Source organism: Telopea speciosissima, chromosome 2 (assembly GCF_018873765.1).
Source record: "Telopea speciosissima isolate NSW1024214 ecotype Mountain lineage chromosome 2, Tspe_v1, whole genome shotgun sequence".
NCBI classification, from domain to species: domain Eukaryota; kingdom Viridiplantae; phylum Streptophyta; class Magnoliopsida; order Proteales; family Proteaceae; genus Telopea; species Telopea speciosissima.
Window position 1 is genome coordinate 81,426,499 of NC_057917.1, and position 102,024 is coordinate 81,528,522.

Consider the following 102,024-nt stretch of genomic DNA (forward strand, 5'->3'; position numbering starts at 1 on the left):
GCAGTGTGGAACTTTGTCAAGGAGATGCAAATGAATGCAAGAAAGAGTTCTCTCTCTCTCTCTCTCCCTCTCTCACTCACACACACACATACACATTGTGTCGAATTTGTGTTACGTTCCGATTTGCTCTGCACATGTAAGGCAAGGGCGATGATAAAAATTCCCTCTGACACAAGATTTCGGATGGTGTTCAAGATAAAATTCCCACAGCAGTTCTGTGACCTTTTCCACCTGAAGAGACTCCAGTCAATTAATCCTTTTCTGAAGTTAGAATGATGCAGCATTCATCATGTAATTGTTGTGTCCTCTGATGGAATGAAATCAAAGCTGTTGTTGTAGTTGAATTATCATGAAGACACTCTGAGCTTCATTGACGATTATGTGAAAATTCTTTTTGAGGAGATACTTCACCAAACTTCTGCATATGCAGCCATGTGGATCAAGTTCTTACAGCAGAATTGGGTTTTCATGAGGCCGAATGTAGTATAATTGGATGATGGAAATATGTATGAAGCCTCGAATCTATTCAAAGGATATAAATGTTTCTAAAATGAAAAATCATGTGGTGACATTGGACTTTGTTGTTCCTGGTAGATGAGTCTGTAACACTATTTTCTGTTTCAATAATGAGAAAGGTCATAGCAACAATTGAAGAGAAAAAGGTACTTGTTAATTGTTATATGCCCTCTTCATGCTGAATAATCATGCTCTTATGTTTATGTAGATCTCTCCATGGATTACCATTTGTTGATCATTTAATGGCCTTGGGTTTGATATGAACGGACCCAAGGGTGATTTATGTCATGTTCTTTATAGATGAACCAACATAGGGGGTGGGAACTGACCACCGTGGCCCTCCTGATTGATGCCCGCACACCCTCTCTCATTGGCCAGGGGGCTGATGCAGGACCCATGCTCCCGGACACAGTTCATTTTTCTTTAACATTTCTATGGAAAAAAGAATGCTGCTTGATCGTGCGCCCCTATGCCCAAACACAAGGGGTGGTGAAATAACCACTCCGCCTCCCATGTTGGATGCCTGGGTGCGTGTTCTCATGATTCAAAAGGTTGAACCAACAGGTTTGGGAGCATGGTTTCAAAAACCGGTCCTGATCATCCAGTCATTCCGAGCTGAATTGAAATCAGTTAAACAGTTGATGTTTAGTTAAGCAGGTATTTGAAATCGTTTTTGTTGGAGAAGCCTAAGAAACCCAAGGAGCCTCTCTTCCCCCAGTTCCAAGCTTCTGTTTCTAGTTCAAATGGAGAGTGAGATCTGCGTTAACCAAATAAATATGCCCAGTAAGATAGGGTTAGAGAACCTTTGCCCTTAAAATAATTTTATATTTACAGAAATACCCCCTTAACAAGCTAATAGGTACATTGCTAAGACACCTATTTCTAAATTGTCCAGCTACACTGCTCAAGATTTTTTTTATTTTTTTATTTATTTTTTTATTTTTTTGGAGACAGGAGGGGTATCCGACTTTAGGCCGACTAAATCCCCCCGGGCTCATACATGACCCCCGCACCACGCACGAACCGGGAGCTTCTAGGCCCTAGTGAGCCTCAGGCGGGTGGTCCCAAGAAATTATGCAGCGGCAAGGGTTTGATCACGAGACCTCGCTTCCTAAGGCGGAGTCTCATGTCCCCTCCAAGCCAGCTGCGCTAACCCCTTGAGGTTAAACCAGCTACTCAAGATTTTATTTCTCTAAATTATCCCAAGTCCATTACCCATTGGTCAAAGGAATGTTCTTATCCAACCATCAAGGCCCTTAGTCCTCAATGAACTGAATCTGGACCCAATTGAAAAGTAGAAACTATTCATAAATGATTTTCATTTTCATAGACAAAGTGTGAATCTGAGGCATATGAATTCTATACTGTATTCAACCATGAACGTATGAATTGCCTTTTTCTTTCTCCTTCTTTGTTCAGTTTCTTTTCTTTTTTTTTTTCTTTTTTTCTTTTTTTCATGAATATGAGGATGAGAGGGGCAGAGAGAAAGAGAGAGAGAGTACCCAATGGGTTCCACAACAGAACTCTCTCTCTCTCTCTCTGAACCATTAACCATAGATTCTGTCACTAGCCTTTCTATCACTCTGAGATTTCAGAACCCAACCTGCTCTTTGTGGCACCCACTTCACCACATGATCTTCTCTTTAATTCGATCTTCCCAAGTCTCAAACAGAGTTGCTGTTCTCTTCAGAGAAGAGATTTTAAACCATTACACCCAAAACCCAAAAAACTTAACCAAAAAAATAAAAAAAAACAATAAAGAAGCTAAAAAGAGCGACAGGAAATTAAGAGATCCTCTGCATTATCCAAAAGTTCAAAACTAATCAATTTGGAGAGAGTACAAAAAATTGTTAAAACCCATTAAGTGCAAAATGAGACTGATCATCAAGTATTAAAGTATGAATCTCTCTTTCTCTCTAAAAAAATAAAACATGGGGATGTGGGATACTTGAATCAGCTAGCCATGATTTAATATTCACATCAAATAACATCTAAAAAACAGAGTTACAAAACCAACCCAATTAAGAAAGAAATTTATGGATTAGTCAAGAAGAAATGAAAAGGATCAAAAGGTAGAAGAATGTGAGGTGGGTATGGGGAGAAGCCTTGGAGGTGCATTATGAGGTGTGGCAGCGAACCTGGAGGAGAAGGTGAGCAAGTGATGGTAGTTATCATCATCCAACATACTTCCACAACCACTTGTGTCGAAGTTGAGTGCATAGCTCCATGGATCATACCTGCAATGGAAGGTGTTGGTCTTGTTATTATTATTATTATTCACTGTTGCTGCACATAATAACATCCACCTCTGTTTCTTCAGTTTCTTCACTAGTCTCATTATACTGCAACGGCCGTTCTGTCTTCTTGAAGTGGCTGTAGGAGTAGTTGAGATAGCCGGAGTGGAGGTGGAGCTACCACCTTCACCACCACAATTGGTGGTAGATGTCTGCTTTGACCACCACAACAAACCCATTTGTGTCATCTCTCTCTTATATCATACAAACATAGAGGATGAATGAGTGATGTCTGTGAAAGTGAGAGAAGTTGAGAACTGATGGGGTTGGTGTTAGAAACTTCTTTATATAATGGGTGAGAAAGTTGCAACTTGCATAGGTTTTTCTCTAAAAGAGTCAAGGGATCATTTGGCTTTTTCTTTTATGGTCAAATTAATTTCCCTAAGTATGTTAACATAGTAATCTCTTTCCCCTTTCCAAAAATTTCCTTCTCATTAACAAAAGGGTATTTTTTTGTTCCCCACCTCTTCTTCATTGGGGTTTGGAATTGCAAGAAGCCAAAGAAGTGATGGAGTGTGTCACAAAGCATGTGGGTACTTTGTTGGAAGGAGTAAATTTTTGAAGAAAAAGAGGTTTTAGTGTGATTTCGGGTAATTGTTCCACAATGGAGGCTCTCTATGGTTCAAACTCCAATTTTGTCACTTCCTTCTATAAAATGTTGCATAAGTGATTTCTGGATCTAATCTAATTTTGGGTGAACATGTTTTTACCCAATAGAGGAGTGACACATCAAATCGTTATTGGAAGTGAGAATGGTCTAAACTTAATAACGCTAATTAAGTAGATATAATGATAAGCCTTACAATTAATAAATTTGAATGATCTGAGATTTGATTTGGTATATTGAATTGAAAATATGAATTTTTGAATTTATTTGTATACTTAGGAATGAAGATTTCCCGTTTAATATAGGTTCTCTATATTTCTTTGGGTGGTAGTGGTGGTGGTGGTGGTGATGGTGGACGTACGACTTAGAAGCGGTAGTGATGGTGGTGGCAATGAAATAGTGTGATTTTACTTTCATTTCTTTTTAAACGGTTGAATAAGACATTCATCCTTGTTTAAACACGTGCTAATTAAAGTGGGAACTCATAATAGACTTGAAATTGATTTCAATTTCAATTTTAAAATCATAATTGGAAAATCGTATTTTGAATGGAAAATTTAAAATCAAGGTAAAAAATGACGATACTTGATCATACATTATCTGAGTCGAATAAGACTCAGTATTTCACTTGTCCAATAGTATAAATTCAAAATGCAATGATATATCGTCAAAGCTATTTCTGATGAAATTGATTTTAAGGAATAGAATCCAACCAAGTGGATACGGGTCGGGTTTGTTAGTAGGGGCGGTGACGTCAACGCGTTTGTTAGTTACGTAGTTCTTAGATTTCTGGTTAGATATGAATAGATTCGGGATCTAAGGTTACAAGGCGTCGTCAGACCCGTACAGAAGAAACGGGCAACCAATGAAGAGTTTCGGAAGAAAATGACTCAACAGATAACTGACAATCTGTAAAATAAAAAAGCACAGAAAATTTCAAGTATATTTGTTTGGGCCCCACTGACAATTATTCCCCAACCCCCTTACAATGAATCTCTAATTAAACAACCTTTCTCTGTTTTTTTTTTTTTGTTTGGATTATATTTGGAAAAAAATTGCTGACTCAGCAACACAGACTACTCAGTCGCTGCTGATATACGACCCCATTCTGATTCTGTTAAAGTGGGTCCCACTTAATTTCTGTCAGATTTGGATGAAAGGTGTGCGACTTGTCATTAATGCGTGGATGGATGGCACCAAACTCGTGAGTCGTGAGGTTCATTCATTAGGCCACCACGCGCCACCTACTTTTTCTTTTTTCCTTCTTGGGATTTATGGACCGCCGTGTACGGTGGTGCCTTTTCAACCGTTGAATGGGACACACAGCTGTGCATAAAACCTATTGCCTAGAGAAAGAATATGAGAAAGGATATGCGAAGTCACCCACTTCACCCCATGTGATCTAATCTCTCTCATACTTCATTTTTAAGCTGTTTCATCTTAATTAATTTTGAAACTGATTTATCATAACTTCATTATGTATATATTTTTCGAATACATATGTAAAATGACAACTTTACCTTCATTGAAAGAAAAACACCTTAAAAGAATTGTCATTTAAAAAAAAAAAGACTTAAATAGAATCATCAATTAATAATAACTTTAAGAGCATTGTGTTGAAGCAAGTCTATGAATCTTTAACTAGAATCCAATGTATGGGAAGAAATCGTTTGATCTATAGCCTCACTGCGAGTCTAGGCGTATCAACATGATGCGATTTTATATTTCATGCATATAGTATTTCCACTCTATGCCTAGGTGCGGAGCCACTCAACAGGTAGTGTTCTTTTTCCTTACATATATATATAGTATCAATGTTAGTAATACATATATAATACTATAATTCACTAATTTAGGATTTTGTGGATACATTTATATTAATAATTTTCTTTTGTTTTTGTCCAAATTGTGGAGGGCGAGCCTTAGTGCAACGGTAAGGTTACTCCATTGTGACCAAGTGGTTACGAGTTCGAATTTAAAAACAGCCTCTTTGCGAAAGCAGGGGTAAGATTACGTATAGTATGCCCCAGACCATGCAATGACGGGAGAGAAGTAGTTTTTCAAGCTAAGAACCTAAGACTTCATCTGGAACCAGACCACCTACCCCATCATTAAATTATAACCAGCACATTAGTTGGGATAACAGTGCCTATGAATGAAATGATTCACATGCGCACTGAGGAAGAAGGTGTTATTTATTCATATTAGGGTTGAATTTAAATTGCCCAACATGTATTGTTGCCAACTACATATGTAATACTCAAATTCAAACAAAATCATTTTCTGACCTCTATCATTTAAACCATTAGGTTAATTTATTAATTATTAATGGTCCTTAGTTGATTGGGATTTCCTAAAGTCTATATTTTTGTATCTTGTTTGACTGTGTAGTGAGATTGCAAGTAAAGATACCATTTACAACTCTCTCAGCTCACATTGTTAAGGTTTGATAGGCCTGATTGCAAGAACCAACAACAAACAACCAAAAACCTAAATTAATGGCAGGTACCCTGAGCCAGTTACTGACTCTGTTACAAAGTTACAAAAAACCAAGAAACTCTGTGAAGAAGAGTAGAATTGTAGAAGACAGCGGAATTGCTTTTTAAGTTTTAACAGTTCACATAGTACAATTATTTCTTGATTGATTAATTGATTCCTTGTTTTTTACTTTCTTTACTTCTCAAAGGCTGGCTTAATCTTCATGAAGTGATACATATTCACTTTTAGCTAGCTAGTCAAGATGATAGTGAAATTAGGGTTGTAAGTAGCTAGTTTACATGCGTTATAGCTTAGCTAGCCTGATTGGTATCAAAATAGGATTTTGAGAAAGTGTTTTTTTGTCATTGGACATATCTCTCTCTCTCTATATGCTGTGGGAGAATAATCCAAGTTGGAATTGTAGTAAAAAATTTTGTTGGTCTGGACACTGAAGTTTGAAAATCTCTCTCTCTCTCTAGATGCTATAGGAAAGCTTCTGCAAGGGTTTGGAAATTATACACTTAAACAAGTATCTTACATTGACCAAACCATGATAATTTCAAACCCTTTTCACCTTTAAATTTTCAAATATTATCTCTTTCCTTGATGTATCATGTCACAGTTTCCAATTTTGATAGGAATATTATCTTAATCAATGTTAGTTTTGTTTGATAATGTCTTCCAATGATCCTTTGGTCGCATAAAAGACAAAAGGAAACTCCCAATGCAGAAAAATGGTGCAGTGCATTGGATCTATTGTGTTTAAGAACATGCGCTAGTTTGAATCCCTGTACTTATAATAATCTTAAAATTTTAACCCATAAAGGTTTCTGTCATAATTAGCTGGAGGATCCAGCCTAGTAAAAACAAGGGTATTTGAGTCATTTCACAGGCGGCCTCCCTTATGAAATAACCAACCCCACTTTTTTTACCGGGCTGGATCCTCTAGCTCCCTCCACGGCTGGAAGAGAGCCAAGTCCCTTCTGTCAAGGTATTCGGCTTTCCTCCAACCGTGACAGGAGCTAAAGGATTCAACTCAACAAAAACAAAAGGGTTTTAAGAGAATCTTAGTTCATTCTCTTAAATGAACAAAACCCCTCTATTTTTTATGAGCAGGATCCTCCAATTCCCGCCATGGCTGGAGGAGGGCCAGGTCTTTTATCAAGTCCTTTCATATATATGTTTTTTAATCTTTTGATTTTGACTGGTATGGCATGTCTTAAATATTAATTTACCTAGACTAGACTGTTAATTTAAAACCCATCTGGGAATGCTAACTCAAGAACATGCCTCAAAGGGGTTGATACTTGATGCTTTGTGTTATTATTATAATTGGGTTTAAAAGGGTTTTTCCTTGCATGCATGTGAGGCTAAGCCAACATTTTGCTTGATTAGCTTTTAAAATGAAGCTTATTTTTTGGTGGTGTGCCATCCATCTTTGAACATGTCTAGTTCTTTTGCCCTTCCATGTGAAGGAACTATATTGTGGTCGATGCCAAAATTTCAAATATAATAATCTTAATTTATGATTAGTCGCAATTTCTTACTTATTAATTGAATAGATTACAGGAGGTAATGGAGATTATAACTTTTCTAAGTTAGTAGGCATCACAAGTCCTATGAAGGTAACAACGGTAAAAAAAAGATATGTTGTAACCTTTTTTTACTGTTGACTTAAATAACTTTTGGAAATAAGATTATGGGCAATCATTTTTAAAGATGTTTATTAATCATTTTCAACCCAAAAAATACTGAATGAAAGAAAAAATAAATAAATTATTTATTAATAATAATAATTTTTTATAAAAATATTCTACATTAAAACAAACACAACCTTAGTGCAAAAGGCACTTCCTCTCTCTTGTAATACATTCCTCTAAGGCATAATGCTGACTTGTACTGTAAGACTTATATTGTGTTTGGCATGTATTCACAAAATAGAGAAGAATTGGTTTCAGAATGCCTTTTAGACCTATAATCTATTTCAAGAATGCATTACAGGTTGGTAGTGCATTCTTAGAAATTATACCAAACATAGCTTCTTTAGTTTTTCACCCATGATCTCAAAACATCCGAACGCTCTATTTATTTAACGTGTATTTTTTGTCTCACTGTCTCAACCTCAACATTTTGCGGGTCCTAAACCCACTCTTTGAAGATCTCAACTCTAAATTGTAGTTTTAGAGAATGAACCATACAACTATACTTTTGAAAACTTTAGAATTATATAATAGACTTTTTGAAATTAGAGCTACGTTTGAAATAATTTCTTGGATTGCATTATCAACCTAGCATGCTTACGAAACGCAGCATTAGTTTTTTTTTGGTAAGGGAAAAAAAGAAAAGAATGAAAGGATGAAGGAAGGATCTAGCCTCTAGCGTTTCCTAGTGGAGATGGCAATTAGGAGGATTAAACGGGTCGGGTTTAATGCTGGATAAATTCTGCCCCGCTCCGTGTGCGCGACAGCGCGTGAAACGGATATAATTGCAGTAGCGGTCGAATTTACGAAATCACCCCTTGGAAATCGTCATACAGGGCGAGTGAGGATTCGAGTGGTTTCCCATCTAAACCCTAAGCATCGAAAGATTTGGGGATCGCTCCGTCCTCCCACTCGCCCAAACCCAGTCGCCGGAAGCATCTTACTCGCCAAACCCACTCGCGTGATCTTCCACACTTTCATGTTGAGGTCTTCAACATCACAATCTTATTCTTGTTTTCAATTTGTTTTCTTTTCGATTTCGGTTTTGTTTCTGAATGTGATTTCGTGTTTGCTTTTCCTACCTGCTCTTGTGTTCATCTTGTTTTGCAATTGTTTTGAAGCATTATCTTGAATATAAATACATTGGAATTGTTGAATTGCTTTATCCCTCGTGGACCTCAGCCATGTATCTGTGAAGATTATATCTATCCCGTTAAATTCAATCTTAAACAATCAGAGAACCTCATAACTGTAATTGGATTGTCTCTGTCATACTCTCCATGTAAATTTTTTTTCAACTAAATTGTCTTTCATTTGAAATTTTCTGGCTTGTTTGGTATGAGGGTTGCATTGGTTCTATTTGTCAGCTCACTAGTTCGTTGTTGTGACTTTTTTCTGTACAGCTTTAGAAAAAAGAGGTATATGATCTTCTGAGTTTGACCTAGCCTATTAAGTCATGCATTCCAATTTGAGTATCCTGGCCTGAACTGTGATTATATTGATTGTTAACTGCACAATTAGATCCTACATGCTGTGGTTTGTTTCTTAATTGGTTTTGGGGTTGCTACACTGGTCCATCTAATGATTGACTAGCAAATGTGCCCAGTTTAATAGCTGGCAGTTGTGTGTTGTCTATAGTTTGCATGGTGCAAAAAAATTTCTTCCATTTGTTTTGTTTTAGAAAAGCTTGTTCATAGCTTAGCTATTCCATGATATCTGCATACTGAAGAATTCAACTATTCTATGATCTTAATAGCTGAAAATGTCGTTTATCGATAGTTTCTGCTGGACGAAGCAATTATCTTTTGGTAATTGTCTTCAATTATTTATTCTTATAATTAAGTTTTTCTAATAATCAAATGCAAGATCACACAGGAATTGTTGTAACATGCCTTTGAAAGTGACAAACTATAGAAGCAGAGTAATTGAAAAAAATATGGCTTGTATAGAAACGCTAGGATTGCGACGTGTTATCTGATTTTAACTTGGAATATCTCCCATGAATGTCTTAGTGATTCCATATTGGGCTGCTTATATTATTCCAGAAACCCCCATCCCTATTTGTTGAATTCCTTTTTTCAGCTACCAGAGGTTTTTCCAGTAGGTTCAATAACCATCATTGACCAAGACCAATCACTTGCAGATGTAGTGGTTAGATGGTTTTGTTTATTTATTTTTCATCAGTTATTGACAGTAGAATGTTTTCATTCTCCCTTCTCGCACACGTTCTTATGTTTGATTAGGACTGGTATATATTATGTGCACCTTCTATGTGAATTTATTAGTGACAAAATGTTAATGTGTGCTTGTCTCTAAATACATGCATGCTTCCTTAATATTTACTGGAAATACATGAATTTGAAGTCATTATAATTATGCTTCCATTTAAATTTATTCCAGGGAATGGTTTGCTGATTTATCTAATGGCAAAGGTGAATTGTAGTGTTCAACATCCTGACCAGGGGACTCCCTGATTCTTATTGATTCATGGGATTCCTATCAAAGCCATTCCTTGCCTCACATAGCTTTTATTTTTGCCATTCCCAGACTGTCAGAAAATCCTGCGCTCTTCATTTTCTGGTTTGATAAACTACAATTATCCATGGGCCATGACCCAAATCCTGAATTCTTTCATTTTCTCTTTTCCCTGGGGATGTTGTGTGGGTTAGCAAAGGGTTCGATTCATCTCTCCATTTAAAATATCTCATCAACTTCAACAGTGTGACATGTGTTTCTCATTAGAGAGAAGTAAACACTGAATTCATGAATTTTGTTGTAATATTGTTCTTATCTAAAATGTTATCATTTTAATCTTCTTTCTATGATTGTATGACATTTATCTTTTGGATGATATAATGGTAGATTTATAACTTTTCTAAAATGAATTGCAATCCCACCAATGTATTCTTCCTTTCCCTTAATTGCGAAAAGTGGGCTGATTTCTTTTTTAATCTGTCCAATTCTACTTATGTTTCTGATGCATGTTCTTGTGTTTTTTCTTGAAAATTTGATCTAAAGTGGATTTGCCTCTTTGTTACTATAGGTTTAAAAAAAAACTTTACATTGAATTGAAGTGCTGGTTTGACCAGTTTGATTTGGGGAAAAACAAGTCTAGAAAACTCCATAAAACAGCTTAGACTGTCCATCCAGTTCGACTGGCTAGTTGTTTGGTTTATCAGAAAGTCACGTAGTGCTTATGCTGATTCTGCGGACTCAACCTGTAAGAGACTCTGGGTGCATAATGCAGTGCTAATCTTGAACCAATGAAGTCCAATGGGAGATTAGCTTGCTCCAAGATCGCAGCTATAGTGACAACTGACAACTGAGATATGTATGAAATTCTGGTTGAATGGTCTATTTGTCAAGGAGAACAAGTCTGTAAAATCTTATGCTGATCTAATGGTCAGATTTGAAGATATCAAGGAGTTAATAAAATAGCAAGTAGCTGAAATAGAAAGTCCAAATTTAGTAACTATTGAAAAATAGCAAGTAGGAACCAGATTTGGAGAAATCAAAGAGTTACCGAAATAGTAAGTTGCTGAAAATAGCAACTCAGTTTTAGTAACCACAGAAAATGGCAACTAAGCCAAGGAATAACAAATAGGGTTCAAAATAGAAACGAAGGACTGAATTAGTAACCATGCTGAACAGAGTTAGCAAGTAATCCAGCAAATAGAAACTAGCATGTTAATAAAAAGTATGAGTAAAAGCAATGGTGTAATAGCACTCAGACTATGCAGTAAACTGCCAACAAAACTTGCAATTGATGGACTAAACTGCAGGGCATATCAACTGTAAAACCAGATCTGAAACTGAGGGGAAAATTGATAATGGTTAGAGATAAGAATAGAAACTCAAAAGATAAAACAGAAGCTGGGGTTGTATGCGCAATGAGAGTAAATAAGAAATCTAATCTAAAAGAAGAATTAGAAGTTAGAAGAAGAGAAGAAGTTAGTAAGAAGAAAAAGATAAGAGGACAGGAAGGGATATGACTTTGGAATCATCACCAAAGGCTGCAAAAATGGCATCACCACCAATCCCTACCTGTTGAATCACCACAACAGGGTTGGAGCTGCATCACCACAGACCAAGGACAGCTTCACTACTGACATGAAGAGGGAAAACCCCTGTTTCTCAATAACTCAATTCATAGGGGAGGTTTATGGCCCCTCTTCTTTATTTATAACTTCCATAACAATCACAAAAATAGGAAACCCCTATGAATGGTAGGAGGAATCCCTCATAACTTAAGTGTCTATTCAAAATAGAAGCAATTTTAGAACATTACAAAATAGAAACTAACTTGTACATTATGACCCTCCCTAGACCCGCAACGGTGGGAGCCTCGTGCTCTGGGTACGCCTCTTTTTACAAAATAGAAACTAACCATAGTTGTCATGGCGTCTAGGCGACCCAAGGCGTTGGAGAGGGTTCAAAATCAAGGAGACACCTACTAGGTGGCCAAGGTGTCCAAGGCAACCGCCTAGTCAACCAAGGCACATGGACACCTAGGCGTTGCCTAGACGACGCCTTGACTACTATGAAACTAACTACTTAATCCTTTATGGAACCTAAATCCTTAATATTTGGGCTTATAGAATTGGCCCAATGCAATAGAAAACTAAAAAATACATAGCCCATGGCCCATACAACCCATTGGGCACACTAATTAAGCCTAACTTTAACAAAACTTAAATCATAGGTTCAGTTGGACCCCATAAACTAAACCAAACCTTAAACAACAGACCCATCTTCTCTTCTTGCTGGAGTTCTGCATCAGTGGAGTTTCATTAGTTCAACTGAGTCCTTTATTATATTCGGAACCATTTCTTTTCCTTAGGCTGTTAGTTGAAATTTATGTGGACTATACCCTTAATGCCTATCGAAGAATATTCCCACTATCTAAGTTGAATCGTGAGAGTGTTAGGAATGCTATTCACTATCAGTGCACCTCATGAATGCAATGTGTATTGATTTTGTTGAGATTTGAGAATATATATATACACACACACACACTCCAGCTTGAGGGGAAGTGTTAAGGACTACTCACGATAGGGGTAGTGTCCCTATCATGTTTTATGTTTAGTTGTAGAGTTGTTTCCTTTAAAGACTACTCACGATAGAGTTGTTTACTTTCCTTGTAATTGACATATACTCTTAGTAGGTCTCCTCATAAGAGTCAATTACCTTTGCTGCAAGTATTGGGGAGTGACCACGATAGTGAGATACTGAATCCTATCATGGTCCATTGTGTTCCTTTCTTCTTCCATCGTTCTCTCTTTCTTTTCTCTCTTCTCTCCTCTCTCTTCTACTTCGCAGGTAGTGGTTTCAGATCCTGTTTTGTTACAATCTCTATGCTAAAAACGATCCATTTTGTTGAGTTTGGGGTCAAAATCTGATATCAGTTGATAGTTCTAACCAGAACTTCCAAGTCTGGTTCTATCCCTTCTGCCAGATTCAGTTTCAGACATAAGGAAACAATACTCTGCTGGTTACTTTGGGTGCTGGTCGACTAGAATCAATAGATCTATGGGTTTCGAATCATCACCTGACGTTTCAGGTTGTTTGGTGGTCTATTGTGAGACTTCTTTCATTTGGAACCAACCTGATTATCGCTGGTTGTGTTTCAGCGGGAGGTGGGAGATGACCTACTCTTATAAATTGGGGTTTTTGAACCCGAGGTTGCATTAAAAAGCGGATGAGACTGAATTTCAAGAATGGTCCATGAAAGATATTCTGTAAAATGAGGAACCTACAAAAAAGGAAAATTTTCGTTTTGAAGGCCCTATTTGATAAGCTTGTAATGATAAGCTTATCATAACAGTTCACAATTTTGAGCCATGTGGCAATTTTTGACCATTGGATAGACAGGTCCAGGTTGGTTTAGCCACATGTTAAATTTCTGAGCCTAATTCAATCAAATTCTCTCCCAAGTAAAAGCATGCAGCCATGTATTTCTGCCGTTCATGCCCATGCACCCTCCTATAGTCCCTAGACATATTTTCCCTTGTTGAAATCTTTTTGGGCTGAAACTTGACTGTAGGAAGGTTACCTTGGCATCTACCCGTTCACAAAATTTGGGCCCCATCCCATTTGCCATGTGGCAGAATTTGGTCCATTCAGATAAACTGATGTGAAGGGGCCTTTCAGATAGTCTTTGCCTGAAGGGGAAAAAAAAGCTGATGGGAGTTCATTGCAGATTATTGATGTCTAATTCCATAATGGGCCCTTTTAGAGTTTTGCTTGGTTTGCATATTTTGGGTTACGGTTGTTGTTATTTTATGCTGAAGGGAGAATTTGTAAGGCTGATGTGAAATAGTGGTAAAAGAGAATCCTTTTGTGTGTGTGTGTGCATCTCTGTGTGCGGGACTTTGATAGGCTTCCCAACCCACTTTTTTTTTGCTGCGTGTATTTTTCTACGAAGTGTATTTTATTCTATAGATATGCTATTATAAACCATAATTTTATTGTTTCTGATAAAATAATAAGGTTGCTGATGGTGTACAGATGGAGACAACTCATGCTTCTCTAGTTCTCTTAGAAGATTGGGGTTGTTAATTGGATGTCCCATGCAAAGTTTAGAGAGTGTATTCTTGCAGACTTGATTGGAAATGGATATTAGATTTAGTGGTTGAAGAAGTTGAATCTGGATCCAAACAATAAAGTTAAATATAATGGATTTAGGTTTTTCAACCTGGGAAAATATTTATGTTTCAGACATCTGGATTTAAAACTAAAGATAAGGACATGCTCGGTTTCAGTATTTTTTGTTGAAGTATTTCGAGCTGTGGGAATCTTGATGAGACTATTCCTAGTTCTAATTGAGATTCTTACCTTTGGTGTCCTTGTAATTAAATTAGGTTCCTAAGTCTTAGTCCTAGTGTTTAGTCCTAGTTACATTATGGTTCCTAATTGTAATTGGAGTTATTGGTTGTATGTTTAACCTATAAATAAAGCTATGGGACAGGAGGTTGATTAATTCGATCCTCAGTTTTCTCTCCTGTCCCTCTTCTCCATCTCCTCTCTTCACTCTTTCGGTTCTGGTATTCTAGGGCTCTGCTCTGCTACATGATATTGGTGGAGGTTTATATGGAGCAACCACCAGGGTATGTTGCTCCGGGGGAGAATTCTACCAAAGTTTGCAAGCTTCGTAAGGCAATTTATGGGTTAAAACAATTCCCATGAGCATGGTTTGATAAGTTCAGCTCCATTGTCACTAAGGTTGGGTTCTCACTGTGTTATTCTGATCATTATGTTTTTGTTCGTCGTCAAGGCTCAAATGGTTGTGATGGTGGTTTATATGGATGATATTATTACATCTGGTAATGATACTTCTGGTATTACTCAAGTTAGGTCATATCTTCATCAACATTTTCAAATAAAAGACTTGGGTGTTCTCAAGTATTTCCTTGGTATTGAAGTGTTGCGAAGCAAGAAAGGTGTTAGCTTATATCAAAGGAAATATATTTTTGACCGTCTGACTGACACCAGGATGCTTGCTTCCTAACCTGTAGATACTCCCATGGATCCCCATCAAAAGCTTGGGTCCATTGTGAGTGAAGGTTTTATAGATGTTCATCGGTATAGAAGACTAGTTAGGAAACTCATTTATCTTACTGTCACGTGTCCAGATATATCCTTTGCCATTGGATTTATTGGCTACTTTATGCAAGATCCAAAGAAAATTCACTGGGATGCTGCTTGCCGTGTGTTGCGATATCTAAAGGGTGCTCCTGGTAAGGGTCTTATTTATCGACCTAATCGGAATGCTAATTTGGTTGGCTTTTTTTATGTTGATTGGGTCGGTGCTGATGATGATAGGCAGTCGACTACTGGTTATTTTACTTTTGTGGGTGGTAATTTAGTCACCTGGAAAAGCAAGAAACAAACTACTATTGCTCGATCTAGTGTTGAAGCTGAGTATCAGGCGATGACACATACGACAACTGAGTTAATGTGGATTAAGTCATTACTTCAAGAGTTGGGGTTTCCTATCACTCAACCTAAGAAGCTGTTTTGTGATAATCAAGCTGCTATTTACATTGCTAGCAATCCAGTATTTCATGAGAGGACTAAGCACATAGAAGTTGATTGTCATTTTGTTTGTGATGCTGTTATGAAGAAGCTAGTTTCTACTCCATTCGTTTCCACCGCTAATCAACTTGGTGATATGTTTACCAAGCCTCTGTTTGGACCTGCCTTCCGGAAAAATTGTTCCAAGCTGGGTCTTGGTGATTTGTACGCTCCAGCTTGAGGGGGAGTGTTAAAGTATATCGAGCTGTGAGAATCTCGATTAGACTATTCCTAGTTCTAATCGAGATTCATAGCTTTGGTGTCCTTGTAATTAAATTAGGTTCCTAAGTCTTAGTCCTAGTGTTTACTGTTTAGTACTAGTTACATTATGATTCCTAATTGTAATTGGAGTTATTGGTTGTAAGTTTAACCTATAAATAAAGCTATGGGACAGGAGGCTGATTAATTCGATCATCAGTTTTCTCTCCTGTCCCTCTTCTCCATCTCCTCTCTTCACTCTCTCGGTTCTGGTATTCTAGGGCTCTGCCCTGCTACATTTTAATGACTAAAAAATTATGGTCAAAGAAAAGCTGCAATAGAATTGATTGTATGAAACAGAAGGTGACTCTTTATTGCTCAACATAGGCTTAAGTAGTGCTACAACAGTTTTTGAAATAAGGCTATCAGAGGGGAAAAACTAAAGAGTAGGGGTCGGAAGAAATAGGAAATCTAGGGTTATTTAGTGGGACTAATACCATTGCTTCGAGTTTACAAGGTATAACACTTGAGCATTAACATGTGACAGAAATTGGGTTGTTGCAATGCTGGATGACTTTTTAATGATCACTTTACCAAGTAGAGCCAGATAAAAGCATAATGGATAAAAGCCTTTGGGATGGTTTGGATGTGCACTAGTCTACAAGATTCAAATGGATGGATCAACACTCTAATAGAGGGAATTGCAACTCATGAAGCAAAACCAGAAAGGAAATAAAATACATAGCTTTTTTGTTCAGATTCTAAAAGGGAAAAATGCCTTTACATGGCCCCATTGTGAAAGGGCTTCCTAAACAGTCCACCATTTTGAGTCATGTCATAGTTGTCAAGGCGTCGCCTAGGCGTCCAGGCACCTTGGTCGCCTAGGCAGGCGCCTTGGACACCTAGGTTGCCTAAATGGTGTCGGCTTGATTTTGGACCCTCTCTAACGCCTTGGGTCGCCTAGACACCGCGACAACTGTGGTCATGTGCACTAATTATGTGGCGATTCTGACCATTGGATAGAGAGAACTTGGTCTGGATTAACTGTGTGCCAAATTTCATACTTAAATTCAATGAAATACCCTCCCATGTATGTCCGTGCACACGCCTATGATACTCTGACCACTACTGTGCTCTCTTCCGTAGTCCTGAGTTTTTTCGGAGCTCTATTTTGTCACTTGGCAAACTCTGTTGGGGTGAAACTGGACATATGTTCAACGGATTTACTTGTCCACAGAATTTGGGCCCCATCTGATTTGCCATGTGTCAAATTTTTAGGGCCATTTAGGAAAGGCTTCTTAAACGGATGGTGTAGGAAAACTGTGCCCATTCTAAAATTGTATCACATGGGCTATTTCTTGTAGAGGTAGGTCTGTAGTTCATAATTCAACTCCTCCATTTCCACTTGATTCAAAATATAGGCTTCCTAATTATAGAATAAACGCTTACTGATAAATTCTAACAACTTATGACCTAATGCATTATTAATGTCTCTGAGACTTCTAACTCAATAAATATCGACTGAAGTGTTATTGGAATCATGAGTGCCCCATGGAGTTGAACATAACTGTGGGTTTCATAAAAAAAAAAAAAACTGTGGGGGCCCATTAGATCTGGAACATTAGGGGTATAAGCACAACTAACTTTCACTGTTGGTGGATATGATGACTGTGATCTGCTGGTTGGGGTTGGGTTGATTTGCTCAACCCCTGCATTTAGGGACAGGCATGCGTTGGTGATGCAATCATATAGTTTTAATCATTTTCTCCTCCCTCTCTATTACTCTTTGTGCTTGAAAAGGGAGTGGTTAGTGGTTAATGGTAGGTGAAAAGGGTTTTTAAACACAAGTCCATGATATCCATCCTTTTATATTAACCATTTTGTCCACCTTTTTACATCCACTCCATTTTATCCGTGCTGTTTGATTTTCTTGTTGGTGTGCTTGTGGTTTTCTATATTCATGTGCTTTACCAACCTTGTTTAATCTGCTCATGTAACTTTCTTCCCCACCTCATGTTACATATTTTTCTATCATCCTGGGCATGGAAAATGTTGTTAAATTGGGAAGGCAACTGTAGATGATAGTCTGGTAGCTCATGGGATTTCCTAGGCACTCACTCAGTGTACTGAGTGGGTTCAACTTTTTCCCATGTCCTATCACATCTAATGCAGGAAAAAAAAGGAAAAGAAAAGCTGTCTTAGTTCAACTGAAAGCGTTTGGCATATATCCATTTGGTTCTGAATTTATATGGATTGAGAAAATATAAAAAATTCTTGACAGATGCCTTGCCAGGAACTGCCTAGGCTTTTACCTGGTTACGCACCTGCACACCTATAACCTGAAGCCACTGTCTAGTTATTCCTTGCCCATACTGTTCATTAGACTTCTGGTTCTCTGGGGTGATGCTATCACAACACTTCTATAATGGAGTTCTATCTGTCATGTAACTTAATTACCAAAACCACTAATCTTGTTGGTTTTATAGATCTTTACTTTGAGTGTTATAGCAGCATAAAGAAGTTGGTTATGGAATAGATATGGACTTAATTGAGTATTGAAATTGGCAGATTTATTTTCTTTTGACTAACAATGTTCATAGCGAAATTGAATCGTTGAGTGCAAATTTTATAGAATGTATGGTTTGACATAGCATTTTCCCTTTCACTTCTCAGGCATCTTGGTGAAAGTCATTGAAAAGAATTTTAATCCTCTCATGGCAATAGATCTTGAGCAACCTTCAGCTGAACGAGATACAGAAGATGTTAAACCAAATATGGATGAACATGTGATGGATGGTGGAGATGAAGTGGATATGAATTCTCCTGAAATGGATTCTGCTGTTATTAAAGGAGACACAATGTTAGAACCCCGTATGGGTATGGAATTTGAATCTAATGGGGAAGCATATTCATTTTATAGAGAATATGCTAGGGTAATAGGGTTTGGCACCTCAATAAAAAACAGCCGTCGTTCAAAGATATCTGGGGAATTCATTGATGCAAAATTTGCATGCTCTAGGTATGGAACCAAGCATGAGTCTAGTAAGGTCATTAATCCACGACCTTGTTTAAAGACTGATTGCAAGGCAAGCATGCATGTGAAGAGAAAACAGGATGGGAAATGGGTTGTCCATGATTTTATAAAGGAACATAATCATGACCTTTTGCCAGCCCAAGCACATTTCTTCCGCAGTCATAGGAGTATAAATATTGATGCTTTATATGCTATCAAGCGAAGAAGGAAGATGTATTCTGAGATATCTAAGCAATCTGGTGGATTACAGAATGTTGGTTATCTAAATAATGACTTCATAAATCAATTCCATGATGGACTACATTTGGATTTAGAGGTGGGAGATGTACAGGCAATGCTTGAGCACTTTATGGATATGCAGGATGAGAACTCCAATTTCTTCTATGCTATGGATTTAAATGAAGAACATCGTCTAAGGACTGTGTTTTGGGTAGATGCCAAAGGTAGACATGATTATATCAATTTTGGTGATGTAGTTTCCTTTGATACTACATATGTTACAAACAAATATAAAATGCCATTGGCTCCTTTTGTTGGAGTTAACCATCACTTTCAGTGTGTATTGCTTGGGTGTGCATTAATTGCAGATGACACTGTATCGACTTATGTTTGGTTAATGCGTACATGGCTTAGAGCGATGGGCGGTCGAGCTCCGAGTATGATAATTACTGACCAAGATAAAGCCTTGAAAGCAGCTATTGCAGAGGTGTTCCCAAGCACACGACATTGTTTAGGTTTATGGCATATAATCAGGAAGATCCCTGAAAAACTTGGTAATGTAGCCAAACGACATGAAAATTTTGTGAAAAAATTTAATAAATGCATTTATAAGTCATGGACTGATGAACAGTTTGAAAAGCGGTGGTGGAAAATGGTTGATAGATTTGAACTTAAAGAGGATGAGTGGATTCAGTCATTATATGAAGATCGTATACAGTGGGTTCCAACTTATGTGGGAACTGCATTTTTGGCTGGAATGTCTACAGCTCAACGATCTGAAAGTGTAAACTCTTACTTTGATAAGTACATTCACAGGAAGACAACATTGAAAGAGTTTGTGGAACAGTATATATCAATACTGGAAGATAGATATGAAGAGGAAGCAAAAGCAGATTTAGATACATGGCAAAAGTTGCCTGTGCTAAAATCTCCATCCCCTTTCGAGAAACAAATGTCAACAGTATACACACAAGCAATATTTAAGAAATTCCAAGTTGAGGTTTTGGGAGCAATTGCATGTCATCCCAAGAAAGAAAAAGAAGATGAGTCAACCATTACATTTAGAGTCCAAGATTTTGAAGACAATCAGGATTTCATTGTGGAATGGAATGAACCAAAGTTAGAGATCTCTTGTTTGTGTCGTTCTTTTGAATATAAAGGTTTCATCTGTAGACATGCTATGATTGTTCTCCAAATATCTGGCATATCCAGTATCCCATCTCACTATATACTGAAGCGGTGGACAAAGGATGCGAAAAGCAGGTATACCATGAGACAGGGTTTAGAAGGTGAACAATCAAGGGTGCAGCGTTACAATGATCTATGTCAACGGGCCATTAAGTTGGGTGAAGAAGGGTCATTATCTCAAGAGAGTTATAATATTGCATTTCGTGCATTAGATGAAGCATTGAAACAGTGTGTGAGTGTGAATAGCTCTATTCATAATGGTTCAGATTCCAGCTTGCCTGCAACATATGGTCTTCAGGACATTGAAGAAAATGATGGTGACAATAGGGCTTCTATACTTAGGATGCTTGAACCTCAAGGAGCTAGGTCAACTAAAAAAAAGAATACAAACAAAAAGAGAAAGGTTTGTTAAATGACAGTTCACTTGTTTGCATAGTTGTCAAGGCGTTGCTTAGGCGGCGCCTAGGCGTCCAGGTGCTTTGATCAACTTGGGTGCCTTGGACGCCTTGGACGCCTTAGTCGCATAATTGGCGCCACCTTGCTTTTTTGCCCTTTCCAGCGCCTTGGGTCGCCTAACCGCCGTGACAACTATGCTTGTTCGTTCTAATTATATTGTACTCGCAAATTTCTCATGAATAATATTTAAGTTAAGCCCCTTGTTTATTTTTCAGGTACAGCCAGAGCCAAAAGTAATGAGTGTTGGAAATGTTGGGACACAAAACAATTTGCAACAGATGGTCTGATATATTCTATTACTGATTGAACTTTCTCAGAATATTTCTGTCTGTTTCCAATTTTGTTACAATTTCAATAACAATATTTCCTAAAGTGGGGTTCACCTTCACATCTTATAGGGGAACTTGAACTCTAGGGCACCTGCATTAGGTGGTTCTTTTGTTCCTCAACAGAGCATTCAAGGGATGGTATGCCATATCCTATTTTTGACAATTACTAGTAAAAAATTCACTTTGTTTTTATTTATCTGGTCAAAATATGATTCAAATAAGAATTTTCTTAACTAATAGTTTTGTCCTTCTTGTAGGAACAACTAAATTCAAGAGCACCAACCTTTAATGGTTATGGAACTCAACGTAGTGTGCAAAGGATGGTATGATGCAGTACAATTATTTCTATAATATATTAGCAAACATATTTCATTATTTGATTAAAAAAAACTATAGTTGAAAGAGGCCCAACATGCTCTGTAGACAAACAGACTTACACCTGTTTATACATGAAGTTCGCACACATGGCAGCTGAGTTGGTATCAACAGATTTATGAGGCTATATACTGAGATCCTCTTTTTGTGCACAAACATTGGGCTAGGAGCCACTTTTTCCTGGGTAAAGGAGTTTTTTATTTTTAAAGGGTGATGTTATGGGGTACCCACTTAGATCCTCTGATTACGCACAGAACATCAAATGCCCCTGTACCAAGAGGGTGAACTGAAGTATTGAGGGGTGCATGGACATGCATGGGAAGGTTTGCCTATATATGTCAGTGTATATTGAACTGGGTCTGAAACTTGACATGTGTGTGACCAATCCAGACCTTGACCTGTCTATCCAATGTGGAATTGCCACATTATCCTGGAAGTAGGGGCATTTGTTGTCCAGTGCGATTTGGGGAAATCATCCACCTGGGTTATAGGTTTTTCCCGTATTCTTAGTAAGAAAGTTCAGGGGGTTCTTAATCTTGGTATGTGTGTGTGGGTCTGTGTTCTCCCCCCCCCCCCCCCCCTTTATTTTATTTTATTTTATTTTTTTTTTTGGGGGGGGGGGGGCAAGGGCTAAGGACATAACTGATCCAAGTGGTCCCTTGGCAGATGGATGGTCTGAATTAACCAGACTTCCTTGTGGCAAAAGGGAAATGGTTTTGCTAATTTTAAAATGGTGATTAACAGTTCAATTGGGCTTCTTGCTGTAGGGACGATTGACCTCTGTAGCACCAACCCGTGAAGGTTATTATGGCAATCAACCTAACATGCATGGGCTGGTAAGCCATAAATGATGCAACAAATATAATGTATTTTGGAAGAATTTTGTTCTGTATCTAGCTATAACACTAGTGATTGGAATTATTAGATTGGGAATTCCATGTTTTTTATGCAGGGACAGTTGAATTCAATAGCTCCAACAGGTGATAGTTACTATGGTACTCAACAGAGCATGCAGGGAATGGTACAACCTGCTCCACTATCATATTTTCAGAGAGCTTTATTATATGTTGATTTGTGCTTAGATGATGATATTTCATGAATTGAGGTTTTACACTTGTAGGGACAGCTGGACTTCAGATCACCAACTATTGACAGTTGTTATTGCATTCAAGAGAGTCTGCAGGATATGGTATTCACAATGTTTGTTGAGTCATAAACTTTTTACTGCATGGAATCCTTACAATGTATATCCACACTTTACAGGGAGAATCCAATGTGGGACCTTCACAGTTGCATGGTATGACATCAAGGCATCTACATGACAAGCACCTTTCTAACTGAAACTGTAGTTCTTCTTATGAAGGTAGTGGTTAATATTGTTTCCTAACCATCTTACTACTGCGATAGCCGTAAAATGTATGATGATAATAATACACTCATCTTTTGCAGGTTTGAGGCAGATGTCTGCTAAACTTAAAAGTGATTAAAGCAGTAGAATTCTTTTTCTTTGCTATTGATGACAAGATTACAATGAGAGCCTTCTTAGATGTGTCCCTGGGACTTTCTGCCAATTCTCTTGTAATATTGAAAGCCAAGCAAATTAGATATGAGATGAGGTCTGATCTCAGTTTGCTTTGGGTATGTAAACTTCTATTGTCGAAGTTGTTGACTTGCGTCTCTCAATGTGCATATAGTTGTGTAAATTGATTTAGATGATCCGTGAGTGTATATGCTAACAAATAATGTATGTAATGAATATGTATGCATATCCAATTTGTAGAAACTAGTTTGTATCTGTTTTATTGAATTGCCAATTTATTGGCCCAAGTAATGTTGATTGGTTTATCTCGGGAGTGATTTTTGCTTTCTTTTCCTTTTGTTAATTTTGAGTTATGTTTCCTTTTGGAGACTAGTAATGTTTGCTAACTGCCAATCGTGTATGCCCATGATCAATGCATTGTGGTGATCCCATTAGACTAGGAATTGTTGGGATGAAAAAAAAAGGTGCTACCTTTCATCAGATGTTTTCTTGGGAGTAAAGTTAATATAAAGTGATACAAGAAATATGTTAAGCTGACAACATAGATGAGGTTGGAGATGAAAGATTTCTGCGAGAAGTGAATCCATTGAGGTAAAGTATTACTTGCCCACAAAATTTTCATTATTTTAGAGAATTAATTTTGGTGTGAAATTTGTTGATATAGCTTTTAGATTCATTGTGGTCCCAGTTTTTGTTTTCATTTGACTTAATAACTGATAGGGAAAAGGTTTTCTGAGACCACCCTCTCTCTCTCTCTCTGTGTCATGAAATGACTTTGTTGCCCCCTATGTACTTTTGTTTCGTCGTCGTACCTCATTGGTGCACTTCTCTTAGCCACTTGCTCAGAAAACCCTCTCCCTACCTGAAAATTCTATTTCAGTTTGCCTGCAACAAAACTGAGACTAAATGATCTCAGAATAAATTCTTTTGGGAGGTTTGTCGCCGTCATGAACGGGTGAATGATTCCAAATCAGTGGTTTTTGTGGTGTACTGTCATCCTGGATGTTAACCAGAGACTCTTAATTTGTGATACCCACATCTTTAAGAGATTTCAATACAGGAACTCGTCCACCAATTTGTTCCAAAGAATACTGCAGTTTTCAATCATTCCATGCTTGTCTAAATAATACAGAGGAAGCTTGTGGGTTATAACTAAGAAAGAAAACCATGCCGGTTAGCTTAAAATTATTTTTTCTTATTGACATTTTTTAAGGTGTCAAATAATTTATATTTTTTTGCCCTTTCAATATAACAAAATTTTTTCTCGATGAAGGTAACTCCTGTCATTTTGTGTGTATCCAAAAATGTACAAAGATAATGTCAGTTTTTGATAATGACATATTAACAAGTCACTTTCAAATTATTTTGAAAATCGTTTTTTTACCTTGAAAAATTTTTTGGAATATAAAAGGGCAATCGGAAGCAGGTTACAAGTTTTAAATACACTTATAAAGGTGTCATTTAGATAATTCCACTAGTATGCCATTTTTTATGAGGACACTAATAATGGTGCTTTGCGTGTGTGCGCATGCATGCACATCCAGTTTACACAGACCAAGATAAGGTTATACCTGCTTGCATTTGGCATAGGGGAAGAGTTCTCTGTGGGAGAATGTGGCCCTTGTGATTGGTGTATGTTGCTAGCTTATTGAAAGTTGGCGGCCTACCCAATCCTTTCCCTATTTATAGACTCATTATTTTGAAGTCCATTGGTTTGCCCATTATGAAATTGGTTTAATTAGAGGCTCAGGTACTAAAACAAGTTTAATAACCTCCTCAGATAAAGAAACCTAGACGGCTAGACTCACTAGCAGTTTTCTTGAACACACTGCAACTTGAGAAACAAACAAGAGAGGTTGATAGAGAGTATAAATAGGGGAGAGGGCCCAGCCTGCACCCCCTAGATCATTCTGCCCATATGGCCAACCACTAGGGACTCCCCTTGTAGTTGCACTCTCCTCTTTCTCTCATTTCTCTCTTGTCTTAGCCCATAAACTCTAGTTTTCTCTCTCCTACTTTGTACTACCTATAGATTGTACTGGGAACTTGTAGTTGTGCTACGAAAAATGTGGAGGAATCTAGGCCCAAGGATTAAGTTTTCCTTCGTCTATGGAGAAGGAAAAATCCCTTTACCACTGGTGATTGTTCCTATGATTAGACTCTTATGTGATCGTTAATTCCCACATTCTATATTTCTATTGTATGGAATCGAAAATATCTTTTTCTATACTAATCAAAGGGCCAAATACGAGATTCTCTCTTTACCATTGGTGAACTGAATTCAATTCCCAAAGAAGACATTTTTCATCTCTCTCAAAAGATATTATTTCACTGTACTTTTCCTAACTCACATGTGAATTGTTATACTTCCACGGGTTTTAATCCTCTCCAATTCCCTAAAATGTGCAGTCCCCCGGCAGTTCGGTGTAGAGATTTCGACATGTGGCAGCTCGGACATCCAACAATCCGAACTCATTGTCTTCCATTTTTTTCTTTTTCTTTTTGGTGAGCTCGGCACAATTGAATATCCAAGCTGCCATGTGTCAACATCTCCACCCCGAAGTGCCACACTGCACAGTTTTAGGGAATTGGAGAGGATTATTTTCCTACTTCCACTAACATTGCCACCTGTTTTGAAGTATACTTTTAGGGAAAAGGAACTACATACCCTTGGGATGTACTTCCTTCCTACAGTCTCTCTCCTCATTAAACATATGGGGCATTTTTTTATATTCTCATAAAATATATCATTTCACTACACATTATTGGCTTGGTGTGTAAGATGTCAATATAAAAATGAGTAGATCTCTCTCCCATCTTTTAATTGATTTCCTTAAAAATAGAGTGCCAACTAAGAGCTATTTTTTCCCAATACTTTCTACCGCTTTGTCGTCAAGCATGAGTCTTTGCATTCATGAAATTACCAGTCGTCTCAAAGAGTAAATTTTGAGAGTGAAACAAACGGAAACTATTTTATACCGTTTAGTTTTCCTGTAGGGAATGTATGGCTATGTTTTGTATGTATTCTTGGAATAAATTCTGGATCTATAATGCATTTTGAAGATAGAAAAACAGCATTTTTTTTCTTGTTTCAGAATGCTTTCTAGATCTAGAATCTATTCTGAGAATGCATATTAACCACAGCCCATTTATAACTAGTTTTTAGAAATACAAGTGAAACATTTGATTCTGTGCAGAGCTCATTTTAAAGCTGTGTTTGGTATACATTTTTGGAATGCATTCTAGGTCAACTTCACATGCTTGGACCATAAAAACAATGGTTTTTATCATCTGAGAATACAACATCGACCAAGAATGCATACCAAATGCAGCCTAAGTTTCACAACCATTTCCTTTTGAATTGAATTTAAAGGTGGAAGTTGGGATTAGTTTGAACCTCAGATTGATTAGCTGACTTTATCCTTAGATTGAGAGAAACTGAGTCCCATACATATAAACCAATTTTAACTCTCTTCTCTCTCTCTCTCTCGCACGCAATTGGTGGGCCTGTAGGAACAAACTTAGGCCTGTCCAAGCACAATAAAATCTGAATTTAGCTGTCTCCAGGGAGCCCAGAACGTTCAGGGTATTGTCAGCCGTTGGGCGTGCCGCACATATCAACCGCTGGATACCCCTTGACAGCACTCTGGGCGCTGGGCTCCCTGGAGACGATCCTGATCCATAAATCCCCCCCTCTTCTTGGACCAGTTCCAATGAACATTGGCTTAGTCAACGAATATGCCAGCCACCCGGGTCTTGGTCAGACCAAGAAAAGAAGTCTCTAGTGACCGGTCTAAGAGTCAAATGAGGAAAGATAAATCAACCAACCCAGTTCAATTTTCAATCAGGTAACCTCGGCTTTGAAGTCTGAATTTTCCCGATTTTCTTCTAAGGAAGCTTCTTACACCTTAACCAGGGGTTTAAAAATCCGTAAAAACCCGAAATCGGAATCCAGATAGGTCCGGTGAGAAATTGGTCGGAATCAACCAAAACATGCCCTAACTCTAGTGTTCATACAAAGATCGGCCAGATTCTGGCCGATTCCAATCTATATCGACCAGGAGATCCAATCCTTATTCTTGAATCCCTGCCGTTACCACATTCCAATAGAACACAACTTTCTTCCAGGATTAAATTTGATCCTCAGCTAATATCCAACAATCAGAACAATATTTCTTCATTTTTTTTTCTTTAATACTTTTTTGGGCAAGCACAGTCAGTGACACGTATGAAAAAAACAACATGAACTAAAGGATTGAGTTATTCTTCACCCCAATGGTGATGTGATGGTCTGATTGAACCCTAGGTTCAACATTTAATCCCACCCCCTCTTGTATAATATCGAAACTTCCCTTCCCCAATCCAATCAAAGGGTCAGATCCTCGTGGAAACTGGGCCTGAACTAAAATCAGATTGCTTGAAGATCCAAAGCCAAGATGGATTTATATATCTTGGCTTTGATGTCCAAGCAATCTGATTTTGAACGTTCATTGCAAGCTTCTTAAGAACCACGATTGACAAATAGTGACTTTTCAATTTATTTTGAAAAGATTTAAATATTGAGGGACCAGTGACCAAGCATTAAGACCCAATATGTGATGAGTGCAGGGCACAGTTAAGTGTACAAAAGTAATCATCGTTGGGAGTTTGATGTTCAAAGAAATTAACACCAGTTATATGGTTTTTGCTCAGTAAGTGTCAATCAAATAAAATCTTTGTTTGAATATAAGGCAGCTCATCTGTACCCACTGAATCTACTATGTTATTTTAATTTTCTAATTGGTCAAACTTAATGCAGGGTTCAGAAGAATAGCTGCTGCATAAGTCTGGTCAGAAATGAAAGTTGGGTGGCATGATCATGGACGCCTAACGTAGAGGATGCATTGATCATAAAATGGAACAGCTTCCTTGATCCCTGCAGTCGGGTCGATAAAACAGTAAGGAAGTGTGGAACAACTTGGATCTTGTAATTAACAAAGGGGAAAAGTTAAAATTAACTAATATGATAAAGGTGATGATGATCATCATGATTGTTATGGCAACAACAAAGAAGAGAATACATACTTCTTTGATTCTGGATATTGGCCCAAGGTTTCCTCAAATTTAACCCAAAGCGGGCCTGTCTCCTGAAGATTAACATTCTCTGGCCTTCCAAGATAAGCATGAATAACAAACTGTGGAGTTCTTTCCCTGATTTGCAGCCACCACAATTGAAAGATTCAGAATCATCAACTCAACTGCACAAAACAAATTCAATTTTTTTTTCATTTTTAATGTTCCAGCACAAACCTCCCCCCGTATGTTGATAGCCAATCCATGTAAGCTGCACCAAAGTACATGGATGCAAAAGGATTGAAAAGATCCTCATCAGACTCGACTTTGTAAGCCTTGTAACCTATATCCCTTGGAATCAGGTGAAAGACAAAAACGTTTCAGCTGACATAAAATACAACACAATGCTCCATAAACTCTTGAAAATGCTTTGGTCAAAACTAAATAACAGAATTTAGTTCATGTAAAGTCATGCTTATATGCATATTCCTATTTGTAATGTAAAAAAAGTTCCAATATAACATCATGGACATACTTGTATAGCCATTGTGCCTTAGGATAATCAATTCCCATAATTCCAGTGCAGGATTCCGTGCCTTTCACAAATCGCATGCTACTGACCTCCGCAAGGGCAGCAAGAATTGTCTGTGTAAAGGATAAATTTCAGAGAGAACCAACAAATCTTCAGCAAGAGAACTAAAATAAATGCAAAGTTCAACAAAAAAGAGGAGATAAAAATCTTCCTTTGAAAAAAAAAAGAGAGAGAGACTTCTTGCTATAGAAAAAAGATATGATAGGACAAAGAGGAGCTAACTAGCTCAACCTGAATTTCTGAAGAACACCGAGGATTATAGGGAAAAATTTTTACAATAATTTCTTTACCTTAAGACGGAATCCTTAAGTGTTTATGTAGCCAACATGGTTTCAGAAGAACATCTAATGAGTTGCTATGAATATTCAAATTTATTGAATGGTATTACTTTCATTATTGCTATTATATGCAACAACTTTCCAAAACAGAATAACAGAGACCACAGGAATGTACCTGTGGGTCACACTTGCCTCCACATGGATTCGAAACATAGGGTCATGGTCATTTTCCCTTTAAAAAATCTGAGATCAGGTTGGGCTCGTTTCTTAGTTCATTGAATCTCTTGCTAGTTTCCTAAATGAAGTTGATTTTCTGGATCATGAATTCTTACTGCTTTTGAAATTGCACATCCCCAAAAAATAAGTGTTCAACAGATCCTTTCTTTGAGGAATTCAAGGGAGTATCAGAATCCGTACCTTATGAATAAAGCGAATTGGGTGAGAGGGTTGTGTGTGCCTGTGTTTGCTTGTGTGTCTGATATTCTCACACCCACCAACCAAAGAGAGAAGAAAAAACAGAGGGGTTGAGAATTCTTAATGCAGAAACAAAAATCCCTAACCCTAGATTTGAATTGGGGACTTCATTCTACTGTTCATTGTATAGATTAGCCTGGCTAAATAGACGCAATGATCTCTTTCTTTGATAGGCCAGTCCTTGAAATGTCAACTTAGAAAAACAAAATATTAAAGCTTATAAAAGAGGAGGAATTTCTAATCTTTTGTGACTGAAAGTAGAACTAGAATAACTCAGAGAAAGTAATTAAACTTGAAGAAATGAACAAGAAAAGTTGCAAAGTGGAATCCACCTCAAACATTCAACCATGAACTAGATGTTAACGAAAAATCTCAGAGCTGTCATTCAATAATACGTAGGGTCTTATGAGCTTACGGAACCTATATATAGGTAAAATTGAAACTATTTTGAGTCATTGAGAATTCTTAATGCAGAAACAAAAATCCCTAACCCTAGATTTGAATTGGGGACTTCATTTTACTGTTCATTGGATAGATTAGCCTGGCTGAATAGGCTCAATGATCTCTTTCTTTGATAGGCCAGTCCTTGAAATGTCAACTTAGAAAAACAAAATATTAAAGCTTATAAAAGAGGAGGAATTTCTAATCTTTTGTGACTGAAAGTAGAACTAGAATAACTCAGAGAAAGTAATTAAACTTGAAGAAATGAACAAGAAAAGTTGCAAAGTGGAATCCACCTCAAACATTCAACCATGAACTAGATGTTAACGAAAAATCTCAGAGCTGTCATTCAATAATATGTAGGGTCTTATGAGCTTACAGAACCTATATATAGGTAAAATAGAAACTAACAGCAACTCTATATAGGTACATGTACCAAGCCTAAACTTGGGTTACAAGGCATACCTGACTTATAAACTAACTCAAAGTTTCACTACATAGAAAATAGAAACTATATAGAACAAAAGAGGTACTTCTTGTAACAATAGAAACTAGAAAAAATAAAAACTAGTAAGGAACAGAGAAAAGCCTCTAGAAAGACTGAAAAAGGCCACTGCTAGGGCTGCGGAGGGCTGGTGCCCCTTATCTGCCTTTTCCTGTTAAATCAATCCCTTGTGAGAAATCTTTGCTTCTATCATGAAGCTTTGGTGATGTAGACTTGTGGAAATTCAAGGTATTTTCATCTTTTTGGGGTATAGTGACCATCATGAAGAAGGAAAAGATTAAACTGGTTCACTGTCAGACACTTAAAAACTCCAGATATTATGTTGTGCACAATGCTGGTTTGTGTTGCCAATTGGATCCACCAAGTAAAACTTAAAAACTTAGAACATTCTAGACATGAAGCAACTTCTTAAAGTGAAATTTTAATTAAAACAAATTCCCCGACATGCAACAATATTCTAGAAGAGACTATGACTAAACAGACTCCCAAACATGAAACACTCACCGTATAAGAAACTTGTTCACTAAGTCAACCAAACTCCAAGGTATAGATTTAGTAATACAAATTCCCAGACCAAGCATTAAGTTTCTTAGTTGTGAAGGACTTCTCTACCCTGTCCTTGAACTTTTGTATAATTTCTAAAAATTACCTCAAAGACCCAAAAAAAAAAAAAAAAAAAAAGGATTAAAAAACAGATTATCCTTAGCTGGTAACATCCACTTATCCATCTGTTTGTACTCAGAAGAGATTAGGGTTATATCCAAATTTAGTTTTATTCACATAACACAATACCAATGGCTGCAGAAATTCCAATTTCATATTATGCATTGTGCTGTTCCCTTTTGTATGCTTATGGTGAAAGCATAGGTGGCCAAGACAAACAAAAAGGTAAAAGCCTCACTCGATTTTGATGCTATAAAAAATGTGGATACATATCAATGGAAATGCCAAATGCAAGAAAATAAAAATCGAAAAATTTATTAAATTTCCTAACTCGGTCATTTGCACACAGTAACAGTCCATTGGCTGAAGTCCTTTTTGGCCTTCTGCTTTCCATTCCTTATTACAAGCAAAACAAGCTAAATAGGCAAGGGGCAGCCCAATAAATCTGGATTGAAGTAGCAAGAAAACAATATATGCTTCCAAAATAGAGTGAATGGTGGAACAGGATCGTTCATCCATAGAAATGCTCTAGAATTTATTTACTTACTTGGGAGACTCATGGAAACATTTAGAGATTGCAAGAAGTGAACCTATCCAGGTGAAAATCTTGAGGCCTAGGAGTTGATGAACTTAAAAGGTAGGACCGAATTCCTTGTCCACCAGGATGGACAGGCAATTGGGCTATGATCAGAATCTCAAGGAGGTAAGAACTCTGCTTCAGAGAATCTCAGACCCCACTGGAAATTCACAAGCACACTTGGCAACAGGTCCTGTGTGCAAGACTTTACCAATTTACCTATTTGAATGGTGGTCAATGGTAGTGTTAGATATGGGCCAGAATACCGTGGGGGTATTCTGGACTTTTTCCCTCTTTATTTATTTAGTTGTTTGTATGTGGTTTAGTCCCACATTGCTCATGTACATATGTTTATTCTTTTATTACTCTTATAAATAAAAGAGTGCTTGGGGTGACTCACATCATCCAAGCCTTTCCCTAATTTTAAATCTCTCTACATGGTATAAGAGCTGATTTCGAATTAGGGACCAACCCCATCGATTTTTTTTTTTTCTCCTTCTTCTCTCCTCCATCGTTTTTCCCTTCTTCCCCTCCTTGTTTCTCCTTGGTTCTCCCTTTTTCCTAAGGGCAGTACTACAAGAGGTGGTCGTATGACCTAGTTGCTGCCCCTCCCAACCTCTTTTCAGTTTTTTATGACTTAATTACTGCTCGATAGCTGCTGGACCCTCCCTGCCGCATTGAAGTCTTCAAGGTTTTTTCTGGAGATCAGCCCCTACCATTATTAAAGGCTGTTCTTCACTTATTGAGGTTTCTTCAGCACCTTTTTCAGCACCTATTCAGCATCTCTTCTCCTTCATTGAAGACCTCCACTCCCAATCGATCTCCATCTTCAGGGTTTTGGAAAAAACCCTGACAATTGTTGACTTTGGGTGTGGGGCTGCTTGTTGCTGCTGCACTTTGGTTCTTCTTCTGCCAGGCTGATTCTATAATTACCAGGAGACACTCGGCTGCAATTTTTGGGCTTCTACAATCCAGTTTTGAAGACCTCTCTGAGATCGATACACACTTACAGGGTTTTTTCAAAACCCTGACATCTATCGATCTTGGGGCTGCTGCTGCCCATTGGACCTGAGTTTCTACAGGTTGTTTTCTTCATTATAAAGCACCAATCGACTTCAGTTGCAGCCTTTTATCGGCAGTTCTGTGCCTCACTTGTCCCTTTATCGATTTCCATAATTCAGGGTTTTCTTCAAAACCCAGACACTATCGATATAGAGGTCTCCTTGTGCTGCTGGTTCTGTTTTTTGGAGAGGTGATTCAGCCTTTATTTTGAAGTTAATATTGGACTTATTTGCTGCCAAGTATGGGTGATTCGATCAATTCTTCAGCTACTTCAGATCAGTCACTCAATGATGGTCACAAGACAGAGTACCACAACTTCCCACCAAATCCTATTAAACTTGATGGCTCGAATTATCTTCTCTGGTCCAGATCTGCCTCGTTTGCCATTGCAGGCCGTGGTCTCACCAGTCATATTAATGGCACTTGTGTTATGCCTACTGAACAAGGGCCTGCTCAGGAAAAGTGGCTTGCCAATAATGGTGTTCTGATGTCTTATCTGATAGGCTCTATGACTTCTGATCTACAGCATAACTTTCTTCTTCTGGACACTGCCTCCCAGATTTGGGCCGCCTGCAAGGAAACATATGGGCAGCTTGGCAATGATGCCCAAGTATATGAACTCCGGAAGAAGGTCCTTCACACCACTCAGGGTGAACTTTCAGTATCCAAATACTATGCTACTCTCCGTAGTCTGTGGCAACAGTTGGACCATTTCTCAGACTTTCACCCTACTTCAGTGGCTGATATTACTTCCTATAAGAAGCACGTGGACAAGATCAGAGTATATGATTTTTTGGCTGGTTTGAATGTGGAGTATGATCAGATCCGTGTTCAGGTGTTGGGCCATAAGCCGTTTCCCACACTTGAACAATCATATGCATTGGTGTCTTCTGAGGAGAACCGGAGGGCTGCTATGTTGCACCCTCCTATTACAGACAGATCAGCTCTCAAGGCTGCTGCCCCGACCACTTCTGCTCCTAGTGGCCCTGTTGCTCTTGGTGATTCTGCTACAGCGACTGTTGTTTGTGAGCACTGTCACAAACCCTATCACACCAAAGAGAAGTGCTGGAAACTTCATGGTAAACCAGCTGATTTTGAAGCTAAAAGGGCTGCCAAGAACAAGAATAAGCTAAAGACCAAGGCCCATCAGACTGAGACTGTTACTGCAGCCCCTGCTACTGACCCTGGTCTATCCCAGGATGATCTACAGGCACTCCTACGTATGCTAAGGTCTTCCGTTGCTGCTGCCTCTACTACATCAGCTACTGCCAATTCATTTGCTCCTTCAGGTTCACACTTTGCCCGGTCAGGTATTCCATTTGGAGGTCATTGTGCTTCTGTAGCTTCCCATCCTTGGATTATAGATTCTGGAGCTACAGATCATATGACTGGTTCCTCTAGTTTGTTTCACAGATATTCTCCCACTTCTGGGAAAGACAAGGTCAAAGTGGCTGATGGTTCTCTTTCTTCCATATCTGGAAAGGGAATCATCAACTGCACTTCCTCTCTTCCTTTGACTTCTGTTTTTCACATTCCTAATTTTACTACTAACCTTCTTTCCATTAGTAGTATTACTCGTGATCTTAACTGTAAAGTCACTTTTTTTCCTTCTCATTGTGTGTTTCAAGATCTAGAGTCTGGGAAGACGATTGGATTGGGTAAAGTGCATGGTGGGCTGTATCTGCTTGATGACGGTCGCTTCTCTCCACCACCATTACATTCTCCGCCACACCAGAACTCCATGGTCTCTTCTGAACTCTACCAGTAGCACTCTAGGTTAGGTCACTCCCCTTTAGGAATTTTAGCTCATTTATTTCCTAATTTGGTCACGCTTCGTACTAGGGATGACTTTTTTTGTGAGGCTTGTGTTCTGGCCAAACAAACACGTTCAAATTATCCCATTTCAAATAAAAGGAGTTCTTTTTGTTTTAATTTGGTGCATTCTGATGTTTGGGGCCCCAGTCGTAAACCATCTATTTCTGGCCGTCGTTGGTTTGTCTCTTTCATTGATTGTCATTCTAGGCATACTTGGGTATATCTTCTCCACACAAAAAATCAAGTTTTTTCATGTTTTCAACATTTTCATAAAATGGTCCAAACTCAGTTCCAGGCTACTCTCAAAGTATTGAGAAGTGATAATGGAACAGAGTATACAGAATCCCAATTTCAAAATTATTTAGCTGATCGCTGACATCCTTCATCAAACTAGTTGTGTTGATACCCCTGCCCAGAATGGTGTGGCCGAAAGGAAAAATCGCCACTTGTTAGAGATGGCCAGGGCTTTGATGTTTGCAAGGAATGTCCCATCTCAATATTGGGGGGATGCGGTTCTCACTGCGGCCTATCTCATCAATAGGCTGCCTTCTAGGGTTCTTGACTCTCGTAGCCCCTCTAATATTTTAATTGGGAATTCCTCCTTTATTGTGCCTCCCAAGTTGTTTGGTTGTGTCTGTTATGCTAGGGATACTCGATCTCCTGGCAAACTTGAACCTCGGGGCCTCCGTTGTATTTTCTTGGGTTATTCTCCGACCCAGAAAGGTTATAAGTGTTACCATCCCCCTTCCCGCCGTACCATGGTTAGTATGGATGTTATTTTCCATGAGTCCCTTTCTTACTATTCTTCGCCACATCTTCAAGGGGAGAGTTCTAGTGAAGATGTACCTTTTGAGATTCCTCTACCAGAGGTTCCTCAGGCTGCTGTCCAGCCTTCTTTACCACCACCCACGGCTGCTGCCCAGCCTACTTTGGATGGTCTGGCCGTTCCTCCCTCACCTAATGGGAATCCTTTACAGGGGGAGACCATAGAAAATAGTGTTGTTAATGTTCCTATCCAGGGGGAGCTAACTCCGGTCCAGAGAACTATTGGTGAATTTCAGAAGAGAATTGACAACTCCAACATCATCACCTATACAAGGGGCAGATCCAACAGAGGGCAGCTACAATCCACTTTAGCACCAGTACCCATCCAATTGTCGGCTCCAGACCCGGATCTTTCATCTCTTGGTAACCCCTCTTCTTCCGACCTACCTATTGCTCATCGCAAAGGTACTAGGACTTGCACTTTACATCCCATATCTCGCTTTGTTTCTTATAGCTCTCTTTCTCCATCTTTTTGTGCTTTTGTATCTTCTCTTTCTTCTGTCTCTGTTCCTAAAAATTGGCAGGAAGCATATACAGATGGAAAGTGGAAGGCTGCAATGTTGGAAGAAATGAGAGCACTACACAAAAATTATACGTGGGATCTTGTGGCTCTTCCTCCAGGGAAAAAACCAGTGGGATGTAAATGGGTCTTTGTGGTCAAACAGAAGGCTGATGGTTCAGTGGATCGGTATAAGGCACGTCTGGTTGCAAAGGGGTTCACTCAGACTTATGGAGTTGACTATCAGGAGACCTTTGCATCAGTGGCAAAACTCAACACTATCAGGGTATTATTATCTTGTACTGTAAATCTTGGGTGGGATCTTCAGCAGTTAGATGTAAAGAATGCCTTCCTCCATGGGGAGCTTAAGGAGGAGGTATATATGGACATTCCACCAGGCTTCTCTGATGACAGGACTAAGGGCAGGGTCTGTAAGCTAAAACGTGCTCTCTATGGGATAAAGCAGTCACCTAGAGCCTGGTTTGGCAGATTTCATAGGGCTATGATTTCAGCAGTGTAGAAATAAGTGAATGGCTTAATAATGATAGCCCTCCACGATATGTATTTATAATAGAAGAAAGGTTGACACCTATTACAAATATAACTCTAATTCTAACTAGTTAAATAGAGCTAGAATAGAACTAGGAAAGGGAAAATAACTAAAATAGAAATAACACCCCATGGGTCGATCTTATATCATGGATCGACCCCTGTCACATGTAATACCCAAATACCCATATTCCAACACTCCCCCTCAAGTTGGTGCATAGATATCAGTCATGCCCAACTTGCACACTAGAGGTTGAAAAACTTTTCCACTTAAGCCTTTGGTGAACACATCAGCCAACTGTTCCCCAGATTGCACATAAGGAACACAAACCGTCCCATTATCCAGATTCTCCTTGATAAAATGACGATCAATTTCAATATGTTTCGTCCTATCATGTTGCACTGGATTATGGGCAATGCTTATTGTTGATTTACTGTCGCAGTAGAGTCGCATAGGCAGAGTAATAGGACTACTCAAATCTTGTAACAAAGTCTTGAGCCACAATAGTTTACAAATACCAAGAGCCATAGCTCTAAATTCAGCCTCTACATTAGAACGGGCCACCACTGTTTGCTTCTTGCTGCGCTATGTAACACAATGTCCACCCACAAATGTACAGTAACCTGTGGTGGATTTTCGATCATGGGAGCCAGCCCAATCTGAGTCAGTATAGGCCTCAATGTGTAGATGATCATGACGAGAGAATAATACTCCTTTACCAGGAGCCGATTTCAAGTATCTCAAAATCCTGAATACTGCTTCCAGATGATTAGACCGGGGATCATGCATAAATTGACTGATAAGACTCACAGCATAGGCAATATCAGGCCTAATGTGAGATAAATAAATTAGTCGCCCAACTAGCCTCTGATATCTCCCTTTGTCCACTGGTTCACCATCAGTGTCTCGGAAACGAGCATTTGCCTCAATAGGAGTATCCACAGGAGATCAGCCTAACATGTCAGTTTCAGAAAGAAGATCTAGAGTATACTTGCGTTGAGATAAGAACAGCCCTTGAGAAGAATGGGCCACTTCAATCCCTAGAAAATAGCGAAGTATGCCTAGATCCTTAATCTCAAATTCCTTGGCCAAATAATTCTTCAACTTGAAAATTTCAGCAAGGTTATTTCCAGTTACAATTATATCATCGACATATACTATGAGGAGAGTAATAATGCTGCCCGATGTCTTGATAAATAAAGTGTGATCTGCATTGCTTTGTTTATAACCAAATGTCAATATCGTTGTCTGAAAATGACCAAACCATGCACGTGGTGATTGTTTCAGACCATACAATGCACGCTTAAGTTTACAAACCTTGCCATGAGTTGCAGCAAATGAGAACCCAGAAGGGACATCCATATATACCTCTTCCTCTAATTCACCATGGAGGAAGGCATTTTTAACATCAAGCTGTTGTAGACTCCATCCTAAGTTCACAACATAAGAGAGAATTACCCTGATAGTATTCATTTTGGCAATAGGTGCAAAAGTCTCCAAATAATCTATCCCATATGTCTGAGTAAATCCGCAAGCAACCAGCCTTGCTTTAAAACGATCAACAGTTCCATAAGCTTTTTGTTTAATTACATAGACCCACTTGCAGCCAACAGTCTTCTTTGTGGTGGAAGTGTGACAAGATCCCATGTACCACTCTTCTTTACAGCTAGCATTTCTTCGATCATGGCCTCCTTCCACCTAGTATCTGCAAATGCCTCCTGCCAAGTCTGTGGTATGGAAACAAAGGATAAAGAGGAAACAAAAGCATGAAATGATGGGGATAAAGATTTATACGAACCAACCTGTGATATTGGATGTTGCGTACAAGACCTTTTTCCCTTTCTAAGAGCAATGCGTAGATCAAGTGATGGATCAGAAGTAATAGGAGAAGTAGCAGCATCTAAAGGATTAGAAATATTACCAGAGCAGGTGTCATTCGATCCTGGGTCAGAGGACAACTCTTGGTCTGGTAATGCTGCAATGGTGGGCTGTTGTTGCCCTTTTTTCTTTCGATAATACTACTGTGTGAAATCTATCACCGGCTGTACCTGCTGCTCCCCTTGAACATCATTATCTAAAGGTATATGATAGTCATCAATAGGTTCATGTAGAGGAGGAACGGGAATCGGCACTTCTTCTAGAGTAGGAATGGACTCCTCTTGAAGAGGTGCCGAAGATGGAAAGAAAGCCACGGCCTCATGAAAAACGACATCCATGGAAACAAAAACACGACGAGATGTAGGATGATAACATTTATACCCCTTTTGGGTGGGAGAATAACCAATGAAAATACAGCGGAGACCGCGGGGATCAAGTTTGCCATGGGCATAGTGGTTTCGAACAAAACAAGCACACCCAAAAATTTTGGGAGGAATAATATAAGAAGAAGACCCCTTCAAAAGATCAAGAGGAGATTTATAGTCAAGTACCCGAGAGGGCATCCTATTGATAAGATAAGCAGCTGTTAAAATAGCCTTTCCCCAGAAATGAGAAGGAACATGCATTTCAAACATAATAGAGCAAGCTACATTAAGAAGATGTCTATTTTTGCGTTCAGCCACTCCATTTTGGGGTGGAGTGTCAATGCAACTGGTTTGATGAATAATACCCTGAGTAGCAAGAAATAATTGAAAGGCTCCATCTAAATATTCACGACCATTGTCACTCCTAAGAGTTTGAATGGTAGCTTGAAATTGAGTTTGAACCATGCTATAAAAGACTTTAAAACAGGAAAAAACTTCACTCTTGTGTCGCATGAAGTAAACCCAAGTGGTGCGTGTGTGGCAATCAATAAAGGTGACAAACCGCTTAAAGCCAGAAATAGAAGAGGTACGTGAGGGACCCCAGACATCAGAATGAATCATAGAAAAAGGCTTAGAACATCTTTTATTTGAACTAGAATAAAGAACGAGTTTGTTTTGCAAAAACACAAGCCTCACATAATAAAGAGTGAGGGTTACAATGCTGAAATAAAACAGAAAAATCTTAGTTAAGGTTCCTAAAGGTGGATGGCCCATCGACGATGCCATCGGTGCATTCAGATAAATGATGTTCGCGAAGTAGTAAGAGCCTGGCAGACTTAGTAATGACATTAGAGATAAGATCATCGTCAAGCAGTAGAGACCACCACGCATTTTACCAGCCCAATCGTTCTCCCTGTCCCCAAGTCCTGAAAGACACAATGTGAAGGATAAAAAATAGCTTTGCAATTGAGATCAGATGTCAAACTACTGATAGAAAGCAAATTAGAAGTTAACTTAGGAACATGTAAAACAGAGGACAAAGATAAAGAAGGAGAACAATGGATGGCTCCCTTCCCTGAGACAGAGGAAAGAGAACCATCGGCTATTTTAATTTTATCTTTGCCTGAACAGGGAGAATAACGAAAAAATAAATTGGATAGACCAGTCATGTGGTCAGTGGCTCCGGAATCGATTATCCAAGGATGAGATAATGCCGAAGCATAATGACCAGCAAAAGAAATACCTGGTTTGGAGAAAACAAGGTTCGATTCAGAAGAGGGAACCACAGTCGAGGTAGAGGCAGGTGCAGATGAAGAGGCGAAGGTAGTCATCATATGACGAAAGGCAACAAGTTCCTCTGCAGAAAGTGTGGTAGTAGGGGCTGTTTCAGTAGCTTCAGAAAGATGGGCTTGTGTGCCACCACGACCACGGCCACGGCCTCAACCACAACCACCACTACGACCATCAGAAGAGTCAAATGGCCGACCATGTAACTTCCAGCAAAAATCCACAGTATGTCGTTCCTTTCCACAATGAGTACATTTAAGAGGTTCCTTCTCAAACGAGGAACGTGTGCTAGTACTAGAAGAGCTACCTCTAGAAGAAATTAAAGCAGATCTCTCTGGCTGTGTAGTTGGTAACATGGTGGAATGACGAGTATCTTCCAATTGTATCATAGAGTAGGCTTGCTCCAAAGTGGGAAAAGGTGAACGACTCAGAACTTGAGACCGAAGCTGATCATATTCCACATTAAGGCCAATCAAGAAAGTGTATACTCTGAATTTATCCTCCCTAAGCTGAAATTTGGTAATATCAGAAGGACAATCAAGCTGAAAGTTATCATAATAGTCAAGCTCTTGCCACAGGCTACGGAGTTCACAGTAGTATTCAGCTAAAGTAAGTTCACCCTGTTTGGTTGCATGGATTTTTCGTTGAATATCATAAATTTGTGCATCATTCCCTACTTGGGAATACCTTTAGCAGCTTTCCAAATTTTTGCAGCTGAATCAAGTAGTGTATAGCCACGGGCAATGGATGGAGTCATTGCACTGAGAAGAAAAGCCATAACAAGAGAGTTGCTGGAACTCCACTTGTCTTGTAATGTACTAGCTTCACTTGGTTTGACAGTGGTACCATATATATATCCCTTATAGCCCCTTGAATCAATAGAAAGAAACATTTGTGTAGACCAAAGTAAATAATTAGTGCCATTGAGCTTTATCGGGCTGACTGGAAAAGAGGGATAATCATGATGGGTCCCTTGTGTAGAAGATTGGCCAGTGTTGGTGGTAGCAGTGGATGCAGCTGAATCAGGCATACCGATAGAACTTCAGTAACCGAGAAGTGCAGGAAATTGCAGAATATTCTGCAATAGGTAAATAGGCAGCAGTTCTTCAAAATAAACTCTGCAGGTTGTATACATAAACAACTACAGTGTGGTTAAACAAAGAGAAGCTGCAGATCTGTATACAAAAAAAAAATTTGCAGGTCTTCAAAAAAATACTGCACTCTTGCAAAAAAATCTGCAGATCTTCAACAAAAAGCTGCTGCAGGTCTTCAAAAAATTGCAGGTCTTCAATAAAAAACTGCTGCATGTGTTTTAAAACAACTGCAGGTCTTCAAAAAAAGAGAAAAGGAGTCTGCAGATCTTCGCATAATATGGATTTGCAGGTCTCGAGAAAAAAATCTGCAGGTCTCAAGAAAAAAAATTTCAGGTCTTAAAACATCTGCAGGTCTTCTAAATAAAATTCTGCAGTGCTTCAATCTTCAAATATGGAGAAAAAATACTGTAGGTCTTCAAGAGAAATAAATCTACAGGTCTTCAATCTTCGAGAAAAATAAATCTGCAGGTCTTCTAAAATAAAATCTGCAATTCTTCAATCTTCAAACATGGATCTCACTGTGCATGGAGATCATAAAATAGGATAAAGTAAAGGAGGTAAACTCTAGGGCAAGTACTAGATCATATTTAGATCACCTCAAAGTATTGCCCCCATGAAATAATGGAAACGAGAGAAGGGAAGAGAGATGGATGGTCTCGGTTGATTTAGGGTTTTAGGGTAATGGGTTAGTTGATCTAGGAGAGATCAATTGTGGAGGGAGACGATGGAGGAGAGCAGAATTAATTTCTCAGATATCGAGTTTAGGCTCTGATACCATGTAGAAATAAGTAAATGGCTTAATAATGATAGCCCTCCACGATATGTATTTATAATAGAAGAAAGGTTGACACCTATTACAAATATAACTCTAATTCTAACTAGTTAAATAGAGCTAGAATAGAACTAGGAAAGGGAAAATAACTAAAATAGAAATAACACCCCATGGGTCGATCTTATATCATGGATCGACCCATGTCACACGTAATACCCAAATACCCATATTCCAACAAGCAGGTTATAAGCAGAGCAATGCTGATCACACTTTGTTCATCAGACGAGTTGGTGACAAGGTTACTTTTCTCATAGTCAATGTAGATGATATCGTGGTGACTGGTAATGATGGTGCTGCTATCAGGGATTTGAAGCTTCTCCTTGACCGTGAGTTTGAGGTCAAGATTTAGGCCCTCTCAAATATTTTCTAGGGACAGAAGTTGCTCGCTCTTCAAAGGGCATCTTTCTTTTTCAAAGAAAATATATCCTTGATCTATTGACTGAAACAGGGCTGCTAGGTTGTCATCCTTCAGATACTCCTATAGATGCTACCACAAAACTTAAGGAGAAAGAGGGTAAACCTGTTGACAAGGGTGGTTATCAGCGGTTAGTGGGCAAACTAATCTACCTTTCCCACACAAGACCTGACATAGCAGTTGCTGTAAGTATGGTGAGCCAGTTCATGCATGATCCCTATTCCTCTCATATGGATGCAATCCGTCGTATTTTGAGGTATTTGAAGTCTGCTGCAGGAGAGGGAATCCTCTTATCTCCCAATGGTCACCTCAAGATTGAAGCTTATACTGATGCCGATTGGGCTAGTTCTCCTGACAAGAAATCTATCTCTGGCTATTGTTCCTTTGTGGGTGGGAACCTTGTCACATGGTGTAGCAAAAAGCAAAATGTTGTGGCAAGGTCTAGTGCTGAAGCCGAGTTTCATGCGATGGCCCAAGGCATTTGTGAACTTCGATGACTTAAAGGATTATTGCAGGATATTGGTGTCGCTGTCCATCTTCCCATGATGCTTTATTGTGACAATAAAGCTACCATCAGCATTGCTCATAATCCTGTCCAGCATGATCGCACTAAGCATGTAGAGGTTGACCGACATTTCATTAAAGAAAAGCTTGAAGCCGGCCTCATTTATGTTCCCTTTGTGAAGACTACTGATCAACTTGTTGATGTGTTCACTAAAGGACTGATTAGCAAGCTGTTTCATCCTATCTTAGTCAAGTTGGGCATGCATCATATATATGTTCCAACTTTAGGGGGAGTGTTAGATATGGGCCAGAATACCGTGGGGGTATTCTGAACTTTTTTCCTCTTTATTTATTTAGTTGTTTGTATGTGGTTTAGTCCCACATTGCTCATGTACATATGTTTATTCTTTTATTACTCTTATAAACAAAAGAGTGCTTGGGGTGACTCAAATCATCCAAGCCTTTCCCTAATTTTAAATCTCTCTACAGGTAGGCATTCTGATCTTCCAGTTCACACAATCCAAATGATCCAAGTTTCCAACTAAATAGTTTGTTGATCAAGCCAATAATTTCTAAAGGAAACTTTAAAAAGAAAGAAAAAGAAAAAGACAAGAAGAGAAGAAATGGTTCAAAGGCTGGTTTGTATTTCTTTCAAGGCATGGCAGAGCCGCAGAGGTCCTTCCAAACCATTCAATAGCATCATGTATCTCAGGATGAAATTTTAAAACATTATAGTGCAGGTTTCAGAATAAAAGAAAAAAAAGAATATGAGACAAAACAAGGCTGAGAGACTTACTTTGAAGGAGCAAATGCTCAAAGGAAAAAAAAAAGAAGGAAAATTTAATTTAAGTGAGATAATTACAAGGCTGTCAGGCAACAGCTAAGAAATTATTTTGTTTTCTTTTCCTGATTCCCAGTATTGGTCACTAGCTGGATTTACTTAATGAGTGGGTAGGTGGGAGAGTTGGGAGATGGGGTAGCACTACTAGCTCATGTAGAAGGGACCCCTTACCCAACAACTAGTGGAATTTGATCCTAGTCAAGGATATCAGCAACCATTGCCTTTACCACGAGGGTGAGCTGGCACCTTCAAGAAAAGCAATGGAGGTGCATAAAAATGTTAGAAGTTATGTAATAGGGGTAGTTTAGGAACTAGTTATATTACTAGTTGCCTTATTATGTAATTCTATTTTTTCTTCTTTATTTCCCTTTTACCTCCCTAGGGAGGTGGATGTAATTCTCTATTACTTATGATTGAATGAATATAGGGTGTATGGGGAAGTCTCTCCATCACAATCGATTACAACGAAATATTCTCTTCTCTCTTCTCTCTTCTCTTGCTATCTTCTTCCTCCTCCAACTTCTTCCTTCTCTCTTCTTACCTCTTAAACCTAAAATCTAACTTGGTATTAGAGAAGGCTCAAGGTTTGAGAGTCGTGTTCAGTCCCTGTTTTCATTCTTTCTCTTCTCTTTGAAATCCTTTGTCTCTAAGGATTCCAAAGAGGAGATTTCTGTGTACAGCTTTGCTTAAAGAGTATGGAATAGGCTTATTTTAGCCTCTTTTGATGATTGAAGGATATACCTGAGCTATTTTGAAGCTCTCTTGATAGTTTGGATCTCATACAAAGGCTGCTACAAGTTCCACCAAGTTCAAGTTCAGGTTGCAGCTGCTGCTCTTCTCGGATTCCTTTTGTGTCTTGGTCTGGCTTATTTGGATCGCCCAAGGACACTTATGAGAGTTGTTATGATCTCCTTTGCTGATTGTAGAAGCCATATGAGTAGATAGAGTTCTTGTGTGGGATCCTCTGTTCTGCCCAGGTAAACCCGAGAGTGTTTACTTCTTTTTTCTTGCTTCAAGCTGCAGTTTGATGCTCCCTTGGTTGAGGGATGTGTAAGCATAGCCTTTGTGAGGCTGTTTTACTTGTTTGAAGTTATTACTACACCTTGCAAGACTTTGTGAGGCCTCTTCTTAGGGACTGCCTGCTGGACTGCTGTTGTTATGCACTAGAAGTGCTTGATTTAAGTCCTCTTAGAGATTTGCTGCTAGGACTGCTTCGGCAGTGTGCTATCCTAGACTGCTTATTGGATTTTTTTTGCTTGTTTGGGTTGAGTGTGTACTCCCCACTTGTCTTTGGTGTTCTTGTTTATTGTCTTTGGTAAAGAATGGCTGCTTCAGATGCATCTGTGCTTGGTACTGCTGATTCACAACCCCCTACTGTTGTCCCTCAGTTGGCTTATGAGAGTACTCACCAATAGATTTCTTTTGTGAAGCTTGATGGTACTAATTACCTAGATTGGTCATATTCTGTGAGACTTTTTCTTAGGAGTAAGGGAAAACTTGGATATATCACAGGTGCTATCAAGGCTCCCACAGCTGGTTCACCTACTTTTGATAAATGGGAGACTGAAAATTCTACAGTTATGACATGGTTGATCTTCTCCAAGAAGGCCGAGATTGGGAGAAGGTTTATAAGGAAGGAAACAGCCAAAGCTATTTGGGATAGTGTCTCTGTGGCCTTTGACAGAGTAGGTGACACTGCTAAGGTCTATCAGCTCCATCAAAGAATCCACTCATTGAAACAGGGTGACAGCACTATTTCTGAGTACTACAGTGCGTTCCTTAGTCTTGTGGAAGAGTATGATCACTACAGAGACCTTCATTTGACCAACCCAGAGGATGAAGCCAAGGTGTATCTGACTCTTGAAAAAAAGCTTGTCTTCTCTTTGCTTGGTGGTCTGAACTCTGACTATGAGCCAGTTAGACTCCAGCTGTTAGGCCGGTCTCCCCTTCCCTCTCTTAGTGAAGTCTATAGTTACTTACAGAGTGAAGAGACCAGGCGACTTATTATGGCACCACCACCAGCATCATCTGAGAAGTCAGCCCTCAATTCTAGTTCTGTTCGAGACACCTGTGGAGGTGGTGGAGGCCCAGGGCCTAACCGTGAGGAAGCTAGTACTGTGGAGACAGTTGGTGCCAGTGGAGTTGGGCGAGACAGATTTAAATGTGATCATTGTGGACGCACTGGACACACCAAGGATAGGTGTTGGTCTCTCCATGGTCGTCCTCCTAGTATGTGTGGCCATAGAAGGGGAGCTCGAGCTCATTCCGCAGCGGCGACTGATGCTGATGCCCCACAGGATGACTCCACCTTTATGGATGCAGCGGTTCGCAGGGTTATGTCATAGTTGAGCACATCTTCTACCTCTAGTATGGCTGGATCCTCATCATCCTCAGCTTTGCAGGTCTCCACCTCAGCTTCCACTGCTGCCCAGTCTTGGGTCATTGACTCGGGTACCACGAACTACATGACCGGTACGTCTCATTATTATGATTCCTATACCATTTGCTCTGGTAAGGACAAGGTTAGGGTAGCTAATGGCTCCCTTTCCTCCATATCTGGTAAGGGTAATATCCCTGTGACATCATCTATTTCCCTCTCTTCTTTTCTTCATGTCCCTAACCTTACACTGAATCTTTTATCTGAGTCATTTGACTAAATCTCTCAACTGTTGTGTCACCTTTTTTCCTTCTCACTGTCTTTTTCAGGATTTGGTGACGAAGAGGATTATTGGTAATGGACGTGAGGAACAAGGCCTCTACTTTTTTTATCCGCTTTTGCCCACAGTTCATTCCTATGTGTGTGGTCGAAATGATAGTAGTTCTGTGGATTCTGTTATGTTATGGCATCGCCGTCTTGGCCATCCATCTTTTGTAGTAATGAGGAAACAATTGCCTCACTTATTTTCATCTATTGCCTCTTCTCATGTTTTTCAATGTGAACCATCTATGTTTACCAAACATTGTCGGTCTTCATATCCTTATCATGGTAATAGAACTGTTGCTCCTTTTCATATTGTGCATACTGATGTTTGGGGTCCTTCCCCTACTACTTCTTTATTTGGCTTTTGTTACTTTGTGTCATTTGTTGATGATTTTTCCCGTACCACATGGACTGTACTTTTGAAGCATAAGAGTGATGTTTGAGATGCCTTTCAGAATTTTTACCAAATGATCCTTACTCAATTTGAGACCCGCATCAAAATTGTGCGATCTGATAAAGGGGGAGAGTACATGTTTGGTGGTATTCAAACCTTCTTTACTACTCATGGCATTATCCATCAGCTAGCGTGTGTTGACACGCCCCAACAAAATGGGGTTGCTGAGACGAAAAATCACCATCTTCTAGAGGTCACCCGTAGTCTATTGTTTGGCATGCATGTCCCCAAGACCTTCTGGTCCGCTGCTCTTCTCACTGCCTCCTTTCTCATCAATCGTATGCCTACCAAGCTTCTTAATTTCAAATCTCCCTTAGACATCTTATCTCCCAAGGCTTCTGCTTTTTCTCTTCCTCCTCGAGTCTTTGGCTGTGTTTGTTATGTGCATGTTAACAAATCTGCTCGCACTAAACTTGACCCCAAAGCTCTCAAGTGTCTCTTCCTTGGGTACTCTTCTACTACCAAGGGGTACAAGTGTTATCATCCTTCTTCCCGCCGATGTCTCATTTCCAAGGATGTTACTTTTCTTGAATCAGTCCCCTTCTTTGTCCCTTCTCAGCATCCTCTTCAGGGGGAGAATTGTAGGAGTGAACAGGCTACTGAGGATTTCTTCCTTTCTCCTCTACCTACATCTCCTTTTATGCTTGACATTGGAAAACACAGGATTGTAGATGTGGTTGAGGTTGATGATCAACCAGGGGGGGAATACAGATTTGGTTGTTGAAAGTGGTTCTGATAAGGAGAAGGATTACCACATTACATACAAAAAAGGTGAAGGCTTGCATAATACAAGAAAGAAGACCTACCAAGAGTCCTCTTCAGATCCAAATCCACATCTTGAGATTCATCCTTCTCAATCAGGTGACATTTCTTCTCCTCCATCTGATTTGGACCTTCCTATTGCTATTAGGAAAGGGAAAAGAACTTGTACTAATCCTATATCCCAGTTTGTTTCCTATGATGCAATTTCTCTTACAGGCCTTGCCCTTATTACTGCTCTCTCTACTGCGTCCATTCCCAAGAATGCCATTGATGCTATGTCTGACCCAAAGTGGAGACAAGCCATGTCTGAGGAGATTATGGCACTTGAGAAGAATGGTACTTGGCAACTTGTTGACCTTCCCAAGGGACGTGTCCCAATTGGATGTAGATGGGTCTACACAATCAAGTATAAATCTGATGGCAGTATTGAGAGATACAAAGCAAGGTTGGTGGCCAAGGGGTATAGTCAAGTCTATGGAATTGACTACCAGGAGACATTTGCCCCTGTGGCCAAGCATAACTCAATAAGAGTTCTTTTATCTTTGGCTGCCAATAAAGATTGGCTTTTATATTAGCTGGATGTGAAGAATGCCTTCCTTCATGGTGACTTGGAAGAGGAAGTGTACATGCAAACTCCACCAGGCTTCAAGATGCCTTCAGCTGAAGGGAAAGTGTGCCTCCTTAAGAAGGCTCTATATGGTCTCAAACATCACCAAAGGCATGGTTTGAGCGCTTCCGACAGCTATTCTCAAGAATGGATACTCCCAGAGCAAGCTAATCATACTCTCTTTACCAAGCGGAGTAATGGTACTATCACAGCTCTCATTGTCTATGTTGATGATATTGTGGTCACAGGAGATGATACAGCTGAGATAGGTAAATTGAAGAGCTACTTGGCACAACAGTTTGAGATCAAAGATCTGGGTCCCTTGAAGTACTTCTTAGGAATAGAAGTATCAAGGACCAAGAGAGGAATCAACATATGTCGAGGAGATTTATTCTTGACTGTTAACAGAGACAGGGATGTTAGGTCAGTAAACCGAAGAAACTCTCCTATTGAGCAAAACCACAAACTAGGAGAGGATTGTGGTCCTTCTCTTGTTGATGCGGGGAAGTATCAAAGGCTAGTGGGGAAGCTTATCTATCTCTCTATGATTAGGCCAGATATCTCTTATGCAGTGGGAGTTGTTAGCCAATTCATGCATGCTCCCAAGAGTGGCCATTTGGATGTTGTGAATCGCGTTATAAGGTATTTGAAGTCCTCTCCAGGGAAAGGACTGTTGTATGCAAGGCACAACCACTTGAGAGTGGAAGGTTTCACAGATGCCGATTGGGCTGGTTCCATTACAGACAGGAGATCTACCTCCGGCTATTGTACCTTTGTGGGAGGTAACTTAGTCACATGGAGGAGCAAGAAACAGCATGTTGTGGCCAGATCTAGTGCCAAGGCAGAATTTAGATCTATGGCACACGGAGTGTGTGAGCTCATCTGGCTGAAAAGACTTGTTCAAGAACTGGGATTTGACACTGAAGGACCCATGAGACTGTACTATGACAACAAGGCTGCCATCAGTATTGCCCACAACCCAATGCAACATGATCGGACTAAGCACATTGAGGTTGATAGGCATTTCATCAAGGAAAAGATAGACTCTGGCTGTATTTGTACTCCTTTTGTGAAGACTGGTGATCAGTTGGCAGATATCTTCACCAAAGCTCTTGGCTCTCCTCAGTTTAGTTCTTTCCTAAGCAAGCTGGGAATGCATGATATATATTCTCCAGCTTGAGGGGGAGTGTTAGAAATCATGTAATAGGGATAGTTTAGGAACTAGTTATATTACTAGTTGCCTTATTATGTAATTCTGTTTTTTCTTCTTTATTTCCCTTTTACCTCCCTAGGGAGGTGGATGTAATTCTCTATTACTTATGATTGAATGAATATAGGGTGTATGGGGAAGTCTCTCCATCACAATCGATTACAACCAAATATTCTCTTCTCTCTTCTCTCTTCTCTTGCTATCTTCTTCCTCCTCCAACTTCTTCCTTCTCTCTTCTTACCTCCTAAACCTAAAATCTAACTAAAAAAGCCAATGGAAAGAAATTATAACTGTTTTCATTGCCTGTCAAGCATAGTGGTGGCATTGTCTAGTAAAATGCACTTACTACCTTTGTCCTGGTTTCAACCATTGGGTGCATATATTTTTGGAGAAAAAAAACTTACAGGTTTCACTTTTCTTGAACTGAAGTGTTTTGAAAGAATGATTTGAGCGACTGCCTGCAAAGGGAAACCAGTAGAAGGATATTACTCAAGTTGTTATCACAATTCACAATAATGAATTTCTCAAAAGGAAATGAATTTCACAACCCTCATCCTTGACATTGTGAGAAGAAACTAATTAGCCATCATCTCTCCAACAAAACTCAGATAATTAAAAAGATATCTAAAGGGCCAAAAATCCACCAGATAATAATGATACATCAAAATGCTGCTGTGTCGAATATCGACATACAGAAAAGCATAGAGGTTACGGGAAATCAGGATCAAATCCTTCTTTGTAAGACATAAGTTTGGATATTTTAGTTCTTCAATTTTCAAATTATTGGAATTGGATTAAAAGAACATAAGTTGCTTCCTCTGGATGAGAGAAGCTGCAGATGGAAGAATCTACTTGCATCCCTTCATTACTTTCTAATGGCCCTTATGGTGCCCAGGGTTGGCTATACAATCATGACCTACTACCAAAAGGGATGAGAGAGAAAGAGAGAGTGCATTCATTAGTTCCGCTTGGTCCTCATGATGCCTGGGGTTGGGTGGATAGCATAGTAGTGTACTAGTTAAGCCTCTCACCTAAAAACTTACACTTTTGGGTTGGATACATCAACATGTGTATGAAAGGAATTTCCATACATTTATACGATTTTTCTATCTCCTGAGTGTGTCGCATGGTTGTCCTAAATTTTCTTAGCGTCCAATGCAAACATCACTCAAATTGGCTAACCTATAATCCTTCCAATACTCCCACCTATACCAATACTTCAAACCTTGTATGAAGATATCTTTGTTATCATATAATCTTACCTTTATTTCTATTCGGGAAAGGTATGGTCTCTTCTCTGCATCAAGTGAAAAGCTCACTTTTCCTCTATTCTCATTAGACTTTGTCCACTCTTTGAGAACTTCAGGGTTCCTCCACATCTCGTCCATATCCTCAGGAGAAGCTTTTGAATCCCAGTATGTCAACTCATCAACTGTTCTCTCTTGAAAAAGAAAAAGAAGTAAGAGAAGACCACTTAACTATATATCTGATAAGACAAATAATCTTATCCACATAAAACACATCAAATATGATTAAAACATTTCATATGAGACAACAGTACTTTAAAGGAACTATATGACCTAAAGTTTTAGGTGATGCAAACAAGGCTCAAGAAGCAGAAGATACTTAAATAAACAGTGGTTAAATTAGTGGAAAGCACATCAAAGAAGCATCTCTGATCCATCCAATTAGCTTGACAAAAAGACCCAGTTGTTATCACCCAAGAATTACAACATTGAGAGTGAAACTTCTTCTTCTTCTTCTTCTTCTCTCTCTCTCTCTCTCTCTCTCTCTATTTCATGCTAAAAAAAATAATAACTTAATACCATTTACCCTTTCCAATGAATGGAAAAATTAGCATAGAAAATCATTTAAATGCCACCATTTCCTATCAGATATGCCAAGTAGCAGGAGAAAGGATACCTTTATTTTTCAAAATAGGCCGAGCAGGAGTAGAAGCATCAGGCATTGAAGCATTATACTTCTTACTGCACAATAATCAGAAAATGTCTTAACAAATTTAGTACTAGCATTTTGATTCACCTTGGACAAAGTTTTTTTATTTAATTTATTGAAGGCAGTAGGTAATGTAAATAGATGGTACACCTCATCCCAAAACATCTTACGTAATACGATCTACAGCTTATATCATTCACCATTGCTTACCCCAATATCATTCACCATTTCTTACCCCAACCTAGAGCCCCGATCAACCATATAAGTAATATGACGTGGAGGGGGGGTATTAGGGATATCCAAACTCATATCACTAGATAGCTGCAGCTAAAAATTAGGGTCAACAATGCTTTACCTTCAGATTAAAGGCTTGGCTAATGGAAAAGACATGCAGATTAAAATCCTCATAAGATTAGAAAGAAAACTTAAATGCTGGAGAATATTTAAAGCACATTAAAGGTAGTATGCTGAAACAACCTCCTGGACGGGAGACTCTGTTTGACCGAGAGGTACCGTCGCCAGTAATCCAATGTTGACTTGTGTTTTGCTTTTTTTGTTCCACCTTTGTAAGCCCTAATCACAAATTCTTCATTTCTTTCCCTGAAGATATAATCCCAGAGTAAATAATTCAGCATCCAAAATAATTAAATGGACAAATCAACTAACCCCCAGAGGAAAACAGCATGTTACAAAATCTAGATCTAGCAATAAAATAATTTATGGAAACAGCAAAATATAACGAAAAAATGAACATACTTTTCCTCATAATTTGATAACCACTTTAAGTATGCTGCACCAAAATAAACACTTATGAAAGGCTTATACAGAAGTGTTGAGTCTCCTTCTATTTCATATTGCCGGTAACCCATGTCTCTGCAAGGAAGTTCCAGTTTCAGCATAATATAATTAACCAAATAGGTTACAAAAGTTGCTTAAGAAGTTCTACACTCTATAATTAGTAATTAGGATCTGATCATATAAATAATACCTTACAAGCCACTCTGCAGTTTTTGGTGACAACTGCATGATCCCAAAACCAGTTTCCTTAGTTTTTTTGTTATACCGTGTCGTAAGAAGTTGTCTATCACTTTGAAGTTCAGCAATAGCACAAATCATGTCCTGCAAGAGCAAGGATGCCAAACTTGGAAAACTTTAATAGCAAAGTACAAACTCTTTTAGCTTAATTACGCTTTGCACAATGCTAACAATTGGAAGCCTTTTTCCCAATTCCCAACTACATGGCTTATCTACAAATGCTTAACTAGCATGGGAAAAGCATTCCTATTGCATCAAGCTAATTTGAGTAAAAATAGACAGTTTATGTTCTAAAATAGACATAGTTTATATCTAGATAATTAACATGTGTATTGAACTGGAATCTTCAGAAACAAAACAACTGTGTTTCACATCTGTTCTTATTAAGTACCACTTCCCTTGAGACCACCATGAAACTGTTATCATCATATAGTGGTTTATCTTAGAAGCACATAATTCTGAGGACAAAGAATAAACCCAATAATGGATCTTTGACTGAGGTATGGTGACATGAAATTGCAAATGGAATCTCATGAAGAAAACCCATATTTAAAATAAATACTTAATTTAAATCATGCTCTCCCAGACCCTGCAGCTCTAACATGATCAGATTTATAAGTAAGCATTTCCTGAAAATATGAGCAACACCAAATCCTTCTAGAGCAAGCTTTAGGTCTACCTTCAACTAGAAAGAGTATGGCCTCTGCCTTATGTTCATCCGATACGAAGACATATGGGTCGGATTTAGAGCTGTGGTTTGGGATTTCCTCATGCAAATGCCGTGACTGACTCTCGGGTGAGAGGCAGGAAGGAACGGTCTTCAGAATAGCCTACGTGTGTGTACTAGCCCTTTTCGGGTTCAAAACTTGGAAACAGCCTCTCCGGCAAAGCAGGGGGTAAGGCTGCGTACATTTGCCCCTCCCAGACCCTGCAGTAGTGGGAGCCTTGTGCACTGGGACGCTCTTTTTACTTAATTTGAATCATCATAAATAGTAATTCATCTCACTATAATAAATAATAAAATGCTGTTTGAGAGGATGTTGAGATAGATGATTAGCAACATTATGAAGGACACAATCATAAATAAATACATTTGAGGAAACTTAGGAAGTAACAAGAGGAGAAAAATTGAGAGTTGTTTGTGATGGTTTGTCCATTTGGAATGACGACCACTGAGTGCACCGGTGATAAGGTGTGGTTTGGTCAAAATTAGAGATTGAGAAAGGACAAACGGGAGGCTGAAGATGATCTAGGTTGAAGTAGAATAAACAGACACTATTACGGGTATGTTAACATTGATAAAACCTTAAGAATGTTATCCCAATAGCATATTTATGCAACATACTCTACATCATAACTATTGCAGATTAGCCCTAGCTTAGCCCAACCCTGAACCTTGTGGATTGCACTGGGCCAACCTCAGTCCAGCCAGTTTCCGCCCGTACCTACAGATTAAGGAATTCTTTCCGTAAGAGGACAACCAATTTGGGTTTTCTTGTGGGGCAATAGGGAATTGGTGGGTCTTAAAAAATTTATAACTAGGCGTCATGCCTAGCTAGTCAAGATCACTCTTTAGGCTAGGCTGGCTGATAATGGTGAGTTGGTGATGGCACAACCAAGAGTTTGTTGGTGAGATAAAATGTGAGAAAAGGCAATGCTATTTTCAACAACAAATGAAATGTTCTTCTTCAGGTCCTTTTTTTCCTAAAGATAAAAAGATTGGATTTCTCTCTTAAATATATCCTTTGGGGAGTGGAAGATTTATATTGCCAAACCTCAAGGAACTATTCTAAATGTGGTTTCTCTTCTTTCGTATACTATTTCTCTATCTATTTGTACCGTTGTTGTCTGTTGGTTGGATTATTAAGCTTCAAAACAAACTGTACACCTCATCTAGCTAACCAACTTCTCCAAGTTCATCACATCCCCACCAGAAACTTCACTTTGGGAATCATAACAAGCTTTGTTGAAATAGAGCTCCAAAGAACCAGCCTTAACTTAAAACTCACAAAGAATAGTGTTAAAATTAAATAAGAATTTTCAGACATATGAAGAGGAAGTTGGTTTATCAGTCATGCAGTGCAAACGCAAAGGCCATAGGAGAGTTGGTCCAAGCAAAGGATACACTAAATTGAGCACTGCATGATTTTGCTGATAATGTTTAATAGTTTAACTGACACTAACAGGAAAGAAAGAAAACTGAAGATCAGAATATAATGTTCTAGAATATTATAATACATTGTAAAGTTTCGCAAATGGTAAAATGCCTGAATTTTGAATTCAAGATTCACATGTTAAGTTTTAGTGGGGGTGAAATATACAGAGACATGGCCACCAGCAATAATCTTTTCAGGAAGAAATCCTAAAAGGTTACAAAAGATAAAAATTTTGGTCACTTATGGTCACTTATAAGAATGTTAAAAAAGATGAACTAATTTAAATCAAAACAGAGAATAAACTTGCACACTTAAAACATGAGGCCACGATATAAACAAATTTAAGGGATATACTATAAATTAATAAATTTTAATAACAAAAACTCTAGAAGATACCGGATCTACTTGTGATTGGAAGTGTCTACGCACAATAATCTCAGCCACAGCCTGAAGGGACAGCAAACCAAATACAGGAAAAAAATTGTCAGAAAGAGCACCAGGTGATTGTCACATGCAAGGATCTGTTGGTTTCCCCACCCTTCCCACCAGAAAAAGAAATTCTAAGCAAGGAAGAAAGGAGAAAAGATAAAAAAAACAAAGACCACAAAAAATAGAATGTAAAAAAAGCTTTAGAATTCCAAAGCTTGTTGAAACTTCCAAAGGATCAATAGTAGTCAACTATTAACAAATGCACAAAATCAACATTTTTTTCTTCAAAACATTTATAGAAGTGTAGTTGTATATCTTATTGTCTTCAAATTCCCTCTCAAATCAGGTGAAAATTAGGTTTTGAGAAGCCAGATATGGTTATGTGCAATAAAATTTTATGTATGGAATATGGATGATAAAGTAACGAGTGATGAATTTATTTTCACCCTCATCTCAGTTTGTGTAAGGTAAGCCTGCCCATCAGGATCCCGTGAAAGATGAACTTTTTGTCCTTTTGTCTCTCCTGCATCATCCCATTCTTTGTTCACAAAAGGATCCATCCACATTGCCTCCATGTCCAGTGGATCAACACATTCATTCCAATACTTGAAGCTAGAAGCCATCCTCGGAAGATCACAAGGTGTTCTTTTTGGCATGTAGAAATGGAAAGAAGACCAGTTTTAATTTTCCATCAAGCATGAAGAATACATTCATGGATGTAGCTGTAAGACAATACTGCATATATTACCTAAATATCAAACCTATGTTGATGAAAGATAAGAGGTGGTAGCAGCTTCTGATTTGATCATGCCATACCCTTTGACTCCCATCAGGAACTTGAAATATGGCATTCTCTGAAGTTTCACACAACAAAACAGTATGATCAAATAAGTGTCACCCCAAAATTAATGAACTGGACAAGAGCACAATAAGGAGGTTGCCTTATTAGATAATAATCATCATCACTAGATCATAGGATAAATAATAGCCTCATTGAGTTAACATGCATGTAAAACTTGGTTGCTGGATCATTCGATAATCCAGTTCCACCACAATATTTCCGAAGCATAAAAAAAATCATTTGGATAATATCAGGAACTTGCATTAACAGCTAAAGATCTTTCTCATAGGAATGTAGGAACTAACTATTTGGGAGAATATGATAGGGACCATAAGTTGAACTTTGAGAAAAACTAAAAATAGGGGCAGTTCTAGTAGAAGGACATAGCCATATGGGGCACACCCAACCAGATTGAAGAGCTTGTCAGATCATTGGGCACACCTAGATTATTGGGGTTCCAGCTGTGGGTTTAAAATTCTATTTATTTCTCTTCAGCAAACAAGTTAATAAAAGCAATTTCGTAATCTTTATCCTTAGGGTCAAATTCTGGTTCATTTGTAATTCATGTGTCTTAGTGCATGTTTGGGATGGCTTCTCTAGTTTCTGCTTCTGGACCCAGAAGCAGGGCTTTCAGGTCAGCAAAAGGTGGAGCCAATAGGAGGTTGTGTGTTGGGATCTTCTCTGCCTCCCACTCTATAAGCTCGTAAGCTCCCCCATCTTCTTGGATTCCGGTGTTGGGGGTGGTGATTATCTTAACATGAGCTCTCTCATTGGATCACACCCTTTGCTGGCCCAAAAGCCCTTCTTCTGGGTTTCAGAATCAAAAGCTCGAGAAGCCATCCCAAATATGCCCTTAGTAATTATATATGGGTCAAGTTTACGCTATTCATTCTAATTTGGGTTAGTTACAACTGTGTTTGTTCATACCTTTCAAGGGTGCAATATCTCATAGACATCTGTTATAATCTCCAGGTTGCTTGCAATGCATTGCAGCAAATCCAACATGATGGATGAAGTGTACGATTACTTAGACAAGGTTACATGTTCAGCCTCCTTGACACACTGTGTATTTTGGATCAAAATTTTAAAGGATAAGCATATATGTTCTTCATAATGGTAATAGCCCATGCATTTCTACCATTCTATTTTTACTTCTTAACCACATACTCGAAGGTAAGCGTGACAGTTTCAATATTTAGTCAAAGGTCCTCATAAGTTTGATATATTTAAAAGAATTTCCAAACTGAATATATGACATGGTGAAAGCATTTACGCACCCTTAATATTCTTTCCTTCTTCCTTTCATTGGGAAAGATTTACTTTAATGGTTTGACATGACATTGCCATAAACCTAGTTATAGTTAGCTTGTATCCAGGGGAAGACAACTAGTAAAGAAAAACAAATCAAGGTTGCAAAATGTTCATTCCATGATAGCGCTTTGGCACATCAAAGGGTGCTACATCACAATGACAAACTTTGCAGCCCGCAGACATTTTATTCTCTTTCCCACCTTTTTTTCTAGTTATTTTTTACCCGTTATGTCACAATATGTATGCATTGAACAACTCAGAACAAGAAAAAGATTTGGTCCATGTCTTTGTCTTAAGAGCAAAGTGATTATCAGTATCATCCATTAACTGCTTAGTTGTACCTATGGTAATTGTCCAAATTCAACGTAAAGCTATCAAAATTTCCATCAAATAATAATCTCAAACAGAGCAATCATTACCCAACCTCAATCATCATGTTGTATGGGCTTTATCCAAGCTGAGACTTAAATGACACATCCTCAGAGCCAACCATATGGAACCACATTAACCATATGTCGGACATTTGAGAATAGAGAAATGCATCATGGAGACCGTATCAGGACTATTGAACTGGTACCCATAAAAACTCTAAGAAACTTAACAATTATGAGGAAATTATTCAAATTGCTCATTTTTAACATGCATAGATTTCAGAAACAACAGCGAAGGGAGAAACACGCAAAAGCATTAACACTGAATAGAGCACAATTAGGATTTCAGATCATGAATAGATTCACCACCTTTGTGGTAATTGTTATACATTCAACATATGCACCATCATCAAAGAAACAGAGGAATGTATTCAAATCTAATAGAAAACAATAGTTCGAATCCAAATTACATAGTATCCAAGAGAAAATATCGGAATGCCAAACCGTTCAATCTTTATACGATTGAATCTTATAATCTATAAGATTCAAAAACTCATCTACAGATTAAACAGAGGAGATAAACGGAGCGGAAATAACAATGTCTAAAGAGAAAATGATGAATTTTATATCTTACACGCAGAAACGCATTGAGAGACGACGGGAAAACGTGTTCAGAACATCTCTGGGCTTTCAGAATCAAAAATAGAAATGAGACACAGCTGCTTTTCGATTAATTTTCAAAAAAAATTGGTAGGGAATGGAGCGCCATGTCTTTCATACCTGAAAACGAGGAGGAAGCGACAAGTGGCACGACATGTCTTTTGTAAGGAGGGCATGACAGGGATTTGCCATGACGTAGACTCGTAGAGGGATCCGGATTTTAATGGGAAATAAAGTAGAATTTGATTACCTGGTCCCGTGGCCGTTCACAACCTCTGTTCGCCGATGGATCCGAATCAGATGCCCTAAGACCGGATTTGATGGGCCAACTAGTCTGGGCTAAGCGGAGCCCATTTTATATATTCTGGTTGACACACATACTGGACAGTCCAGGTTGTGAACCTTTGTAGTTTGTAGCCCTCATGAGAAAATAAAAAAGGAGAAACAAGAATCGTGAATCGTCTGATTCGAATTGGAATCTGCGATCACAGTTTCGTAACACGCTGTCATGAATCCGAAATCAAATCGTGAATCCGATCCATATCGTCCGATTCTGATTCGTCATCTTCTTTAAAACCGATTCGTTTCTCGTTGCCGGAATCTCATCTTATCATCCGCTAAGGTTCTTGATAATCAATCGTTTCTCAGAATTGGAGCTAGGGTTCTTGATTAACTCAATCATGTCTCAGGTTTTGAATAATCCTCCTCATTGATAGGGTTCTTGAGTAACGATTAGGTAGCTTTCCCAGTCCATCGATACTGAGCAAGATTGGACCTAGGGTTCTTGCGAAGAACTTCTTGATTAATCCGATCGTTTCTCAGCTTGAAACCATAGTTCTGAATAATCGATCGATTCACCGATCCACGAGCATAGGTTTGCAATTCCCTTTGTTATATCTCCTTACATTCTCGAACCTTGCTTAACTAGTTAGCTTTCCCCGCCCACTTCTCAAACATTTTTTTTTTTTTTTAGCCGATTCAATACGACTCAAACATAAAAGAAAAGGGTTTTTTACAAATGCTGTCCTAAAAATGCCTATTTGTCCAAATAAATCCCTATAATTTTTTTAATTGCAAACTCTCCTTTGTATTCAAAACACTGTAACACTTTGGTCCAATCCATTAGTGTGGGACGTTAAATATTGTTTTAAGGGATTTAATGATCAAAATACCCATATGATAAAACCAACCAAAATTAAAGAGTAAAGTGATCAAATTGCCCTCATCTTCCTTGAATAGTTTAGAGTTTGAAATGAAAATTAAAAAAACCCTAAAATCATTCAAAAAACCATCTTTCTCAAATTCGTTTCATTGTTAAACCCTAATTTTGTTGTTTCGCCCCGCCTAGAACAGTCATGTTGACTGGGCTTACACACATTCGCTCACTTACGCTGTCTCCCCTCAACTCACCCTAGCCCCGGGTGGATGGATGGTCCTTACTATTTGATTATAATTCTTCATATTTTAGCACTAAAGGAAATTCTATTTGAATTGAGGATTTTGCAGGCCGACAGAAGGTTACACCATTAATGGCTAGGTAAGGTATTCATGTTTTTCCCTCTTTTCTTTTCTAGTTTCATTCAATTTGTCCTTTTTCTTGATTGCTTCTCATTCTTCTTTTCCCGACTTATGCCTTTTATATTGGCTTCATATGAGTAGTTTGTGAATCGAATGGTGGGAAGCAGTGAACTATTCCCCATTTTACTTCCACTTAACCCAATTGCATTCAATTCTTCCTCCAACTCTCTCAATCAGTGTGTATTTATTCTATTGTGATTTCAGGTTTTTAAACCTTTGCTATATCTGCTATGGGGATTCCAATCCCAGTTATCTTTTCCAGTTTTTTAAAGGTATGCACTTTGTTTATTCTTTATCCCACAATGTTGATTTTAATTGTGCTTCCAGTAACTGAGACTCAGAGCCACGGATTCACAGGTTTCCTATTTCCCCAGTCATAGTGTCGTTCATGTATTGTGTTTGGAACCCTACGACGAGGTGGACTTCTGAATATGTTTTATGAAGCTTTACAAAAATAAAGCTGAATCAAAATCTGTTATAATGTTGTCCTCACATGATCGTAATTATTTGAGAAACCACTCTGGAAGGCAAACTAAATTACTCAAACACTTTGAGATTAAACAAGGCCATATGAATTAGATCCATTAATCGAGAGTCTAAACATCTCCAGGTTCCACTGCTCTGTTTTACTCTAATTCTATTTCTACTAAAACTGCAAATGGAGTATGAACAATACGAAAATGTATTCATCATGCGAAGCCAAAGCCAAACATTTTAAATCCAAATAAAAATAAATAGAAACAACTGATGAATTTGAGATCAGAAAAGGATTTGGGGAAAATGATTTTTTAATGATTTTAGGGTTTTTTTCGATTTTCATTTCAAACCCTAAACTATTTGGGGAAGATGAGAGCAATTTGGTCATTAAATCCCCTTAAAACTAATCTCTAACGTCCCAAACTAACGGATTGGACCAAAGTGTTACAGTATTTTGAAAGTAGGGGGAGTTTGCAATTAGAAGTTGTAAGGGTGTATTTGGACAAATGAGAATTTTCAGGGGGGCATTTGTAAAAAACCCAAAAGAATCGATTGGATCGGACCAATTCATGCCAATTACGATCCGATTCGGATCGGAATCCCCGATTCCGGCTTTTAAAACCCTGCCCGGAACTTGCCAGAGGAGAGATAAGCAACTATGGATAGGTTAATCCGGTTTCGTCTATCTCACAGTTATAAAGTGTTGTATGAACTATATCCGTGTCCAGTATACGTCGTAATCAACTACAAAACGGACACTCTAGAGACTAGCGAGGAAGTGTGGGTTACACTACGGAAAGGAAAGTGAAAGAATGTCAGCCTTGGCCACCTCCACCGCTGTAACTTCTAACGCTGCTCACCGGGGAAGTCTATCCGCTCTCGTTCACCTCTGCAACACTCACCGGATTAGTCGCTGCTCTCAACAGGTTAGTGTGTATTCTGCAATTTGCCGATGGAAAAATTGTTTTTTTTCTTTTATTTCTCATTGGGTTTTATCTGAAACTTTTGTTACGTTTTTTCAATCCTTTCAGCCTCCAGTGGTATTGTTTAGCATTCAGTCGTCATCGTTGCATTTTAGGATCAACCCAATAAGGGCAATGGCAGAGGCCGGGACGTTGTCGAAGGAGGAACAATCTCGGTCTATTGGTGTTGGTAATATACTTCTCACTGTATTTTGTTGATACTTTTATTTTTCTGAATGAATCCTTAGGCTCCGTTAATTTCATGAATTTTGCTTGCACATGAACTGAGTTTTTTGACCTTCAGTATGGAGTATGGAGACTAAGATTGCTACTTTAGATGGATTTTTTTATGGTATGATTTTTTTAAAGGGGGGGGGGGGGGAGGGGCATGTGTTTTCATAGCTCTTTCTTTCTCCCTCCCTTCCTTTTTCGTTCTTGGACGCAAGCTCATGCCACTCTAGGAGTTAAGTATTGCTCTTTGTTGAGTACATGTATCTTGACATATAAAAGAAAATAATGTTGGTAAAAGGTTCTTTGTACGGCTGAGGTCCACCTATTTTTTCCACATAGAAGTTTAGGATTGGGCTCCTCTCCTACAAGCACCCCGCCCAGGGACTCAGGGAGTGCCTAGTGAGGCATCCAACTGTGGGGCTGCTCTGCATGCCCCGAGATGCATGCCAGGGTGGGGCCAGGCACACATCCTGGCGTGCTGCAAGCAGCCCCGCCGTTGGATGCCTAACTGGGCACTCCTCGGACGGGGTGCTCGCAGGAGAGGAGCCAAATTGATGCAGATCCTAGCCTCCTCGAATTGAAGAAGCCACCCTAAACCTAGGGTTTTAGTAGGAGCCTTACTTTAGTTTAGTTTAATCCCATACTTAGCTTTTATTTTGTGTTTTTAATTGAATCGGGTTAAATTGGTTGCATCCAATTGGTTCAATTGGTCTAATTTAAGTGAAGTGATCCTATTGGCTAGTAGGGAATCTTATTTTATTTTAAGTAGTTTAAGTTGTTTTTAAGTCATTAAGACTCTATTTTGAGCCTATTTGAGTTTCCTAGTCAGTTTAAGTTGCCTAATAGGTTAGGGATAAGGTTAGGCCATTTCTTTTTAGTGTCTAAGTCTATTTTTGAGTTTTCTATATAAGTTTGTAAGGTAGGCCAGCATTGGACACGAATTTTGATTAATAAAAACTCAGCTTTATGCTTGCTGCCTTTACTCCATCGTGAGTGTGCCTTGTGAGTAATATCAAGATTGCCTTGTGAGTAATATCAAGGTGAAGGGATTGGTGGATCTCCAATCGACTCCTTGCATCGTGAAGATCGGGAGGGCTGCTACTTATCTCCTTGCATCTTGTAGATCGGGAGACCCCATTGTTCATCTTCAAAGCTGCTGCCATTGAAGATCTCTTCAAATCCAGTAAGTTTGAATCTGAACTTTGTTTAAACCTTCTTCTTCTCACTCCTACCCTAACTAGGATTCCTCCATAACTTCAAATCTGTCCATTAGTTTTAAACCAAACTTTCAGCATACATCCCTTACATCATTATTGACACTCGATCCAAGTTTCATCAAACCCCCACCACCCTAAACCCTAGAATCCCCTACTCCTACCTCCATTAGGAATTGTCTCCAATAACCTTATCTTGCTTTCCAACTCATCTAACCTACTTCCATTCACTCAAACATCATAAAACCTATATCATTAGACTTCCCTACACCTGCCTATCATTACCATATAAGACAACCCTAACCTAAACTTAACTTTAACCCTAATTTTGACCTAAAATTCAATTTTGTCCAGAATTACAGAATTTCAAAACTCATCCAACCCCTAACCTTTTAATACCATATTGACCCCCCTAAACCTGCCCATTAATACCCTATAAACCCCTTTCCCAATATCCAACCCAAACCCTAGGAATTGACCTAAATCCTAGTGCTGTCCATTCAAACCAGCAGCCCCTTTTGTTATTTGATCCTGTTGTTTGGCTCCTAGTAGGTCTCCTACCTATCTAGGACTACATTACTACCTCAACTAGGACTCCCTCATAAATCCAGATCTAGCCATCAATTTCGAACCAAACTTCTAGCATACAACCCCCACACTTCTCCCTACACTCAACCTTAACCCTAGTCCTTAGTCTCCACTGTAACCCCTCCATTCCCCCACTCCATTGAACCTAGAAAACCTGCAACTCGATTCTGCCCAACTGCAGAATTTTAGAACCCTTCCAAACCCTAATATTCTTATGCCGTTAAAGCCTCCTAAACCTGCATATTAATACCCTATAAACCCCTTTCCCAAAATCCATCTCTAAACCCTAGATTCTAAAACCTAAAACCCGAAACCCTAAACCTAAATTTCTGGAATTTTAATTTCTTATTTAAACCTATACCATTAGCTTCCTAAAAACCTGCATATCATTACTACATAAAACCCCAACTCAAACTCCTAGTCTTAACGCTAACTTCTGCCTATTTAGCCTAAGCTGTCCCAAACCAGCATCCTTGTTAATTGATTCTATCACCCTGGCTCCTAGTGGGACTATTCCTACCTAGGACTACATTACAAATCCTAGAATTTTATTGTGGCAGTGCTGACTGTTGGTGTAGGAAACTGGAGCCCAATAATTTTTATTTAAAAAAAATCAAGTAATCTTCTTTTAGCTTTTTGTCACAAATTTTTACATGTAAGATATAATGGATCTCCATTTTCAGTTTGGTGCTCGTATCTTTAAGATTCAAGACATGCTTTTTATCTGTGAATTTTGAAAGATCTATTTTTTTTTTTTTTGCTATGTGGAGGAGATTTCAGAAGCTTGCTTGAATAAATGGAACATAATTTAAGCAAAACAGGGGAAGAATGGTGTCTATCAGGCCAAACCACTAGCAACAAATTTATTTGAATCTCTTTTTACCAGATGGGGTCATTTTAATCAAACTTATAGAATCAGAACCGAAGAGAGTAAAGTAGGTTTAGTTGTTTTTTAGGTTCTCACTCCCAGCAGCTATTGTAAAGTCCATAAAACTAGGCCTAGTTAATAGTTTTGACGCTACTAAACTCAAGAATATAGCTTGGTCTCTAGAAAAGGTAATGTAGACTAATCCCGAACCAGAAAATCCAGGATTAGTCTAGTTCTCAACAGGATCATAGAACAGGAGAACAAGCTTGAAAATTGAGTGAAAACAGAGGTGTCGCATGGTGATGAATCAGACAGAAATCTGACCTGTGAACTTGAGTAAATAGATAGAAAGATAGAAAAGATATAGGGTAGGATTCCACCTGCAGTGGTTTGGAATCCACCAAAACCCTTGAAGAGAATCCTCTATTCCACTAAGCAATCCACCTTTGAATCCACCAAGCACACTATTGAATCCACAACAGCAACTACTGAATCCCCAGCAGCCAATGTTTCAAAAACCTGAACTGTTGTATTACTTCAAATTGTTGGAGAGGCCTAGGCCTATAGCCTTTACGTAAATTTATAGCCTTTGTTAACCAGTAGTAGGATAACATAAGGACTGAATTACAAAGAAGATAATCCAAAATAAATTAAAAAAATAGCAGTCAATGTTGGGGGTAAGATGTATTGTATTCTGTCGCATGGGTTTGTTGGTTGATTCCAAAGGGCTGTTGAAAGCCCGCAGGTTCCGAAGGCTTGAGGCCCGGAGGAATCGGCCCACTTTGTGTGTTATCTTTGTTACTGGGGCCTCGACGAACTGGGGGGTCCATGCGGGGGTTTGGGGGTGGTAGCCTGCGAGGAAAATTCTTAGGGTTTACATGGGGGTAATTCAGGAAATTCGTATCTCTCTGTTTCCCTATAAATTGTTGTGATAGAGGGCTATTATGGTTACTGAGAATTTTTTGTGAACACAAAGAGTCGTGAGGAAGAGAGCTTGTAACCCTTTTTCCATTGTTAGTGAAAATTTCTCTAATCTCTCTGTGGACGTAGGCACCTTGCCGAACCACGTAACTGCTTGCATTGTGTGATTGTTTGTTTGCTACTTCCATTCGTTTTTCTGCATCGTTATAGGTTTTCATTTTCTACAGGCAGATGGGGATAAGATAACCCCCCAATGACAAAGCCCTATTTCATCAAACAATTGTTTCTAGAGATAGAGAGTATATAGGGATAAGATCATGGTTTGAGAACTCCAGTTTTTTGAGAAATCGAGTCGAGTTACCATACGATTTTAAAAATTACGCTATCTCGGTCGAGTTCTCGGGTAACTAGAGATCTCGGGTCGACCTAGAACTCGACCCATCTACCTCTTTAAAACTTACCTAACTCAACAGAACTCGACATATCTCGGTCAAGTTCTATCCAAAGGCCATTTTCTTCCCCATTTGAAGCTACTTCTTCTTTTTACCTGTGGATTTCAATTTTCATGTTCTGACCTTCGGGAGAGTTGAATCAGCTGCACATTTGAAGGATTCAGCTACACTTCTTCAAGTGGCATACTATGTGCAAAACTACAACAACACTATGACACGGGAATTCTATGTGGATCGTGTTGGGACTGAATACATTAACATATCACATTTTATGTAACATTTGTTTAAAGATTGATGTATTGTACACTTTAACATTTCTAATGCTTATTTAATTTATTTTAAGAATATTATTGAATGTTTTGATTGCTTTCTATTACTAAATTATGTGTAGAGTAGGGTATTTTAGTACGTCGTCGCCTACCAACCTATGGTCCAAAGTGAAACTCATATTTGGACTTTGTTTTTGCAAAATCTGATAGTGCCATTGTGTTTAAATGGCCTAAAATAGACTCAATACCAAGTTTCAGACTCAAACTAGGTTTAAAACCCACCGAGTTGAGGCTTCGAGTCGGAAAAAAAAATGTACCAACTCGGTGAGATCTCGACTCGACTCGGTTTTTCCAAGGGCCAAGTTGGTACCGAGTTCCGAGTTTTAGTACCTTGGATAAGATAGAGATAAGCTGGATTGTTAACATTATGCCTAGTCCAGCTGAAACTTAAAATAAAATAATATAGAAGAAGTAACATAGAAAACAACTACAAAGATCCCAACTTAACCGTCTAATAAATCATGTATTCCTACTTCCTACCAATATTTTATGCTCATTTTAGTGGTCTATTGCCACAAAAATAGTTGGACCAAAGGCCCAACACACATGTAACCTAATCCATGGCTTATTTCTAATTTTCTACTAAACTATGCCCACTTCTGTGATTTATCTGCATCAAAAGGGTTTTGGAGCCGTTTTTAAGAAACTTCTAGAAGTCTTCTATTAGTAGACAGCCTCATCACAAGTTTTAATTTCTGTTAGTTTCTATTTTTTCTTCAGCTAGATTTTTCCCCCCACTATACAAAACTGGGCTATCTTCTTTCCTCTTACTTTCATTTCTCACTTTTCTTATCTCTCTTTTTTTTTTTTTCCCATTCCTCCTACTTTCCTTTCCCTTCGTGAGGATCTCATTTATTTCTACTTTGTTTTGTTTTGAAAGGATCCATGTAGCCCACCCCATTTAGTTGGGATAAGGCTGAGTTGTGTGGAGCGAACTTGGCTCGGAATCAGAATGAAGCAACTGCCCCCTTTATCTTGTGTTATTCTATATATTTTATTGGACTGTTGTCCTTAACTATAGGAAGCAGTAGGAGGACTGTGAAGACAGGTTGAAGATTGAGAATGCAGAACCAAAAGAGAAGAGGAAAACGAGGCAGCTAGAGAGAGAACTGCAAGGGGACGAGGGTGGAGGCAATGAGTGAATGAACATATGACAAGGACATTTATCTGTAAATGGCTAAGCAGTTTATGAGATCTGGTACTCCTGTTCGTGGAGCACGTAGTAAAAGGTTGCTTCAGTATCTGGATAGAGAGGTGCTGATGTGGAAGTCTCCGATGTTGCAGTGGCTTGAGCTTGCAGAGAAAAGGAGAGGATGGGAGAGAGGAAGGAAATAAAAATGAGGAAGAGCATGAAAGTAGAGTTGGCTTCAATTCCCCTAGGCTATGCTTGGAAGCAAGAAAAGAAAAACATAATAAGATAAAAGTAATGATGACAATAATGATTAGTTTGTCTTTCTCTCTCTTCATTTTCAAATTTTTTTCTTTTCTCTTCTTTTTTTGCCTTCCAACATAGCCTTAGTAAACTAGTATGGTATCTTGGAAATCAGCTGCAATTTACTTGGTAAATTTGAAACACACACCTACATCAAATCACGTTCCATTTGCCCCTAACTTTATCTACAGTGGCAGAGCAGGACAAAGGACACTTTTGTCCAATACAATTTGGGCTACAAGGCTACATTATACAGAGGTGTTGATCAGCCTAATCCCAGTTTAAAAGCTTGTAAAAAAATAAATAAAATATATTAAAACTGAAACGGGTGGAACCGGTAGCAAATCATGACTTGGTCTGTAAAGGCCTGGAAATTCTCTCCCCTGCTGCGATCTGTTTCTAGAGCTCCCAAATCTAAATGACATAAACCAGGTAGGTTTCAGCCATTGATTCCACTTATGTGTGATGCTTCTTCAATTTTTCTCTATTGAGTTTAGCTGCCCTATTTTCTAAAGTAACGTTCTTCAACTTGGTTGTGTCACAATGCTATCAAATGTCTTGCACTATTTTGTGTACATGTGTTTGTGTGGAATTTGGGATTAGGGTGGGGAAGTTGTTTAGTTATTAGGAGGCTAATGTGTCATGTGTGAAGATAGGTTTCTGAAACAGGTTCTGTACAACACTTTCACAAAGTTTATAAACTAGAAACCTTAACATATGCATCTTTTGATGCCTTACTTCTGATGCCCTCCTTCCATGATCTTAATGTGTTAATGCGTCTGCATTTTTTTTTCAGATGTCATTTAAGTTCCCAATACTTGAGGGTGTTATATATTTTCTATAATTTAAAATTCGCTGGTGTTATAAATGGACTCTGAAAATGTTCTCTTATGGGAGATTCTCTTTCTATAGGCAACAGGCAAGCGTTGATATCATTGTCGGACAAGCAGGACCTTGCTTTTCTTGGAAGTGGACTTCAGGGCTTAGGGTGATATTCTTTATCTTTCTCTTGAATGTCTTTGTACTTTTCAGAAATTTTTGTGAAACAGTTTTTGTACATATATTGCTGCATTTACTGGTATTATCCTACTAATTTCTCATATAATCCTCTCATGCAAACCTCCTCAACTCCTTTTTCTATTTTCTGATATTCATTTATATTGTGAACAACACTTAGACTGCTTATTGCCAAGAATTGACTTGAACATTGCAATCTAGGCACCAACATGTATTGGCTTGAGCATGTATGTTCTAGAACTCACACATCCATTTGTTTGATTCGACTTGCTAAGAGAAATTGCACATAAATATAGTTGCTACAAGCATAATGTAGAAGTTTTTATCCAAGTATAGTACAGTTATTGAACAGTATACATCCAGAAAAGTTTTCTTGAAAACATAACATCTTTGTTCCTTAATTTATGGAGTTTTCCTTGGAGTAAGTTAACCAGCATGGCTAGTGGTTCTTGTTCCAATCACGGCAATTTGTCAGTTTATCTCTTCCAATGGCTATGTAGGTATACTATTGTTTCAACCGGAGGAACCGCATCTGCTTTACAAGAAGCTGAGGTCTCTGTAACTAAAGTGGAAGAACTCACTCGTTTCCCAGAGATGGTAGGACAGCTCTTATTTCCTCTTATCCTGAGTTGGTTTGAATTCCGATTGTATACTCTTTATAAATACCTATGGTACTCTTTATCCATACCTATGGAATTTTTGAACTCCTTTATGGATTTAACGCAGGATCAAATTTTTCGATCTCCTCATCTTCTTCTTTTTTTTATGCATAGTCCTACTCTTAGTGTCTTAATCCTTCTCATAGGTTCAAATGGAGACCTCAAACCACACTATGGGTTAGAATTATGCTTGGAATAAAATGGAATTTTAAGTTGGACAGTTTTAAACTTAAAAATCTTATTGGATCAAACATTGAGGGTGCTTTTATTGTTTCACCATCCTTTGTTTTTTAATGCAATGGAATGGATCTTAGAGCCCATTTGTATGTATATCCATATATAAACATTGACATACTCTAAAGCCACTCTAGATTTTAGATTATATTTAGTTTTGATGTTCGTGGTTTGGGCGGTTAGGTTTTACATCAATTCAGTTGAAGTTTATAGGTATTGTAGGAATTGAAGTGTTTTCATGCTTGCTTTAGCTATCACCCATAGTTGTCACGGCGTCATGGCGATCCAAGTCGGTGGAGGGGTGTCACGTCGATATATCGACATGTCGCCCGCTATGGCGTTGCCATGGCGAGCATGTCGACCATGTTTTATTTTTTATTTTCTCTATTTTTAATGTGTTAATAGATGTATACTCAAGCCATGTTTTATTTTTTCTCTATTGTTTCTCAAGTTTTAAGAAGAAAATTCAGAAATCGAAGAAGAAATCGAAGAGGGAAAGAAGACAGGAATAAGAAATCGAAGAGGGAAAGAAGACAGGAAGAAGAAATCGAAGAAGAAATAGAAGAGGGAAAGAAGAAATCGAAAGAAATTGAAGAGGGAAAGAGAGACAGGAAGAAGAAATCAAAGAGGGTCGCCATGCAACCCTCTCCAGCACCAGGACGCCATGACAACTATGCTATCACCCTTCTTGCATACCAACTTCTGACTAGATTTTTGGGAATGGCCCACATAATCTGTTTAATGGATTTTTCCAAGCATGGAGTCAACATATGTTCCTAGTCAAGTTTCTATCTCTTCTAAGAATTGAAGTGATTTATAAACTTGAATTTGTAGTTTGTCTGTCACTTTTCATATCGTATCGGAGAGACACAAGATACACTAAAGATACACATGGAAATGTTTAGGATACATTCGAAATACAGTTTTGAAACATCACACTATAAAGAAGTAATATGTAAAATATATCATGCATAAAGAGGAGAACAAGGTATGACGAGACAAGTGCATTCAATTGATTATGTATATAGGATAAAGTTTCTTACTTGTACTAATACAAAAAAGAAAGAAAAAAAGTCATTTTCAGTTTGAGGAAGATTTAGGGTTTAGATAACCACCTCATTGCAGAAAAAAAACCTAGTTTGATGTAATCATTCAGGTTGTTTTTTACTAACTTTGTGATTCATTGCAAAAAATGACACTAAAAGTCACTATTTGAGCAAAAAATTCGAAGTTCTGATAGAAAACTGTTCTTTCGCAAATCTGGTTTTGATCCTTGATTGCAGGCTATTTAATTACCAAATAATGATGAAATCAACACCACTAGAGTCGGTTTTGCTAGTAGAAACAGCGAATCAACCTGATTTTGCCGAAACAAAATTGATTACAATGCCTTACAGGAGCTCTTGGCAAGTGTTTTGAGTCATTGATCGAGTTATATAGTTTACGTTACGATACTCAAAACCTTGATGCCATGATATTGTTGGTAACAAAATCTTAACTTGGGCCAGAGCCTGAAATTTTAATCACCTAAATTGAAAACCCAGTGACCAAGTTTGTCATTAGCTTTAGCTAACTTCTGGTACTAAAGGGAAAAATATCTGCAACTATGTGAGACTGTCCACAATCTGCAATAGCTAAATCCAGTTGAATGCAAAAAACTAATTTCCTGTCCTACAAAGGTGGTGGTGTGCAAGCTTTTTGACCAAATAATCCACAATATTTTACAATTTTTTGTTTTTGGTTGGATATTACAAATTCAAGAGGTGTAGTCTTCAGTGATTTTGACCACTTGCCTCTTTTTCAGTTACTTGTTTTCACCTTGTAAAAGTTCCTTTTTGTAGCTTAAAACGATTATCTATTGTTTATTGTTTCTTACTAAAATCTTAAATTGTTTGTATTCCAGTTAGTATGTGAAGCCCATTATAGGCTTCTTCTGCCTTTTAACGACCATAAAACAATGCTTGGATGCTGTTAGTCAATTCTTCGGTTTATCTTGTAATAGTTTGTTTAGTTTGTAGTCTGTAATGAAGTAATTGAATTGACCTTTGTTTTTACAGCTTGATGGTCGTGTCAAAACTTTACATCCTAACATACATGGGGGTATTCTTGCTAGAAGGGACCAGAAGCATCACATTGAAGCCTTAAGTCAGCATGGAATTGGTGAGTCCGAGGATAAGTACTGCATTAGTATGCCTCCATGATTGTAGGGCATGAAGAAAGCAATATAAATTAGTTTTTACCTCCTGAAGTATTCTGTAAAGTCTATAGATGATAATTTACTTAATTGTTAACACTTTCCTTTCAGGAACGTTTGATGTAGTGGTTGTGAACTTGTATCCTTTCTATGATAAAGTTTCTTCTGCTGGCGGAATTACATTCGAGGATGGCATTGAGAACATTGATATTGGAGGTCCTGCCATGATCAGAGCTGCAGCAAAGGTTGTTATCCTAGAGAAGTAATGGCATGCTGTTGAAAGTATGTTAATGGTTGTACGGGGTTGTAGTGTACATAAGAATGCAACTCTCTAATGCACCATCTGATTCCTTTTTTTTTTTTTAGTTTTTTGCTGGGGGGTGGGGAATGGACCAATTGAATTGTTCTTCCCTGCAATTCACATGTTGAAAAGCTCTGGGCTTAATGGTCCATGGGTTAAGTTCATCCCTTGATTCTTGGATTCTGTCATCTGCGGTCAAATCATGCAAGGAATCCGAAAACCACCTCTTATTAGTGTGATTTTGAAGCTAAGTTTTAGAATGCAGGCAGCAGAATCCACCAAATGTGCTGGTCCTTCCACTTGATTCTTATTTTTTCCTAGCATTTATAATTAGAATAAGACAAAGTTTAACCTTGGTAGATGCAGTTTATTTGTTGTTATTAGTGCTTTGACATGCTTCTGATAAATTTTATATTTTATTATTCCATGCACATTTGACAGAATCACAAGGATGTCTTGGTTGTTGTTGACTCAAACGACTATCCTGCACTATTGGAATTTCTGAAAGGAAACCAAGATGACCATCAGTTCCGCAGAAAGCTTGCGTGGAAAGCATTTCAACATGTGGCTTCCTATGATTCTGCAGTCTCTGAGTGGCTATGGAAGCAGACAGAGGGAGGTAACTCTCATACTACTTTTTTTTCTTTGCTAGACTTAGTTCCTGTTTTTTGGAGTTCAGTAGATTGATTTGGTTACTTCTTGTTGGAAGAAAAATTTCCTCCCAGCTTTACGGTGCCTCTCTTGCTTAAAAGTTCACTTCGTTATGGTGAAAATCCACATCAAAAAGCTGCATTTTATGTTGATAAGAGCCTTTCTGAGGTTAATGCTGGTGGGATTGCAACTGCTATACAGCATCATGGGAAGGTGAGTAACGGAGATTGTTAAATTTCAAGGTTTTATCTATTTTACCAAAAGGTATTAATTAATAGTTTTACAAATTTGTTATCTCTGTCGTTTGTGTGATGGTTTATGTGTTTTAGTCTATGCTTTCAAAAAATTTGATCTCTTTATTTAGTTTCTTTTGTTCAAGAAACTACTCCCACCCACCCATCCCCTTTTATTGCTCCTTATACAATTTGTCAAGTTTAATGTTCTGTGCTTTATTCATTTTTCTCTTTGATGATAAATTTGTGTTCGTAAAAAAAGCAGTTTGGAGTGGATTCATGTCTGGATTGAGTTTCCAAAATTCTAGGATGTGGTTTTTATTCTTCGATGTGTTCACCCGTGTTATTTCTTGGTTGAAGATAAAATATAGTAGGATTCATCCTCCCATGAATGAAATAAGGATGAGTTTAATTTGAAAGTTATTGCTAGGAAAAAGTTTGAAAAAAAATCTGCTAATTATCAGCTTTTCCTTTTATACCGTGTTGCATTTGGACATTGGAATAATTTCATCCTTGCGTTGCTCATGTGGAGTTGATTTGCTACTAATTGTGGGAGTCCTTAGGATCTTTCTTGAAAAATAATTGTGGTTCTCAATTAGTTTCTAATTTGATGCGTGTCTTTAGCTTTGTCGAGCATATATTTGGTGTTTTGCTGTCCTTGCATACCAGCAGTGACTGGAAATTTTCCTTCTCTAATTTCCATCCTCCCCTTCCATTATTTAGTTTCTTCTTCTCTCCATCAGTTCTCTCTCTCTCTTCTCTTTTTTTTTTTTTGGTGAGTGAAAATTATATTAAAAAGAAAAACAGAGAAACTTTCCCCTCAAAAAAAGGGGGGGGGGGAAATAAAAGAAAGAATACAAGGAGAAAGCTCCACAACAAAATACTGGATAACCTACAGCCAAATCAAGCTGAAGAGAGACCATCCAAAGAGGAACAAAATGACATAGTCAAACCCGGACAACCAATCACCTTATAAAGTTGACCTTTTTCCCATTAGGGTTATAGGGAGGAATGGGAGGGATCACCCAGCTCCTACTTTGATTAGAAGCTAAGTAGGAACCATTAGCCCTGTCAATAACGCTAATGTCATCTGCACTTGGTGGAGTGGTCACCACATCCTCCTTTGGATTGTAGCCAACAACATTGTGACATTGAGGAGCTTGCACCATAGGACAGCAAGATGTGGCATTCACTGAAGAGGAGTTCCCGTTTTTAGAGTGTCTGGTTGATTTACGACCCCGCTTGGATTCAGCTTCTTTGGGAGGGTGGTCACCACCTCAGAATCGGAGTTCTTGCCCCGCTTTTTGCATCGGCGAGGGGGGGGGGTTAGCATGGTGGGAGCTGATTTATGGGACTTTCCAACTTCAGTAGATGGAGATGCATTCCCCACTTCGCAATTCCTCTCAATCACAGTCGGGCAAGAAGGCAGATTTATCCCAACCTCTATATACAACGGGACCTTGAAAACGTCACGAACATGATTGTACCAGGGGTCGCTAGTGGGAGAAGGGGGATCCAATTCTTCACTTCTGCATCAAAGGCACCTTCATGGGTTATGGAGTCATTCTGTCTCTTGGTTCCAAGGTCCACGATAAGATTAATACCTCGGTGTTACAAGTTGAGATCAGGCCCAAAGAAGGCCCAGTAGACAGATTAAAAGCTTCTTCAGCACTAACATGCATTGGGTTAACATGTGCCACGTCAGAAGAGACATTGCACTCCAAATTTGAATCAAGAGAGCAATGAGGGCTGAAGCGATTGACATTGGTTGACAGGGAAGCAGAACCGGCAGTGGGGCAGGTCTGGGTAGCAGACCCGTAGCTTGCCAGGAATGGCAAGGGCCATGAGAGTGCAGACGATGATTCACCGTTAAGGAAAGTCGTGGGGCAGTCTATTTGCAGAGTGTTGATCACCTCAGCATACCCTACAGCAGCAACAGTGTTAGAGGGATCTCTTTCCAATGAGGCAGGATTGGATTCCGGCACCGGCACTGGAAGACGGCCATTTACCTGAGAGCAGTCAGAGGCTTTGGGGTGGGGAGGCCGGTCAACAGCATTCCGACGTCCAGGCTTGGATGCTCTACTACGTGGTTGCCAAGCTGAAAAAGGTTTAGAACATTGGCTTGCCCTGTGGCTGAACGAGCAGCAAGAGCAACATTTCGGAGGTAGCCACTCATAGACTAGTTCTTGCTCGAAGCTTATGCCGCCTTCTTGTGAAATGGAGACCACTCTGGGGAGCTCAGTCGAAGCCTTAATCTCGACGCAAATGGGAGCGAAGGAGAGCCGCTCCTTGGAGAGAGTATACCTGTCGGAGTAACGCGGTATATCGATAGCACTTCCAATCAAGATCAACGCCAAGGCGGTCCAGAGATGGAAAGGAAGCGCTGGGAGCAGGATCCAAATTGGGACCGAGGTAAGTTCCATGTGCTTGAGAGGGAGAGAGGGATCCCACGGTCTAACAATCAATGGCCTGCTAGACAGAGTCCAAGGTCCCTCCTGTAAAACCTTAAGTTTGTCTACTTCATTGCTGAATTGAAAAACTAGGATGCCATTATCCACCATCTTGATGTCGACATGATCAGAAATATTCCACAACCTGGGCAGCAAAGACTTGATGTAATCAAACGATGGTCTTCGTCCAACGAAATAGCCAACACAAGTGTTGCTCCAAAGGTGCAGCTCCTCCGAATCAATGTTAGCAGGGCATCGGATCACTGGGATTCCATCAACCAAAGCAGGTTGAGAGAAGTGCGGGGGGAGGCCTACCTGAGACGATGGAGGGGCCTCGAACAAGGAAGACCAGACATGAGCAGAGGTTCCAGTAACTAGGGGAACACTGATTGGAGGTACTGGTTGATCCACTCTCTCTTCAGAAGCAGACGATAGCACACCAACATTCTCAGAACCCGCCTACCCGGGAGAAAAGGGAGGACCAAGGCAGTCCCCCTGGAGAAGGGGAGGTGGAAAGGGAGTGAGGGAAGGGGAGTCCCTGGGGGGTGGCAGCACCATCCCAGAATAGCTGGACATGGGAGAGAGGGTCAGACGCTTCTCTCTTCTCTTTTATTCTCCTATCTTCTGTTAATCAAATTTCCAGAAGGTTTTTTGTCTCATTTTTGTCAGATTTCAGCAGGTCCAGCAGGTCCAGTGTTTACTTGCTTTCTCCCTTTGATTCTGTCATTCTTTTCTTAGTCCTCCACCATAGTTATCAAGGCGACGCCATGGCGTCCAGGCTCCTCAGTCGCCTCGACACCATGGCGGTGTCACCTTGCTTTTTGACAATCTAAACGCCATGGTCGCCTTCCCGCCTAGTTTATCCCTATTTCTGTCCTTCAGCAGATTATATACAGTAAGAGCATACCCAGTGCACGAGGCTCCCGCCACTGTGGGGTCTGGGGAGGGGTCATAATGTACGCAGCCTTACCCATGTTTTTATAGAGAGGCTTTTTCTAGACTCGAACCCGTGACCACTTGGTCACAATGGAGCATCCTTTACTGTTGTACCAAGGCCCACCCTCAGAGGGAAGAGAACACAGTAATCAGAATAAGCAGATTCCTATATTAGGGTTAGGATTTGACGGTGTGTGTTATGAAATGGAAGAGGAGAGGGTGGATTTAGGTTGCCAGAATCAGGGAGTAAGGTGAAGGAGGAGAGAGATTAAGGTTAAGCTTGTATTAGTTGAAGACAAAGGCCAAAGAGGAGTGGTTGCATAATGGATATAATTCTGCAGAATTTTGGGGGGTTCGAATTCGCATAAAATTGGCCAAATTCTGTTTCCACTCCTAAATTGGTTGCCACTGAGAGGAAATGGAGTTCAACAATTTCCACACTGCCCAGGTCTGCACATCTGATGCATCATGAGATAAAGAAACATTAGTACTAGTCGCTAGCCTCCTTATGTCACCTAGAGATTTTCATTGGATAGATTCCCTCTTTACTTTTTCGTGTTTCCTTTTCTTCATGCTGACTCTATTGGTTCTGCTCCCCGAATTTCTCCAGGTGCTGCTTAATGTTCTCTTTCCCACCAATGAAGAGAGGGGGGGGGGGGGGGAAGGACAATGGCTGCTCTGAAAACTTGACTCTCATAATCTTTCAATTTATTATTATTATTATAATAATAATAATATATATATATATTATTATTTTTTTGAAATCTTGTGTATCTGATTTCCAAATAAACAATAATTTCTGATACTAAATGTTATAACTTATTATGCTATAATTAATTAAATGCATTATGTGATGGTGAGTGCATATCTTACCTGTGGATGCTTTTGTTGTTTGTTGTATATCACACCTCCCAATTTGTTAGTCTGGGTTGTTTTAAATCCCCCCCCCCCCCCCCAAAAAAAAAAAAAAAAAAAAAAAAAACAGATGAAGGCCTTTAATGTGATGCAGCACAGCCTATGGATTTTCTGAGGCTAAACTACAAGGATAGATGATGGGGAATAGGGTAGGGTTGAGTAGGTACTTAAGAAAAAAATTAGAGGTAGAATAAGAAAGCAGGTACTATTATGGGACTGTAAACAGTACCCTTGATCTGTAACTTTGAAAAGAAGAAGAAAGATAAATTAGCCACACTAGGCAACCTTAAATAGCTAAACTACTCAACCAAAACAAGCTAATCCATTCAATGTTGTATAGCCAGAGGGCAGGGTACATATGCCTATATAGTACCCTCGAAATCTGAGTCCTACTATAGTACTATGGCTAGAACTTGCTTAACCCTAATGCAATTCAAACCAATATGTATTTGACAAATAATAGACTGAACAGTGAACACAACATGAAGCAACTCCTTAACTGACGAGGAACTAAAGACCAACTACAGCTTCAGAAACCCTAATGAAACTAGGACCAAACAACCTATTAGACTGTCAAACTCCTAATGCTGATAGGAAAAGACTTCAAATTCGTGTGCCTTCCTTCGACTATATTTTTTGTCCTTATATTCGATCACATTATGATAAAAAAAAATATTAAAAGGGAAAGGGAACGATGCCCGGCCGCGTCCCCCTGTGCCCTCTCACATGAGGCAGTGAAATGACCACCCTGTACCTCCCCCTTGGATGCTCGTGCGTGTAATCCCATTGGCCACTATGCCGGCGCACGGCGCAGGGGCCACACTGATGCAGGAACAATTCCTTGGACCGGCCTAAACCCGTTGGGGGACCCATGTGAAGATGAACCAGGTCCCAATTAGGTTTTTTGGTTTCAGTAGGATTTCTTAGTTTATTTATTTATTTAGATTTTTAGTTGGATTTATCTTGTAATTTTTATTTTTAGTTTTATTAGGCTAATTAGTGATAGTCTATTTAGGAGTTTATGAGTCCCATTTAGAGTGAAGTTTAATTTCAGTTTTAGATTATAATTAAGAGTCTTTTATTTCCTTCTTTAAATACTAGGTTGTAACCACGCAACATTCAGATTGGAATGAATTGATTCGTTTGCTTGAAACCTCTTTTGGTTTGATTGCTCATGTGAGCCCCCCCCCCCCCCTCTCCCCCGCTTCTTTCTTCTATTATTTCTTCTTCCCTCATTCTTGTGCTCTCCTTTTCAACCTAGGTTTAGGTCGAAGGAAGCCCTCCTTTGAGCGCAAATCCCATTCGTACCCTAATACATTAACCTGTAAATCAAACCTGAGCACTGTTTACCGCCAAGGTTAGTTTCAGATTTCTGAAAGTCTTGCTGGGTTTGCTGTTTAGGGAGACCTTCAGTTATCCTTAAGAGAGCAATGAGCTATGATTCATCACCTAAACCCTCAGGTCAAGCCGGTGTCGATCTTGAGAGTGGTTAATCCCAAACAACTCTATTTTACCGCTGGTTTACTGTTGGTTAATCCTTTAGTCTTTTACTTTATTGCTTGTGTTGCCAAAATACCCCTCCTTGTGTCCCTTGTTACCCTCTATCCCTCACCTTATAGTTGCTTCCAACATTGTCCCCATACAAAAAATACAAAAGACCTTTGTGTCCTAACCTACATCCACCTTACTAAGTAACCCTTATAATTCTGGTTATTTACAATTGTGCCATTGTATCTTAGATTTGAGCTATCTATTATTCGGTTGGGCCCATTAGTGAGTCGGGTTTATCTGCATTACACAGCCTGGTAGCCAACCCCTTCCCATAGTAAAAACAAAATCCTATACCCAACAATCATCAAAACAGGGACTATTCTTGAAGTGTGACTGCATTAGTCACCTCTGTTTGCTGCTCTTTTTTTAAAATTATTCTAATCGTTGGGTTTGTCATTGATTATTATTTCATCTTACTAATTTATGTACTCTGTGCAATTCTTACATTCTCTTGACTGACATGTAATTTTGCCATTTTTCTCATGACAGGAGATGTCATATAATAACTATTTAGATGCAGATGCAGCATGGAATTGTGTATCAGAGTTTAAAAACCCTACTTGTGTAATTGTGAAGCATACAAATCCCTGTGGGGTAGCTTCGCGGGATGATATTCGCGAAGCATATAGACTTGCTGTGAAAGCAGATCCAGTGAGCGCATTTGGTGGAATAGTGGCCTTCAACATAGAAGTTGATGAGGTGAGTCATTCTGAATAAAAAATATTAAATTAATTATTAAATTTAGAATTGATGTTTGTGTTTCATATTCTGGGTCCAACTGGATGCATTTGAAGGTTCTTGCAAAGGAAATCCGAGAGTTCAGAAGTCCCACTGACGGTGAAACACGAATGTTTTATGAAATAGTGGTTGCACCTAAGTATTCACAGAGAGGTCTTGAAATCCTCCGGGGAAAGTCAAAAACTCTGAGGATCCTTGAAGCAAAAAAGAACAAGAAAGGAAAACTTTCACTCAGACAAGTTGGTGGGGGTTGGTTAGCTCAGGAGTCAGATGATTTAACACCTCAAGATATACAATTCAATGCAGTATCAGAAAAAGCACCACAAGAAAATGAGCTTCGTGATGCCGAGTTTGCATGGCTCTGTGTTAAACATGTCAAGAGCAATGCTATTGTAATAGCTAAGGTTAGTATTTTTCCACTTTTAAGTACAATTGTTGTTGGTTAAGAACTGATTATTATGATGCCTATTGCAATTGTTGTTGGTAAAGAACTGATCATTATGATGCCTATTGCAATTGTTGTTGGTAAAGAACTGATCATTCTGATGCTTATTCTTATCATGAAATGAAAATCTGTTAGTAATTTTTTGGTCATTTGTATGAAATGAAAATCTGTTAGTAATTTTTTGGTCATTTGTATTAATCCCTTGTGTTCTTTTTACCCTGCAGAATAACTGTATGTTGGGGATGGGGAGTGGGCAACCAAACCGTTTGGAGAGCCTCAGGATAGCTTTGAAAAAAGCAGGAGAAGATGTTAAAGGAGCTGCTTTGGCCAGTGATGCTTTCTTTCCTTTTGGTAATATATATATATATATATTGATTCTCATTGGAGCTGGATTTTAGTTGATCAAATTGTACTTGACATATTCATCGCATAAATGGTACTATTCATATGTTTGTCCCCACCACCAATGTGTGCACTGGCACCCACAAGTCTAAACTGCCATGGGTGTTCTATAATGTATATCTTCATTCAGTACAAAGAGAATTATGTATGTATACAAGCTTTTTTCTTTTTTTGATGGATCGATGACCATCATTTATTTGATTTAACATAAATAGTCTGTTGACCAACTCGTAGTAAACAATTGGTTAAAACAATTTTGTTGATTAACATCTAATTGTTTCCTTTTCTTTGTTACCCGTCCCCTCCAAAAAAGAAGAAGAAGAAAAAGAGAAGAAAATTGTTGGGATAAGGCTTATTGAGTTGTGATCTAGCCTATGCAAAATGTGTCACATTAATTGGAAAGTTTAAATTGATTGGCAGTGAATAGGTTGAGGATAAGAAAATTTAAGGATGAAATATATACCGTGGTCAAAGTTCAGGTAAGCAGAATCAGCTGATTCGACTGATCTGCTCCGATTCCTTGAACACTGACCATGATTGTACACATCATATATCATCCTCAGATATATAGTGTGTCGAAGCACTGAGTTCTGTTAATAGACCTTTTTCTTTTATTCATCTATGTTTGTTACCTTGTTGCAGCTTGGAAAGATGCAGTGGAAGAAGCATGTGAAAGTGGGATAGGAGTTATTGCAGAACCAGGAGGGAGCATCAGAGATGGGGATGCTATTGATTGTTGCAACAAATACGGAGTTTCACTCCTTTTCACCAATGTGAGGCACTTCAGGCATTGATAGTGTTACTTAAAACTGGTAATTCTCTTTTTTCTCCCTTGGCTCAAATAGAATGGTTGGAGAAATTATCCTAAGACCAGAAGTTGGCAGGAGCATGAAGGCTGTCTATTTGGCTACTTACCTACAATAAATTGAGGAGTCGTATAATAGAAATCCTTAATATATAAACCAGATGTATCATCCATGATATTGCTAGATTTATTTGTAACTGCCTTGGTTTGAATGTACTCTTGAACTTTGGTTCATTTTGATCGAATGACTAAATTGTTTAATCTCCTTTTCTGCACAAAAGATGCTGGAATATTCATTTCCTACTCAATTATGGTCGAATTGGATGTGGAAGGCATTGATGAAAAGTATGAAGGTTGAAATGAGCACACTAATACAGTATGACCTCAAGCTCAATGTTTTCTTTAACTCACCCCTAGTTCTTGCCTCCAATGCATAACAACCCTCTCCATAGGTATCTCAACAGCAGAATCTTGTAGAAATGATCCTTAAATTGTGGTTTGGGATGAAGCAGATGTCAAGCTGATTATATTTTGGAAAAATATCAGATGTCAAGCTGGAAAAGTTGTCACAAATGGACTAGGAGGGGGGTGGGTGTTTGTTCTAATAAAAATTGTAAATTAAACACTAATGGAAAGGTAGCCAGTTTTGGTTTAACCAAGTATAACCAGCTGGCAAAGTCAAGTTTCTGAAGGAGAAACCAGAAATATGGTTTAGAGTTGATTTGGATCTTATATCAGTTTCCCTCCAAGTTTTGCATTTATGATCTGAACAACAAAGAGGTGGCATGAGCTAGCCAGCTCAGGTTTCAGCCATTGGAGCCATAAGAACTGGAAAATACAGGATTAATAAACCATATCCTCTACCCCAGTATTGGTGGTTGGCTGCAGAGAAAAGGGGTCAAAATTTCTTTGAAATTTGAAAATATAGGTTGGAGATTTCTGGTCTCCTACCCAAGGCAGCAATTAGCCTTAGATGAGATCATGCTTGCAAGTAGAACTTTTGCACTTATTATTTCGTGGGATTAGACAATTTTTCTTGAGCTTTTTCAAGTAGATATTTAGAGTCATTTGAAGTGATTTGGTGTGGGTGTAAAAGGTGTCAGCTCTGTATGACTCAGTCTTCAATCATGGTTATAAGAATCAGATTCAGTTCACCAATTCAGGTCAAATTGGATCAGAATTGGGGCTGGATCCGATTCCACATTCTTGCTTTAAAAAATTGGGCTTTTGTATGGTTTAGAGACTTCAGACTGATACTGGCTGGTTCTCATCACAACTGCCTACCCAGTTTGAGCAACATGATAGGGTGTGGCCAAATAAATCTCAACCTGGATTGGACATATGCCAGATTTAGTAGTCAAACTCAATCTGTGGAGATGACCATGGTTTTAAAAATCGGAAATTGGATCCTTGAATTGGTTACCACCGTTCCTAATCGTTGCTTCCTGAATTGGAATTGAATCGGCCAGTTCTTAGTCGTTTTCTTTATAATCCATCTTGAATCAGATTGATTCATGGGCCGATTCTCGATTCCTATATCGATTCAGATTGGACTTCTCTCTCACCATCCCCTTTCACTTTCATAGGTAAACAGGGGATGGTGGCACTTGCTTTTTATGTTTTGGTAGAAGTGGCACCTACTTGATGAGTACAAAATTTGAGTACCAGATGGACTACCACATGGGCCAAAGCTAACGACCTTCTCCATAGATATAGTTTAAAGATTTCCCAGGAACAGGATTTCACTCTAGAAGCTTTTGTAGTTGCAAGTTGCAACCCATGGTTTCGATGGTGATCACAATTTCACAAGGGTATATGGGTGCGTCCCTGTTTAAAAGTTATTTGCAAGAATTGACTTATTAAATCTTGAATCTTGAAATACGATGACGTGGATTCTTATCTTTGTATTAATTAGAGATATCCAGTAATCTGTGGTTGCAAGTTCGAAACTTGAAAACAGTCATTATTGCGAAGCAGGAGTAAGGCTGCGTACAATTGCCCCTCTCAGATTTTGCAATAGCGGGAACCTCATGCATTGGGACATTCTGTTTTTTTTTTTATCCAATTATATGGGATGGAGCAGCTGAACCTTCCCAAAGAAATTTGGATTACTTGCCTTGTAGCAGCCCAGCCCAAGAAGCTCAGCTTCCTTTTCATCTGTTGTTGATAATCTACCTGCATTTGTTAAAACATCCTGGTCAGCTAGCAAAATGTAAAAAGTCCAATTTTTTATTCTAAGTTCTGGTTCATATATGCCTGCACAGATTAAACTAAGAAGTTGCATTTCAGGATTAGCAGCTAGTGAATCAATATTTAGGGTGTGTGTACATTGAGGTGATGTCGGTGCAAATAATGATTTGGAAGGGGGGTGAATGTTCATTTCATAAATCCATTTCAAAACATCTCTGATGACCAACATCGGGTCAGCCTTGAAAATCCCTAGAATAACCTTGTTTCTTACATTCCATATAAAATAACACGTAATAATTAAAACTGAAAAAAACCAAATCAAATATTGTTTGTCAAAGACTTTAGAACAAAGGATGGAAGCACATAGATGAGTAAATGAGGGGCCGGAGAGATGCTCAGTTCTCAATCCGATGGGGCCAGATGCCCAGATACGCTTAGTCCAACCACATGATAAGAAAAGATGTCAAATTGATTCATCATTAGAACCACAAAAAACACATGTAAGCTCGACGGGCATCTATTTCGAGATAGAAGCTCTGACAAGTAGTCTTGGATGTAAGACACGCCAAAAGAAAATTTTAAATCTCGGATGAATATTAATTTTCCAAAAAATTGCACCATTTGGATATCATGAGGTAGAGATGATTAGTTGTGGCAATGAATTTGGCTGCGAGCTTGGTTGAGAACGATCCCTTCTAAGATATGGAACATCTCCATAGATCCTCAGATTCTGAGATATGGATTCTAAGAATGTCATTGATGGTCAGATTAAAGAAGCATAAAAAAAGATTTGCATAATTCCAGTTTGCATTGTCTACAAAATCACTGACAGCATTGAAACACATATTGTGATTAGTGACTTTGGGGATGGTATTACCTGTGGAAGATGGTATCCAAGGGTCATGCCAACAAGAAGTAGTCATACCTTTTTCCACCTGTCAAACAACCATTTTTTTCAAGTCTGGAAGGATACCAGCAATGTTGTTCCAGGTCCAAGAACCTCTTTTAGAGATGGTTTTAGGGTTAAAAATTGAGGTTCTAAGGAAGTATTTGGCTTTAAACCTTAGCCCAAATGGTTGAAGTCTCTGTGATGAGTCTCCAACTTAGTTTTAGTATTAGGCCTTATTGTGAATGAATGATTTTCCAAGTCCAAGACCTTCAGATTGAATGGGTTGACAAATTTTGTCCCAACCAATAAGGCGACATTTTTTCCTCTCCTTTGAATCATTATTCCAAAAGCTAAGATAAATAGAATCAAGGACTTCGCATATTTTCAAAGGAAATAGAAAATAGGACATTAGATAAGATGGTGTAGATGCTAAGACAGACTGAATTAAAATTCTACGACCAGCAAAAGAAAGAAAATTAGCTTTCCAGAGAGAAAGTTTGGATCTTACCCTATTAACAAGAAAGCTCAAGTCTTTGCATTTAGCTCGTGAATGGTACAATTTTGCCCCAAATAAAGAGAATTAGGGGTCATTTTCTTTATTCAAAGGAGAGAGCACTAGTGCTTTCTTTGAGTACAATTCATATTTTTGCCAAAAAAAAATTCACTTTTTGAAAAATTTACTTCTTGACCAGTAATGTCAAAGAAAAGATTCAGAATTGATTTAGTGGTCAAAAAGTCTTCTTCACTTGCCCCGCAGAAGATAAAAGTGTTATATGCAAAAAGGAGATGACAAATTTCTAGGGCATGTCTAACAACCTTTACACCTTTGAAAAGCCTAATGTCTCTATAAGCATCTAAAATCCTTGAGAGGACTCCCATAGCTAAAAGAAAGAGGCAGGGGGGCTAAGGGGGCATCCTTGTCGGACGCCTCTAGAGAGTTTAAGAAATTCAAAGGGGCTTCCCTCAATCTTAAAGGAGCAAAATGTGGTAGAAATTAAAGTATTAATTAGAGAGATCCAATGTTCATTGAAGCCCAAAAAATGAAAAGGATAAGTTGTTTAGGACAATCTATCTTGATATGTTTCCCATGACAATCCAAAAAACTACTATTTGAAAAATTGGAAGTATCTACCTAAAAAAAAAAAATTGGACGTAAACAAATAAAAAAGTCATGGTTTTTTTTTGGATAAGGAAAAGTAATTCATAGCTATCTTACTCTTTTAGATATACAAACCAATAGCTATATTATATTTTAGTAGTCACTTGACAATTATATCTCACTATTTGTAAATACATTCTTCCAAAAAAAAAGTTGGAGTTTCCAGAGTGGGATTCTCCATATCACTCAAACCCTACATGATCAAATCAATCAAGCAATTGGAATTATTTCATAATATATATGGAGGGCTGATATGGTCAATCCGAACAGGTGATTGTATAAAGCATCCTTTCTACTGGTCACATTTTACATTTTACGATATACTTGAATCATATGGCTCAATGTTACCCGTCATCCCTTTTTATTTACAATGATTTAGAATTTGACAATTCGTGTAACTCCTATTTTTAATTAGATTTTTATATTTTCAATGAATTCTATATAATCTTAAACTTAACATATGAGTAGAGAAATGTATGACCCATCTATGTGTAAAATTTGGTGTCGACATAACCTATCAGGTGTTGATTATGGAAATTAATATATTGAGTTTGAGTGATAAAGATGATCAAAACCCAGTTGTTTCCAACCCAAACTTTAAATGTTTATGATCAGTAGGACCAGTTTTGGTTAACATAGAATAGGTCAATATCACTAGGAGATCATTTTCAGGTTCAAATTGCGTCATTAACATAGAATAGGTCAATATGATGTTCAGAAGCTTTGGATTGAGACTGATTTGGCTACTCTTATCGCTAGGTTACTGTAATCATTGATCTCCTAGTTAAGAAGGCAGCAAAATCTTCTTTCTACCAGACCATCACCTGATTTTGTGGTAAATGAGGTCATGTGGGATGTTTGGAGATATCGTGATTTTGTTTTGTAATAGACCATCACCTTCGGCACTGACGTATGCACTTTTAGACCTTTCTGGCATGTTTCGAAACCGAAACAATCCTCTAAAGATTCCTCACTGTACTTTCTAGACTGAGATCAGGCTTTACCAATAACATTATCCACTTCAGATTACAATTTAGAAGAAGATAAAGGAAAATTTTATCCATTCCTTAAATGTGTATTAAGGGTAATTAATTGTATCTCATCTGGGTAGACAATGTCTAGATGTTTTGAAAGATGAATTACAACTAAGAATTGAATGAAAATAGGAAAGTTCAAAAACTAATTCCATACTTGGATCATATGGCCTAATGCTGCACATCATTCCTTTTTATTTACCAAAAGAATCTAAAATTGGTCAATATGAATAACCTCCTATTTTTAAATAAATTCCATTTGATTTGAAACAAGTAGGGAAATCTTTTTTTTTTTTTTTGGGTATATTTATATAAGAGCCTGATTTTATTTTATTTTCTTTTTCTTTTTCAATAAAAAATGTCCTTATTTAGGTATTATTTCCTTAGATGCTGTACAAACCAATCACCTATTTGATAATGCCTATATATACAAAGGCTAGCTATGATATTTCTTTGCCAACACAAGCGCTACTGACAGAGACATGGCTTCACTCAGGCTTCACTTGGTCTTTCTCCTTCTCCTCTCTTGTATCTTCTTTCCTCAATCTTTTGGTGACTCTCTCTCTCTCTCTTTCTTTATGGGTTTAAGATAATTTTTTTTTTAATTTTCTAATGTGAACGTTTGATGCAGAAACCAAAGTAGAAGATGGCATCAGTCACTGTTTCTTGTTGGTAGGGAAGACTACATGTCAGATTAGACTCGATTGTAACAAGATTTGTGCAGACAATGGCCACTATCTGGGTGGTCCATGCATCCCAAACTCTGATCCATCCAAGGGTCCTTCATTTTGCTGTTGTAAGTGTGACAATGAGAGAGAGAGTTGTCCTGGTACTGCCGTGCATCCCCACACATAAACGCAGCAGAAAGTATCACCTTACCCCGTCCTTGTGGGACACATACAGCAGTAGGGGCAGACGTAAGTAAAGGAGTAAAATTGTCTTATTTCTTTGTTAAGCCATTACTGTCATGCATGGAATAAAATTGCTGGACTTGTTAATTTCTAAGTTTTTTGTTGATCTAAATTAATGACCTCGTAGCTAGTAGATGATTATATTGATTTATGGCCAGAGTCCAGAGTCTCCAGACATGAGAGATGAGACACAATGAGTTTTACAAAAGTCTGGAAAGAGGGGGGAGGATCTGGGGGGAGAATACTTTGGAATCTGAGGATGTGTTTGATATTCATTCTTGAAATAGATTTTAGGTTTAGAACGTATTTTGAAATGAGACATTAGAGAAGTACTCGTTTAATACCCAAAATCTATTCTGATAATGCATACCAAACATGACCTTTTTGCACTCTCAATGCCTTTGCACAAATGAACTGGAACTTGGACGGCTTTCTCAACCTTTTCATGTAGCTTCCAAAACACACACACACACACACACAAAAACTGTGGGTGCCACGGTTGTAGGTATCATATTGGTGGATCGGTCATGGCTGATACTAATACCTAACAGGTACAAATCAGTGGTATCAAACAAAAATGTTGTCTTTTGAATTTTCGTCCGATTCGAATCAGATGTTGTCCTATTCTTATCTGTAAGTGGTGACCGATACCAATACTAATAGGTACAGTGGACTAAGGGTGTCAAGCGAACGGTTCGGTATGACTTTTAGGGAAAACGACCCTGAACCATTAAGGACTTTTCGATTTAGGTTCGGTTTGATTTGCGTTATTAGGTTGGTTTCGGTTTGGTTCAGTTAGATTCAGCTTGAAAACTGATATGGCCTATTTTCGATAGGGATTAGGCAAAATTCCTAGGATTCGGGGGTCGGATTTAGTTTTCGTTTTGGTTCAGTTTAGTCCGTGCCTATTGGTTGGGCTAATCGGTGGCCCGTCCATTTAGCTCAAAACCAATCCTCATGAAAGGACAAGAAGTGAACTTGGAGTGTGAAAATGAATGTCGAACCAAGCCGAAACCGAATGGTACCCTTAATCATAAACCAAGCATGGCCCAATAAAGGCTCGATTTAGTTTGAATTGGGCTCAATCAGGTTGGATCGATCCGGTTTGACTTAGGGTTTGATACCCTTAACGTGCACTAAAACCCTAGTGGGTGCCATCCTTGGTGGAGTTCTAACACATCTTTCTCCCCCCCACCCAAAAACAAAGAAAGTCCCAAACTTAGAAAGAGACCCAAGAAGAAAAGGCCAGGCCCAATGAATTTAGTAACCCAGCCACATGGACATATGTCATTAAGAGTGCATCGAAGGGTGGTAACTGAATTCATTGGCCCAACTGAGTGGAAATCGAGCCAACAAAACTCTGTTGGTTTTTCGGTTAAAGAGCAAAGCCCAGCGTTTCAAAGGCCCATACGTATTAGAATATCCATCTTCCCTGGTCAAGCCCATTTCTATTTTCATTCGGGAACCTCATTGTCAACGCTGTCAAAACCTAGCTAGAACCGTCAAAACCGTTCGAAAACCCCCTGACCAAACTAAACCAAACCTTATTGGATTGGTTTTGGACTGGAATATGATGAGACCGACTGAAAACTAAACCGACTGATATCCAAATCGAAAAATGAAACCAATAAAAAATATACTGAGTATAAAGTTATGAATAGATGAATTGATTTGAATATTAATAAGAAGATTTTTAATTGTAAGAGAAATTGTTACAAATCAATAAGTATGAGGTTTTTTCTTTCTTTATGACGTTATGGATAGGGAAATTGATTTCTAACAATGCTTCTATTGATCTCCTTGTTGACTGTATAAAATTAATTGGATAGTCAAATGAATGATTTGATACTAAGGTTCATTTTGTGATTTCAATATTAGTTATGTTCCCACCGATTAGATATTCATTTATTTCAATACTAATTATCTTTCCTTTACATTAATAAAAAATGATTTGATTTGTAACAATGATTTTGCTACAATGTCTACAAATTCTATTTATCCATTGATTTCAATATTAGTTATCTTCTCGTTACAACTTATTCATCTTTGTTCGGATTACAACATGTCAAATCAATTTTCCTATTCTTGGTTGTCTACTTGTTTGACTTGGGAAAGGTGATTTGAAGTGTTTTTCCCAATCATTACAAGTTATTAATATAAGATTTCATTATGGTTCAAACTCGAAAGCAAACCAATCTAACTTGGTTACTAACCCGATATTGAAAAACCAAAATAAATCAAAATTCCGTACTAGACTGACACGAAATTGATCGAAAATTGAAATTTCTTAATGGTTTGGTTTTGGTCTCTCATTCTTAGATTGAAACCGATTTAACCCGACCAAAATCAGGTTGAACCGACCGTTTGACAGCCCTAATACAACAACAACAACAACAACAACAACAACAACAAACTCAGTCTTATCCCAACTTAATGGGATTTGCTACATGGATCAAACAAAACAAAAGAAAATGAGTTCTAACAACAAAAAAAAAAAACAAAAAAGAAGAAGAAAGAAAGACGAAAAAAAAGGGGTGAGAAAATAGAAGAAAAATGGAAAATGACAAATGAAATATGCAATATGCAAGACTAAAAAAGAGTGGGTCTTTTTTGTGAACCATGTGTTATCATGTCTCCCTCCAGGTAAGCCCTATATATGGTGACATGTCATATGACTAAGCAAAATATAGTTATTCAAAAGGGTGTTTCATCCTCTGTGGCAGTTGAGCTCTTGTCATCACATGCCAACTCAGTGTATAACAAGCTCCTGTAGGAGACAGAGAGAGAGGTGAAGCTACCTAACCATGGTTTTAAGAATTTAATCAAGCGGTTGGGGGAGTGAAGGAATCCAAGGATCCCACACCCAAAAAAAAAAAATAAAAATAATTATCACCATTTCCAACAAACTATGGGAATCTCTTGATTACCAGAGAGTTGGTGATGGATACTTCTGCTGTTCTAGTTGGGAACTTTGTGATTAAGGACAGCTGAAAATTTTCTTCTTGTCTTCTTTACTTCCTAGTAACATTGTTTATAATATCACTAACATGCCCATCTCAGGTCAGGAAGATCGATGGATTTGTACTCTCTCCAAAGATGGGAGATTTCAAACTCGCCATGTTGCCCTTTTTCTTCTTTCACCCTCTCCCAATGCCTTTCTCAAGATACTAGTATCTTTAAGTGGTGGCGATTCTTTTTGAAGCTTAAGTTACATCCCAAATTTAAATTATTTTTTTAGTGTGTTTTACATGTAGGAATTTCGATCAAGGTTGTTCTCTCGAGGTGGATCTCGATTGACCCTACTTGTGTTCTTTGTGGATCATGTGTTGAATATCTTTGCCATATTCTTTGTTTTTGCGAATGGTCAAAACAAATTTGGGCTACAGATCCTCTAAGATTGATAAATGAATTTCTCTCCAATACTTCAGTTGCTGCTCTATGTATTTTCTTTTCTAAGTGATAAATCTCTTGACAAACAATCTATTGGTTGATTAGTTTTTGTCTTCGTAACTTGCTATTTTATTTGGGACTTACAAAACAATGTTAGTTGTGGGCCGGCTAAACACCCAACCCTTCCCTGATACTCCATAAAATTCTCTAATGAATCAATGGCATGAATATACATACATCCCCCCCCCCTCTCTTGCTCTTTCCCCTAATTATGACCACAATATTGATATGTGCTCCAATTGCAGTGTCACTACATCTTTTCCTACTTTGAAGTTTCCTATACTCATTTGCGCAAGAATCTCTTAACTTAGTTCTAAATACTTCTAGTTGGGCTTCTTGCCATTTGTTAAATAGACATTTCATTTTTGGCTACTGTAGGGTTTTTGGTTACATGACAATTATTCGACACCGATGTATTGGGAACTTTTTGGGGACTTGACCATGCTAAGAAGAACGAATGACAGATTAAGGAAGTGTGGAGTGCTAAACAGGAGCTGCAGGAATTCATTCCTACCCCCACTCATCGCGCATGGCCTTGGCACGTTGTATCTCCTCTTATGCAGTTGAACTCTTCTAACACAAAAAAAATATGCAGTTGAACTCTCTATTCAACAACATCATTTTTTGTATTTAGGATTCTAGTTTTTTTGCTTCCATCATGTTATGTGCCTAATGGGGGTTGAGCTAGTGTATGGGCTTGGTTTAATGTGTTCCATTAGCTTTGTTAGGTATTTAACCGATAAGTCAAAAACTCTAGAACTGATGGAATATGTTAAATTAGACCCTTTAACTTATCTCATACTAGGCTGGTCCAATCTAGTGCCCATATATCAGATCAAGTACCTAACAGAGTTGCTAGAGTTTATACACTAGATTTATCCCCAGGTACATAACAGACCAGCAGTTGTTTTTGACAGTTCTTACTCTAGATAGCTCTCACTTTGACGGTAGGTAGCTTTTTTTTAACAGCTTTCACTTTATTCTAGGTAGCTTTTTCTTTGGCTCAAACTATGACATGATGTTTGACTCTGATACCATATGTTAGGTATTTCACTGATACATCAAAAGTTCTAGACCTAATGAAACACGTTAAGTATTAGGTTGGCGAATCTAGTGCCTATATCGAGCCCCATTAGGCACATAATAGTGACGGGCTTTCAAGGCAAGATAGGACTTTTCAATATTGTAATACAAGGAAACAATGTAAATCTCGATCTTTTTGAATGTATTTTTATTTAACAAAAAAAAAAAAACTAATCTGATCGGTGAATACGCGTATTGTCATCTGTACGAGTGTACGACATGGCCCGATTTACATTAAAAAAAAATCCTAAAAATTTCCTGTTTTTCAATGTAAGAGACTGGAAAACCGATTCTAGGTTCACCGATTCCGATCCCGGATTCCATGTTTTAAAAACCTTGTACCTGACCCACCCTTTCAGCTGTTTCTTTCAGAGCTTAAAAAGAGTCTCCGCAAAGGGTTTTTTTTTTTTTTTTTTTTCCCGATTATTTCGTTTTAAATATACCTTTCTCGGTTGCTCCGCTACTAGCCTACTAGGGTTTTTGGTGTTCATTCTTTCGTTGGAGAAACTCGTACTCGGCCATGGCGTTCTCGACTCTTATCAGATCTGCAGCTCCTTTGATCGAAGGATCTCGCTGTGAGCTCTCTCCCTTTGATTCTGGAGTTCGTGGTCCTGAATTCTGCAAGGTCACTTTCTTCTTTTATCCTCTGTTTTAATGGCTACTGATTCATTAGTGTCTTTGATCCTTTTGATTTTTCTGGCGGTTTTGTTTGGGTCCTTTTTTTTTTGTGTGCCTTTTTGATGGAAATATTGTTGTTCTTATAAGGATTTAATTCTATTCCGTAGGATATAGAGCAGATCTCTCTCTTTCTTTCTCTCGGAGGCCCTTTATAACTTACGAATCACTAATGATCCATATGCTCTTCTAACCATGAAAAATAAGCTTTAGTTCAGTAGGTGATGGTATTTAGTCCCTAATATAGCTTTGTTCTGATCTCCTTATGTTTAATTTGTGTACTTTGTCTTCCTCAGGTATCTCGTGTTAGCGTTAATCGAAGTCTGGATTCGGTTAGGCTTGACACTAGCATTTTCGGTACCAGTGTTTCTTGTAAATCATCTTCCATACAGTTAAGAAATCCGTCATTTTATCTCATTTACCATGCTGTTGTAGTTTTGAGGCTATAACCTCATCTCCTATCTTGAACTTTGCAGGAAATGCAGCGCCAGGAGTATTCAGCCTATCAGAGCCACAGCTACAGAGGTGCCCTCGACAGTTCAGAGTAAGAGTAGTATTAATTGCAAGCATTGCTATTCTCTTCGGCTTGTAAAAGGTTTGGATTTTAATTTTTTTTCTCCTTCCCCTTTCTTGGGTTTAGAATCACGGAGCAGTAGCAAAACAAAGATTGGAATCAATGGTAAGCTTTCTTAGACCTTTGGTTTATATGATCTTATTTGTTGTTTAAGTTAGATTGATAACCTTCCGCTTGTTGTTTTGTTAGCTTTAATGGATGTGTTTCAAGATTATGTGTTAAAAAATGGTATACAATGTTCTCATTTAATTTGGAAGTAAAGGAAAAATGGAATTTAGAAGTCTTTGTGCTTTTGCACTTGGTGTGTCTTGAAGTCAAAACCTTTTTTGTCTGGTGATGTAAAAGAAAATGTGAAAGAAAACCAGAGCTTCCAAGCATCTGAATAATGACGTCCAGAGAAGAGAGCCTGAGTTGTGTTCTAATTCACAAATCTGAAAAGGTTCACAGAGCCTTTAAATGAAGAGAACTGGACTAGTGAGATCCCTTCGATTGTTCCAGTCATGGGAAAACCAATTCTGATTTTGTCTGCTTGTTTTGGCCCACTTACATCAATCAGTCAAGGGTTCTGAGTAACAACATGCATTTTGGTTAATTCTGGTTAATATTACAATTTATTAACTTCAATAATATTATTTTTATTTTCTGAAATTTTGTGCATTCAGATAGGAGAAAGTGGTGTTGTCTCTGCTGTGCAAATCCATCGAAGGATAACAACTGAATCCAACTTTAGTTGAATTGCAGGAATAGCTTAGCAGAATTCTCAGCACTAATTTGTTTGAAGCTTTGAAAGTTTTCTAGAGAGTTAGAAATTTAATTAGCCTTATTGCTGGGATCAGTTGGATTTTCTGATATTTTAATTATGACAATATTATTTCAAATGCTTGGTAGTTGTGAAGGTGTCTCCTAGGCGTCCAGGCGCGTTGGTCGATTTGGGCGTTTAGGCGGGCGCCTTGGTCACCTAGTTGTTGTCGTCTTGATTTTGGACCCTCTCCAACGCCTTGAGTTGCCTAGACGCTGTGACAACTATGAATGCTTCTATCTATCAAGTATCAACCAAGTTTGATTGGATATTTCACATTGTTTAATATATATATATTTTGTAGCTTTTTGAAATATGAGTACGGAAATCTGTTTCTTGAGTTTTGCAAGGGATCAAATGTTCACCCTTTGTGCAGGTTTTGGTCGCATTGGGAGGTTGGTCTTGCGTATTGCGACAGCTAGGGATGACATTGAGGTTGTAGCTGTCAATGATCCCTTTATTGATGCGAAGTACATGGTGAGGAAATTTGGTTTGTTTTTTCCTTTTTTCTCCTTTCATTAATTGTAGCACATAGTTTTTCAAATGGATCATTAGTTCTGATGATGACCAGTGCATAGTTTTCAAACAGATCAGTAGTTCTGATGATGACCAGTCTTTCTTCCTTTCGCCAGGCTTACATGTTCAAGTTTGATTCAACACATGGTGGATTCAAGGGAACCATCAATGTTGTTGATGAATCTACTTTGCAAATTAATGGGAAGCAGATTAAAGTTACCAGCAGAAGGTAATGTTAATGGTTTGCTATATTTATTGGCATGCTGTTGGTCTACTAGCAGGATTCCCCTCCCTCCCCACCCCGCACAAACTGCCACTATGATACACAGAATTACTTGAATGACATTAATTATACTGTATTAGGCTTACTTCATGTGGTGATATGAGGGTCAGTACTTTAATTTGTTAGAAATATAATACCTGACATTTTTATCTGCAGGGATCCATCAGAAATCCCATGGGGTGATTATGGGGTTGGCTATGTTGTTGAGTCATCAGGTGTTTTTACAACTTTGGAAAAAGCATCATTTCACTTGAAGGTTGGTTCTTTCTGTTCAGTGTATTTGGGTTGGGTAACAGAACCTGTAGCTGACAAATTTCACTTCTCTGCTTCTATAGGGTGGAGCAAAGAAAGTGGTTATATCAGCTCCATCAGCTGATGCGCCTATGTTCGTTGTGGGAGTAAACGAGAAGACATACAATCCTAGCATGAACATTGTTTCTAATGCAAGCTGTACCACCAACTGTCTTGCTCCTCTTGCGAAGGTCTGACTTCATTTATCTGGTTAATGGGTTCTATTTCCTTTAATAGTGCCTAAACTGTGGGTCTGTTCTGTTATTGCTCATCTATTATTATTTATTGGCAAAAATCTTGTAGGTTGTCCATGAGGAGTTTGGTGTCGTTGAAGCTCTCATGACAACTGTGCATGCAACTACAGGTTTCTCTCTCTCCCTGTCCAAAAAAATAATATAAAATAAATAAAAAAACAGCCCATATCCTCAGACAAACACAAGGTGTCTTTGCGAGCATGAACACAAACAGAAATGTTCGTGCAGACAAACATAGACACAATATGCTATTGCTATATGCTTTTTATGCCTTGTCGACGTTCGTGTGCACAAGGTGTCTTTGTGCATACAAATGGAAAACCCCTCTCCATGAGTGGAAGTCTAGACTCAATATGGTAATGCAGTATTGCTTTATCATGTTCAGCAACACAGAAGACTGTAGATGGGCCCTCGATGAAGGACTGGCGAGGTGGCCGTGGTGCTGCGCAGAATATCATCCCTAGTTCCACTGGGGCAGCAAAGGTATGATAGCTACCCCTTGACACCCAGGGAAGCAAATAAGAATACTGGAAAAGAAAGAAAAGAAAAATCCTTGCCTTCTTTGGAAGAATTAGAGATATGGGTTTTGCTTTGGAATTGTAGGCTGTTGGAAAAGTTCTTCCAGAACTCAATGGCAAGCTCACTGGGATGGCCTTCCGTGTCCCAACAGCAAATGTTTCAGTTGTGGACTTAACTTGCCGACTTGAGAAAAGTGCTTCATATGAGGATGTGAAAGCTGCAATAAAGTACGTTTACATTCCTCTCTGTTTTTGCTAATGTTTAGTCCCCATCTGAAACGTTTTCCTGCACATTCACAACTGACATCAAATCTAAGCGCAGGCGGGCATCATCAGGACCTTTGAAAGGCATTCTTGGATACACAGATGAAGATGTCGTTTCTACCGATTTTGTTGGCGACTCCAGGTACAATAATCTGTCTGCAATGATCATAACCTAGACAGTAACTGTTATTATTATTACAACCATAACAATACTTCTATGGGTCAACTTTGGGTGGATAAGAAGTTGCCTGCGAGCTCAGTTGGCAAGGTCTACTGTTGTAGCATAGACCCAGGATCAATTCCCATACTATATGTGCTTCCCTCAGCTATGCAGGCCGCCAATCAATTATATTGCGGGTAAAAAAATGTATTGGGTGAACAGAGCTCAGCCCATGTCAGCAAGGTGGGATAGATCTTGTAGTTTGTGTTTTTCGTTTCTGTAATGGTTGGCATTTTTCTTCCAGGTCAAGTATATTTGATGCGAAGGCTGGAATTGGACTGAGTGCCTCCTTCATGAAGCTTGTTTCATGGTATGACAATGAGTGGGGTTACAGGTATGTGGTCTCCCTCTCCCTCTCCCTCTCTCTCTCTGTCTCCGTCTCTTGTGCATTAAAAATGAAAGTTTTTACTTGGGTTTATGCAGTAACCGAGTGTTGGACCTGATCGAGCACATGGCATTGGTGGCTTCTCAGAACTGAATGAGTCGCTCTGGCCACATTTTTTAGGTTCAGGACCAGTTTTGGTTACTGCTGCTGAGCTTTTAGTGAGGCTTATCTATTGTTGAAGAGATTGGTTAATTATAGATTTTAATAGAGGACAGTTTTGGAGGGTTGAATTGAATAGCTGTTTGTTACCTAAAGAGTTTGGGGGAGTAACTATGGCTGATGAGCCAATCAGAAATATAGCCAGATGAGACATCAAAAAGGTTGTCTCAAATTCATAGCTTAAATAATGCATTTTCTTCAATGTAAGAGTCCAATGCAATCTGATGTATTCAAAATTTTTATTTTTTATTTTTTATGAAAGATGTATTCAGGGTTTTTAATCATCTATATAAGCATAGTGAAGTAGTTCTTCTCTACTCTCAGTCGGTAACTGTAGCCCAACAGAGCTGTGGCTGTTGTTGAATCTTTCAAGGAAATTTGCTTAAAGAAGTGAAAATTTTCTTGCACTTAATTACCATTTGGGAATAAGAAAAGGGATAATCAAAAGAAGGTTGCAACTTCTGCACAATTTTGATGACAACAAAATGTACAATATATATATCATAGTTCGATAGTGGCCCAATAAGAACCCACTAAGCCAACCCGATAAAAGACCGAACCAAATTAAGCTAAAATCGATTAAAATTGAAAATTTGGCTTAACGATTTTGTTTTGATTTGATACATGTCCAGTTTGAAATTGGGTCAACCTAACTGAAACTTGACCAAACTGATCGATTAACACCCCTAGTCTGTGTGCACAATGAATTGCTTTGATAAAATTGAAATTTGAGAAAAACAAACCGCCAGATCCAGCAACACTGATGGTTGTTATATTAATCTTGACAAAAATAGTATAATAAGATTAAAAAGAACATAGGAAAGCTAATAATTGTTTGCAACTACCCAGTAATAGAAAAGTTAATCTCTACGAATCACATAAAATAAATGCAATGGTATTTATTCATGAATAGCAAACTTATGAAGCAAGAAAATGAGCATGCTGAAGAAGCACCAACATTGTCATTCAAACAATTTCATCAGATCCGATTTCTGTAATTTGCATCATCGTCTACAGCAGCGACAATGGAAGCATTACGGTGTAGTAAGGAAGTTAATCATTCCATTTCTTTGGCTGCAAGCTTGAGTAGTAGGAACATTTTTTTCAGCAACCTGTGAACACTTGGTAACTTCTATTATATAAAATAGTATAGTGTCAATCGGTGTGGTTCTGGTTATTCGATCGGTTATAAAGTTAGCAATTTGGTGTGAGTGGATGGATGGAATGATCAATTACAGGAAAGGAAAGACAGGGAGAAATGGAGTTCAAAATCCCAACTGATCAGAAAAATGCCGAAAAATATCACCTCAATTTGTCTGCCCATCAATTACCTCAATTCCGTCTAATAGAGGGAGGTGGACCCCAAATGGGTAGTGTATTCGGGTAAGGGGTAGGATGGTCATTTTCACCCTCCCTATTAGATGGAATTGAGAAAATTGACGGACAGGCAAATTGATGAGATAAAGATCCGAGAAATGCATGGGGGGTACGCATTGATCAATTACCCTGTTAACTGGCGGCTATAACCCTAAAACCATCGCTTCTTTCAACCACACTTGTCACTGCTGTACTGCAATTGGTATGAGCCCCCAACGAAGTAAGATGAACTTTTTTTTTTTTTTTGCTTTTGATGCAGGAATCCCATCTTAGAACTTAGGGAAGAAATTCTATACTCTTGACCAAAAAAGCAAAGAATTACTGAGGAGAAATGACCAAAATGACAAACTATGGCAAGTGTAAGGAGGGAGGTAGGTTTCACCAAAAAAAGAGGAGGGAGTAGGTCTGACTTGGAAGGAGAGAGTGGAAATGTAAAATTACTGCTTTACCCTCTATAAATAGAAGGTGTTGATTGAAGAAAGATGCATCATTAATCATCCATGAATGAGAAGTTTGGGGATTCCTTCCTACCATGGGCATGTAAGAATATGTTTTCACATCAATAAAATATAGACTATCATAATAAACTAATTAAATTTTTGAAAAAAAATTCTTTATGGGAGAGTGTACCATCCACACCTAGTCATAGAAGGGGAAAAATGACAGCCCGCCCCCATGTTGATAGGGGCCACGCTAGGGGCCCCCCCCAAATAACACTGAACCTAAACTTTTATAGGAGTGAAACTTATTGCTAGTTCCACAAAAGCTGATGATAGGATGCATATCTAATCATCTGCCACATGTATCTTAGTATGTAAAACCTAATTACAAAAATTTGGGGTACAAATAGATCGGTCCCCCTCTCCATGTCATGAGTTAATTTCATTAGTCTTTCAAATTATCATTGCATAAAATATAAAATATTAAAGAATATTTTTTTTAATGGGAGAGGGTTGGGAATTGAAAGGGCAGTGGGGTCATTTTTATAATAAATGGGAAAGAGACAGACTCAGGTTAGGCAAAATGCCAACATTCCTCAGCTTTTTACCCTTTTTTTTATTCACAATATCATTTATCCAGTCTACTAACATTTAGTCAAATCAGATTTTTCCATGTGCAAATATCAAGCTTTAAAGAATTGGTTGACCATACAAGGATAACCAATTTGAAATCGATTCAACTTGACTGAAAGTCCTACTAGTCCTTGTGCAGGCCAGGATAAACTGCATTGATAACTAATTAAATTGAGATGGTGGATCACCATGGAGGATGAAGGTTTCAATCCTGTCCATATCTAAGCAATACATAGTAAATGGTAGAAAAAGCAGAGTCGTTATCCCCTTCAAGTCTCTGCCCCTTCTAATTTCTCTAATTCCTCACAAAGGGGTGGAAATGATCATCTTACCTTCTATCCGAAAATACTGCTTAAAGTAGAATCCACTCTCTCTATTAGAGGAATTGGAGGACTTGAAGGTGCCCGTGTATAGTATTGGAGGTGATAATTATTCTAAAAAACAGCTGGGGTTGGAGGACCCAAAAAAAGAATTAAATATTCCATTTCTTTGGCTGCAAATCCGACTGCAAGTCCGAGTAGGTATATAATGTGTCAAACGGTGCGGTTCCAGTTTTGATCGGTTATGAACTTACTGTGCAGTTGCAGCTTGGTGTGAGTGGATGGATGGAATGGTCAATTACAGGAAAGGAAAGAGCGGGAGAAATGGAATTCTTTCCCAGTTGGTCAGAGAAATGCATGGGGGTACGCGTTGATCAATTATTCTGTTAACCGGCGGCTAAAACCCTAAAACCATTACTTTTTTCAACCACATTTGTCACTGCTGTACTGCAATTGGGTATGAGAGGCCAATGAGGTAACCTGTGAACTGTACTAAAATTGATTTCTTTTTTCCCTAAAACTCCAAAATCTCACTATAAGAATGCTACGTTGATTAGTAACCCAAGCATCTCAGTTCTCTTCTCCCAGCAAGGTTGTTTATTATTCCCTCGAGCTCAAAGTTAGTCTCCATGGCGTGCAGGTCTCTCTCGTGTCTTCTCTTCCTCATGTTGGTCTTGGTTGCATCCGCAGGTACCTTTCTCTCTCTCTCCTTCTTTTGTATTTAATTGAATGTGTTCTACAGAAGCTAGCAAAATTGTTAATGTCTTTTGCGCATAATTAATTCTTTTTGGTTTTTGTTGATGAAGAGGAGAATTCGAAGATGGTGGTGAATGATACTGGGAGGGTGTGTTACTCGAAGAGCGAACGATTCAAGGGGCCGTGCTTCAGTCACACCAATTGTTCTCTCGTCTGTCAGACCGAGGGTTTCACCGGCGGACAATGCAAACAGCCCCAGCATCGATGCGTCTGCGAGAAGCCTTGTCGTTGAATTTCAATAAAAGTTTTTCCAAATAAATGCTTCTCCTTCTCCTTGGGTTAAATTCTATTTTTTTTCAATTTGAGTTTGTAGAAGAAGCACTAATATTGTCAAATTCGAATAATTTTATTTGATCCAATTGTTTGCTTTCACGGCGAAGGTGGTAAAACTAATATATCACATCCGATCTGAGAAGCTTATTTTAAAGACTTTTATAGGTATTTTGACATAATCCAGATCCTCTACTGTCGAGTTGCATAGACACAACAAGGGGTGCAATGACCGCCTTACCTCCACTCGGGCAAAGTCCTCAGGCAGGGGTAAGGTGATCGTTGCGTGCCTCATTGTGTCTGCGCAGCACAGCACAGGATGGGCAGATCGGCCGTAGATGATCCAAATGCATTTTGACACCTCTCCTTAACGCAAGGGTATGAATTTAGAACCGAAACCTTAACCGGTTGGTTTCCCAAACTGGAATCTTTTTTAGGTTCGGTTCGATTTGGTTTCATATCTAAAATCGTTAAACTGAATCGTAATACCTATTTGAATAAAAAATCGAATAAAATTATATATATTTTAAAAATTTTTAATCAAATGTAGTAGATAAATTCTTTTCATTTTAATGTTTACAAAAAGTTTGGTGGATTATGATCCTAACAAATAAGGGTTTTTTATTGGTGAAAATATAAAAAGTTGGTCCAAACATTTAAAATGGAGCCTAAACCGAATATAAAATCAAATTAAAACCCCTTAAGAAGGTGAATACAAAACATAATAAAAACCAAAAGTGAACCAAAATGAGTTGATTTGTTTTGGGTTTGAAAATGTATTCATATTCTCAGTTCGATTTTGGGTTATACAAAATCAAATTAAAACCCCTTAAGAAAGGTGAATACAAAACAGAATAAAAACCAAAAGTGAACCAAAATGAGTTGATTTGTTTTGGGTTTGAAAATGTATTCATATTCTCAGTTCGATTTTGGATTTTACATTTTGTTTAACTGAATCGAATCAAACCGATTGACACCCTTATCTCAATGACTAACTTTTAAAGAGAAGTTTTACCCAATTATTTGCTCGCTTTTCAAGGTCAAATTTAGCTGGTCATGGTCATTTGATAGTCTTTTGTTCTCTAACAATTTTTACAAAGGAACAAGGTTTTAAGAATTAGTAATAAATCGATTCGGAACGGAATAGGTCGCCGGTTTAGCCAATCAAATAAAACACTAAATCAAATCAGGTCAAAATCGACCGAGATCAAACTTCAGCTTAACCATTTGGTTTTGTTTGACAAGTTACCAGTTCGAAATCTGTTCAACCTGATCGTTACTAGACGATTGACACCCTCACTCCATGTCTGCTTTGATCAACTTATTAAATTGAGATGTTGAGAATGAATTTTTTCTAAATTAATCATTTTATGTTTATAAATTTTAAATTAATTAATAATGACTAGAAAAGCAACCACATGAATTCCTTAATCGAACCATGGAGGATGAAAAGGTTTGGACCAGGGTTTTAAAGCATGGAATCGGGGATGAAATTGGTCATTGGAGATTTCATTCTGGATCTAATATTTATAACTGCATTGTAACCTCATTTACGATCAATGAAACAGAGTGTCTATTTCTAATAGTACTTTGTTATTAACTGACTAAAACCATTACATGCTTCAGTTACTGTTTTACTGCAATGGGGTCGTATGAGGGGTCATGAGGTAACGCCCCAGCTCTGATACCACTTGTTAGAACTCATCCTTAAAAGGAGTGCCTTTGAGAATGGAGAAAATCTCTCAGAAAAGATCTCGGTTCCCCCATATGCCTATGCATGGAGGGGGAGATTGTTGGGGTTCCACGTGAGAGCAAAAATTCCACATCGGAAGTCAGATTAAATATGGCATATAAAATGTATGAGACATATATATCATGGCCGAAAAAATATCAAGTCTCAAACCTCCATATTAATCATATAAAAACCTAAATGGTGGCCCCA

The 102,024-nt window shown here is 38.5% G+C and overlaps 4 protein-coding genes across 12 annotated transcripts; 3 read left to right on the plus strand and 1 right to left on the minus strand.

Moving 5' to 3' along the window:
* The first annotated feature begins 8,424 nt into the window (after window positions 1-8,424).
* On the plus strand, window positions 8,425-39,897 carry LOC122649620 (protein FAR-RED IMPAIRED RESPONSE 1). 6 transcript variants are annotated; one of them, XM_043842850.1, is made up of 10 exons: window positions 8,425-8,582; window positions 18,540-20,710; window positions 20,979-21,044; window positions 21,162-21,230; window positions 21,350-21,415; window positions 22,235-22,303; window positions 22,420-22,488; window positions 22,588-22,656; window positions 22,731-22,836; window positions 22,924-23,312. In XM_043842850.1, the coding sequence occupies exons 2-9, from the start codon at window positions 18,581-18,583 to the stop codon at window positions 22,806-22,808; spliced, it is 2,616 nt and encodes an 871-aa protein (XP_043698785.1). In that variant the 5' UTR covers window positions 8,425-8,582; window positions 18,540-18,580; the 3' UTR covers window positions 22,809-22,836; window positions 22,924-23,312. The 6 variants fall into 6 exon arrangements, with proteins under 6 accessions (XP_043698785.1, XP_043698784.1, XP_043698782.1 ...); XM_043842847.1 differs by lacking the exon at window positions 8,425-8,582 and adding an exon at window positions 18,021-18,391 and having other exon boundaries at window positions 22,594-22,656; XM_043842846.1 differs by lacking the exons at window positions 8,425-8,582; window positions 22,924-23,312 and adding exons at window positions 18,024-18,391; window positions 39,887-39,897.
* Window positions 27,582-58,249, minus strand: LOC122649621. 3 transcript variants are annotated; one of them, XM_043842851.1, is made up of 15 exons: window positions 58,170-58,249; window positions 55,615-55,720; window positions 55,313-55,512; window positions 54,834-54,884; window positions 52,235-52,365; window positions 52,003-52,119; window positions 51,724-51,846; window positions 51,214-51,278; window positions 50,553-50,722; window positions 49,695-49,748; window positions 28,595-28,704; window positions 28,297-28,410; window positions 28,072-28,197; window positions 27,796-27,922; window positions 27,582-27,724 (listed from the first exon to the last, which is right to left on the minus strand). In XM_043842851.1, the coding sequence occupies exons 3-14, from the start codon at window positions 55,487-55,489 to the stop codon at window positions 27,895-27,897; spliced, it is 1,266 nt and encodes a 421-aa protein (XP_043698786.1). In that variant the 5' UTR covers window positions 55,490-55,512; window positions 55,615-55,720; window positions 58,170-58,249; the 3' UTR covers window positions 27,582-27,724; window positions 27,796-27,894. The 3 variants fall into 3 exon arrangements, with proteins under 3 accessions (XP_043698786.1, XP_043698788.1, XP_043698787.1); XM_043842853.1 differs by having other exon boundaries at window positions 55,615-55,707; window positions 58,172-58,215; XM_043842852.1 differs by having other exon boundaries at window positions 55,615-55,703; window positions 58,170-58,193.
* Window positions 58,250-60,871: 2,622 nt separating this feature from the next.
* Window positions 60,872-80,630, plus strand: LOC122651554 (bifunctional purine biosynthesis protein PurH-like). Its single transcript, XM_043844981.1, has 12 exons — window positions 60,872-61,030; window positions 61,136-61,256; window positions 68,014-68,089; window positions 68,619-68,715; window positions 71,069-71,171; window positions 71,317-71,450; window positions 71,948-72,125; window positions 72,216-72,370; window positions 78,732-78,941; window positions 79,037-79,384; window positions 79,650-79,776; window positions 80,470-80,630. Exons 1-12 carry the CDS (start codon window positions 60,917-60,919, stop codon window positions 80,619-80,621), a joined length of 1,815 nt encoding a protein of 604 aa, XP_043700916.1. The 5' UTR covers window positions 60,872-60,916; the 3' UTR covers window positions 80,622-80,630.
* On the plus strand, window positions 66,382-96,506 carry LOC122651555 (glyceraldehyde-3-phosphate dehydrogenase GAPCP1, chloroplastic-like). Of its 2 annotated transcripts, XM_043844983.1 has the most exons (16): window positions 66,382-66,389; window positions 77,000-77,005; window positions 91,839-91,973; window positions 92,320-92,414; window positions 92,500-92,567; window positions 92,664-92,702; window positions 93,773-93,873; window positions 94,029-94,141; window positions 94,352-94,451; window positions 94,531-94,677; window positions 94,790-94,850; window positions 95,126-95,223; window positions 95,344-95,486; window positions 95,581-95,664; window positions 95,987-96,076; window positions 96,166-96,506. In XM_043844983.1, exons 3-16 carry the CDS (start codon window positions 91,869-91,871, stop codon window positions 96,218-96,220), a joined length of 1,299 nt encoding a protein of 432 aa, XP_043700918.1. In that variant the 5' UTR covers window positions 66,382-66,389; window positions 77,000-77,005; window positions 91,839-91,868; the 3' UTR covers window positions 96,221-96,506. The 2 variants fall into 2 exon arrangements, with proteins under 2 accessions (XP_043700918.1, XP_043700917.1); XM_043844982.1 differs by lacking the exons at window positions 66,382-66,389; window positions 77,000-77,005 and having other exon boundaries at window positions 91,790-91,973.
* Window positions 96,507-102,024: the final 5,518 nt, after the last annotated feature.

Bases quoted from the DNA above. Each gene is read 5' to 3' on its own strand.
- LOC122649620 (XM_043842846.1), top strand. From the start codon at position 18,292: ATGGAGTTCTATCTGTCATGTAACTTAATTACCAAAACCACTAATCTT. The intron at 21,416-22,234 runs GTATGATGCAGT...TTCTTGCTGTAG, and splicing joins AACGTAGTGTGCAAAGGATG to GGACGATTGACCTCTGTAGC. The intron at 22,489-22,587 runs GTACAACCTGCT...TTACACTTGTAG, and splicing joins AACAGAGCATGCAGGGAATG to GGACAGCTGGACTTCAGATC.
- LOC122649621 (XM_043842851.1), bottom strand. From the start codon at position 55,489: ATGGCTTCTAGCTTCAAGTATTGGAATGAATGTGTTGATCCACTGGAC. The intron at 52,366-54,833 runs GTATCTTCTAGA...TTGCTCTTGCAG, and splicing joins TCCAATCACAAGTAGATCCG to GACATGATTTGTGCTATTGC. The intron at 49,749-50,552 runs GTAAGATTATAT...TTCCCTTTGCAG, and splicing joins TTTCCCGAATAGAAATAAAG to GCAGTCGCTCAAATCATTCT.
- LOC122651554 (XM_043844981.1), top strand. From the start codon at position 60,917: ATGTCAGCCTTGGCCACCTCCACCGCTGTAACTTCTAACGCTGCTCAC. The intron at 79,385-79,649 runs GTTAGTATTTTT...TTTACCCTGCAG, and splicing joins ATGCTATTGTAATAGCTAAG to AATAACTGTATGTTGGGGAT. The intron at 79,777-80,469 runs GTAATATATATA...ACCTTGTTGCAG, and splicing joins TGATGCTTTCTTTCCTTTTG to CTTGGAAAGATGCAGTGGAA.
- LOC122651555 (XM_043844983.1), top strand. From the start codon at position 91,869: ATGGCGTTCTCGACTCTTATCAGATCTGCAGCTCCTTTGATCGAAGGA. The intron at 91,974-92,319 runs GTCACTTTCTTC...TGTCTTCCTCAG, and splicing joins GTGGTCCTGAATTCTGCAAG to GTATCTCGTGTTAGCGTTAA. The intron at 96,077-96,165 runs GTATGTGGTCTC...GGGTTTATGCAG, and splicing joins GACAATGAGTGGGGTTACAG to TAACCGAGTGTTGGACCTGA.